The sequence below is a fragment of the Mus caroli genome, unplaced genomic scaffold (assembly GCF_978045245.1).
Source record: "Mus caroli unplaced genomic scaffold, Mus_caroli_1 scaffold_19, whole genome shotgun sequence".
Taxonomy (NCBI): Eukaryota; Metazoa; Chordata; class Mammalia; order Rodentia; family Muridae; genus Mus; species Mus caroli.
In genome coordinates, this window is record NW_028227274.1 from 27578305 (window position 1) to 27722483 (window position 144179).

The 144179-nt window shown below is 41.6% G+C and overlaps 1 protein-coding gene across 2 annotated transcripts; it reads left to right on the plus strand.

The window, feature by feature from the left end:
• Window positions 1–25822: 25822 nt before the first annotated feature.
• Pik3c3 (phosphatidylinositol 3-kinase catalytic subunit type 3) lies at window positions 25823–105271 on the plus strand. 2 transcript variants are annotated; one of them, XM_021150598.3, is made up of 25 exons: window positions 25823–25978; window positions 27196–27384; window positions 30200–30343; window positions 35186–35315; window positions 41920–42006; window positions 43637–43732; window positions 46157–46228; window positions 46716–46820; window positions 47446–47538; window positions 51485–51670; window positions 56110–56264; window positions 56747–56837; window positions 58207–58274; window positions 66158–66263; window positions 67493–67609; window positions 71885–72016; window positions 74579–74707; window positions 75312–75381; window positions 77212–77276; window positions 78584–78668; window positions 79629–79703; window positions 89715–89883; window positions 92930–93020; window positions 100767–100892; window positions 104874–105271. In XM_021150598.3, the coding sequence occupies exons 1-25, from the start codon at window positions 25911–25913 to the stop codon at window positions 104886–104888; spliced, it is 2664 nt and encodes an 887-aa protein (XP_021006257.1). In that variant the 5' UTR covers window positions 25823–25910; the 3' UTR covers window positions 104889–105271. The 2 variants fall into 2 exon arrangements, with proteins under 2 accessions (XP_021006257.1, XP_021006258.1); XM_021150599.1 differs by lacking the exon at window positions 27196–27384.
• The last annotated feature ends 38908 nt before the right edge of the window (window positions 105272–144179 follow it).

Consider the following 144179-nt stretch of genomic DNA (forward strand, 5'->3'; position numbering starts at 1 on the left):
GAGGGAGAGGGAGAGGGAGAGGGAGAGGGAGAGGGAGAGGGAGAGGGAGAGGGAGAGGGAGAGGGAGAGGGAGAGGGAACAAAATGTCTGGATTGTATAGGGAGGAGCCTCAGGGGAAGGGCAGCTCATTGAGGACAGGGTATGTCAGGTAGGAACTGAGAGATGCTGGGAGAACCTAGAGTCCAGGTCTGCTTTGCTAGGTAAAATATGCGCCTCAGTCCCTTGTTCCCCAGATCTGAAACTGAACATTTATAAATTCTATTTCATAAACAGGGTTTTGGTAACACAAAAAAAGCACTCTTTGGTTCTGGCTCTGTAACTCAGAAGCTATTTTCCCTTTTGGCTCTAGAAGCTGTAGTCACAAAAAGGTACATGAGGAGGCAATGCTTTGGCTCTACTTATTTGGAATGGGTTCAGATTTCTTACCTGTGCTATTTCTGTTGTTCATCAACTTTGAGGACATGCCAGTCCCTAATTGTTTGAATAACTCTTCACTCTCTCTTCTCTTTAGAAAATCCAAAAGACTTAAAGATTAGCTCTGCTCTCGGATACTCTAATCTTGTCAGTATATTTTCACTTTGGTCAAGTAAAGCCCACTCCATTGACCTGGCCTAGAGTTCACAGCTTCACCTCTCTACCTCTAAATCCATCTATTAATCTTTCATTCCTGTTATCGTTATTTTTATTTCTAATACTTTACTCTGTTCATTTCCTTTACATTTTTACTTCTAGGCTGGGATTCCTATGTTTTTTGCATCAGGAGGATTCATAACTGAATCTCTCAATGGCAGCTGATTTAAAGTCTTTATCAGACTTCTTATATATTGTTTGTATCAGTGTTCATATCTGTTTTCTTTTCACATTTACATTGTAGCTTTCTTTCCTGGTTCTCCTTTTGAAAATAGGTGCTTAATCTGTCCTGAATTCTGCACTCTGTGGCACCCCTGACCCTCAGTCTTGTCTAGCAAGGAGCCCAGCTGTTGAAATGTAGTGAGAGAAACATAAGAGTGTTTATGTCCCACCTTGCTGGGCTCATTTTCCTAACACCTTACTTCTTTTCTTAGGCTAGATCACTTGTCCTTCACTTCATTTCAAAAGACAGTTTCCAATCATATTAACACCACTGTTCCTGTCAGTTGAGAAAATAAGCAGTTTTCACATCCTGGGTCTTTCAGTGCACTGTGAAATCATGTAGTTAAATGTGTATTTACGTTGAAAGTGAGAAGACCATGTTCCTAGTTCATGCTTACATCTTTGGTCATGCATTTCTCCCAGCTCTGTTGAAACTGCTTTAGCTTCTGAAATGTCCCCAGTCCCCCTAGCAAATGATGGATGCTTCTTGCCTGTCACTTCTGATTTCCCCATTGAAATGTGACTACTCAATTTTTAATCTGAAATAGTAATGGTGTCATTAAAACAGTGGCTCTCAACCTGTGGGTCAAGACCATTTTGGGTTACATATCAGATGTTTAAATTACAATTCATAACAGTAGCAAAATTACAGTTATAAAGTAGCAATGAAATAATTTTATGTTTGGGGGTCAGCATATCACAAGGAACTGTATTAAAAGGGTCGGAGGGCTAAGAAAGTTAAGAACTGCTTTAACATGTATTCTTGGATACATGGTTGTTTGGGGATGGTAGTGTTGGCAACATGGTTTTTAGTAGCATAAGAAAACACATACCACATAAATTCCTGAATGTTCTATGGGAAAACATTGTTGAACACAGTTTGATAAGGACACCCTTAGGGAACATGCAAATCAGTGAACCTTTTAAGTATCTTTTGTGTATTAGAAGTATGTGTGTTTTCTTAAGGTGAAACCGTTTACATCCTAAGGCATAATAACTATGCACTAATGAAAGGGGGTGTGTGAAATGTCACAAAAACGAATGCTTCTTTTTGCACTTACTTAGGTGGTATTAAAATTAGAAGAAATTTGATATGGATGAAATTCATTATTTTCAAATTCCAGAGTAAAGAATATTTGAATAATAGAGTCTAAATATTAAATTGCCTTTTCTTCCTTTAAAAAACAATATAAATATGACTCTGGAGCAGCGGCTCTCTTCTGTAATTGAAATGATCTGGGCAGAGCCCGGGGTGGTTTACAGTTTGAGTTGGGAGTATTGCATTCACATATTCCAAGGTTCCTTTCTTAACTTGTGACTCTGGGGCTGAAATAATGATCTATTTTTCTTCCCTTTAAAATAAATCTTTTCCCACTTCTAACTACCAGGGGAATATTATGAAAACATTCAGAACTAACTTCACAGAACTAACCCAGGCATTAAAAAAAAACAAAAAAAAACAAACAAAAAAAAAAAACATGCATCAGCATTGTGAAAAGGCCGATATTCCCAAAGAGGTAAAAACTCTCAACCCTGTGAGCAACACAGAACTCTATACTGTTGATTCCAAGAAAAATTAAGTTTGGAGTTCTCACTGTTCATTTAGCAAGAATAAACTTACAAAAGAGAGGTAGGAAGAACAGAAAAGGAATGTGTAAAGGAAAGACTCTCATGTGCGCTGTGTTACTCATTATTGAGTAGCCTGTCTGATTCTGAAAAGCTTGAGAGATGACAGAAAGGTGGGAAGGAAGAGGCATAGAGTAGAATGAGCTGTAGAGTAGAAACTTCCACACTGCATCTTTTCTCCTCCATAATGCCTTGTTCTTCCAGAGATAGCCACAAAAGACAGACAGTTTTAGATAGTGATGACCACCCTTTACACAAACACAGACACACAGGCATACAGAGGGGGGTGGGAAGGAGGGACGGAGGGAGGGAGGGAGAGAAAATGAGAGAGAGAATTAAGCTAAATACTACCATCTTCTAAGGGTGGTTCCTTGCCTCCTTTTACTATTAAGTTTTACTATTGAGTAGCTGATTCTTCTGTAGTTCAGAAGCCTTGTGCATCCTGGTAACTATATGTACATTTCCTTAGGTCCTGGGATACTAAATAGTTCCACTGTCTCTTCCCTTGATAAAGAACCCCTTAAGAGTGCCCTTGAATTCCCAAGACCTAATTATTTGTCATGTAAGAGATATTGCAGAGAACTCACCATTACTGATACTTCCTAAACCTGTCTGCTGTTGCAAAACACGAATGGTTGGGCCTTCCCTTTAGAATGCTAGACTGCAGGACACTTACATTACATAAAGAGCATATAGCCTAGATAATAAAAGCTTTGCCGTAATGTGTTAACAGACCATCAAGTAACAAGTAAGGAATCTACTTTTCATGTTATACTTTAAACAACAGCAAAGATAGCATACTGACCCATTCATTTATATATACATGCATGTTAACACACACTTACATCCATTAAAGAAGAGGTCTGGTTGTACATATAGAGAGAAATAGGTAGACCTTACTAATGAGTGCCTCTAGGCAAATTCTAGCAATTTCTCTGTGTCCTCCTATTTAAGATGGGTTTATTGTGAGAATAAAATGAGATACAGTGGTAGAAAGTATCCATGGCAGCAAGAGGTCCTCCACAGTCATGGTTAGAGGTCCACAGAGTTAGAGTCTCATGGCAGACGTCCAGTAGGACACTCAAACACTTATAAACAATTCTTGTGACTAATGCAAGTGTATCAAGCTTCCAGTTCATGCCCCCTCCCCCCAAGCAGGGTCTAGGACTCAGCATTATGATCCAGTGCCACGACAATTGAGAGCACATCAGAATAGGAAGGATCACTCCAAAGCAAGCAGGCTATGACCTGGAAGTAGTTCTCATTGTCCCAGAGAGCCTCACTTGAAAGGAATCCTTTCTGTGCCCAGAAGAAAGATGCATGTTTGTCTTTGAAGATGGATCACAGAAATCTCAGTACTCAAGCCTTAATAAATCTTCCCTAGTTTATGACCATTTTGTCGTTGTCCATGTTCAATTATAATTCTTTCTTTTTCTTCCTTTTATTGGATATTTTCTTTATTTACATTTCTAATGTTATCCCCTTTCCTGGTTTCCCCTCCTGAAACCCCCTACCCCATTCTCCCTGCTTCTATAAGGGTGTTCACCCACCCACTCATCCCCACCTCCCCGCCCTGGCATTCCCCTACACTGGGGCATCGAGCCTTCACAAGACCAAAGGCTTCTTCTCCCATTGATTCCCAACAAGGCCATCCTCTGCTACATATTCGTCTGGAGCTGTGGGTCCATCCAAGTGTACCCTTTGGTCAGTGGTTTAGTCCTTGTGAGCTCTGTGGGGGTTGGTTGTTGATATTGTTGTTCTTCCTATGGGGTTGCAACCCAATTATAATTCTTAACAGTCCATTGCCCCACTAAGTCACCAGGAAAACACACAAGTACAACTATTTCTTTAGATTGTCAACACATTGTGAAGGTTCTAATATCATAGAAAATAATCCTAAATAAATTTTCATCTTGTAACATTTTAATATTACATATGATTTTCTTTGGTTTGTAAATCTTAATTATACAGTTCTTAGGCATGGATTTCAGATAGCCACAGGTGCCTTTTCTAACTATAATACAGATATTCCAGTTAGTTTTTGTGAACCTTACAGAAATCTGGACATACTTGGAAAAAAGGAATCTCAATTGAGGAGTTACACCATCAAAATGAAATTCTGGATTGCTAAGTATTGGCGTAGTGCCATTGTTATTTTTCTACTGATGTGACAAATCACCACGACAAAGGCAACTTCCAGAATAAAAATTTAATGACGATTTATAGTTTCAGAGTTTGAGTCTAGGATCATTATGGCAGGGATCATGCTAGCAGACTGGAAGGCATGGTACTAAAGCAGTAGCTGAGAGTTCACATCTGATTCACAAACAAGGCAGAGAGAGATCTAACTGGAAGTGGCATGGGGTTTAGAAACTTCAAAGCCCAACCCGAGTGACACATACCTTCCAATGAGGCCATACCTCCTAATCCGTCCCAAACATTTACAACAAATAGGCATTTAATCATTAAATATGTGAGCCTAAAGGAGGACATTCTCACTTAAACCATCCAGTCCACCCAGGTCAATGGCATCCTGTAAAAGTGGGCCTGAACTGTATGAGAATTGTAGCTAAAGAAGTCAGAGAGAATAAGTTAGTAAGCAGCATTCTTCCATAGCCCCTGCTTCAGTTCCTGCATTGGCTTCAGTGCCTGCATTGGCTTCAGCTGAGGATAGACTATAATCTGTAAACTGAAATAAATCCTTTACTCCTGTTTTAGTTAGAGCTCTACTGCTGTGTACAGACACCATGACAAAGGCAAGTCTTATAAGGACAGCATTTAATTGGGGCTGGCTTACAGGTTCAGAGGTTCAGCTCATCAAGGTGGGAGCACAGCAGCATCCAAGCAGACATGGTGCAGGAGAACCTGAGAGTTTTACATGTTCATCTATAGTCTGCTATGAGACTACTGACTTCCAGGCAGTTAGGATGAGGGTCTTAAAGCCCACACCAACAGTGACAAACCTACTCCAACAAGACCACACTTTCTAATAGTGCCACTCCTTGGGCATATACAAACCATCACAACTCCCAAAGTTAGTTTTGGTCAGAGTTTTATCACAACAACAAAAATCAAACTACAACAAAACTTAGTACCAGTCTCTGGTACTGCTAGAAAAAAAAAAAAAAAAAAAACCAAACAAACAAAACAAAACAAAAAGACTATGTGGCTTTAATGACTTGCTCTATATTGTGGGAACAAGCCAGTAAAACATCCCACCATGGTTTCTGCTTAAGTCTATGTTTTTTGAGTTCTGGCCTAGGCCTCCCTTTGATGATGGTCTGGAAGCTGTGAGATGAAATAAACCTTTTATTGCTGTGTTGATCACAGCAACAAAGAAGCAGACTAGAACAATGCCCAAGTTAATATCACAGCATCCCAACACATACATTGCCACTGATGTCAAACATGGCTTCTTGCTTTAGATATTCTATGCTAAAACAAATACATTTTCTGCAGTCTTGTAAGATGAAATTTAACTGTGGAAGTTTTCCTAACCCACTTAGCTCCTGAATAGTTGAGATGGGGATCTATTATGTTTGCTAGCAAGCTTTAAGCACTTTGACTGGGCACGTTCTAATCTATTCTAAACCTCTGTGCTATCTACATCCCAGCCACAGGCCCCGTGTTATTTGCAATCTGAGGTTTCCTTGTCTTGCTCTGTTCCATGTATGTTCTCATGGCAAACTCCCTTGGCGATTCTTCCTCAAGCCTGACCTCGTCTGCCCCTTAGCCAACTCCTTCTCTTAGCACTTCTCCCTGGAACCTGCTGGATGATAGCAGAAGACCAGCCTTTTTTATCTCCTCTGCCCAATCATTGGCTGGTCAGCCTTTTATTAAGCAATCAGAGATAATCTGGGAGCATACTGTACACCACTTTGATACAGGAGATATTTCAATATTTATGACAATGCCTGCATGTTTAGACTGTCTCTGGACATCTGGGCAGAGAAATCAGCATTTGAATATACATTTGGGACTGTAGTTGTTTTGTGACTGTTTGAAATGGCTTCCAAGCCCAGCACTTCAGCACTGAACTACTGGGTGCTTTTAATTATAAGAAGGTTGACATATGCTTTGCTGAGGCGACACATTAGATTCCTGTCTTAGTCAGGGTTTGTATTTCTTCAAAAAACATCATGGCCAAGAAGCAAGTTGGGGAGGAAAGGGTTTGTTCAGCTTATACTTCCACATTGCTGTTCATCACCAAAGAAGTCAGGACTGGAACTCAAGCAGGTCAGGAAGAAGGAGCTGATGCAGAGGCCATGGAGGAATGCTGCATACTGGATTGCTTCCCCTGGCTTGCTCAACTTGCTTTCTTATAGAACCCAAGACTTCCAGCCCAGGGATGGCATCACTCACAATGGGCCCTCCCACCCTTGATCACTAGTTGAGAAAATGCCCCACAGCTGTAACTTATGGAGGCATTTCCTCAAGGGAAGCTCCTTCTCTGTGATAACTCCAGCTTGTATCAAGTTGACACACAATACCAGCCAGCATAGTTCCCTACCTTTGGGAATGAATTATAATGCTACTGGCTAAGAATTCAGTTCTCATTAATTGAAAATATATATCAAACAAGTTGCCTTTAAACACAAACATGCACAAAGTGAGATTATACATTGGCTAATGAAAATAGTGTGACTAGTGACTTGTGGAAAACTAACACTGCATCTCCCACTGTAGAAATGCTCCTGTGTCTGGTAGCTTACTGTTTATGGTATTTTGTAGCAAATCACTTCAACAAATGACCAAAGCCACCTGTAACTAGCTATAAGTATAAGAAGCAACACACAAACTACAGAAGCCCATCCATACAGTGTTGACAGGCAGATGCTACAGGGCTATAAAGAGCTGATGAAGCTGGGCGCTTGTGGCGCACACCTTTAATCCCAGCACTTGGGAGGCAGAGTCAGGTGGATTTCTGAGTTCGAGGCCAGCCTGGTCTACAAAGTGAGTTCCAGGACAGCCAGGGCTATATAGAGAAATCCTGTCTCGAAAAAACAAACAAACAAACAAACAAACAAAAAAGAGCTGATGAAATATAACTATGAAGGGTGGGTAGACACTGCTTAAATGACTGAAAACTACAATGGTCCTGACTTAGAGAGTGTTCTGAACAGAGAATACAACTTGAGTTTCTTGAAAGAAGATGCTATGATTACATAGGGGAGGACAACAAATCAGTCTTCTAAGATAGATACACAAAATACCCCTGGTGGTGTACCTAAAAGTCCAAGATCAAGATCAACAAGGTTGATTCCTTCAGAGAATTATGATGAAGAATCTATTGAGTGCTGATTGATTTGGTTTCTGATGGTTTACCTGTAACCTGTGTGTTTCCTTAGCTAATGTGATATCACTTTTATATGATATTCTCTCTCTTCAGTTGTCTGAGTCTGTATTCCCCTCTTTTCCAAGGAAACTGGTCATACTAAAATAGGGTACTTCTGTATGACAGCTTCACAATGAAATTCTAATACCTTTTGTTCAAATAAGGTTACATTCTAGAGTAACTGAAAGAGAAGACTTTAAAATTAAAATTGAGGGGGGAAACCACAAGTCAAGCTACCCAAAGGAGGAAAGCCAGCAAACAACGGGTGGAGAGATTTGGAGCCATGGCCTGCAATAGGAACTGTGAAGTGTTGACTATTTCAAGATTATATGGTGTTAGTGTTCTGTTGACTTTGATCTATTTTAATGTTTTGCAACTATAATTTACAATGCAAAATAATTCCTATAGACAAATGCAATTGACTTCTCAAAAATTATGCTTGGCTTCATATTTCTAATTTGCATGTATTTATGACAGCTGTTTGATTCCAGTACTTTCATTGATTAATGAGCAGAAGATAATTATTAACGTATGTTCATCTCTATGTGTAGATAAAAGTTACTGTTCATAGTGCTTTGAATAAGAATGTTCCTGATAGATTTATTTATGTGTTTGAATGTTTGACCATAGTGGGTGGCACTCCTAGGTGGCCTTGTTAGAGTAGGTGTGGCCTTGTTAGAGTAGGTGTGGCCTTGTTAGAGTAGGTGTGGCCTTGTTAGAGTAGGTGTGGCCTTGTTGGAGGAAGTATGTTACTGTGGAGGCAAGATTTCAGGTTTTATAAGCTCAAGTTTGGGCAGTGTGACACTGTCTCCTTCTGCTGCCTGCCTGTATACTGCCATGGTTCCTGTCAGAATGATAATGAACTAAACCTCTGAAACTGTAAATCAGCCTCAATTAAGAGTTGTGGTTGTGGTTTCTCTTCACAGCAATAAAATTCAAACTGAGACACTGCATTTACCTTTTTCAGGAAAGTCATCTTGCACAACAGTGTGAAGCCTTCAATGGGTGATATGCCAGCAAAGGAAAATATGTGGGTGATTCAGGTTATACACTAGATTCACTTCTAAGAGGAAAGAGAGTTTCTTCCTTGTCAACAAGGATGAGCTTTAGAAGTCCCATGTTTTGAGAAATGAGGGATGGTTGAGAAAATTAGATACTGTGATGAAGTAAACAGCTTACCTCCAAGATGCCATAGACAAAAGTTGTTAATAAACTCTTTTAGACTATGAACCATTTGTCCTCCCCAAATTAGCTAGACACTGAGGTGAATATTGTTTTGAGGGTTGACCAAGACCCCTATGGTTATTAAAAGTAGTTCCAACTTAACCTCCCTCCACCACACACACACACACACACACACACACACACACACACACACACCTGTAACATGTCTATTCTCCACCCCACTGAGGATCTTTAGTAGAGAATGTTCTTGCTATTCAAGAATTTGAATAAAACATTGTATTTAATGATTAGATTCCAAGGTAAATATCAAGTGCCTTCAAAGAGAGCTCTGAAAATATACCTTGCGTTTAGTTAGCAGATTCAATGACATTCTTTCTGTCAGCTGTCAGCTGTATTCTCCTTTCCCACCTTTCTTCTGAAGGTAATGAATTTAAAAGAGTATAACTGTCTGTCCTAGTATGGCCTTGAAAAAACTATGTAGCCAAGAACAACTTCAAACTCGCAGAAATACTCCATCCTCAGCCTCCAGGATGCTACGATTATAGGTGTTCAACAGTCAGGTCTCTTTAGATATCTGTAGTTTACATATGTGGTTTTGATATTCACTGTATAATTTCTGCTGGGACTCTCTACAAGAGTACTGGTATCTCCCTGCTCAACAGGCCTGTGATAAAAATAAAAACATCTTAGTATATTTAATTATTTATAACTTGAGCTAAAAGTAATCTATAGCTACATAAGTAAATGGGAAGACATTTCTAAGGGTGACATTAAGCTAACTGCTGTTTTGATCTTTGATAGCACTTGGTGTGTAGGTGCTTCATGTGATCTGAATATGTTTTGAATGCATCTCCATACTCAGCTTCACAGTCAATTTCAGAATTACTGAAAGGTTTTTCACTGTCCAGAATAAAAGGTTTTTCCTGTGGTACAAGCCCATTCTAAAGACTAATCTTTTCTAAACCTTGATTGAATAGTCATCTCATGACTTGAGCATCTTTCTGTGGAGATGGAAATATGTGAGGTGACTCAGGCTCAGAAAGACAAACTCTCATCTTCTTTCTCATATGTAAATCTTAGGCTCTAGCTGTTAATTGTGGAATTAATATAGGTAAAGTCCAAGAAACAAAACATGGACTGGAGTTAGGAAGAGAGTTGAAAGGAGAGGTTAGAGAAGTCAGTAGGTCCAAGAAGAGTTGGAGATACCAGTGGCTAAAGAGTATAGTGGGGGAAAGCGTCAGGAGTTGGCATCTGCTATCAAAAATTAAACATATGAAAATCCCATCTAGAAACCAGCACTTTGTGAGACAACTGAAAAACTCAGTCTTGGCAGCTGCAACTGGAGATGAATGGTTCTCTGTAAAGACATTTAATGAAATCTTGCACAAAAACAAAAAAAAATGTAAAAATAAAGTATTTTTGCATGAATCCTTTTCTGTTGTTTATGATTCTCCTTTTTATTTTTTTCAGCATCAGAAACAATCTCAGCTCAAGAAAGGGACCGATCCTTTTTCCATTTCATCTGAACAGGGGATTTGCATGTTCTATGGATGAGATGATTACAACCATGCAAAGCAAATGCATATTTCAGGTGAGAATTATACATAAGTCATAAGCTTCACTTACGCGGCGTCTGTGTGGAACACTTAGAATTCATAAGGTGTACAGCTGTGGCTGTTGGTACTTTTTTATTTTATTATTTGCTATTGTTACACATGCATTTTGCTTTTCCAGCACATGCCCTTCAGCATAGGATATGAGTTTTGCTTTCTAGTATTCACTAAATATCCAAGAACAGGGGCAGACATTGACACTCAAAAGAAGAGTGATTGATGTTAAATTGCTTATCTTTTGAGTAATGGCTTCTTGGTGGATGACAGCGAGAATTTACAAATCCCTGTGTTTATTAATTGTTAATCTTTTAAATACAAGGATGAATAGTAAACTAAATAACCCCAGGGCATCCCTTGGAGAAAATCAGATTAAAATCCCTTTTTTCCCCCAGAAGAAATTCAATAAATTTAATGCTTAACAAACAAACAACAACAAAAAAAGGAATTTTAATTTTTATTCTTCCTTATGTGAGAAGGCTAAGTTTGCAAGTTCAACAGGTTAAAAGATTGAGCTCAGAGTTAGAGAAAGGTTTGCAGAGCAGTGGAAGAATTAACACCTACAGAACCTAAGATACCAATTTTCTTTTTCAGAAGGAGGCTGGCAGGGCCATTTATGTGATTTGAATCTCTGAATGACTTCATAAAACGATGTTGTCTTTCCTTCCAGTACTCCATTAATTCATTAATTAGAGCTTGTATCTGCACACAGATCATCTTCCACATTAAGAATGGGAGGGGAGGGTGGAGGGAAAGGGTGAAGGGAGAGGGAGAGGGAGAGGGAGAGGGAGAGGGAGAGGGAGAGGGAGAGGGAGAGGGAGAGGGAGAGGGAGAGGGAGAGGGAGAGGGAGAGGGAGAGGGAGAGGGAGAGGGAGAGGGAGAGGGAGAGGGAGAGGACACACAGACAGATGAAGACAGAGATGTTAGATCATCATCTGACCTTAGACATTCTTTCCTCCCTTAGAGCAGACCCAGGACACAGCACATCTGGCCAGCATTGCTGTTTGGCCCCAGGTTTTTGTACCTTGAAAGATGTCCTTGTCTTCTATCTGGCTAGTGACCCCTGGGCACCCCTTGCACAAACCCTGGAGCTTTTCTCCTTTGCACCTCAAGCACCTGGGGAATTGCAGGGAATACAGACTTAGGGTTGTTTCCTAATCTCTGCCTTGATGAATGTTTACTCTTCCCTTCAGGGTACGATCGGCCGCTTACAGAGCTGGAGATTTTCAGGGAGTAGGATGTGGTCTATGGAGCCAGGGCTAGAAGGCAAGCAAATGCTTATCTTCCTGTACTGGGAACAAGCTTAGGCCTAGAGCAAGATAAGTGAGGGCTCTACCATGGAAGCACACTTCCAAAGCCTGGAAAGCCCTCTAAGTGAACTGGTCTACCCCTCTGCTCTCTCTACCAGTTGTGAAAGATGTGATGGTTTGTATATTCTTAGACCAGGGAGTGGCACTATCTGGAGGTGTGGCCTTGTTGGAATAGGTGTGTCACTGTGGGTGTGGGTTTAAGACCTTCACCCTAGCTGTCTGGAAGTCAGTCTTCTTCTAGCAGCCTTTAGATGAAGATGTAGAACTCTCAGCTCTGCCTGCGCCATGCCTGCCTGGATACTGCCATGCTCCCACCTTGATGATAAAGGACTGAACCTCTGAACCTATAAGCCAGCCGCAATTAAATGTTGTTTTTATAAGACCTGCCTTGGTCATGGTGTCTGATCACAGCATAAAACCCTAATACAGATGAGCACACCAATGTCTTTTGTTTTGACTTTGACCTCTATTGATTATACCATTTCTGTTACAGGCCTTCTCCCAAGGGCTCATAGTAACCCCTCCATGTAGACTCTATCTTTCCTCAATGCCTATAATGATGTGGCTGAACAGGAAGTACTGTACACCAATGTTACCCCTGACCTGTTTCTTATTGCTCAATTCTGCACACACCTGTGCAAATGTTCTTGTACACACACACACACACACACAACACAAACACACACACACATACACACTCCAGTCCATTATTTTTTTAAAACATGGTGGCTTAACTCCAGATATTATAGTATAGATTTCAAAGAAAACAAAGGCCTAAGTGAAAGAATAAGGGCATGTTCCTGACCCTCCAGTAAGTATGGGAAGGACATGTTAACTCTGGTCACAAATCTGGGAGATAAGCCGGGCGTGGTGGTGTACGCCTTTAATCCCAGCACTTGGGAGGCAGAGGCAGGCAGATTTCTGAGTTCAAGGCCAGCCTGGTCTACAAAGTGAGTTCCAGGACAGCCAGGGCTATACAGAGAAACCCTGCCTCAAAAACAAACAAACAAACAAACAAACAAACAAAAAAGCTGGGAGATATGTAGAGATCTGAAGCAAAGCCATATACGACTCAGTGGCCTGAGACAGATCAGCCATTTCTTTATATGAAAACATAAACATTGAAGATGTTTAATGGATGAGTGGTGTGTCAGAATAAAATAAATGTCACATCAGGTGCTTACAGTCACTAGTCTTTTGATTTTTAAAAGGAATTAAAATATTTTCCTCAAAATTGAAGTCTAAGGCCATTTTTCTATTTTGGCAGTAGAGAAGCCATTGCCAACTTGAAGGATTGTGTGAGATGAGAAATGTTTTGATTGGAAGAGTAGAGACCAGCACCTCAATTGCCTTTTGGCCCTCAGTGAGTTGGAAAGAAAGAGAGAAAGAAAGAAAGAAAGAAAGAAAGAAAGAAAGAAAGAAAGAAGAGAAAAGAGAAAAGAAAAGAAAAGAAAGGAAAGGAAAAGAAAAGGAAAGAAAAGAAAAGAAAAGAAAAGAGAAGAAAGGAAAAGAAAAGGAAAGAAAAGAAAAGAGAGAGGCTGTGTATGAGAAAGACAGTTTTGATCAGATTATGCAGCAGAACAGCACAGAGATTCGAAGCCTGTCAGAAGTGAGGCAGAGCCCTCCATTCTTATCTCAGAGCAAGAATTCCAGAAGGCTCCTTAAAGGCATGGGAGAGGAAGAAAGAGGCAGGTGGAAGGGACCTGAGTCAAATCAAGGACAGCACAGCCAAGTGGACAGGAGAATGCAGTAATAATGGATGTAAGTGCTAAAAGAAAGAAACTGCAGAATAAAAAGTAGAAAGAGTGAAAATTTCCACTCCAGAGTCTCCAATTTCAGTTATGTGTCTCTTTAAGAATTTCCATAGTAATTACTCCTACCTTGAAGAAAGGAATGCTTGTCCAGGCTAGAAATGAGATTTGATAAGAGAACAAAGATTCAAAGAGACAATGAAACACCTGGACTTCCATGTTCCTAGAGACAGCAAGTCAAACCAGGGATCAGCTCTGCAAGTGTCTCTCTTTTATCATAAACCAAAACCAAAGTTTTATTCAGCTTTGATTCTTCATAAAAATTTGTAGGACATAGAGATGTTTTTGCTTACTTATGGAATTATTACTGATTCTCTTTCTCAGTGTTTGAGTATGACAGTTCTGAGTAACACCCTTTATTGCATGTTCAGATCACATTTTTATCATCTTCTCCCAGAAGTGAAATATTTCATTCTCATTTGTGATAGTTAATGTAAAGACATAGTAAACAGAAAGTTTGGAAAGTTTGAACTCTTGTGAAATGGAATCAGGATTATGGTCCTCAAACCTCTGTCACAATCTGGCCATTAACTAATTAGTCACTGTTCTATTGCTGTGAAGACACACCATGATCAAGACAACTTTTATATAAGAAGTCATTTAACTGGGGTCTTACAGCTTTGGAAGGTTAGTCCATTATCATGGCAGGGAGCACAGCAGCACAAAAGCAAGCATGATGCTGAAGAATTAGCTGAGAACAATACCCTTATCCTCAGGCAGCAGTCAGATAGAAGGAAAGACCCTGGGCTAGGTGTGGGCTTTGGAACCTCCAAGCCCAGGTCCAGTGACACACTTGCTCCAACAAGTCACACCTACTCCAAACAAGGCCACATCCTTCACCAATAATACCATTTCCTAATGACTAAACATCCAACTGTATGAGCCTATGGGGACCATTGTTCAAACCACCACATGGACCTCATCTGTGTTTCATAAAAGCCTCTTCATTAATATATACTATTGATTAATTAGTACTTTGCTCATGATCACCAGTGCTGTAACTACCATCTTAAGAAAATTTATCCAACTCAGAAATTTCTGCATAAAGTGCACCATAGCTTCCAGATTTTAAGAACCACATAAAAAACTCTTTAAAGTTTGAATATATAAACATAAATCATGAAACTGTAAATGCACAGTATCCAATAAAGCACAAAAGGGACACTTGTTTACAGAATGAAAGCTGAAGAGGGAAGACCCAGAGTTTAACCTCTGCTAAAACTGTGTGATCCTTATATCTGCCAGTTCTCTCCTTGAACCTCCTGGCTTCAAATTCTCACCCATCTCTCCAGGGCATACTCCCTCTTTCCGATCTCTCTATCACATATTTTCTTACAGGGCACGTGCTTGGGTGCCTCTCTTTGGATCGTGGTAAGGATCCAGTATTGACAGTGTAGCAGAAGCCAGAGGCCTCAAACGGATCAATGACTAATGATAACAAAGGTTTGTTTGTAAAGGGTATACTGTGTGACACTCTAGGACACACCTGAGCTTCCATGACAAGTTTTTTTTTTTTCATTTTTTCCTTGTTTGTTTTATTTTTTTTTCTCTTTTTTTTTTGGGGGGGGGAGGATGGGTTGCACAGAAATAGAAGGAAAGGACATCCAGAGACTGCCCCACCTAGGGATCCATTCCATCTAGTGACACCAAACCTAGATACCATTGCTGATGCCAAGAAGCGCTTACTGACAGGAGCCCAGTATAGCTGTCCCCTAAGAGACTCTTCCAGAGCCAGACCAATACAGATGCAGATATATACAGCCAATCATTGGACTAAGCGCAGGAATCCAAATAGGGGAAGTTAAGGCAAGAACTGTAGGAGCAGAAGGGGCTTGCAACTTCATAGGAAGAACAAAAATATCAACCAACCAGACCCCCCCTCAAGCTCCCAGGGACAAAACCACCAACCAAAGAGTACACAGGGGGTACCCATGGCTCCAGCTGGATATGTAGCAGAGGACTGACTTATCTGGCATCACCTTGGTCCTGTGGACACTTGATGATCCAAGATATGAGACTACTAGGCTGCTGAAGCAGCCCAGTAGAGGCATAGAGAGGGAGGAGGGGATAGGGGGCTTGTGGAGGGGAAAGGGAAGGGGATAACATTTGAAATGTAAATAAAATAACCAATAAAAAGGGGGGGAAAAGAAGAGGGAGGTAAGGGGGATTGGGGTACATATGTGAAATTCATGAAGAATCAACAAAAGGTTTTTAAAAGATTGTGTAATCCAGCCTTGATGTTTTTCCATTCTGCATGAGTGTTGATTGTGGGGCTGCAAATACATTTTAATCATGAAGACAAATTTGCAGTAGTAACATCTTCAAATAATGGCAATCAACAGTATTTTTCCTCAGAACCATGATCCACCAGATGTGACCCACTAGAAGTTCTTACAGAAAAGAGAATCATGATCTCATAGGTGTGAATTTATTCCATAAGCACAAGTCTTCATTTTTCATGAACAAAGCTCAGACTGCCTTGAGCATACTAATTTGGATTCCTAATTTCTTGTCATTTGCAGCTTCAGAAATTTAATCCTGTACCAAGTATAGTAAGTTGTCCATGGTCATGCTGGTAATGATGGAATTATAGAGTGCAACTTCAATACAGTTCCGGTATCAAATGATGCTGCTCCGAGATGTTCTAGGCCCTTAGTAGTTATGGTTCAAGCAACCCTGGGGGCTGTGGTTTGTCCTAGTAGTTTTTTGATTCTGTCTTTCTCTACCCTTTACTCAAAACTTATATTAGTCAGGGCTCTCTAGACTCATCGAACTTATGAAATGTCTATATATATTAAAGGAAATTATTGAAATGACTTACAGTCAGTAGTCCAACTAACCCAACCATAGTCAACTGTGAATGGGAAGTCCAAGAACTCTGTAGTTGCTCAATCACAGGAGTGCAGGTGTTTCTCCTGGTCTTCTGTATAAGATGGAATCCTGAAGAAGTAGGTTCCAACAGATATACTGGCCAGTAAGTGCAAGCAGACAGAGAAGAGTGAGTCTTTCTTCTTCCAATGTCCTTATGTGGGCCTCCAGTAGAAGGTATGGCTCAGATTAAAGGTGTGTATCACCAGGCCTGGATTTGGAACTTGTTCTCTCCCAGACTGGCCTTGAATTCAAGAGACCTGCTTGCCTCTGTCTCCTAGGATTAAAGGTTTATATCACATTGCCATGGCCTAAACTTTTCATGGCCTCTTCACCTCAAGATCTGGATCAAAAGCTTGTGTTCTCCCATTTCAAGATTGAGATCAGAAGTCTGTGTCTTCCAGAGTCAAGATCTGGATCACAAGTGTATCCTCCTTTTCTGAGTTGTAGTTTATTTCAGATGTAGTCAGGAATAGCCATCACAATGCTTTGTTGAAGACATTTCTAAGACATCTTCTTGCATTTCTTAAATGCCTTCAAAACTTTCTAACACGCTCTGAGAAGAGATAATTCCATTCTTCATATGTCCTCTAAATGCTCTATTCTCTTCCAAAAATCTGTCCCCCTTTCTCATTGTGTTACTTATTTCCATAATTAACTCATTTTATAGCCCCCCCCTTAATCTTCAGACACAACTGTTCCAAACTCTGAGGTATCACTGAAATCTCTACACTTATTGATATGAATATATCTGCGCTGTCATCTTAGGTAGATGGCTGGGAGCCAAAATTAATTTATCTTTGTATTTTCCACGCCAGAACAGCATGCATATTTATTGTTGCACCTGACATCTATTAACAATTTTCAGCAGATAGTTATTGGACATCTGCCACAAGCTAGACATTCTGCTGGAGAAAAAATACTCCAAAATACAGCCTCTGCCTTGTCTGAGTTCAGTCTCACAGGGAAGGCAATTAAACAACCAAAACATGCAGTCACATATCAGTAATATGGATGCATTCTTCTGTCCTTTGCAGGAAGGACTTTTGCAGGATGGTGGTTCACATACCACCATCAATACAAATAAATAAATAAATAATCTCTTGAAAAAGAGTTACATCAATCATTTATTGAAATCATTAAATAAAACAATATCAATGCAAGTGTTTTTCACGTGCTATCGTGTTTCCTCCTTCTTTATCTTCAGCATGTTCTCTGAACTGAAGTAGGCAATAGGGTGCTGTGGTATCTTAGTTGTAAATCACTACTGTTTGTTGGCTTACCCACACAGCTATGGATGCTGGAAACATGATATCACAGGATCAGGATCAGGATCAGGATCAGGATCAGGACCAGGATCAGGATCAGGAGTAAATTACTTTACAGGTTGCAATCTACCAACTCTCATCCACCATGTCTTCTCATAATAAGAGTGCCAGAGGGTTCCTTGGTCTCTTCTATATTCTAATTTATAAGTGCTCTAATCTCCTTTATGAAGACTCTACCCTCATGACACAGTGTTTATTCACTTTTATATCAGTGCGTTGAACCAGCATAAGAATTTTGGAACCACAACATTGCTTTCACAAAAAAATTGTAAAAAAAATTGACACAAACTTGGTTTTAAAATCAAAATTTAGAGTTTTGTATTGAGGGAAAGTTATCAACCAAAATTATATTATAGTATATTGGAAGTGCTGTGAAAGATAAACACACTGAGTAACCACTTGTCTTTTTAAGATAGGGCTTTGAACTTGTGACTTCTTGCTTCCGTCTCTTTCATGTTGTGTTTACAGGACTGTTATCTGACTCATATGAAGGAATAGTTTTTTGATTGACACTATTTACTAATGTCGTGCTGATGTAGAACCAAGAAGCTGTGAGTGGCTTGGTCTGCCCATTTAAAATATCTGACAGAAGTTTCTTTAGTGGGAGCGAGGGATTATGAGGATCCCAAGGCTCACAGTAACTGAAAGATCTGGTCTTAATGAAGTTTGGAGATTTTCATTAAACCAAAGCAAGTACCTAAAGAAGGCAGCCAGTGTCAGAATGTAACATATTCTTTAATATTCTATTAAGATTGGTAAGATTTCATCTATAGTAGCAAAAAATAAAGTGGCTTAACTTCAAATATAATCATGATTTACCTCCTAAGAAATCTAGATGCAAACAAATGTGACATTATTTGGTGATCCCATTATGCTACCAAAAGCATAGGGACCCCAATTTCTTCCCTTCTGCCAACTCTAATTTTTAACTTGTATTATCAAATCACATCTGAAGTTCTCCATATGGCTGTCATTTTATCATGACATCTTTCTATGTGAGAAGAGAGGGTGAGCACAATTATTTCCAAATTAAATTCAAAGCTCTGCTAGAAAAGGAGGAGGGTGCTTTAAAAAGGGGGTGCATAGATAGTGGAAACTCATATTCACATCGTGTTGAGAACCTTGGAGTTTGATCTGAAGAGACATAGCAAATGAAAAAGGCCAGAAATTACACAGAGCAACTCTGATCCATTCTGCACCAGCCAGCCCAGGAGGCCAAACAAAGCCTAGATAGCTGCCTGATTGAAATGACCATAGCCAAGTAACTACTAGCCGTCACAGCTCCACCCCTCTCCCATCTTCTAATTTTTGACCAACCAGAGAAAAGCAAGGATGATATACCATCCAGTCACAAACCATGTCTTTTATTGAGCTGGCCCTAGCTTCTGCTTGCCAACAATGTCCATTCAGGGCATGCTGAAAGCTTTCCTTTTTCTCACTTTTAAACTTTTACACTTCTGGGATTACATTTGGTATTCCACTAAGCATAAATAGAGGTGGTTAACATTTTTCGCTATGTCAAGTGCACAAAGTGCCTTTATAACCTCTAATAAAGATGAGCCCTTCACTTGCTGCCACATCCTAAAGATTTTAAGAGGTCTTAATCAGTGAAATAACATAAAGATGCAAAGAAATTAGCCAAGCAATTAGGAAATATATTAGGTAGTGTAGCTGAGGATTCTAATATTATAACCCAGAACTTCACTACTTAGCAACATGATATATATTTTTAATTTATATCACAGTCCAGATAGGTGTTTTTGTCCCAAACAGTTATTTTGAGATGGAGAGTTTTCCTATACTGTGGCTTGCTTACTTTTAGAGCATTCCTCAACTCTACATGACTTCTTATCCACCTAGCATGCAAAACAGAGGTAGAGTATGATAAATTACATTGAGACTTGATGGCCAAGGCTGCAAGCTATGTTCTTTCATCTCTCCAGATTTCACCTTCCAGATTGAGTTTCATGGCGTTAGTCTGGATTGAGAAATGTGGTCTTCCAGGAGCCTCAAGGAATAGGATGAAATTCAGCATCCACACAATGTCACCTTTGCCACAGAAATGCATAGAAAAAGAAATATTGGTTCCTGGATGACAATGGAGACAAGTCAAAATACATAGTATATATTGTGATAATGAGTTTACAATATGATCCTATTTTTATAATGATGTGTTGGTGATAAGGATGAGAAATTTTATTTGTTTAAATGGAAAGGCTTAGGCAAGATAAAATATAACAAAATACTTAGACAGAGGTGAAAAGCCAATACATGACCACAAATTTTGTAAGGAGATGATAATGTAATAATTATAGCTGTAACTCTGTAGTGAGATTGTTAAGAAAGCAACAGGCAAAGGTCAGGACTGTGGAACAAGTCACAAAGTCATAGAGAAAGTGAAACAGAGCTTGTACAAACTGTGTGTTCAGAAGAACTTGGGATCTCTGAAGTAATTATAACCACCAGTCATGTCGTGACTTTTCTCCATGAATTCTATACTGCTGGAGCCTTAATATAGCCACAAGTGGCCACATTGGGCTTCTCAGAGCCTGTATTTTACCAGGGCATTCTGTTCAAAGAGAAGAAAAGAGGGTACAGTTAATCATTAGTCACAAATACCCAATGCCCAGGGATGTAGATAAAACTGGCCCTGTCTCTGGACCAGTTAGTGTTAGAAATGAGAAGGTATGCCACTTTTGAGCCAGAAAGAAAATATGGAAAGGCAAATTATAATCAGAAGGAAGCTATGGAGCATTGTAATAGCAAAAGGGATGTTGGTGATAATACTGATTACAGAACATGCTTAGTATAACAACTAGTGAAAAGCTCTTTGTCAATTAACTAAGTGAAGAAAATAAGTGAAAGTTTCATAACTCTAAAACAGAGAATTAGAGGTTGAAGAGATGCTTTACTCTATAAAGGGCTTGCTGTTCAAGCATCAGAATCTAAATTCAAATCCCAGGAATCATATAAAATTGGGCACAGTATCATGTGCCTTCAAGGGTGGTACTGGAAGGGTGAAGCCAGGTGAATCCCAATGACTCTGTGGCCAAAAGATCAGAGAGCAATGCAAGGAGACACTCAGCATTAATCTCTTGGTCTATATGTGTGCATACAGTTGCCACCCCTCAAATACATATTTTCACACATTCCTACAAAATACACACACACACAAACACACACACACACACACACACACACACACACACACACCTAGTAAAGCAAAAGGTGTATTTACAAAAAAGTAAAACATTACTGCAACAGTGAAAATAATAACAAGACTTTTCCATGCTTGTTTTCAATCCTATTTCCTGAGATCTAAGTACTAGAGATCACTCCTATATTACAGAAAAGGGAGGCACCAAGAATTCTGTCCATAATACTCTCACGCCCTCTCCCTCTCTTCTCTCTCTCTCTCTCTCTCTCTCTCTCTCTCTCTCTGTGTGTGTGTGTGTGTGTGTGTGTGTGTGTGTGTGTGTGTGTGTGCGCAAAAAGTTGGCTACAGTCCTGAGGCAAAAGGTTTCATGGAAACTTGTCTCCTGGAGAGTCTGTGGCGTTCCATAACCAGATTTGTCCTTGTGATAGTCTGGTGAAGGGTCTTGCATGCTTTCTTTCAGTATTTTACTGGATAAGAGCTAGAAATCTTAGGGCTAGTTCAACAAAGTAAACTTAGAATAGCAGCTGAGTTACACCCATATGCAGGAAATTACAATGGTCTAGGAAGAAGAAGGGTTGTGGTTTAAGGAGGAACTAGAGTATTTCATTATTCATGAAAAGGTTAGCAAGAGCAGAAACCCCCTGGTGGTGGGTTATTCAATAGACTAGAATTGTGACTAGGGTGTGAAATCCTCCCCTGGCTCCTAGAATAGCTGACTTTAGATAGGGCTGCTTTTTATCTTAGTTGTAATCACTGCCTGGTTCTTGTCAGTCCGTTATGTATGCATTTATTTGTTTTGTGTCATTATACATGGGATAACTTCAATGTACCTTGGCTGATGTAACACCTAACTTCCTTGTTTACTTCTGTAATATAAGTCTGATCCTCGCCTTGAGAAATTACATTCAGATAAAGCACTCCCTTGTGTCTGTGTCTGTTTGCCATTTTACCAACCCCTTGCCCACCTGAGTACTGGGACCTTGAGTTTTCCTGTGGGTTGAGGGACCGACTGAGTCCAGCCCACGGCACCACGCTGAATGTGCCTGATTTCATCTGTGCCAGGCTTTCTCAGTAGTTTGGTGCATACCAATCAGTCTAGGCTGGTTAACCACCAAGCTTCAAGGTTTCCCCTGCCTCCATCTCCAAGGCACTTGAATTACAAGCACAAACCCTTGTGTCCAGCATTTTACACAGGATCTGGGGGTTCAAACTCAAGTACTCATATTGTATAACAAGATGCATGCCATGTACTTCACTGGATGAGCCATCTTCCCATTTCCATAACCAAAGTCTTCTAATTATACTTTTTAGGGAAATAAATGTAATTCTATTCCTGCTTCACAGCTGAGATGCTTGATAAGGGTATTATGCAAATCCAGATCTTCTTTTCTCACTCCTGCCATGGAGAAGACAGTTTCTTCTTCATGATATGACGCGATGACAAAGGAATTTGCATTTAAGCGTGATTTCATATGTTCACAATCATACATTTTTTTTTTATCTTTCCTTTTTTATAGCTAATGTAAATTGTATTCTTGAGTGGAATCTTGGGGGATCCTTCACTAACTAGTGGATATTTATTAAGGCCATGTTTTCACATATTGTCATTTAAAAAATTGTCAGCATCTTAAATTAGGGTAAGACTTTTAGCATTTCTTAGCACTATTGTATGTTCTATCGACTTACTGAATTTTAAAATACTTAAGGGTATTAGAAAACTTATAAGAAAAAATTTAATTAGAGAAAAAGGATTTGTGAGTCACTCTTAATCTTTCAGTATAATAATTTGTTCATGATGGAAGCCCAATAATAGACAGTTGCCTTTAAATCTCTAATTGCATTTTTTAAAATTATAAGCTAGAGAGAATAAATTGGATCTTGGAAATGGGAAAAAGCTAAAGTGATTATCACTGTGAGTCATGAGCAATTGGAGGAAGAGATCACAATGAACAAATTTCTAAACCATTATTAAAAACTGCTATTAGAATAATTAAACATGAAATTGAAATGAAATGGAAAACAAAAACAAAATAAAAACTGCACCTCCAAAGGAAAATTAAATGCCAGATCACATAGTCAATGGGACAGGCTATTAAACAAAGAAAGCATTCACAGCTGTAAGCTATTTCTCTACAGACAGGCAATTGTGGTTGCTTGCAGTACAAATTGTGTTGCATAATTATTAGTGCGTGTTATATTCATGAGTGGAAAGAAAAAAATAATTCTTTCAGAGTGAAGATGCCTGAGGCTCTCATATTCCCTGTGGATGTATCTTGCCAATTAGTTGTCTAAAATCCACCAATAATCTGACTTATGTGTAGTTTAGAAGAAACACTATCAGCTTGAGTTTATGGGACCCTTACCATGCATAAATTGATTACCAAGACAATCTTTAATACTGGCTTTGCTTTTCTTGAATTATTAATACATTTAGTATTGTGTTGTGTTCATAATTATGTAGGGTTCAATTACTATTGTTTTAATTGTTATAAGCTACCTGGAGAGGGATAGAGTTAGAATAAAATGAAACATAATTTGGAGACAAAGTAAAGCCAAATAATACCATGATAATAAAACTGCCAATATGTCATGTTAATTTAAATAGAAAAGAGAGGCTAGAAAAGTGGAACTTGCCCTGTGTAATACTAAGCAAACTTGCTAAATTTCAAAGAGCCAGTTCAGTAGGAATAGTCAATATCAGATGCCATACATGCTGCAGACCATAGAGTTCCAACAAAAAAATAATTGTAATTTACTAAATTCCTGATTGGAAGATTTGTATTTAATTACATTTACTTGGTTATATATATATATATATATATAATGTGTGTGTGCATTTGTTGATATGTATACACATATATATGCTATAATATATGAGTTAAATTTCATTATTCCAAGAGGAATTTAATCTCTAGATTCAGATAATTCAACTATATTTATATGACAGATTCCATAGTGTTAGATAGAGGGCCCAGTGATGAAAAGCATTTGTTGCTCTTCCAGAGGATCCGAGTTCAGCTCTGAGATCCACATGGGGGCAGCTCACAATATTCTGTGACTCCACACCCAGGGGTTATGGCACTCTCTTCTGGCTTCCACAGGCACCTGCCTTCTCATGACAAATACTCTCGTGGACACATACACACATTTTTAAAAATAAAAATCCACTCATGTTTAAACAATCTGATTCAAAACCCAATTTATAATTTCTGTCAAAAGTATGCCAAAAATAAAGCACTTGTGGCTATTTAGTTTACTCTTGCACAACTCTGGTGTTTACAAATTTCCTATTTTATCGTTGAAAACATGTTTCCTGTAATTCATAACTATTTATTGGTACTTACATCTGGACAAAAGTCAAATTTGCTCTTTTTGTTTAAATCTTCCCATTCTTGTCAAACTTTTTTTGTTTTTGTTTTTGTTTTTGTTGTTGTTGTTGTTTTTTCTGTTTCTTGTATTTTAATCTTACCACTCAAAATTCTAAATAACATGAATTTGTGATTACTTGGACATTTTTGTTTTAAAATGTGGTGCTTAGAAATAATTATACAGGGCCAGCAAGATGGCTCAGTAGGTAAAGGCGTTTCCCAGCCAGTCTCACAAACTGAGTTCTGACTCCCAGAACTCACAAGTAGAAGGAGAAAACCAGCTTCCTGAAGGGTAATTTTAGTATTTGTACTTGGTGAACCTGCACCAGCATTCACTCTTTCTGACATAATAACGTGTTGTGCAGGCTTGCGTGTGTGTGTGTGTGTGCAGGTACGTGTGTGTGTGTATGTGTGTATGTATGTGTGTGTGTGTGTAAAATTGAGAAATATCCAGAAAAGGGAGAATTTTGATATAACCTCTGATAATAAATTGGAATTATTAAAATCAGTAGTATATTAGGCTCCGAGGAGACAGAAAAAAAACAAAACAAAAACGACAAAATGTAATTGCCTTTAAAGAATTTTTAAGTACAATTGTAAACGGAGATCAAATTGTTAGAGTATATTAAACGTTACAAGAATACATTACAGGCACTCGGAAGATTCAAAACCCGATTCTCAGTTATTGTTGGCAACTTTTTTTGTTGTTGTTGTTGGCAACTTCTAAGCAAGAGCTGTAAAGTTTGTGCAGAACCACACATTAGATCAGAATATACCAATACAAAACACTGAAGCAGTAATATTGGTGGTGCCAAAATGAAACTCGGATCTTTCTCAGTCTTTGTCTGTGTCTAGTCCTTTTTTTTTTTTTTTTTTAATCCTTTTCGAGACACCAAATGGACTTCTGCTGGAACTAGCCACTTAATAATCAAACCTCTTTTTAAATGGAAACTAGAATGTAAATTGGCCAAAATAGTTTTGTGCTTTTTCTTTATTTGGTTTGCATCATGTGAACATTATTACACTAATTTTCAGTCGAATTTTCCGTCTCAATCAAAGAAGGAAAAGAAAAGAAAAAGAAGAAAAAGAGAAAGAGAAAGAGAAAGAAAAAGAAAAAGAAAAAAAAGAAAAAGAAAGAAAAAGAAAAAGAAAAAAAAAAGAAAAAGAAAAAGAAAAAGAAAGGTTTGGCCAAAGCAGGAAGACTGGAATGTAACCACGTAAGCCATGCTTCCTGGCTCCTGATTTGCCCTTAAGCAAAATGGCTGGTTTCTTTTGCACATGCGTACAGCATCCTGCCCAGGGGCTGTTCCGTCGCGTTTGCTTTCGTTAGGTGCAGGGATTGCTCGGCTCTAGGCAGATGGGCGGAACAGGAAGTTTTCATGTTTTGAGGCAGCGGCGGTTTCTTCCTGGTGTCTTCCTCATCGCGGGCTGTCTCTGTGGCGTCTGGGCTCCGAGCTGTCATGGGGGAGGCGGAGAAGTTCCACTACATCTACAGCTGTGACCTGGACATCAACGTGCAGCTGAAGATGTGAGAGCTGAGCGGGAGGGCGGGCGGCGAGGGGCGGGGATTGCCCCGAGAGGGGCTGCTCCTTGAAGGGAATCGGCAGAACAACCCACGGGGTGCTACGGAGCCCTTTGCGTGTTGCGCTTTTGTGGGAATACTGCGATCTGATTTTTACCCAGGAAAGCCTTAGGGAAAAAAATTCCCCCGCCTATGAGAGAGGAAGAAAATGAAGGTCTTCCCTTTATTGCAGGGATGGAAGGTGGAATGGGGAGTTCGGAAATCGTGAAAGTGGGATAACTGAGCACATGGGTGCAGCTTTAATTACACACGAAGCGAACTTTTGGACAGTTTAACATTTTAAAAGCAGAGATGTTGAGAGGAAATAGGAGACCGTGTCAGTTATAGAGGAGTCTAGAAGATGGGAGGAAAGAGGCTTTTCGTAAAACCTCGGGGCAGCACGTTTAAAATAAAGATCCAGAGCGTGGCGTTTTGAAATGAGAACCCTCGTGGGAAAGAAGAGTTCCTAAAGTTGCTAACTTCAGACTAGTAGAAACGTTTGTAGTAGGGACGCTCACCCTCCCAGACAAGAGCAGTTTTGTTGTGTAGTTTACATATTGTCAGAACTAACCTGTGTCGTGTCTCAGGGATAGGGAGAGATATTTGAGGGTCGTGCTTTGTGGGAGCCTTCTGCTGGTGAGAACAGGACATCAGACTCCTACCTGGAGAGAACACACTGTATGGTTTTCTTCATTTGCTCCTATCTTCTACATGCCATTAATTAGGCTTAATTCTGGCATGTGTAAGAGATGGCTCTAGAACTAAAGGTGTGCAGTAGCATAAAGACTGGGTAATAAGTTGTCAATGTGAAGTCAGTTTTATCTATCTATCTATCTATCTATCTATCTATCTATCTATTTACAGAAGGGTTTCTCTGTGTAGCCCTGGTTGTCCTGGAACTCTCTTTGGAGACTAGGCTGAACTTGAACTCAGAGGTCAGCCTACTTCTGTCCCCCTAAGTGCTAGTAAATCAGTAAAGCTAATCTTAAGGCCTGGATCAAGTGGGTGACAGAGTTTGACATGAAGAAGCCCAAGGAAGAGAAATTTTTAATGAGGACAAAATGAGTTTAGCCATGTTAGGATTTTCAGAGTTTCTTATCACATATAAAAGTAACAGAGAATTAGCTTATTAGCTCTTTATGTATCTGTGTGTGTGAAAGTAAACATTGTGTCTGTGCTTTCAGAGGGAGCTTGGAAGGGAAGAGAGAACAAAAGAGCTACAAAGCTGTCCTAGAAGATCCCATGTTAAAGTTTTCTGGGCTATACCAAGAGACATGCTCTGATCTCTATGTGACTTGTCAAGTGTTTGCTGAAGGGAAGCCTCTGGCCTTACCAGTCAGAACATCCTACAAGGCGTTTAGTACAAGATGGAAGTAAGTTGTTTGAGGGGCAGAGGGTTTGTTGTTACTGGTTTTCTGGTTTTTGTTTTTTTGCTGTCATTGTTTTGTTTTTACCATATGCAAGATTCTAGAGTGTCTTTCCATTGCCTTACTAATGTTATAAGTAGAGACAGTTTTTCAGGGATTACTATAAACATTAGGCAGACTGTTGAAAATACATATTTCACATGTGAACAAAGTTGTATTGGTGTAGTAGTGACTTTATGTCTGTATTTAGTATGTTGACATTTTGCAAAGTAAACATTTTACTCATTTACAACGTGAACCAGAAAAGAACCATGGCTGGACTCTGTCTGTCTGTCTGTCATAATTTGAAATGGCCAACCTACTGTTCGGATCTTTAGATGTAGATCTTATATCATATGTGTGTGTGTGTGTGTGTATCTTTCTTTCCAAATGGAACTTTATTTTTATGTCCATAGTTTATTCATGTATTTGCATGACATAATAGCAACGCATTGTTGAGGTATAGAGTCACTGTAAGATAACATGAAATTCTGTATTATGGATCCTTGATCTAAAGTCCTGATACTTCTTATCTGATAGACTTTATGGGGCATTTCTAATGTTCAGTCAGTGTAGTTCTTTACAGGTTTCGTGCAGTCAGCTGTTAGTATTGAAAGGTGCATCTATTGCCTAACTCATAAAATAAAATATTAGATAAACACTCTACACTTAAACATTTCACACTTCATTGTCCTGTATAAGTCATTACCTATCAGAAGTAGTCTATGTTAATTTGTGCATTTCCTTGATTTAGATAATATATCTAGAGGAACTATGAGGTGCTAGTATCTAAATGTCCAGTTGTGACCTGTGTGAGTTCTGGTAATAAGAAATTCACCCCAAACGTATCCAAGTCTATCATAACCTGTACTCTTCTGTCATGTCCTACAGTAAGATCTCATAGTGAAGGAGGCTGTGGCTCAGTGAAGAAAGGCACTGTCCATCAAACCAGACAGTCTGAGTTCTATCCCTGGAAGGAGAGAATGGTCTCCTGAAAGTTGCTCTCTGATCTTTTTTTTTTGTTTGTTTTTTTTTTGTTTTGGTTTTTCGAGACAGGGTTTTTCTGTGTAGCCCTGGCTGTCCTGGAACTCACTCTGTAGACCAGGCTGGCCTCGAACTCAGAAATCCGCCTGCCTCTGCCTCCGGAGTGCTGGGATTAAAGGTGCTCGCCACCACGCCAGGCTGTTCTCTGATCTTAATCACAGCTAATGTAGATTTGCACAGAGAATACAAGGTCTTGATTTTAGCTTTCTGTAATTCGGATTAAGAGAGTTGTTGTTGTTCCTGTCCTTTAGGCATGGTCTTTTTGTTTTGGGCATGCTAGGTAGGCACTGTTCCAATGAACTTAACTGCCACTTAAACTTTTTAAGCTGTTGAAATTATATTTTCTTCTCTAAAACATTTGAAAAGAGAGACAGGGTGGAGGGGGATATTAATTTAATAATTTTCATTTCAAAGTGTATTCATTTGCCCAGAGAATCAAGTCTACTGGGCTTGTGGTGGGATTCCAGTGTCCAGATTCGGGTTTTGTAATCTTCGGAGGGGGATCATCACGGATTGGGCAAGCACCAATGGATGGGGAGGAAGATGGTAAAACAGTGTTGAGAACACACAGCCTTTGGTGTTTGAATTGATCCCTTCATTGATTTTGGAATGTCTAGAGTAGTTTCTTTCATTTGTTAGCTGAAAGACCACTTCCCGCTAGAGAACAGCTTATAAAACAGGTTGAACGGTAGTTGCTTTGATTAAGGCGATCTTGGGCTCAGGAGTTAGAGAGCAGAAGACTTGAGGAGAAGGATCACGTGATCAGGGTACTGTCTCTCAGAATGTAAGGGTAGACAACAAGATGCAAACTTCCATAGATTAATTTGGATATTGACACTAGTTTTTCTCTTTAACTTTACCACATGTTAATTGGCTTCTTGTCTTGTCAACTCCTGTGGTTTCTTCATCCACAAATAATAACACTGTTCGGTATTTATCAATCTGTTTTGTCATGTGAGTAATAATTTACTTAGTTGCGTATACTCATCTGTAGCATCTCTTAAACATGCAATTTGGTTTCTTAAAGAACTTTATAGACAAAAAGGTTTGATAATGTTTCGCTTCTAATCAAAATTGATGGCGTCTGTCTTTTCCTGGAGTTTCAGAATTTGCAGTGATCATAAATAACGTTTTTGTTGTCTTTGAGAATTCTTTTGTTTCTTACTGATGCACGTGTCGTTGAGCTAGAGACATGCTGCTTTGAGAGTAAGCATGAGTAATAGAATTCTGTCTGCCTTTTGAGTGTTCATGGTTTTTCTGTGGGGTTCTTTTGGGATACTAAAAGGCATGTACTTGAGGGAGTGGAAATAATCAAGTGAGTCCATTTTAAATGCAGAAGATTATTTATAAGAGTGAGTGTAGCGTAAGAAATTGCTGGTTCTTTCTGTATCCTGTGTTATTAACAAATACACATTAACAAGCTATTTGCGGACATTCTCAGGGTGCATTCAGTGCCAACAGCTAAGTGTCACCACCGGTGCCAGTGAAATAAGTCGAAGTGCAATGATCAAAATATGTTATGAAAAAAAAAATTAATAAAAATGAACTTGATGAGATAGAACAGATGTGCAACTTGGTACTGTTCAGGTGTTACAAAAACAAGCAAAATTGAAGGGTTTCCACATTTTTTAGCATATAAACCTAATCGTTTTAGAGCCTTTTCATCTGTCTGAACCATCTTTTATGGGTTGATTTGAAAGAAGGATATGTATGTATTCTGTTGACTTTGTTCCCATAGTTGGAACGAGTGGCTGAAACTTCCTGTGAAGTACCCTGACCTGCCCAGGAATGCCCAAGTGGCCTTGACTATATGGGATGTGTATGGACCGGGAAGAGCTGAGCCAGTGGGAGGAACAACCGTGTCGCTCTTTGGAAAATATGGGTAAGCATTCTGCCCAGTACTGCACAGAGGGCTGCCTCTTTTCTTTCCTAGAGAACTTTGATTATTTATGTAATGTGGTTTTATCCTGTGAAAACCAGTTAGGTCCCTGGGCCTTACACATTCTTGAGATTGGATCTGAAATGGATTTCCTAATATACTGCATTAGCTACTTTTTTTCTTTTTCATTGCTAAATTAGTGACAAATTGCTGACCAGTGGCACCAAACAGGTTTAAGGGCTCAGTCCATCGTGGCTGGGGAGGGCACGGCTGCAGAGTGAGGCAGCTGGTCCCATGGCAGCGGCAGTCAGAAGCAGAAATTGGCAGCTTGCTTTCCCTCTGCCCATGTCTTCGTCGAGGATGCTAGCTTCGAGAGCATCACTGCCTACGTTAGGGTGGGTCGCCGGAGTTAACCCAGTCTTAGACACTGCCTCAGCACATGCTCCAAATTTTGTCTCTTAGGAGGTTCTACATCCTACAAATTTGACAATCAGAATTAACCACCATAGCAGCTAAGTGAAAAGAAACACACTTTCTACTGTTAAGTGAATGCTAGTGTCATTTCTATTAGAAAGATGGAGTTCTGAGGAATGAGAACCTGGGTGCAGATCTGGAAACTGAAAGCTGTAGTGCCTTTTGGTAGACCGTGGTAGTGGCTTTCACGAGCTGCCTGCTACCAGATGCCTTAGTTTTTGTCCTTTAAACGTTTAAACATGGTAATTTGCCCATCATTAAATGTAAATGAGAGTTATCATTTTAATAGGTTTCTTCACTATTTTCTGTAAGATGCTTCAGTGGTATCTTTTGCCCATTTTCTTTTTCACACAACAACCCTTTTTGATGTTGCTAAGACAGGATCTGACTGTGTAGCCCTAGAGCTGGCCTAGAACTCACTGTATAACTCCATCTGGGCTTGAAGTCATAATGATCTGCCTGCCTTTGCCTCCTGAATTCCAGGATTAAAGGCATGTAGCACCATGCCCAGCTAAAAGTGCCTTCTTTGTAATTGTTTATTTCTTAGTGATGTCTGAGGAGTGTTTGTACATGGAGGAAATTGGCTATATGTGTACTGTGTTAAACAGTTACCTTGAAAATACTGTTTCTTTTTTGTATGTGGGGGGGGGTGGTTCATATATATATATATATATATATATATATATATATATATATGCATGCATGTATGTAGATAGACACACACACACACATATATATATATACACGAGATTAGATTTATGGAAGCATTTCTTTCATTACACTTTTATTCCTTTATACTTAAATCTATAAACTTTTGTGGACAGCGTGATTCATTATGTATCAATTTTAACAGCAAAAGCTTGTCTTTTATACATGTGTCTCAATTCCTTTACATATGCTGTCTTCTCTGATAATTTAAAAGAATTCTGTCATTCTCTCCTGAACCTAAGAAAAACAACACAGAAGTAAGGTAGTGGAGCGTGAGGGAAGGAGGATCGGGGAAGTTACCTGGATCTGACGCTTGCTTTCCTTTTTCAGTGTCTCGTCTCCTAGGGTTAGTGAATAGTCTGTTTCTTCTGTAAAATGAAATCATATCCACTTCATAGTTTATGGTGATTATTTAAGTACATTTAATAAGCCTTGTGAATATTTTATTTACAAATAGTTCCTGTGATAGCTCACTGTAGATGGTGCCAGCCCAGGGCAGGTGAGCCTGAGCTGTATCATAAAGTAGGCTGAGCTAGCTAGAAGGAGCAGGCTAGCCAGCAGCCGTCCCCCATGGCTTCTGCTGGGTGCAGTGGCTTAATTTGTATGGGATGAGCCTGGAGGTTGTGGGTAGGTTAGTTGGGTCCTGATAGATGGCTAGAGAGTATAAGGGCACTGGATATTTGACCTGGAATAGATGTAGGGCTTAGGGGAGAGTCCATGGAGGGGAGGATCAGGCAGACCATGTCTGTAATGCTTTGTGTAGCTCACTGAGTAAAATTTTCTTTGCTTCCCATCCAAAGGAAGTGGAAAGTGTGCCCTAAAGACAAATTAAATCACATGGATTGCCAAGAAATTGGTAGTATTAATTCGGAGTTAAATTTGTTTGCTTGAAATGAACTAAGATGTTTAAATCGTGGAAAAATCTGTGCATGCTATTGATCCATGTCCTGTGCCACCACAGTTCTATGATTGGAGAAACACTGCTGGGGCCATAGTTTTCTCAGATGTTTCTTTAGCAATACAATGTCATCAGCGGCCTCTTCCAAGGATCCTGGTATACACTTACTAGAGTAGCCTATAAAAGTGTTCCTCAAAGCTTCTACCAAAGATGGTACAGTGACTGCCAAGTTGTGCTCTTTCCCAACATCTGTGTTGTATATGTGAGTCATTATGAGGGAAAACTTCTTAGAGAGTTCTAATGAATAATTCAGAGACTAGTTTTGTACAGTAGCTCTGCCACAGCAAGCTCTGTTTAATGTGAACATCTAGCTTCGGAGATTTCTAAGTAGCTTAAGAGCCGATTGGTCATTACTTGAATTGGTAGAACCACAGGCAAGATGATGTGCAGGTGTGTGCGAAGTCTAAAGTCATGGCAGTGTCTGCCACAGTGGCCTGGTCCTTCCAGCCAGAGCCACAGTGGCAGCTGATATTGGGCCTCTGGTGGAGCTGAAGGAGGGCCTGCCGCACTGTTCTTCTGTGTCATCTGTTTGTCTTAATTTCCCAAGTGGACGCAAGGCTCTGCACATTGTCTGACTCACCACCTGGGGCCTGTGTCATTTTCGGCAAGTTGCCATTAGTGTCCAGAGAAAGGATTTGATCACTTGATCATCACCCACTCAGCATCCTCCTCCCCTCCACCCCGCTCTAAACTTCTCTAGATGTATCCCAAGTCGCATAAATCATTTAGTAAGCTGACTTCCTGCCATCTCTGGCTGTTTGTTTTTAGTTCACTCCAGCCAGAGTATTCACTGAGGAGTGGAGAGGTGGACAGAAGGAAGGGACACCATGTGCTGTGCTGAAGGGGTGTGTGAGGACACGCACTTTTAGGAGTGATGTTAGTGACCTCACTGTCGCCAGTTCCTTAGAGACTGCTGTAAGGTTGCTCTGTGTTTTGTTTTGTTTTATTTGAGACAAAGTCTCATTTGATTGCCTGTGCTAGTCTAGAATCTGTGATCCTCCTGCCTTCATGCTGTCTGATCTGTTTGATTTTAAAAGAAAGAAAACCTTACAAGAGGCTGTCTTTGCATGTTTTTGCAGTAACCATTAATTAAAATATGATGTTTGTAATAATGAGAAAACTGATCTATACCAAGGAGTCATGTTATTTATTCATGGTCACAGTCGCACCTGCTGTAGGTGCTACAACTGTTACCCAGACCCAGACAAGCTTACAGAAAAGTTAGGTAACTAAGAACTTTGCTGTCCATCCGGTAGTTGTGGATTCCTATTGGCTAGAAGTGCAGTGTCTGCTATTCTAAGATGTCTGCTGAAGTGGTGTTGAGTGCTGTCCTCCAAACAGCAGACACCATTTTCATCTGAACAGTGGTGAATACTCACAGGGCTCCCTACGATTGGCCTTGTTGACTTGGTTCTCTTCTGAGGAGGGTGTAGGAGCATCCCTGGACCCTTTTGTACTTTCCAGCTACTTATGTGCATCTCTGCCTTGATTGTATGTGGCCTCATTTTATCAGGAGGTGCTGGCTTATGCAGACTGGCAACTTAACAGTCATCGGTTCTGGGATGAGACTTGCCCATGTCTAGCTGCCTTGCAGTCATCCGAGTTTCTGTAATAACTGCTCACGTATGCTCTGAAATTTACCTTGCTCTGCCACTAGAGCCGTATGAGAAAGTGGCGAATACTTGCTTAAGTCTGCCCAGCAACGGTTCCCTCAACAGTGATAACATGTACATTAGGTTGTATTTTATTTCTTTTTTCTTTTTTTAACACTCTTTATTTTTTTATTAGATATTTTCTTCATTTACATTTCAAATGCTATCCTGAAAGTCCCCTATACCCTCCCCCTGCCCTCCTCCCCAACTCACCCACTCCTGTTTCCTATTCCTGGCATTCCCCTGTACTGGGGCATACTCTTCGAAAGACCAAGGGCCTCTCATCCCAATGATGGCTGACTAGGCCATCCATCCTCTGCTACATATGCAACTAGAGACACAGTTCTGGGGGGTACTGGTTAGTTCATATTGTTGTTCCTCCTATAGTGTTGCAGACCCCTTTAGCTCCTTGGGTACTTTCTCTAGCTCCTTCATTGGGGTCCTGTGTTCCATGTAATAGATGACTATGAGCATCCACTTCTGTATTTGCCAGGCACTGGCATAGCCTCACAAGAGATAGCTAAATCAGGATCCTGTCAGCAAAATCTTGCTGGTATATGCAACAGTGTCTGGGTTTGGTGGTTGTTTATGGGATGAATCCCTGGGTGGGACAGTCTCTGGATGGTCCTTCCTTCTGTCTCAGCTCAAACTTTGTCTTTGTAACTCCTTCCATGGGTATTTTGTTCCCCATTCTAAGAAGGAATGAAGTATCCACACTTTGGTCTTCCTTCTTCTTGAGTTTCATGTGTTTTGCAAATTGTATCTTGGGTATTCCAAGTTTCTGGGCTAACATCCACTTACCAGTGAATGCATATCATGTGAGTTCTTTTGTGATCAGGTTACCTCACTCAGGATGTATTTTATTTCTATAGACTGCTCTCATTCCCTAAGGGAGAAAAGAGTGACCTGGAGAGGTTTGTGGTTTTAGCCGCTTAGCTCATTGTTGCACAAACCATGGTGGTCTCTGGACTTAACAAGCATGCATGACACGTATTCCTTTATGATGAACTTCATTAGTTAGTTCACTTCTACTCTGAACTTTTTTTCTTGTAGCATGTTTCGCCAAGGAATGCATGACTTGAAGGTCTGGCCGAACGTGGAGGCAGATGGTTCCGAACCTACAAGAACTCCCGGCAGAACAAGCAGCACACTCTCAGAAGATCAGATGAGCCGCCTCGCCAAGGTACACAGGCTTCAACAACAAGTAGAGCTCTGAGCAGAGCGGATCCTAGGGTACTTGATGTTGTGAATCCTACTGGTTGTCTTGTCGATTGAAATCCACCTTTAGTAGCAGTTTTGAGATATTATTCACATCTTCACTCTTGAAAGGTATATGATCCATAGCCTTTATAGCCATCCTTGCGGACGTTTTCATCTCTGAAAGCTCCATGTACTCAGTAGTCACTCCTCAGTCTTCCCTCCCTGGGCTTCCTTCCGCTGTCTATCTGTGCATTTCTGCACGCATGGAATCATGCTCAGTATGGCCTTTTGTGTGGACTTGCATCAGATTTGGAAATGTGTGTCTCTGGTATTTTCATATCATATCTGTTTTCTATATTGCTCTTTTAATTGAAAAAGATGGCCTAGGTCCTGCGTGAATGTACTGTTTGGTATACTCTTTTGAGCTTACTTTCTCCAAATGAATAAAACTTAAGATGTGCTTCAGCTGCTCATTTCTAGGTCTTGCTTGTGTTCTTACTGGATATATAAGACAGTTCACAAGCTTCCCTTATGTTTGCCCCTCTTTGCCTTTTTTTTTTTTTTATTAGATATTTTCTTTTCAAATGTTATCCCCTTTCCTGGTTTCCCTATCCCCTTCCCTCCCCCTGTTCACCAACCCACCCACTCCCGCTTCCCTGTCCTGGCATTCCCCTGTACTGGGGCATCCAGCCTTCTCAGAACCAAGGGCCTCTCCCTCCCATTGATGTCCAACAAGGCCATCCTCTGCTACATATGACTCTTTAAGAGTCTATTAACAGTGAACTTTGATTTAGCTACATCTATGATTAAACAATTAGTAGATTTTTTTATTAGAGTCATCTATAGTCTGTGGTCTACTAAAATTTGAAAGATTCAATTTTTAAGGGTCAGAAGAATATAGTTTCACTCTGGCTGCCTAAGGATAATAGGAATGTGACGTGAAGACCAACCACTTAAATAGCCCATGCAAAAATGGTGTTGGGTAATTATTAAACAGGAGGTATTACCTCCATGTTGAAATTAATGTGTTTGCTGTGATTCATTACTTAGTTATGGAAGATAAATTCTAGCTATGGAATGAATAAGTAACATCCAAAAGCCTGCTTTCCAAGTTTACCACTTTAAAAACAGTTCTTTCAGAGTGGTTTTAAAAGAATACATCTCTTTAAGGATTTAGACTGTTTTATAAACCTGCCTAGTTTTCCTTTGAGGAACAATGGCTGTGAGAAGAGGAAGTAACACTGTATTTGCTCAGCTTAGGTCTCCTCTTTGTTTGTTATTGTTGTTTGCTTTTGTTTTTTAGATGCATATGAGTATATTATAGCTATCTTCAGACACACCAAAAGAGGCCATTACAACCCACTACACATGGTTGTGAGCCACCATGTGGTTGCTGGGAATTGAACTCGGGACTTCTGGAAGAACAATCAGTGCTTTTAACCACTGAGCCTGAGCCATCTCTCCATCCAGCCCATGGGTCTCGTTTTTTTTTTTTTTTTGGTTTTTTTTTTTTTAATAATTTGGATTTTCTAGAGTTTTAATAAGGTACAGAAGGAAATGTATGTATTAAAATAGTCTCATTCCTGCATCTTGCTTATTGTCCTTTTCTTCTCCATCTCTAAACATTTTCAACTAGTGCTTCTGTTTCAACTGATATGTGAACATAGTGATAGACCAGACTTAAAGACGGTCTGTTAACTTTGACCGTCTGGGCCAGCCTCTCGGTAATGGTGGCCAGTGTCTACACTGTTTCCTTCACCTCTGTTTTCCACCTTGCCATAGTGTGAGAATTTGATGGTTGGTTGCACACCGTCCTGGGGCTTTGGATGTGACCCCGGTACTCTGGCATCTGATGTATATTGAATCTGTGTCTTGGGACTTGAAAGGTTAGCACAGAGCATGCTCTCCCCCGCCTCCTCCTCATTTCCCAGCCCGGCTGGATGCCGCTGCAGTGTGCTTTCCTTTCTGTCAGGTCGATTAAGAGGAGGCCAAGTGAAGGGAACAAGTAGATGGAGCATGTTTCCTGGTCCATGTGGAGATATTGGAACATGTGGGGAGCTGAGCACTGAAGCCGCCAGGAGAGGAAGTCATGGAACTTACAGTGCTACAGCGGGTCCCTGTGGGCTGGGGTCTGGATCTCAGGCTTAGGACTACAGGAAGCAGAGGACAGAAGGTGAAGGTGATACACAGAAGAAACAGGATGGACTAAATAACTGTCCTGACATATGCTGCCTGCATGTGGCTTGTGGACTCTAGGAAGGCTACTCATGTCTACCTGTTGTCTGTACTCACATGTAGTACTACACAGTGCATGCTCTTCATATCATAATATGGGAATTTATAAAAGAACTGACTGGAAGACAGAATGCCTTCAGTCACGCTCCTCAGTTATAATCCGGATCGTTAAGTACAACACGATGGGACATAACAGTTGAAAGAGGGACAACTGTCTCAGTTATAATCTAGATCATTACCTGACCACACAGTGGACATAACACTTGAAAGAATGAGAACTGTCTACACAAATGGCGACCTAATGAAGTGTAGACATTGCTTACAAAGAATGCCACATTTTTAAGGAACATGTGGACACAGAAAAGAACCCATAGAAAGTACTGATAGGAAGTTAGTCCCAGTAGAGACTTGACTGTATACAGTAATAAATACACTGCAGATAATCACAGTGCCCTGGAGTAGTAACACTGTAGGAATGGACCTTAATCACATGAGCAAGCACAACTGCTGTCTTCTTAAACGGCTTATCTTACAGAGGAAAATTATTACTGATTAATCAGAGCTCACAGAGTAACCCATTCCTGTGCAAATGGGAACATACACTCCTGGCCCTAGCATTTAGGTTGTGGAAAGAGGCTCATGTTGTTCTGTTTAGATGTTTTTTAAATGACAATAATAAAAAATAAAATTATGGAAATTGTTGTGGTTTGCGTGAGATCACCATGGTCTCATATATTTGAATACTTGGTCCTCAGTCGGTGGGACTGTTTGAGGAGGAGGAGGAGGTATGGCCTTGTTTGAGAGGATGTGTCATTTGGGATAAGTTTAGAGATTTCAAATGCCCACATCATTTCTAGTTACCTCTCTCTGACTCATACTTGCAGATCCAAATGTAAGTGCTCAGATGTTTAGTGCAGTGTTCTTGCTCTGCCATCATGAGCTCTGACTCTCTGAAATTGTAGTAAGCCCAGATTAAGAGCTTTCTTGTATAAATCACCTTGGTCATTGTATTTTAGCAGAGCATAGAAAAGTAATTAAGGCAATTGCTGTAATTCTTCAAGGCTTTCAGAATTTATACACATCCACCATTCCCACCATGATGTGCAGCCATACTGGTTGCTCCAGATCTGACCATGTGTCTCTCAAGACCGTGGGAAATAATGAAGTGAATGGTGTCAGCCTCTGATTGGGCATGCTTTATCTGATAGGGAAATTGGGTAAATGCCCGGAAGCTGTTTGCAGTGGTAACTATTGAATTCTGCAGAACTTCTGTAACTAAGCTGAGAAATATCTAGAATTTCTTCAAATATCAAGATGTAATCTCGGCAGCTATTGAATAGTCATTATAACATGCAAATAGCTCTTGATTTTCCATTCATGTTGGAACTCCTCATTACATCTCTCTGGTGACACATGCAGCCACGCCCACTGTTTCTGTTTGCAGCGTTTGTAGTGTATGTGTTCCAGTACTTACTGAATGGCTCCCACAGTTGAGGTCTGAAAGGTAATTTACACTCAGCTTTTGTGGTGGCTTTACCACATTTAGTATTGCTTCAGAAATAGCTGTTCAAGAGATTGAGAAAGGTCATATTTGGTATGCAGCTAAGAGAGAGGAAGAAAGGCCTAGCACATGTAGGGAGTGACATGTATTATCCACGACACAAGTTCAGCTGGTACAGAGGCTGCAGAAAGTTCCCAGTGCATAATGGCGAAGAAGGAAACCTCACTTCAGTATCAACATCAAGATACAGCTCACCATTGCCAGCTCTTTCCTCATAGCAAGTCATTGCAGGGACCAACTGTTGGGGCATAAACACGGAACTAATGTTTAGTAAACAGTAGAAATTAGAGGAGCTGAAAGAGCACAGTGACAGTGTGATGACACAGAGTGAGTGACAGGCAGGTGGAGAGGGGTGGAGCCTCCCTCATATCACTCCACACCAGCTTTTACAGGAGAAAATACTAAAAGGGATATTGTTTTGTTTGTATGAGCAAAGTAATAGGAGAAATCAATAAGAATTCATATGCACTATAAAGGAAGAAAAAAGACACATTTATCAGTCTTAGCAACTATATAGAATGATAGCACCTTTCAGGTTTTGCATCTACTTGCATATTAGGGCTCAAAGAGAAGATAATATTTTTTAACAGCATGGGCTCAAAAGTGACGAGAGTTCGAAAAGCATTTGACAGTGTGAGAACCAGCTCTCTAGCTTGCAATGTGACACTCTCCTGTAAGTCACACTGCTTGGTCTTTGGTCTCTCTTAGTCTTTGGTCTCTCTCTCTCTCTCTCTCTCTCTCTCTCTCTCTCTCTCTCTCTCTCTCTCTCTCTCACACACACACACACACACACACACCTAGATTCATCATGTGATAAAATGCTCAGCGTTTATCCAGATCTGTAGGATAATGACCTCCACCCACTTCCATCCTTTTCTTGATGGTGAGATTTCACTCTTTACAGCTGGAAAAAAAAAATCCTGTGTGATATATGCACATCTTATTTTCTTTATGTGTTCATCCTTGATAGATGTTTAGACCAGATCTGTTTCTTAGCTGTTATGACTGGCACAGCTATAAGCATGAATAGCAGTTACTTATGTCTCTCTGTACCTATTTTCATTTTAGTGATTACCATGAGGGAAAACAGTGCTGTTTGCTATGCAAAAGCAAGTTGGTTATTTCTTCAATAGTACTTTTGTATTACAGTTGATCTCAAACTCTTTTTAGAAGGTGTTGTTATATATGGATGAGTGTTTTGCCTGCATACATAGAAATGGACCACATGTAGCCCTGCTTTCTGTTCACAGAAAGCAGAGGAGGGCATTTGAGTTCCTTGGACCTGGAGTTATGGATGAGGGTTACTCTGTGGGTTCTGAGAACGGAACCATGATCCTCTGCAGTTACTGTGGATGTTCCTAACCACTGAGCTATCTTTCTAGCCCTCAAATGTTTTACATAAGGCTAACACTTTTGATTTCTGAAATACGGTGGACTCATGGGTATGATGTTGCCAAGGAAGATAAAGAGTACTGGTGGCTATGCTTCCAGATCTGAGTGAGGAATTAATTAATGATGCTACTTGTTGTCCTTATGGGAGTACTGCCATGGAATGGGCAGGGGAGAGGAAATCGATGGCTAAGAGAAGTGCGGATAGAAGATTTGGATGTCCAGTTGCACTTCATTTTATGAATTTATTAAAAAAGGGTTTTGATCAGTAAGTCAAGCTGATGTTTAAAATGTACACTGTCAGGAACAAAGCGAATTCTAACCTGAGGCCTTTGCAGCTTACTGTGATTTCTCTGTGAATTGGAAAATCCAGTATGATGTAATTTCTGGAACTAGGCCAAGATTAGTATGTAAGACCCCAGTGGACTCAAACATCAGCAATTTTAGAAATTTAAATCCTTTATCATTGTCTCCTAAAATAAGGCGCGCATGCATGTGCGTGTACATAAGCCTTAAAGGGGAGATTTATTGGTCCCCAGGAATTACCTTTGTCTAAGTAATTTTTTCAGAATGTTACATTAAAAGTGGGAAGAATCAAGAAAAGATGATGTATTATTCCCGAAAGGATCTACTCATTATAATTTCATTAATGATAGTCAAAACATAAGAACTGTAAAACATGCTAATAACATGTGGGGGGGGGCACTTCACTCTGCTCTTGGCAAGACTACAGGCTTGATTTTAAAACTTTTTTTCTTTTTTAATGATTTTCATTTTTACAAAAAGGTTTGTTTCTTGCTTTGTTTCTTATTCTGATATAGTATGCGGTTTTGGTATGTAATAGTGCTTTCTATGTGGGAATCTGAAATGTAGGAATCTTTCATATGTTGAGTCTAATGTCCTATGTATGAAGATTTATATGTAGACTTCAATGTGTAGGATTTCTTCATGTGTGTAATCTAGTGTGTAGGAACACTTTCTATGAAGAATTGGATATGTAGAAGGACTTATGCAGAGTTGATATATAGACTCTGCATCTTTCAGCTTAGATCTTTAAAACCCAAAAGTGTTCTGAATCTCGGCTCATTTTAGAATTTGAAATATTTGTATATACTTGATTAGATATCTTGAGAGTAGGCTCCAAATAAAAGCATAAAATTCACTTGTTTTAATGTATATTATATTGTCGTAAGCAGTGTCAGAATTATTTTTAATGCTCTGTGTACAGCGACCCATCCTCGAGGCCGATGGGGCCGTCTCCCTTTGTGGCCTGAAATGCTTTGGATTGTGTAGTGTTACAGACGCTTGACTTTTACATCAGGGATGAGCAATGGGGATGGCCGTCCCCCTTCCTCCTTGGTTGGATCTGTGTTGAGATTAACCCTGTTGCACTTTCCTACAGCTCACCAAGGCCCATCGGCAAGGACACATGGTGAAAGTGGATTGGCTGGACAGACTAACATTCAGAGAGATAGAAATGATAAATGAGGTGAGTTTTTTCCTTCCTCACACCAGGAAAAATGCTGACGGTGACTGAGCTAACATTCTTTCTTTAAAAGTAATTTTTTATTGTCAGTTCTCGGTCAGCTATGGCTTCCTTTAGGTACTGTGAGTTTTATATTAATAAGTAACAAACCTGGCCTTTTAAAGTATTAATGTCATCTGAACCATTAGCAGGGCTACCTACCTGTCATATGTGACGACCCAGCGCCTCACGTGTGTTGCCATGTTGGTCAGGTTCCTTTGACTGCTTGTTGAGTCTCCATCAGCAGTGGTGTCTCCTCTCTGAGGTCACCACGTGCCATCTTCAGAAGTGCGCTGTCCAGTCCACACCTCTGTTTCAGCGCTTCATTTACTCCCTGGGGGTTGTAGCCCCTGTAAGGACTCCATTATACATAGTTTACCTTTTCTTGAGCTTGTGTATTGAGCCATTGTAAATATTTAATTAAAAGATGACTTCAATGCGTCTTTTAAAAAGTTGTATTTGTTAAAGCTGATTTATTTTGTAGGTTTGTTTTAAGAATACCATAGGTTTGATGTAAGAATTTGTGTCTAGAGAGTGGAAACAACTTTATGAATCAAATTCCGAGAGGAGAATATCACTGTCTAGCTGATAATGACCACCGTGGTGTACAAATCACATGACTTAAACCTCCACAGGTTCTTAGCAAGAGAGAAGAGGAGGGAGGGGAGAGAAAGACAATGGAGACTGAGTGTGACAGCCCCTTATTCTTGTCTTAAATGAATCTTGTTGTGGGAACCACCTATATTGATTGTACAGTTGAGATCTTTTCTAAATGTATTCACATGTTTACAACACAGACCACTAGAAGAGTTAGCTTTTGCGCTTTTAATAATAGTTCCACTAGAAAAATAGTTTATTCAAAATCCATCTGTTTTCTTCCAGGTCAGTGCTTCGTGTATAGAGATGTAGTGTTGGGCATGCTTTCCCACCTTGGCTGTGTTGCCCTTCCTCTCTGCTTGTCACCAGACAGTAGACAGTACTGTCTGGGGACAGTAGACAGTACTGTATGGGGACAGTAGACAGTACTGTATGGGGCTGCACACTTTAAGTGCCCTTGGCGTTGTGCACCATGTACATGCAGTAACAGCAGAAGCTAGAAGAAGGGGTCCTGATAAAAGCTGCTAATGACGAGTTATCTTAGGAGCATTCAGAAATTGTGAACATTTTATAAAAATTACTTAAGCCTCTTACCTTTGATTACAAACTTAAAAAAAAAATAAGATTACTTTCCTATATACATCATAATTCCTGAAGTGAGTTAATTAATGTAGTTTAAAAGTAAAAGTACTGAAAGTTGTTACACGTACAAACTGGCATCTTTATTTTTGAAATAAAATAAAATAAAACACTTTCAAGGTTTAAAATCATAAACTCTAAGGTGCTGAGTAAGCCAAATGTCTTATTGATTCTGGAGATGGAGTAATGTCCCCTTCTACATGAAACAGTGAAGCTCTATGGCTATTACATGTGAATAATAACAAAAGTTATATTTTAAGGAGTAGTCATTGATTCCTGTGTTGCTGAGTTGTGATGAAGACCCTTATTTAAGGAAGTTTGAAAGTCGTCATTTTATTGCTCTATTTTTCTTTTTTAGAGTGAGAAACGAAGCTCTAATTTCATGTACTTGATGGTTGAGTTTCGCTGTGTCAAGTGCGATGACAAGGAGTATGGCATTGTTTACTATGAAAAGGTATTCTCCTTACGACTCTCTGCTTTCTGCTGTCAAGGGCTGGCCACCAATGACTGCTCTTCCTGCTTAGACAAATGCTTTGGTTGCAGAAGAACAACCAACCAAAGGCTTTCAGCCGCAGCTGCTTCTGCATACACAGCCATACCACAGAGCTGCAGCCCAGTCGGGTCATGTAGGTCTGGGCCACAAATTCAATAAGTATGCAAGTGATTAAGACTTTCTGATTAAAATTGTTCTGCAGACCTGTGAGTATGACACCAAATAATAGCATTATTTACAGTTATCCATTTGCCCAATAAATAGGAAATTATAATGTTTCCTTGGCAAGACTTTGAGAGTTCAGGTGTCTGTTATTTAACATGGATACAATATGTTGGAACTATGTGTATCTTTGCTTATGAAAACCTTCACTGATGTGCTTGTATATAATTTATTCAAAAATTTGAGACAGTGTTTTTACTGTACTGAAGGAACAGTTGTGTATTGTTCGTGTTTTCTCGTTATGGGAAGAATAGCTCAGTGTTCTGAATGTAGCTCTTTCAAATTCTTTGCTTTAAATTCAGGTTGAAAGGGTTTCCCTTGGTGCAGCAGAATAATGATATAGGTAAAAATATGCTCGTTTGAAACCGCCTAAGTAGAGTTTCTTTCAATATTATGGAAAGAGTGTTTAAATCATTTCAAATGAGAACAGAGTTTGTGTATGTGACACTAGAGATGAACACTTGTAGCATACAGTAAGTTTGTATATAGGTCACTTGTTCATTAGAAGTTGCTTATTAAATTATATTTGCATATTAGTGTCACTTGTTGACACCGCCTCCAGTGGCTTCATGCCTGTGCCCTTTGCAGAGGCTACCTCATGCCTGTACACTTTGCAGAGGCTACCTCATGCCTGTACCCTTTGCAGAGGCTACCTCATGCCTGTACCCTTTGCAGAGGCTACCTACCTCATGCCTGTACCCTTTGCAGAGGCTACCTCATGCCTGTACCCTTTGCAGAGGCTACCTGAAAGATTTTCACAAGAGAGGATTTGGATTTACCCTGTTATTTATTACTGTGTGATCCTTCTCAGTTGATGTTCTTACTTCTTTTCTCTGTCGTCTGTTTTCGCTTTAGTGCGAAGTTAGAATAAGTTAACTTATCCGGCCTTCTATGCATGAGAAAGATGGGAAAGATGAGAAAGTAGGTTATTTACCATTGTGTATGAGTTTATTAGAAAGCCCACGTCAAAAAGAAAAGGTTATTGAGCAAACTTTTCACCAATATTTTCAAATTACTTCCTGTTTTGTGCTGTGCGTGTTTATGAAATCCACACTGCTGCTCGTATGGGGCTTCTATGTGAAGAAACTTCACAGTGGGTTAAACACTGTGAGGGACCTTTTGAAAGGCAGCATTGCAATAGAGGAATTAGTAACAGAGTAGAAATTGGAATAATTTTTAAAAACTTTGAAAGGTTACTCCTTCTAGGTAGTTGCTCATGAATTAATGCCTGCCTGCTCACCTTGTCATAGTTCTTTTAGCATAAGGATTGCTGGGCCAGTGCAGCACAGTCTAATGGAAACAGACTTTGTTGTCACCTGTCTTCTGTGACAGATAGCCTTAGTGAAGATTAGCTGCCACAGTTGGGTTGATAAATGTGTTTTCTGGTTGTGACCGAGAACAGGCCAGTTAGACAGCAGCTCTGGGGCTCTGCTGTTTCCCGTAAGACTCAATTATGGTAGTGCTTTTTCAGTTGCTCCTGATTTTGTTGAATATCTACAATTGAGAATGCACTAAGCTCTGAGGACAGTAGAACTCTGATAACAGTGCTAGGTACACAGTCACAAGGGATGAGTGTCAATCATAATTAGCCTATTGCAGTAATTTTGCAGAGACATTTATTATACTGAATTGGATTAAAAGCAAAGGCCATTCATTCTTCAGGAATGATGTACCAACAAGGTAAGGCAGCTTTAATTCTTAACATATGTCAAGAATTAGTGCTATGCTCTTGTCCATGTGAAGGCTTGTTTTGTCCCCTGAGATGCCCTGTTGTTGCAATCTCTCACTGGCCAGAAATGTGACCTACACTTGAGTGGGTAACAGCTGGACTGATTTAGGTTAAGATTGGACTGTTTTCTTATCCATTGTCATAATAAACCAAGATTTAACAATTGTAGCCACAAACAATAAAAAACAAACTGTTTCCAGATTTCATATCTTTACAACTATAATAAATTTTTTTCTACTTATTTTCCAAAAAATTTATTAGTAATAGAAGTAAAAAAAATGAATGTGGAATTGAAAGAGGATAAGAATTTATGAACAAAACAATGATGTTTTTAAAGTTGAATGTAAATGTATTAGCATTTTATAATATTATATCCACTTACCATTTGGTTAAATGTCTTCCTTTTTTATCTTTTAAACCCTGCACTATTCTAGGATGGTGACGAATCATCTCCAATTTTAACAAGTTTTGAGTTAGTGAAAGTTCCTGATCCTCAAATGTCTATGGTAAGCTGCTGTACACAGCTTTTAAGAACAATGATCTGTGGAATAGACACAAACCCATGTAATAGATTTTAAACTTGTAATACATACACCTGACATACCCAGACATGTTCACTTGTGATAAGTGCTCTTCAGCTATTGGGGATTGGTTTTAATGAATGCTTATAAGGAACACTGGCATCTTAAGAGTGAGGTCTGACTAATGCAGGAGTGACTGGGAGGTTTTGTCTGGTGTGAAAGTGGTGATCCTTAAGGATTTGGGTAGGGGGAGCCCGAGGAAGCCGGGTGTCATATGCATGTTCCACTACTGGAACCTGACTCATATAGTTTCACAGCCTTGTAGTGGGTCCTTGGGACTGAAGTGGCACCAGAGTGAATCAAACATCAGACATCTTAACCCATGGCTTAAAGGAAAGACTTTGCTGTTTGTGACTACTGAAGCTTCCCTTTTGTAAGGTTTACATTCTCTGTATATCTAAACAATTTAAAGGAGAATTTAGTGGAGAGCAAACACCACAAGCTTGCTCGGAGCTTAAGAAGCGGACCATCTGACCACGATCTCAAACCCAACGCTACCACAAGAGATCAGCTAAATGTAAGAGAACATACAGACTGGAAAAGAACAACTAAGTGGACATTTTATTACGGCCAGTACTTTATAGCATTTCAAAGTTTGCTGAATTCTGTAACTTCATGGTTTCAAGTTTCATGCTATCTGCAGAATGGTTTGGATTTGTTATTAGATCATTTTGGGACTTTTAGTAATTCTGTCTCTGTGGAAACATAACTAGAAGATTGTAAGTATTTTCATAGTTTAGTGTTCTGAGAAATGAGCTATGAGGTGTTCCTTAAGAAGGCCGGCATGTAAACACTAAGAATTGCTGCTGACTTGACAAGAGGGCACTCATTTTGTTTCTAGTGATTTTATGGTGAAGGACATTGCCACTTTGGCTTCCTTCCTGTCTAGTTGAATTAAATCAACTCTGAAATCATATGCTCATATAGAGCATGGCCGTCTCATTGTTCCTTCAATGTCCTAATGAGTTGCTTTGTAAATTGATGCCTCAGCACATATTTTGCCTTAATTGCCTCTGTGTGCCTTCCCCCACCTTGTGTAATAATTATGTTATAGAAATATTAAGCAAATGAAATATTATATGAAATGGAAATATGTAGTAAGTGTATGTTTGACAAATATAATTCTTTTTCTTTTATTTTAGATTATTGTGAGTTACCCACCAACCAAGCAACTCACATATGAAGAACAAGATCTTGTTTGGAAATTTAGATATTATCTTACTAATCAAGAAAAAGTGAGTTTTTTGAATAGTTTATGCATCAAATTTATTTATATCCCTTTTTTCTAATGATCAAAAGGAAAGTAAAATTACACTAAACATGCAGCTATGGTCAAGCAGTCTTGCTACACAGAAATATACTGGCTACACAGGAAAAGGTGTATACACAGAGACACATATTCTTGTGTGTTAACTCCTAGAAAATGTCTGAATGAATTTTGAAGGCAGATTTTTTTCAGTTTCTACCTGTGCAGTTTGTATCTGTTGCACAGGATAGAGTAGCATATTTCATTTCTTCTTGTTCTAGTGGAGACAGCTTAGCATTCTGGATGAGACGGCACAGCACCTGTTCCGTAGCATGTGCAGATTAAACCTGAGTCCTTTCATTCTTACCCTCTTCGCCTCTTTGTTCCTGAGTGATTAGGAATGCAGTCATACTGACTACAAAGCTTGTGAATTCTTCAGACCGTAAGGATAGAGGAAATAGTGTGATATGTAATGTGGAAACTGAATTAGTATAGTGTCAGGCAGCTGGTTAGCAGGATGGGGGTGAGATGAGAACTGGACATTTGGTAAGGAAACTGGAGGGTTGGGGCTTCTGGAGGGAGAAGTGTGATGAATTGCCAGGTCTAGCCTCTAGTCTGAAGACTTGTTCTTGTGCCTACACTGTTACGACTGTGCAGCTTTGTAACTGCAGGCCAGTCATGATGGATTAAAGCTCGAGTTTCCTGTACTTGATATGGGATGATTCCTTGGTAATGAAATGTATATATCTTGACATTCTTGAAGTATTCTATCTTAGAGTGAGGGCTAAAGATTTATTTAAAAAATAGATTCATTTATTTTACTTTATGTATATGACCATTTGACCTGCATGGATGTATGCGCACCACATGACTTCTTAAACAGCTGATGAATGCTAGGGACCTTTAAATCCACAGCAAACCCACTATGCACATTGTACATCCCTGTCACACAGATCAGGTTCACTACAGGGCAACGGAAGTATACATGCTCCTTCTCGAGATGCTGGTGTTCAGGCTTTAGAAGGGGAGGGGGTCTTTGAAGATCTAGAGAATATAGAGAGGATTTGCAGCAGGGTTTCTGAGTCCACTGGAGGCTGAGCAGAGACACATTAGGAAAAGCGTGCGTCGTGCCACTGTCATCTCATGCTGGAGAGTGAACCAGTGTGCTGCAGTCTCATGCTGTGCTGGTCTACTTGGTTTAGTTGAGTTTTATAAGGTAGAAGTGAAAATGAAGTTAGGGACCATCTTGAGCTCTTCAGCCTTTGCTCTGTCTCATTCATTGATGGTTTGGGAAACCTTTTGTGGATGTGTCTTAACGGTGACCCTTTATATCTATGAAACGGGAAGGGGGATTTTATGTTACGCCAGCTTTTGAGAGCTTGCTCTTCCTCCAGAGCATGAATTAGTTACAACCTTGCTGTGCTAACTGAAGAGTCGTGTGGTTACAAATCATGGCTTGCATGCTGCAGTCATGTAATCTGCATGGGAAGGTGGAGACTATAATGTGAAGATGCACAGCGTCAAAGTACAGGGCAGCCTTACAGAGGCCTTCCTTAGATGGAAAGGCTTGTAAGGTAAATCGTTGATCTTAGTGGTCACTTCTCACTGAATTCAGTCCCTTCTAAATGTTTGCCAATGATATAAACTGAGTGGCAGGTGTCCTGAAGACAGCATCTTGTCTTCAGAGATGCTGATGAAGCTGCAGTTCTCAGACCAGAAGGATCTTAAGTAACTGGCAGAGAGTAAATAGTATTTTTAATGTGCAAAAAGGGCTCTTGAGCAAACCAATGTAAATTGGCCTTGAAGTGGCAGGAGTAATCATCACATAGCAGCCTGTGTGTCCTGTGCCGATGGCAGCCATCACTGATGCACAAGCCTTCTTTCAGTCTGTGTCTCGCATAGGGATGGGCTTGCCAGGCTTTCAGCTCCCAGAGAATTTCTCATTTCTAATCTCAGGAGGACTGTAGAAACAATTTAGTGGACATTAGCTATTAGGAAATGATACTTAGAATTTCCATTACATTTCCTTGGTGTTATCCATCCCCTCTGGCTCTTACAGTGCTTCCTCCTCCGCTTCCATATTGTTCCCTGAACCCCAAAGAGAGGGCTTTGATGAAGACATCCACATTTAGGGCTGAGTACTCTCACTTTCTTCACATTCTCCATGTGAAGATGATGATGACTGCTATTGACTGAGAGACACTGCTCTTTGGGTATAACAGAATGTCATTAGGAATCACTTTGGTTTTCCTCTAGGCCCATAACCTGTCTAGTTTCAGGTTCTTGGTGACCCAAGCAGTGTCAGGCATGGGTTTTATCCTATGGAGTGAGCTAAAATCCAAAGAGATTGTGGTTGGTTACTCCCCAGGCCTGTCACTATTGCACCAGGGTATCATGCAAGCAGGTCAGCAGTGTAGATCGTAGGGTTGGTAGCTGGGTTGATGTTTTATCTTTCTCCCCTGGTAGCATGCAATGCACCTCCCAGTACCATGAACCTAGTCGGTAGGGTTGAAGTCTCCAGTTAGGTACCAGTTGATTTTTCCTATGTCCAATGAGTGTTGTCTTCAGCAGTAGGGCCTTATCTTCAGTTTGGGAAGCAACCAAGCTTTGGCAAGTGCCTGGGCTGTTCAGTGTTTTCCTTGAGTCCCTTTTGACTCTACTGGATGTAACCTGTTCTTGGCGCCGGAAGTTTCACTTGGTTATGAAAGCTGTCTAGTTGAGCATTGTCTCCTCCATTATTTAGATTTCCATTTAGATTTCGTTCATTCTCATAAATACACGTACATGTATGTATGCACATATATGTACGGGTCCATTTGTGTGTATTGTGGGCAGGGGTTGAGTGTGCATGCATGTACAGGCCAAAGGTCACACCCAGGTGTCTTCCTTGATTGCTCTCCACCTTATTTTTTGAGCCAGGGTCTTTCAGTGAGCATGAAGTAACCCATTGGCTAGACTGGCTGGCCATGGAGTCACAGGAATCCTTTGGTCTACACCTCCCATCCTAAGTTCCTCGGGCTTGTGGAATCTGCACTTCTGGAAGAATTGACTGTGGAGTTTTATTGAAAGAAAATTTGAAAGGAGCTATCTTTCTTTAAGAGCGAGTCTGTAGATGACAGATTTGTGACAGAATGAAAAGAGCTTTCCATTTTGCCTGGGGTGCTGCCAGGAGACCTGGCTTTCAGGGTTTAGTGTGAGGAAAACAGGAGTGTGCCTTTCTGAAGTGAGTTGTGTATTGTTTGTGCTGTCAGGACTTGACCTCTGCTAGGCAGCCATGTCCAAAGTTGAGGACATGGAATTGCCAGAGAAGTAAACCTCTAGAAAAATCTGCTGTCTGCTACACAGATTGCTTGTGGCTGGCTCTGTACCTACCTCTCTTGCTGTTTGGCTTTGATATTCTTATTGTTGTTTTTGTTTTGTTTTAACTGCATGTCTCTTTAAGGAGTCGCTTCTTAGAGAGGCATCCTGGTGTCTTTGATCTCTCTGAGAGTGTATATTAAAGCTAAGGAACTGACCCTGATTAGGTACCAGTGAGGCCAGTTGGGAGATTTCACCGAAGCTTGTTGTGGTTTCTTGTGACACACTGTTGGTATTGCAAAGCTAAGACTGTTTCCAAGGCATGTTAATGTTCTTGGGATTTACCTCGCCTAGCCCATTACCATCTTGAGGTCTCCAATATTTTAAAACCAGAAAAATAGATTAAAAAAAATTATTGTCTCCTGCAATTTTTTTATCCTGGAAAATATAGTTACAGGGAAGGGGTTTTGTTTGTTTGTGTTTGTTTGTTTGTTTTGTGTTGGTTTTTGTTCTGTACTGCTACTCAAGGACCTGGATTCTTCTGTCAAGGCCAAGTAGACCTCTGCCTGTACCAGAGCTCTTTGACCCAGCAATCAGATATAGTTCCTAACTGTCTATTTAACTCGTTCTGACTCCAGGCTCTGACGAAGTTCTTGAAGTGTGTTAATTGGGACCTACCCCAGGAGGCCAAGCAGGCATTGGAACTTCTGGGAAAGTGGAAGCCAATGGATGTAGAGGATTCCCTGGAGCTGCTCTCCTCTCATTACACCAACCCAACTGTGAGGCGTTACGCTGTGGCCCGCCTGAGGCAGGCCGATGATGAGGTACATTACTGTTCAGTACCCCTGGTGACTGTTCCGTGATACATTTAAAAAATCTAGTCTAAGCCGGGCGTGGTGGCGCACACCTTTAATCCCAGCACTCGGGAGGCAGAGGCAGGTGGATTTCTGAGTTCGAGGCCAGCCTGGTCTACAAAGTGAGTTCCAGGACAGCTATAGAGAAACCCTGTCTCGAAAAAACAAAAACAAAAAACCAAACAAACAAAAAATCTAGTCTAAGACTAATCACTGGTTACAGACTGTTTTTTTTTTTTTTAAAGATTTATTTATTATTATGTTAAAGTACACTGTAGCTGTCTTCAGACACACCAGAAGAGGGCATCAGATCTCATTACAGATGGTTGTGAGCCACCATGTGGTTGCTGGGAATTGAACTCAGGACCTTCGGAAGAGCAGTTGGTGAGCCATCTCACATGTGTGCGCTGTGAGAAAGATGCAAGAGGGAGCATATAGGCCAGTGGTTCTCAATCTTCCTAATGCTGTGCTTCCTCAGGTTGTGAGTACCCAGCCATAAAAATATTTTTGTTGCTACTTCATAATTGTAATGTGCTGTTAAGAATTGTAATGTAAATACCTGATATGTAGGATATCTGATACGCAACCCCTTTGAAAAGACCACTCAATTCCCAAAGGGTCCTGACCCACAGGTTGAGAACTATTGATGCATGCAGCTAGACTAGTTAGGTCTCCGGAAGCATTTAAAGTATTTCTGCAAGAGCTGCTGTGAGAGGAGAGCTGCCCTCCAGTTTGTCACTTGATGGCCTTCTCTCCCAGGGCCTTCCACTGGCACCAGAGCTGCTATTCCTCTGTCTGGAGAAAAGGCTTCTAATGAAAAATGCTTCAATGCAGCACAGCTAGGGAGTCGTTCGGATCCATTCCAACTCAGTGTATCCAACTCAGTGTACAAGAGGCCACATTAATCGTAGCCCTGTGGAGCCTGTAAGCCTTTGAAGCACAGAGGTTCGTGGCCATAACTCGCTTCCAACCCCCTGCCTTCAACTTCAGCTGCTGGCAGTTGTGCACATGTGTAAAATGTCCCAAGATGGTCTTGCATCCTCTGGGTACCCATAGCAACTGTAGCCTTCATGCTGAGTGTCCGTATGCACCCGGCGCAGCTGAGGAGGAATGGTTGTTGACACAGGCATTGTTAGACTTTGCCTTAGTCATTCCTAGTGAGGTGGACTAATCTGGCAAGTTTTCTTGTTTTCTAGAGTGAGTGTGTTCTTAAAGATGACTTACTAGTTTATGCTAGCCCAATGGGACATAAAACACAGTGTGAAACCTTACTGTAAATTGCTGCTGAGCTAGTGGAACAGCTGTTATTAATGACACCTTAAAGGTCATTTTTAATTAGAAATGCCATGAATTTTCAGAAGCACATGAAACATTATGATTGAAATATGTCCATATTTTATTAAAATTAAATAGTATCTCAAATGGTTTCATAGAATTTACTTGTTTTCAGCCATCATCTACAACACTAGTCTCCATCACAGTCTCCCTAGTGGGTTCCTGACACCCGTTCATACCTCCGTGCTCTCTTTCAAATTCATGGTCTCATTTTTCATTAATTGTTGTTACATGCATGTGCGTGTGTGTATGTGTGTGTGTATATGTGTGTGTGTATGTGTGCATGTGTGTGTGTGCATATGTGTGCATATGTGTGTATGTGTGTGTGTATGTGTGCATGTGTGTGTGTATGTGTGCATGTGTGTGTGTGTGTATATACATATACACATGCTTCATCTGTATAATATTATATTTTTGCATCTGTATAATGTTCTATTTTTGTATGTATGTTTTCAGGCCTGCCCATATAGTATTGGATAACCAATTGGTGTGCTTTTCTCTTACCTGCTGGCTGTGAGTTGGGTTTTCCGTGTTCAGTGTCTTAGGATGCATAACTCGCATGACTTACAGAACTGAAGAACACACTACTGTCTATTGCTGGTTAATTAGAAAGGGCATTTAAGAGAATCCTTGGGTGAAGTCCTGAGCCCGGAGCTTCCATTGCCATGGAAGTTTAGGCATAGCATTTTCCTCTCTGTGGACACATTCTTCATGCTATTGTTTGGTGTTCTGGGCACTTCCTCACATTGATATGAATACTGAAACCATTGGCGACTGGTAACTAAAACTGCCCCTTTGGACAGGCTGGTCTGACTTTTGGACGTTAATTCTTTCCACAATGTTGAGAGTAACTCGTTTTATGAAACCTTCAAAAGAATCTTAAACTTAAGTCAACATAAGAGACAACAGCTTTATGACGTAGAGCCTTTTTGCCTGGCACTGTGATTTTATACTCAGGTCTTTTACAAAGTTCTATGTTGTTTTTAGATTAAATTATATCTGACAGTTGTGTCATGATTACAAAGTATTCATGCATTTCTCTTATTATCCATTAGGTAAAATGCCTGTTTCTCTTTTTGTCTCTTCACTGTGTCTCTTTCTGGCTCTTATACATTCTTTTTGAGCTCTCACATCTCCTACGTGTAAGGTGGTACCACAAAAGCTGTGCCTGTTTTTCAAGTCTGGATTGCTCTCCTCTCATTGCAGCCTAGCACAAATAATGTCCCAGCTCTGTCTTGCTTTCACTTTTATGAGAATGCCTTTAGTGTCTTGCCATCTGATGTGTGCTTAATGGTCATTTTATTTAATTCTTACTAAGTTCAGAATAGTTCTTTTTGCGTGTGCTTGTGTTCTGCATGTGAGAGTCTGAGTGTGAGAGCATAAATCAAGAAAGCCTCTTGATAGATCCATCACCTTTTGCTCTTATTCCTATCATGTTAATCTGTGTGACCTCCCCCACCCCACATAATTGTAATGTAAATCTCGTAATACCTGTATGAATTTGGTTTTTAAGGATTGTATTTAGGAATGTTTAGAGTGTTGATTCTTACTCTTACTTGGTCCAGACCTGGAAGTTCTGCATGAGAATTGAGTGAGGAATGTGTTTGGGGCACACTGAGGCAAAGCTGTTTGTGTTCTACAGAGGGCACAGCATGAGTACAGGCAGGGACAGCAGCAGAGTGTGTAAAGCAAGAATTGCACATGCGTGGACAGTGACTCTTGTCTGCAAGCACAGGAGCACTGTCTCTGACACAGCCTTGCTTTCCAAAGCATGGAGTCACCTTTGGGGAAGGTGGCAATCACTACACCACCCTTGGCTCTAGGGAAATTTCTATTGCATCAACTTGGGTAGAAATCTGTTTTTTGTTTGTTTTGTTTTTTTTTTTTTTTTTTTTTTTAACACCCTGCTTTTGCTTTGTTTTACTTCAAAGTTTATGTCTTCCATACTTGGGGACTTTTTTTATTTTTCAGCATAATGAGAAAGCAGATGACTTACTTAGTATTAGCATTAATTTATTCCCATACAAATGAAAAAACTGTGTTGTTGGAGTGTACACTGCCAAGTGTCCAGCAAGCTGATGGGGATATGTGACTTAAAGGAGGGATATGGTTTCCCACTTCCCCTTTCCTGGGCAATTCAGTGAGAAGCAGTTCTCATGTCTTATTGGCTGAGTCTTGTCCATCACTGGAAAACTTCTCACATTAGAGAACATTCAGGTGAGGAGCAACTTCTTGTTGTGTTTAGCTCCAGGCTCCTACTGACTTCCAGAAAGCAGAAGAGGGACTCAGCCTGAGACACTGGTGTTTCAAGCCCTTTCTTTAACTGGAGGGTTAGCAACTGCTCAGTCTCTTCTGTGTGCCTGTTTGAAAAGAAGGATGTGAGGTTATTAGAGGGATGTGGTGGTGGGAGCTGGGGGATTTAGAGGGATCTGTGGGTATCTCAAAGAATAGGGGGAGGAGGAGGAGAAGGAAGAAGAAGAGGAGGAGGAGGAAGAGGAGAAGGAGGTGGAGGAGGGCTCCAGGTTTTAGAGCTTTTGAGATTTTGAGGGTTTTTAAGGAAAAGAAGAACAAAAGTTGTTTCAAAAAGAGTGTCCTGAGATGGAAATTCTTTTGAAACTGTGAAGTGTATTATTCCCCAGCTGTCTTAGACATGGGGTGCATTTGATGGTCTCCTGTTAACAAGGCCCTTCTTTAACCCCTTAGTTCTTTCTGTGGGAACTATCTCAACCTCTCTCCTACCTTCTCCTCTCTCCTGTTCTGTTGTTAAGACAACCCTATGTAACAGAAACCACCATTGGCCACTTACTATGGCCTGCACACTCGCCACTCCTTTTTTTTTTTTTGACTAACTTATTTTACGACTGTGACTGTTTCTGCAGCCTTTGCTGTGCCGGTCTTTTTATAAATAAGGACACAAGGATGCATCCCGCAGCTCAGCAGCTTCATGCTGTGCCAAAGGCAACAAATGGAAGACGTGCAAGTCGCATGTCCCTGTCTGCCAGAGAGAAGTGTGGCTGTACTGAGTGTGCTTTGGATTTTCTAATGCCCGCTTCTTTTCATTTGTTTATTTGTAGGATTTGCTGATGTACTTACTGCAGCTGGTCCAGGCTCTGAAATATGAAAACTTTGATGACATAAAGAATGGCTTGGAACCTACCAAGAAGGATAGTCAAACTTCAGCATCGGAAAGTCTGTCCAGTTCTGGAGTCAGTTCTGGAGAAATAGATAGGTGTGGCCTTCCAGGGAAGATTATTTTTAATGTAACAATTTCTCCATTTTCATGTTAGCCTCTTTTCCCTTTCTATTGTACCACATGTATGTTTATGTATGCATAGATTACTAGAGTTTAGTCTCCTGCTCGATGCCTACTTAGAAGACCTGAGATTCTGTCTAAGGTCTTCCTTCTTCCTGGGTTACATATTCATTTACATAGCTGCTTTCTCATCTCAAAAATCAGGATAACAGCCTGGTGTGGGGGAGCACACCTTTAATCCTAGTGCCTAGGAGACAGAGGCAGGCACGTATCTCTGAGTTTGAGGCCATCCTGGTCAACAAAGCAAGTCCAGGACAGCCAGGGTTTATTACATACACATCGAAAAACAAACAGAACAAGCAACAACAACAATCAGGATGACAATAGCTCCTCACTTGCAGAATAAAAATGACTAACAGGATTTTACATCTTGGTTATCTCTCCTGTTATGTTTTCAGCTCCCAAATTATAACCAACCCTCTTCCTCCCGTGGCCTCCCCTCCTCCTGCATCTAAAGCAAAGGAAGTGTCCGATGGGGAAAATCTCGAGGTGAGTAAAGGCTTTTCAAGATTTCGGTGGAAGAAGAATGCCAGTCAGCATTCTGTGTTGGTCTTTAAGACCTTGGTTTGATTAATAAACCGACCATTATAACATTGTTCAGTAATGGGTTATGGTACATGGTTATGACATTTCCCCTCACTTAATGGGCCGGATATTGCTTCATTTATTTTATTGATGCTCTGGGGATATAAATGGGTTTAGATGTAATTTAAAAATAATCTAAGTTTAAGTATTCTATTAGGGAGACTCAGGATGTTCATTTTAATATATTAATGTATGTTAGTGCAGTTATCAATATTTGTAATTTTACTGTAGAAATGTATATTTCTATAGAATTATATACTAAGTAGGTGGTTTTAATTCATATAGACAGGTAAACTTTTGAAGGGAACAGCTCTTCTAGACTAGTAGTTACATCAAAACAAAACAAAACAAAAAACACCAGCTCTTGTGTGTGTGTTGAGGGCATGAACATGGAAGAGCTGAGCTCTGAGGGGGAAGTAGCTGGTCATTGGTGTAGGGTCTGCTGGTCATCATGTGGCTTTTCTCAAAGCTGATGAAATAATTGAGGTGAAGAGCTTGGCAGCCTTAGCCTCTCTGGGAATGCTGTGATGTGACCAGATGTCACCCTCCTTACCACCTGGCTTTCAACTATTGGTTGAGCAGTTTTTAATCTCCCGACATTTTTCTTGGGACTGATAAACCAACCTTTTTTTGTTTGTTTGTTTGTTTGTTTGTTTTTGGTTTTTTGAGACAGGGTTTCTCTGTGTAGCCCTGGCTGTCCTGGAACTCAATCTGTAGACCAGGCTGGCCTCGAACTCAGAAGTCCACCTGCCTCTGCCTCCCAAGCACTGGGATTAAAGGCATGCGCCACCACTGCCCGGCTAAACTAGCATTTTCTAGGCTGATTGGTACTCATGGAGTTCAGATAATTTAAACCTTCACAGAAAGGTGGATATCCTTCTGAGTCTTAGGCAACCTCAGAAAAGTAGCAGTATCCTATAGGCCATCAGCACCTTCAAGTTGTCTTTCTCAGTTACCAAATAATTTTGGTCAAGAGAACTGGTAATTCCATATCCTCTGTGTGCTGTCTTAGTTTGTAGTCAGTTTGGTGTGGGTGGATTGTAGGATGGATGTGAGAGATGGATGGATGGATGGATGGATGGATGGATGGATGGATGGATGGATGGAAGATAGATGGATGATAGATGGATGGATGGATGATGGATGGATGATGGATGGATAGATGAGAATCTCTACTGTAACTTCAGATGAAAACTGTTCCAGCTTAGGATCTCTCATTGTTTTCTTCCTGTTAATAGCAAATGGTAATATGTCTTTCTTTTATTTTTTTCAGCAAGATCTATGTACATTCTTGATATCAAGAGCCTGTAAGAACTCAACACTGGCTAATTATTTATACTGGTACGTGAAAGTAATTTGGTTTTGTATCACCCCTTTGAACTATATTTCTTATGCTGTAAGCACAGATGATTTAAGATGAAGGCCACCTCCAAGTGCCTAGGTGCAGTGTTCCTGCCTCCTGTCTCCTAGCTGTGTTCACAGAAGTCAGTGCAATCATAGTCTTTCTAACACTAAGTTTTCAAGAGCTAAGATGTAAATGACTATGGTGGTCCCCATCTCCCTGGGTGGGTCTGCTTTCCTTTCCTGCTACTTAAGTAGTATATAACACTTTATAACTTTTCAAGAATGCATTTTTACGTTTTTTACCAGACCACTAGAATGCTACAAAAATAGAAAATTGAAATTAAAAATTACCTTCTCTCATTTTAAACATGAGGAGGCTGAGGCAGAAGGATGCTGTAACTGAACTTGGCAGGCACTGGTTAGGATAGACACTGCCATTTCTAGAGGAGTCCAAGCGAACATTTCCTCTCTTCCCTGTGTAGTTAGTTATAGGAGACAAGGATAACCATGAAAACAATGAGGTACAGAGAGCCTACTTCCTGTACCAAGGTAGTCAGAAGTGTGGCCGTATTGTTGAGTACATTGACTGAGTGGAAGAGATCCCTGGGATTGTGTACTGACGCGTGAGTCCTGATCACTTTTACAGAGGATCTTAGGGTGCAGCATCCTGGGTGAGCCTCCTGGAGACCTGAGCTGTTAACTATAGAGATGATCTCTGACTTTGTCTTATACTTAATGTGTGGTCTTAACTTAAATGACCCAAATTAATAGATGTTCAATCTAAAAATTCCTTATTTTTTAAGAATCATAAGACATCTTGCTGTTCTTAAGGAACTGAAAATGCTGTCTTATTTCAGACTGGGTCTGAAGAGCCTGATGTTTTAGGTTGAATGAAACTTCATCTCATTCTCCCTTTATCAAAAAGAAATGGAATCTGAGCCCTCGTAAAGAGCACAGAGGCCCGGTCTGCAGAAGCAACGTTGTCTAAGCCTTTATGGTGTTTTCCTACCATATTGATATCAATTATTTTAATGGCCTCAGTCATTTTCTCCACTGTACCTGTGAGTTTTCCACATGCCCAATGGCTGAGCTGCTAGAAGCAAAATATCTCTATGTGTCTACTTCAGCAGTTGAATGTAATATTCATAAAAATATATTCCCCTCACATGAAGCATTGGGATGTCCTTGAACATGCATTACAGAGCACTTTGGTTAGTTTTAAGTACCAGTTTTCCTTCTAAGAGTTTACTTACAAATTCTCATCTTGCCAAATTGCTATCTTGATTTAATAGAAACCTACAGTTAATGGTTTTGCATTCCTATCTGAATTATTTAGTGTGCTTCTGTTCGCACCATTATAGAAAAAAAAAAAAAAACACCATTTCCTTGTGAAAAGCTTAAGTAAATAGTCAAAGACTAAATGACATAAAAATAACAGGGAACATAAAACACAGACAGCCCCACTTCCACTCGTAAGCGCTTTCTATCAGACCCAGACTCTGTGTGCTTTCCCTGCTCTGTCTCTAATGCACTGAATAGTCTGTTTATTTCTGGAGGGCTAACTAGTCTTTCCATTTCAAACTCTATATGTTATGTATTAGAAATATTCATCAGTGAAAAAAACCATTGATAGTGATGCTTGGCTTTGATACTGCTATTTTATAGAGTGTAGGGGAATTATATGAGAAATCATTTCTAAGTTTGCCTGAAGTGATCCAGCTTCCTATGAATGTGAGCCAAGTCTCAGGAAGGATGGAGATCCAGGTGTCTGACAACTGAATTTAAATTTCAGTCACTGAATTAAATAACTTTATATTTAACTGATTCTGCTGTTTTCTTCTGAGCACCCTAGGTTTACTTTGCCATTTTTCCTCCCTTTCCAGTAATTTCAGTAATATTCCTGCTATCCTAAATCCTTGAGGGGCCACTAACTGCACACACAAACCCTTTAAAATGGATAGTGTCAATGTTAAAATACACAGAGTTACGTCTCTAGTCTGTAAATGCTAGCATCAGAATTTATAAATCCGTGCAGTTTTGTATTTTCATTGTGCTTCCAGTGTGTTGAAAGTGAAGGTCAACTCTGTATGCTATGATGTGTTTTCTCTAACTTCTTTTTTTTTGTGTTTGTTTTTGTTTTTGATTTTTTTCAAGACAGGGTTTCTCTGTTATCCCTGGCTGTCCTGGAACTCACTTTGTAAACCAGGCTGGCCTCGAACTCAGAAATCCGCCTGCCTCTGCCTCCCGAGTGCTGGGATTAAAGCCACCACGCCCTGCTTTTCTCTAACTTCTAAGACCTTTCAATGTCATGAACGGTAGACAGCGCTCCATGAAATTGTCATGGAAGAGTCAGCCTAGTGGTGTCATCTTATGTTGACTACTGGATAGGTTGTCACATTTTCCCTTCAGATGACAGCTCTCCAGGAAGCAGCATGCAGGGCTCAGTAGACTCTAGTGTATAGGTGTGAGCAGCAAACTGTGAGATGCTTAGACTCCGGGTCTTTTGATCCTCATTTGACCATGGAGATAATGCTTACGTTTATGTTAGATGACTCATTTCTTACTTAGCAGAACGTTGGCTTGAAATCCTAGAAATGTGTTTAATTATAGAGATCACCCTGCATCCTCGAGCCCTGGAAGCTTTAGTAGCTGTGTATTTATTTAACACTGAAGTTAGGGGCTACTGAGTAAAGTGGTGAGCTCTGTGGACATGGCCATGCTCAATTGTGAGTGAGTTTGCTACTTACATGCATAGGAAAAGAAACAGAACACCCAGTGGTGCTGGGGACCATCGGTGAATTTCAGCAGCCAGGCTTAGCCTAGTGTGAGCACACTGATGATTTTGAAGCTTGCAGACACTCTTGGTCTGACAATATTATGTGCAGTTGTCATGTGACTGCGCCTTCTGAAATACCATCATAGAAAATAGGAGTTTTCTTGTTTGTGTTGTGTCCTGGCTCAGTCCTCTAACCTTGCTACATACGTGATCCTCAGAGCTCTTTATCTGCCCTTTGTACCTAAAATGAAACACTGAAGTGTGAGTCTAATCTGATTTATTATTGCTTTTGTTGTTTCTTGAGACAAGGTCTTGTTTCAAAGTCTGTGCTGGTCCAGAAGGCCGGTTGCACCTGTCTCAGCCTTTCAAAGTGATGGCATTATAAGCATATGTCACAATACCTGGTCAATTGGAATTAATTCTAATTTAAAGACAATCATGTGTCCAGTGGTGGTTGTAGATGTTCCATAAGGCATCTCTAGTCCTTCATACCTTTATTAATTTTAGTTTACAGTCTTGTTGACAAATGATATATCTAGGTCAGGGCTCAATTCATCACAGCACTTTCCCAGAAACCCCAGATCTCAGGCACAACTGCTGTGGTATAGCTTAGCTCTGGGACAAGAGAGAGAATAAGACCGATTTTAAAGCAGTTATCTGTCTATAAGATCACGTCAGATACAACAGCAATTTCTGAAAGCATTTGAGGTATGACTCATCCATCAATGCTAAGAACTGAACGTATGGATCAGTGACAGACAAGGAACTATTGTCAGCACAAGTGTCCAGAGGATCTCACTTACAGAGGAAGTCCAGGAGCAAGGTGCATAGACTTCTTGTGAGTGGAGAGAGGGTGGAAGGATGAAGAGACAGGAAAGGACAGTGTCTTTAGCACATGCTGCCATATTTACCAAATCACAAAGTTGGTGCTTAGCAGCTGAGAGGACTGACCTGCCTGGTCTGAGCCTATACCCAGGGATGGCGGGCTTGATCCTCAAGCCTGGGTAAGCACAGTTAGTCCAAGGTGTTGAAAGGGGGAGTGTTGATGCTTCTGCTATTGGAGGTAGGACAATTAAGTTACTTTAAGAGAATGTGTATGTTGTGAAGTTGAGAGCTGAAGACATGTGACGCTAATGTGGAATTCCCCATAGTGGCAGTCTGACTGGTGCAGAGCCGTCATGTGCGTTCAGTGGACACAGTTAGCTGGCTGCATTGAGTGGCTGAGCACAGGCATGCTAGGGAGGGTGGAGGACCACAGGCAGTGCAAGCATCTGGGTATTTGAGTCAGCACTGGGTGTGTGTTAGCTATGGGCTTCTGCACAGGCATGCTAGGGAGGGGTGGAGGACCACAGGCAGTGCATGCATCTGGGTATTTGAGTCAGCACCGGGTGTGTGTTAGCTATGGGCTTCTGCACAGGCATGCTAGGGAGGGGTGGAGGACCACAGGCAGTGCATGCATCTGGGTATTTGAGTCAGCACTGGGTGTGTGTTAGCTATGGGCTTCTGCACAGGCATGCTAGGGAGGGGTGGAGGACCACAGGCAGTGCATGCATCTGGGTATTTGAGTCAGCACTGGGTGTGTGTTAGCTATGGGCTTCTGCACAGGCATGCTAGGGGGGTGGAGGACCACAGGCAGTGCATGCATCTGGGTATTTGAGTCAGCACTGGGTGTGTGTTAGCTATGGGCTTCTGCACAGGCATGCTAGGGGGGTGGAGGACCACAGGCAGTGCGTGCATCTGGGTATTTGAGTCAGCACTGGGTGTGTGTTAGCTATGGGCTTCTGCACAGGCATGCTAGGGGGGGTGGAGGACCACAGGCAGTGCGTGCATCTGGGTATTTGAGTCAGCACTGGGTGTGTGTTAGCTATGGGCTTCTGCACAGGCATGCTAGGGGGTGGAGGACCACAGGCAGTGCATGCATCTGGGTATTTGAGTCAGCACTGGGTGTGTGTTAGCTATGGGCTTCTGCACAGGCATGCTAGGGGGTGGAGGACCACAGGCAGTGCATGCATCTGGGTATTTGAGTCAGCACTGGGTATGTGTTAGCTATGGGCTTCTGCACAGGCATGCTAGGGGGGTGGAGGACCACAGGCAGTGCAAGCATCTGGGTATTTGAGTCAGCACTGGGTGTGTGTTAGCTATGGGCTTCTGCACAGGCATGCTAGGGGGGGTGGAGGACCACAGGCAGTGCGTGCATCTGGGTATTTGAGTCAGCACTGGGTGTGTGTTAGCTATGGGCTTCTGCACAGGCATGCTAGGGGGTGGAGGACCACAGGCAGTGCATGCATCTGGGTATTTGAGTCAGCACTGGGTGTGTGTTAGCTATGGGCTTCTGCACAGGCATGCTAGGGGGGTGGAGGACCACAGGCAGTGCGTGCATCTGGGTATTTGAGTCAGCACCGGGTATGTGTTAGCTATGGGCTTCTGCACAGGCATGCTAGGGGGGTGGAGGACCACAGGCAGTGCGTGCATCTGGGTATTTGAGTCAGCACCGGGTATGTGTTAGCTATGGGCTTCTGCACAGGCATGCTAGGGGGGTGGAGGACCACAGGCAGTGCATGCATCTGGGTATTTGAGTCAGCACCGGGTGTGTGTTAGCTATGGGCTTCTGCACAGGCATGCTAGGGGGGTGGAGGACCACAGGCAGTGCGTGCATCTGGGTATTTGAGTCAGCACTGGGTGTGTGTTAGCTATGGGCTTCTGCACAGGCATGCTAGGGGGGTGGAGGACCACAGGCAGTGCATGCATCTGGGTATTTGAGTCAGCACTGGGTGTGTGTTAGCTATGGGCTTCTGCACAGGCATGCTAGGGGGGTGGAGGACCACAGGCAGTGCGTGCATCTGGGTATTTGAGTCAGCACTGGGTGTGTGTTAGCTATGGGCTTCTGCACAGGCATGCTAGGGAGGGTGGAGGACCACAGGCAGTGCATGCATCTGGGTATTTGAGTCAGCACTGGGTGTGTGTTAGCTATGGGCTTCTGCACAGGCATGCTAGGGGGTGGAGGACCACAGGCAGTGCGTGCATCTGGGTATTTGAGTCAGCACTGGGTGTGTGTTAGCTATGGGCTTCTGCTCTCTGATGTGACTGTCGTCATGCCTTAGCCCTTTTTTACCCATGTGATGGAGACAGGTTTCCTGCTTCACTTTTAAGAAGACTTAATTTTTGTGTATTTTATTTACTATGTGAAAAATTTTATCCGAAAACCATGAAGAATTTATTGATAGAACATTCAGTAATTAAAGAAAGGTTGAATTTTATATATTTTATTTAAAAATACTACACTGACTTTTTTAAAGTTTCTGGTGCTTGAAAATCACTGTGGATGAATATGAAACCGAGCTAGAGAATAAAATGGAAACTACACCTCACATGAAAAAGATATATAAATTCATATTGTAGAATTACCGTTATTGAGATTTTGCCTAAATCAATGGCATTGAAGTCAGACAGCGATAACGATCATGTACTCCCACCAGGCATGAGCCTGCTGGGGTGTAGTGGAGAAGAGAACACATGAGCACTGGATGGATTCTGCTAGTGACAGTGTCTATAAAGGGTAACAGTATGTGTCAGTTAAGGAGTTTCTAAGTTTCTGGTGGTTTTTGGAGTTGGCGTAGAGTTGAGTAAGCTTGGCAGGATAGAAATAATTCTTCCGGGATGCTCAGGGTAGAGCATTTGCTCTTCAAGCATAAGTTTGGTTCCCAAATACGGACATAGAAAGCCAGGTGAGTGGAGGACACTTGTAACTGCCATCCTTGGGGTGGGTGAGGAGAGACACATGCCTGAAGTTGAGCCGCCAGTTTTCCTAACAAATCGGTAAGCTCCAAGTTCAGTGAGAAATCCTCTTAAGGGCAGCAGCAGAGTCAACCTCTGACCTCCATAGACACACAAATGCAAGTCTGCTAATACATATACGTGTTCCTGAACATACTTGTGTACATGCACATACACACTCACACACACAGGCATGCACTCACACATGTGCGCACGCATGTGCGCACACACACACACAGGGCTGGGAGAGAGCATGGGTATGAATATATGGACTCTGACTTGGCAAACCCCTCCCCCACCCCCGAGTCAGCCAAAAGCGCTGTCCTGAGAAGTACGTACACTCTCCCGGTGTTCACTGTTTTGAGTCAGGGTCTCATGGAACCCAGGGCAGCACTTAGTACTCTGCCTCCCAAGTGCCAGAGTCAGGCTTGCACACCCTGGCTCTTCTCCAGGTTCACTGGTGATAAGCAAGCAGGCTGACAGAAATGTGTTTCTCATGGCCCACTGAAGGTGATCTAAAGCTGCTCTACAGCTTAGCATTGAGAAACTGAGAGAAGTAAGAAATATTGTCTTACATAATAAATAATTAGAGAAGTAAGAGGTAAGAAATGTTAAGTGCCATAGGGGTTCTACTTTTTAATTAACTACATCTTTGTTGTATGTTATGGTTTGTTACTACCAAAACATTTCAAAACATGTATTACGTTACTTCTCACCTCAACTTATTTGTGTATGTGTGGTGTTTATAACCATTCAGGAAATTTAGATTTAGGAAAACAATTTTATTAGCTGTCTAAAACAACTTTTGTAATAGAAGTATTGAGGTTTTATATGGGTTTTTGAGAAATGGGTAGATTAGATTAGAAATTAAAAAAAATTAATTTAAACTTTTAATCTTCTTGCAAAACCATGTCCGAGAAAAGGTAGCTCCAGAGGGCTTTTCAGTGCAAGAACACCTTTTGTTGCCCAAGTATGAGGCAGGGGAGTAGTATGTGTGTTCTGTAGTTACTTGGTGGATATGTAAGTTTCACTGACAAAGAGAAAAGGAAGGCATTGCTGTTTCCAGGTATTTCATGTCGTAGTGGAGCATGGTTCCAATGCCTCACTTAGAAAACCGTGGAGCCTAGCAGATTGATGCTATCCCTGTTGATCGTCATGATGGGTGCCTGCTTAGTGTTAACTTGTAAAGGGATGGCGCTGGAAGGTGTCTTTATCCCTCCTCGGCTCTTACAGCCTTGTGTTAATCTCTCTTATGAAGCAGTGTAAGTACTGACAGGATGGACCTGAGTATCTCTTCTCATCACCCAGCATCTGAACTGTGTTTTTGAAGGTATGTGATAGTGGAGTGTGAAGATCAGGACACCCAGCAGCGGGACCCAAAGACTCACGAGATGTACCTGAACGTCATGAGGCGCTTCAGCCAAGCCTTGCTCAAGGTACTCAGATGCTGCAGCTGGCTGGTTTAGGGCTGGTGAGATGGCTGCTGTCCCGGAGGACCTGGGTTCAGTTCAGGGCATCTGACACGCTACCCTCTTCTAGCCCGAATGGGCACCAGGCTTGCTCAATCGTGCACTGACATTCAGACAAAACAGACAAAATAAAACAATTAATATATGTTTTATTTAAAAAGGAGATTGATGTTTCTGGCACATGAAAATTTAAAATCCCAAGTTTAGTGTTTATAAATAAATTATTGGAGCATAGTTAGTCATTTCCTAGTGTGTGTGGCCTCTTTGTTTGATACCCATGGTTTTTGCTCTTAAATATCTATCTTAAATAAACATTATATTAACCAAACAATGAGTAAGTCCATGGTCCCTTAATTTTACTTTTCCTGTCCTCCTTTTTCATCTCAGCTTTAGCAATAGTTCTCCTGTACATATTTTGCCTGACTTCAAAAACACCTTACAGGGCCATTTTATGCTGCCATTGCTTCTCTAAAGCAAGTCTATGTCTGGCCAGCAGAGGGTGCAAGAGAAAGAAAAACAGTTGATGGTGCTAATGATTTCCTGGTATCTCTTTACTGCATCTGCTGTTTTCTTTTTGAACTCCTTAAAAAGCTAAATTACAGCTTGACACACACTTTTAGACAAAGCTCGTGTATAGGTCCCAGAGCAGTGTCAGGCCAAGTAACAGATGAGCCCCGCAGCTTACCCCGTTATAGCCCTGCACTCTCTCTGAGCCTAAGTGTTTTAAATGGGAAGATACTATTTTCTCCACTGCACTTTCCAGGCTGGCGGCTCAGCAGACCTCTGTGAGCAATGAACTAGAAAGTGCATTGTGTAATATTGCATGAACTGGGAATTCCTGCATGGGTGGTTTCTTTGTACTAAAACATTTACTCAGCAAGTGTTTACTGCATTTGAGTTTTTCTTTTTCAGGGAGATTTTTACTTAAGCTTTGCAATCAGGATCTTTTTTAGCAAGTAGAAGCGTTTTAGGGTAAATAAATCCTGTTGTGTCACATGGTCATATACACTAACCATTGCTCAGGACCCAGGTGGTTTTCTACTCTATCTGTTGGTAATATCTCTATCCACCCTAGACAGCAGGCTTCTCATTGCTTCTGAATCAAGGTCTTTTTCAGTTTCACCTTGAAGGTTAGAGGAGGAAGGGAAAGATCCCACTGTGAAAGCAGAACTCATGTCCTCACTTTGTTCCCTCAGGGTGACAAGTCTGTGAGAGTCATGCGCTCCCTGCTGGCGGCACAGCAAACCTTTGTAGATCGCCTGGTCCATCTGATGAAGGCGGTGCAGAGAGAAAGTGGGAACCGCAAGAAGAAGGTGAGCCCCAGGTCTGAAGTGACGACCCAGCCCACAGTCCTGACCATTGATGTTGCCATATACACAAATTCCATTGTTTGCTTCCTTTTTAGGGACAGTTTCTTACATGCTCTGTAACTTGACTTCATCCTCCTGTCCCCCTGTCATCAGTGCTAGGTTTAAAGCCATGAATGAGCCACTGTGCCTGACTCTAGATGAACTTCTAATAGGTAATTTTAGTTCCAGGAGCCCATGGCACTGGTGATGTGGGGTCCTGGTTTGTAAGTTAACACATGTTAACATGAGGTGGTGCTGAATGGCAGGTTAGAGGACTAAGGGATCAGTTGGTCCAGTGTCCCCAAGTGTAGTGTCATCTATATTGCATTGCTGTCTTTATCTTAGAATCATAGTTGTTTAGAGACGTAAGATCATTGACATGCACATTGTGAGAAAACAGTGGACCAGAGTACCTTGCAGAACCGTATGCTCTGGCTAGCAGCCATCTTTCTCCTAAGTGGGAAGCTTCCACATAATAAACAAAACAGCTAGGTATCTCCTCAGCAAATGCTATTTTTTTCCAGGTGATAACTTTACTGATATGAAGGATTTACATGGTGTCATCCCTTCTCCTAGTCCTGTAAGATAAAAATAGGCGGATGTTTCTTGGTGGCTTTTGTCAAAGACCACAACCCATCTGAGCAATATAGATCTATAAGATCAAAGATGAAGCAGGAGAAGTTGAATTGAGTCAAACCTTACAAGGCAAGAATTAAACAGAGAGATGATCAGGAATGTTGTTCATCTGATGAGACAAGAAAATTGGCAGAGCAGAAATACTTTTTTATCAAGTTTGCATTTTCCTTATTGTTTAGAAGAATCATAGTCATGTTCAAATAAAGTCCCAGTGCCATTTGCCCATCACAACATCCTGTCCCCAGAGCTCTCTGGGTGAGAAGCAGGCCCTAGTGGGTCCCCAGCAGTGGGTGTGCCTGTAGCTTGGATCTTTGATCTTATCAGCCATTCTCTGGACAGTCTGATGAGACTAGGGGCGAAACCTGAGGATGAAGGTGAGTAACAACAAGGCTTGGACTCCTCAGACACTGGTCCACACCAGCAGTCTGCCATCCATCTTTTGTGAAGGATTGATCATGCCCCTTACTGACATACAGAAACAGACTTGTACCTGCTAAGAATTGATTTTAACCTCAGAGGTCTTGGAGTCTTACTGAAGGGAAATAATCTTGTGTTTGGCAGTCCTTAAATATTTGTTGACCATATAGTTCTTAAGTGACTCTATAGAACTTCCGCCTCTGATGCATATATCATAATTGAAGCACTTTATCTCTCTGGATATGGAAGTCTGGTTTTCCTCCGTAAAGCATGGATATTCCTGCCTGTTTAAAGAGTACAAGATTCTGGCTTCAAAGAAAATGGATTACTTGAAGTTGGGTAGGTGAGCTTTAGTGGATGTCAGAGATGACTTGGATTGCTCAGATTCTCAAATCTGTGTTCTATCCAGTATGTCTATGAGTTGATAAAAGTGAGAATCAGAGGTAGTGGGTAGGTAGCAGCTTCCTCCAAATTAATTAAATTTTCCTCTTAGATAGTTAAAAGATGCATCAGGGTAGCATAATGGAATACTTGGCTAATATTTGGTCATGCAAAATTAAGCACCAAATACAATTACCCTTCTCTGTGGCTTCATAAATCCTTTTGACAAAGAAATTGAACCTTTAAGTTCCACTTGAATGTCTATTCCTGGCTCTTCTTCAGCTGCAGTAAGACAGTGCATTTTCTGCCACTCTTGAAGAGTCTAGGTATTCAGAAGGAGGTGTTTCTTGAAGGCATGCTGTTGCTATTGCAAAGTGGATTATTTATAAATGATTGTTGCTTATATACACACACACACACACACACACACACATATATATATATATATATATATATAGATAGATAGATAGATAGATATATGTACTCTGCTTCATGTTCAAGTGACACACACACACATACATATTCATAGTCTTTCTTATATATAAGCATTTTTAACTCTAATAAAATCACTTCCCTCTTCCCTCGCCTCCCTCTCGGCCCTCCCAGTTACCTTCCCTTTATCCCTTCACACCCACCCCACACTCAAGCGTTACATATACACTTGGTGGTGTGCATAGGGCTGACCACTCTGCATCGGACAGAACTAATAAGGGGGCTCATTCTCTTCTCCTAGTAGTAAATGATTAATTGCCTCTGGTCCTGTGGCTAGGCCTGGGACTTGGTGATCTTGTTTTTCTTTTTCTATGTTAACATATCCATTAATCTTGCTACAGTTTCTGTCTTATTTACACAACCATTTCTAGGACAGACTGTTTTATAGCAGGCTCCCTGGTGTCACAACTCTAGCAATGGAAGCAGTGCGACCTGGGAGAATGGAACCGATAAAGGATGCAGACTCAAGTCTCATGCAATAGCCAACTTTATTCAGTGCCTCAGACAACTTATACTCTGAGAATAAGAAGGTCACATGAGTGAAGTTCTAATGATTTCAAGCTGTACACATCCCAATAAGTAGCATGTGGCGAAGCATGTTTTTCCATACAGACATAATTGAATAGCAACAACAAGCAATAATTAATAATGTGAAGTAAACTCACTCCTATCTACTACATTTGGAGGAATATAAGACACATTCCAAGAACAATTTCTTGTTTTGAAGGAAGTGGGCTCATGGGTCTCTTGCTTTGTGTTCTTGTTGTTTTCTCACAAGTACTCAGAACTCTCTTCACGTGAGTCCATTCCTGGACTGTGTTCCAGCACCTGGTATTGGTCCTTACACTTCTATCCCCTCTTCTGCTGTGTTCTCTGAGCCAAAGATGCAGAAGCTCTGGTGTGCATGCATCCATTGGGGCTGGGCTCCCCACAGTCAGTTGAGCTCCACATTGTGTCCAGTTGTGAATTCTGTGAAGAATGCTCCGTTTTCTGGAAAGGGAAGCTTTGATGAGGAGTGTTCTTACCTGTGAGTATAAGGAGGAGATTTGGAATGGAGCAAAGAATTATGCTGGCCTAGCTAAGTGGAAGTCGTTGATGATTTCTAAGGTGGATGCCCTCACTGTTCCAGGAAGTTGGTGAGGTGTCCAGTGGAGGCATGGTTTCCATCCTTTGGAGTAGGCTTTAAGTCAGATTGGGTGACAGTTGTTGCTTGCTGCCGATGGGTGATGCAGCTTCTTGGACCTCTATGCTTGTCCTGCCATGCTGGTCATTGTGGTTCATAGGTGTTACAGTTAGGCAGGAACTGCGTATCTGCTTCCCTCCCTTGGCAGCTTGCATTGTATCTCTTGGAAGGATGAAAGCTAGGCCTCAGGAAAGAGCTTTTAGGTCAGTTCAGCCTCAAGGTGAGTCCTGTGTCCTACGGGTGTGCTATCTCCCACAATAGGGACAGAGGACAGTAATTTTTTACAAAGCCTCTAGGGACCATATTCTTTTTATTTTTATTTTTTTAATGTTTTTACTTATTCACTTCCCATCCCACTCACTGTCCCCCCCGAAACGCCCTTCCACAACCCATCCCCCATATTTCCTGCCCTTTCTCCTCTGAGTGTGTGGGGCCCCTTGAGTATCCCCCCACAATGGTACTTGAAGTCTCTGTGAGGCTAGGTATTTCCTGTCCCACTGAGGCCAGACAAGGCAGTCCAGCTAGAAGAACATATCCCACATACGGATATGTTCCAGTTGTTCAGGACCCATATGAAGACCAAGCTGCATATCTGTTACATATGAGCGAGGAGTCCGAGGGTCCAACCCTGTATGTTCTTTGGTTAGTGGCTCAGACTGAGAGCCCCAAAGGTCCAGTTTAGTTGACTCTGTTGGTCTTAGGAACCATATTCTTTTATATTTAGCTAAAATTACACACAGTATATCAGTGTATGTGGAGTGTATGTATAGCACATTTACATAATGTGTCTATGTCTGTGTGTTTATGTGTTTGTGTGTGTATATGTGCTTATGTGTGTGTGTCTTAAGAAACTCTAAGTACCCTTGTCTGACAGTGCTCCCTACAAAAGCCATAAACTAACAGAACCTTCAGAACAAGACATAAGAAACTGCCTTGTGAAGGGGGAGGGTTGTCCTCGAGACTTCCTTGGTTGTCTCTTGGGTGGAAGGCAGGCCCTCGTTGCTGTAGTTTTTCAGGTACTTTTTTGTGCTTTGTAAATGATGTTAATAGAATCAGTTTTGTGCCATTATTATATGCTTGGGAACGATTCTTTCATTTCCACCTCATTACTCCTCTCTAATTTATTCTAGAATGAGAGACTTCAGGCATTGCTTGGAGATAATGAGAAAATGAACTTATCAGATGTGGAACTGATCCCATTGCCACTAGAGCCACAGGTGAAAATAAGGGGAATCATCCCAGAAACAGCTACACTGTTCAAGGTGAGTGTGATGGGTCCCCACGGTGTGTGACCAGAGCCCAGTGTTTACAGTCAGAGCAGAGCTACCACCACAAGAGTGTTATGCTTGCGTGTATGTGGGTACTGCCCGTATACCTGGTGCCGGCGGGTCAGAAGAAGGTGGCAGATTCTATGGAACCTGAGTTGCAGATGGTTGTGAACCACCAAGTAACTGTCGGGAAATGAACCTGGGTCCTCTGTAAGAGCAAAAAGTGTTCATAAGTACTGAGATATCTTTCTGGCCTGTTATTATATTTTAAGATCTTCTGTTAAAATTATAGAGACATTTCTAGAGAAAATATGTGATATTTTTATCTCCGGAACTTTATCTTTAGTAAATTTACTTCTTTAAACAGTAGTTAGAGCCATATGTATGTTAAAGTTAATGTCAAGACATTATATATTAAGTACATAAGTTCAAATGTCTGTTGTGAGGCCCTTTTACATTTTTTGAACATATCTCAGCCCAATACTCATTCTACATACTTTATATTTTTTTGTTACATTTTTAGGTAATAGTTCTCTTTACTCTTTTTTTTTTTTTAAACTTTTCATTGGTGCTTTGTGAGTTTCACATCATGCACTGCAGTCCTCCTCATTTCCCCGCCCCTCATCTCCCCGCCCCTCTTCTCCCCACCCCTCATCTTCCCGCCTTTTTGCCCTTGCAGCCTCCCCACCACAAATAAAAAACAGTCAAACAAATAACAATAAAATCACAAAACAGAAAAAAAAAATCTCATCCTGGAAGATACAGTATTTCACACTGTGTCCCACAGTATAGCCCTCTGCCCAGTGAATCATTGGTCTTCTGTTGTTGGGGCCCACCTGTGGCTCTCATGTCTGGGTTCGAGCCTGGGAGGCATCTTGGAACTGAAAGAAAAGAGGAAATCTAGGCGGGTAGAGAGAGAAATAGAGCCAAGACAGTATTCTGTTCAAGACTCAAATGTTTAATGATAATCTGTACTTTATAAAGAGGGAAGCCCATCCCCAGTCACGCCAAGTTCCTTGTGAAGTTGTCAGAACTGCCTTTTAGCAGAAACTCCCTGAAGATCTTGGAGATCTTGGAGATCTTTGGCCTTAGCAGGTAGCAGGCAGTGGCACATCAAAGGAGAGGGATGAGAAGCAGCACAGCAGGTGGCTCCGCCACAGTGGCTGATGGTCTGAACCAGCCTGGCTAGACGAAGGAGGTTACATTCTGTGACACCATCAATTTTGGATCCTCACCTGGCCACCTCCTAATTATCCTTCTGTTGCCCTAAGTTGTGCAGATCCTGAAGCTTTGGACCAGCTAGACTGGCTCCTTCACAAGTTCCATTTGTAGATGATACAGATTTTGGGATGGGCCAACTCAGATAACTGGATCTGGGCCTATGTGGTAGCTGCGCTGGTCAGCACGCCAGCTCTCCCTTATACATTCCCCCAGGGCAAGCTCTCCAGCACTGCTCCTGCCGGGCCACCCATTGCTGCCTGAGGTAGAGGTAGAGTCTGCTCTCCTGCCCTCAGGGACAGTGCCAGCTCCACTCTGCTGCCCTATCGGGTTGCAGGGCCCACTCTCCCAAGTGCCACAGCTTAGCCTGTGAGAGGCTAGACCACCTCTCACAGCCTCAGGACTGGCTTACCCATGCTTCTCTGTCAGGGCCAGCTCCACTGTGTTGCTAAGGCGAGGTACAGAGCCTACTCTCCTAAGTGCTACAGCCAGTGAGGGGGCAGGGCTAGCTAGCTCTCAGGAGCCCCTACACTCAGGGCCTGCTCTCCTAAATGCCCAGGTGGCAAGGGGCAGGGGTAGGTATCGTCCCATTCACACAGGCCATTTCACAGCAGGTGAGTGGCCAGTGGAAGGGGCCAGCTCTCCTTCACTGTCCTCAGGGTTGCCTCACCCAGACCACCAGGGTCAGCTCTGCTTTGCTGCCTGGACAAGTCACATGGCCCACTCTCCTGGGTGCCCCCTCCAGTGAGAGATGGGAGCAGCTCTTCAGTGAGGGGTGGTGTCAATTCTGCACATCCCCTAGACATCCCCGTGGTCCCCAACAGTTGCCCTGACATATCCCTATGTTCTCAGTGGTACTGTGAGCCACAGACACTTGACACCCACCCTGCTGCTGTCTTGCCACAGACTTAGATATAGCCCTCAGTGGCAGCTTGGACTGGGACCTCATCATGGACTTGGGTAGCAGGGCTGATCACTCACAACAGACAGCCTCTCCCAAGGTTCTAGTTTGTTCTCTGTCCATGATGCTTAAGCTTCCCCACCTGTCTTTCTTTCCCTTCAGACCAGCACATTGGCTGCAGGCTGGCAGTCCCCTAGGTAACATCCTCTGTCCACACTGCACCGCTTGGCATGGTGACAAGCGGGTGCCTTCGGCCTGCCTGTGTCATGCACTTACAGTTCCTGCATGGTACCTTGCTTTTCTTTCTGACAGCCAGTTCATTGCTTAAGGTCCTGTGTATCTGTGTGGGTAGCTGAGAGGTGGCATTCCCTTCTGTACGCGGTAGAACTTCATTCATTAACTGTCATCAGTTTTCAGTCAGTGTCTTTTTCTTGCAGAGTGCTCTTATGCCTGCCCAGCTGTTCTTCAAGACTGAAGATGGAGGCAAATACCCAGTTATTTTCAAGCATGGAGACGACTTGCGTCAAGATCAGCTTATTCTTCAGATCATCTCCCTCATGGACAAGGTGAACACAAGTCTGCGTTGGCAGGGGAGTCATCTCACTTTAGAAACTGCAGTTTGTCATGTCCATGTTCACAGACCCAGAAGCACTTGTGGCCTTTACTCACAATGCTACAAAGCTCAGCAGTCTCCTCTTGACCTTGACCAAGCTTATTTTTGTCACTGTAAAGTGGCTCTAATGGCAAGTAGGATTGCACATTCCAGTACAACATTTTTTTTTTCTCCCAAGCTTCATGGTGTTGTCAGATCTACTGAGTCAGATTTTTGCTGACTGCCATTCCTGTCTCTGACATTTAGAGAAACCTGGTTCCCCTTTGCCTTGTGTCCGTCTTTCCTGGCACTTTCTGTCTGGGAAGGTGAGCATGAAGCATTAGGAATAATAGTGATGTTTATTGGCAGAGTGTAACATAGGCAAAATAGATAAAACCTGTCTTATCACCCAAACAGATTAGCTCACTCTCACCCTGAGAGTTAATGTGTTGCCCGTAAGATTGCTCCTCTGTCTGTATGGTATGCACAGTCTATGTCCATATGCAGCGGGGTGTGTCCACGAGCCTGCTTCCGATGGCCATCACATTCATTTCATGTGTTTTATCTTTCAATCAAAGCTGTTACGGAAAGAAAACCTGGATTTGAAATTGACCCCATACAAGGTGTTAGCCACTAGCACAAAACATGGTGAGTTCCTTCTGCATCCTGATTGCCTTCTTCAGATTCCGGTCAGTAACTTTGCCTTTTAAATTGAAAAATCATTAAGAAAGTTAGAACTCGAGAACTGAAGGCATACTGGATTGTCCTTCCCATCGTCCTGTCCCCCGACCTCCAGCTCTCCTCCCTTGACCTGTCGTACCCCCCACCCTTTGTTCATTTCCTCTGTCTTCTTCTGTTCCCCACATCTTCCCTGCCTCACTTCCCACTTCTTTCCTTTTGCAGTGATACAGGGCGGGGTATGTTTGGAAGATACTTGCACATGCACATAGGAATAACACATCTCCCTACCTCCTGATTGGCTGTAGTTCATAGGATTTTCTCACAGCTGCCTGCACAGTCCTTGGGGTGTTTTAGTGGCCCAGAAAGGCTTTGAACCATGTTTGCAAAATCCACTCGGCGAGTGTGTGTTGGCTGCGTTTACAGTATGGACACATGAATGCATATGTACACATTTGAGCACACACGTAACACACCTGTAGGTCTTTGTGGTACTGAACAGCACTTCCTATGTGCTTTACCCTCCCTTCCTCTCCCACACCGGTTTGGAGGTGTCAGGAGGACACCCTTCAGCCTCTCCTTGGAACAAGATTCTGAAAGTACAGTTAAGGGGTTTTGTGCCCTTGTGCTTTTCTGCTGCAGTTTATTTCTAACCTTTATTTGCTCCTGGGACAAAGAAAAAGTGGAGGCCACCTAAGTGAGTTGTGAATTGCTGTCAGACCCCTGCATCTGTGTCCAGCTCTTTCATGGCTACTGCCCTGCTTTCATAAGGCTTTGGTTAGAGTGGATCCCTTGGGCTTCTCTAAGGCTCTTTCAGACCAAGCTTTAAAGGTGTGGGATTTGTATCTGACCCTTTATTTCCTATAATGCTTCACCTGGTACTGCCCCGCTTCTTAAAAGCAGGGCCCAATTGCATTGTGGCCTTTGATTGCTGTGTAACTTGGATCTCCCTTCCCAACTTCCTGGTCTCCTCTCATCTATGATGTTTATTTCAGTAAAACTTGAGCTTACGTATTTAGAGGTAAGCATCTTTTCTTTCATATGTGCCATAGTTTATACTACATGATAGAAAACTGATAAATGCTTGTCGGAGTGAGTGGCTGTAGCTTTTCCCTCTCTTTGTACTCTGCAGGGATGCCCTGTGCCCACAAGGTGTCAGGACCACTGAATATGGGTCCTGTTTGCTGAATCCAGACATGCCGCCTCACTCACTCTGATTTGTGTGCTTGTTGTTTTATACTCTTCTCGTTCCATCTTGACCCAGCTTCTTCTTACTCTTACTGTTTTGCATACTGCACCCTTCTGGGTCTTGGTTTTGGTGTGTTGTTGTTGTTGTTGTTTGGTGGTGGTCTAAGGGGTTTACATGTTCCTCTCTGCCCTTCAGGAGATGATAGAAGGTAGAGCTAGTAGTCAGAACTCCACATTTCTTAGAAGGATTTTTACATTTTTACTGTTGTTAATTCCTCTTTGTTTTAAAGTTATAGAAGGCTGCTAGGCTTGAGAAATATAGTTTATTTGTGTTCTTTGTGCTTATAGAAACACATCTAGAGCATAACATAAATAAATCAAACTAGTTGAAAAAGTTGCCTAGTAATTCTGTGACCAGCATAAAGTTAGCACAGTGGCCACAGACCTTGCTCTGCAAACAGAAGAGTGTATGGCTACAGGGCAAGGTATGACCATCGGAGCCTTGGCTTCTCTGGCTAGGCAGCCCGGGTGGAGTGCAGAGCATCAGCCTTCCTGATGGGCCTGGGTGTGGCAAGCGTGGTGTTTAATGCATTACTGTTTCTTTCCACATAGGCTTCATGCAGTTCATCCAGTCGGTTCCTGTCGCAGAAGTTCTTGACACAGAGGGAAGCATTCAGGTAATGACGTCATTATGGAATACTCGAGGCTGACGAAGAAGGACTCTGTTAAAATTCAAGTCTCTGTTTTTCTTGTTTCTGCAAGTCTTTGTTTCCTTCAGATGTAAGAATTGTTTGTAGTTGGAAGTTATGCTGTTAGTCGGTGGATGCCCACGCCTTTGAACTGACATAGCTATCTATAAACACTTAACACGAAACCTCCCCTCCCCCGTACGTTATACAGACTAAAGCTTAGAGTTGTGTTCTTCTCCAAAGTGCAGATATACTATCATTTATTTAGCCAATAATTCATGAACATGTTTAGTTATTTTCAAGGTTCATTCATAAAACAAGTTTACACCAAATTTTTCTTCAAACATATTTTGTACAGCTGTGCCCATGTTGTGGCAAATTTTGAATTTGGGGAATTTTTTTCTATTTTTCTTTTTCTTTTTAGAGGTCTTGTGGGGGAATTATGCTTATTTCATCCCCTCAGAAGAAAGAGTGGTCTTCCACATCACTTCGCCATTTCTCCATCCAATCCTGCTGTGCGCCCTTTCCCTGTGGCCACACTAGTCATGTCCCCAGACTGTGTGCTTGTCTGTGGAGTTGCTTGAGTATGCTGCCTTTGATGACAGTTTGCTGAAGTAAAGATTCCCTCTGCTGAGTCCACCCACCGCTGATGTTTGTAGGTAGCTTAGCAGCTCATGTGCCATTTATTTTCAGATTTGATTGAATGTAAAGGTTGCGTTCACAGTAGTGTCACCTTTCTGTCTCCACCCCCGAGTACATGACAGCGCCCATCAGGAAGCTCTTGCAGGCTCCTCACAATGACATTTCTAGCTTTTGGAGTCTCAGTGCAGCTTTCCTCTGTCTTTTCTTGATTGAGTACAAGGTTGAGCATTTGAAGATGCATGTGATAGTCCTCCCGCAAAGTGCTCCTTCACATCACAGTGCTCCTCTGGGGTGATCAGTGTGTATGAGTCACCCACAGATTCTAGATACAGATCTTTTCCACACATTCATGCAGTGTCAGAAAGCTGAAAGCAGAAGGCTGGGCCTCAAGTGTGCTACGGAATTTCCAAGTCATGTTGTGTGTTTAAGGCTCCCACTAGAAAGGGCTTACCTGTGGGTAGGAAGGAAGTAGCCAAAGGTCTCCAGGCTCTTGTAACAGCATGTATTACCGAGCCCTGCCACTGTTGTGTTTATAGCCTGGAACTGTTTTTTGACTCCGTTTTAAAGTAGTCGCTTTCTATTACGAAGAATTGGGTAATGCCTAACTTGTTTACCTGTGTTAATTTGTAAACATGCATATCGTATCTTTGCAGAACTTTTTCAGGAAATATGCCCCCAGCGAGACTGGACCCTATGGCATCAGTGCAGAAGTCATGGACACTTATGTTAAAAGCTGTGGTAAGCGTTTTGGGCTGTTGGTTTTCTGTGGGTGCATTTGAGTGAAGCAAAGCTGGCGGCAGTACTGATGTTGCTGTATTAATTCATAATTACAACATGTTACGATTTAAACGTTTTATAAGAGAAAAAGTAAAAGGTGTAGTGGTAAAAGCAATCCGTGGACTTTTGAAATGGCCGTGGTGACATCTGACTGCTGTTAGTCACAGTGGGTGCAGGCTCCCTCCCTCCCTCACTGCTCTCCCATGCAGGAGCCGATTAGCCCCAGCTGAAGACTTCCTGTTGGGAACCTTTATCATTAAAGGGTATGGAAAACCTCAGTCAGAAATAATATTCTCATTAATGCTGAGCAGCTCTAGCAGTGACTCTCACGGCCTTGGAAGCTATTTGTTCTCGGAAGAAAGTAGGACCATGCTTTGGGGTTTTTTATACTTTCCTGTCATGTGTGTCAATCACCATGCAGCTTATATTCATGAGCACTAATTTTCTTTTCTTTAAGATACTGTTTTATAATGATACTTTTAAAGGAGGGATTAAAAAGAGATGTAAATCAGCTAGTTGTACATTATGCAGTGATTGACAGTTTACCTTACATGTATTTATTTAGATAGTCACCTGTAGCATATCAATTTCAATGACAAGTTCTAGATGAGTATTTCAGCTAAGGTTCATGAAGCTTAAGTTACCAAAAATAAAAACAAACAAACAAACAAAAAACAACCCCCCCCCCCAAAAAAACCTGATAATTTGACAAAAATTCTTGAAGATTTGTTGTTGTTGCAAATTAATTTCTCTAGTGTTCAGGATATAACAGAGCCAGGGGGTGGGGTGCAGCTTCCTTAAGTTGGGGGAAAAATTGGAGACAGTAAAAACCAGGTAGAAATTCAAATAGCACCTATCACTCTCATGGTCAGTGTGCAACCTAAGTGCTGAGTGTATCTTTCCCACCCGCTTGTTTTCCAGCTGGATACTGTGTGATTACGTACATTCTTGGAGTTGGAGACCGGCACCTGGATAACCTTTTGTTAACAAAGACAGGTAACAAGTCAGAAGAAGATGGATTCTGTAGTGGGGGGGGTTTCTTTTATTCTAGAATCAACCTATTAACAAAATAATTTGCACACTTATTGGTAAAGTATAGGTCCTCTTAAAATTTCAAATTCATTTTCTTTCTGTATGCGTATGTGCATGTGGCTGTACATGTGCCACGGTGTATGTGTGGATGTCACAGGACAACGGTCAAGAGCCAGTTCTCTGCCAACCGTGTGGTCCAGAGGCTCCGAGGGAAGTCGCGGGCCCATGTGGAAAGTGCCTTTAACTGCTGAGCCATCTCGCTGAGCCCAGGTTTTTCTTAAGTCCCTTGAAATGGGGCACAGGAAGGACACTTAGGGGAAGCCCGGCCTGTGTAAGAGCATGTTCACAGGGAGCCTGTGAGTGACCCTGGAGCCCCACTCCACGCTCGGAGCCTCTGTAGAGAGCAGCTGCTTGTAGGCAGCCAGATACTTAGGAGCATCTCAGGCTAAATTGGTCCTTCTCCTGCTCCTGCCCATTTCTCAGGCAGGTTAGCAACTATCTCAGGGTTTTCTCTCCCCACGGAGGACAAAGAATAGCCATTCCTTTCTCCCTTCTTCATGACAACTTATTTGTTTGTTTGCTCTGAAAAGATTTTTCTTCCTCAGCCTCCGAGGTACTAGGATTTCAGGTTCCAGCACCCACCTGACCTTGGCCCAGATCCGTACATGCAGTTTCTGAACCTGCAGTTCTACAAGTCACTCTGTCCATAGCTTCAGCTTGGAATAGCCACTTAAGCTAGCTGTCCCCTTCCATGATGCCTCCCTGCAGCCTTGCTCTCCCCTCCCTTCCCATCAGCAGGTAGCAGCCCAGTCCCTGAAGCCTCCTGCTCCACCTCACTATTTTCCCTTGTTAGCAAGTCTGTTCCTCACCTCCAGGACCTGTCAGTAGCATGCCAGCTCTGTATTTTCACTGTCCCTTATTGAAGCCACCAACATAAAATCTCCCACCCACATCTCTGTCTTGTTAAATCACTGCTGCCTCAAGGCAAGTGCCCTCTTTCCAGAAAGTTCTGTGCTCGGGTCTTTATGGGGCACACTTTGGTTGCTGTCTGAGCGGACTTAGGATGTCCTTAGCACATCTGCAGTTGTCCTCCGTCACTCTGTACTTACCACTTCATTTTGCCTTTTTGATGTTGGTTGGAGGTTTTATTTACACCAGCAGGTGTGTTTTAAGTACCTGTTAGATGCAAGGGTCCTTCCTGACTGCCCCTCAGTCATCCCAGGTCAGCATGCAAGGCCTGTGGGAGCAGGGCTGTCTGACAGCAGCGTGTCTGGGGAGCGTCCGGCACACTTAACTAAGAGAGCAGGAAGGTGGTTTGGAGCAATCGAGTTAATCATCTCTGCCCTTCCTTGTATGTAGTCCTTTCTCTAAACTAAGTAATCAGAGTTTACGGAGTCTTTTACAGAAACTAGGTTTTCAAATTGCTGTTTAAAGCCATCTTTTCTTATAGGAAGATATCTTTCTGCCTTTTAGTATGCCCCCAAGGATAGCAAGAACATAATGGAATAGTTAAATGTAGTCAGACCAATTATTAATATACTAAGCCCTGTTAATTCACATACTGTAATCAGATTCCACATACTCATTTTGAATTATCGTATGTGAAACTTTTTGTGATTGAATTTGGGTCTTGACTGCCATGTTCCTGTCAAGGCCAGATGGTGTCTCTCGTAGACAAGCCCAAAGGACACTCTCCGGTTGTCACAGAGGCTCTTGGCTAATGTAAACTGCCAAGATGTGTTTGAAGTGTTCTCATGTGGAAAAAGTTCTCCTGTGTCTCTTCTTTAGCTTTCTTCCGGAACTGCGGCGATCCCGGCACTCCCGGCGTGAGCTGATTTATAGCATGTACAGTGCAAGACAGTTATCGTGCTACCACCACAGCGCATGATGCTTAGCACTGTTTTTGTTTTTGTTTTTTATGTGCTTTTTGTTTTGGTAATTTTTGTCTTATTGATTTTCTATTTTTGTCTCTTGCAAAAATGAGAGAGGAACATGGATTTGGGTGGGTAGGAAGGTAAGGAGGAAGGAGGACTCGGGAAGAAAGACTATGATATGTAAAACTATACTGTCTGAAAATACTTAATTAATAATAAGAAAGACACAAAACCCCTAGAAGAAATCTCAGAGAAAAAAAACTTGAAATAAAATAAAATAGCAGTTTTTGATAATATAATACACCTTCTCCCGTTATACTGTATAAAGTCACCTCTCTGGTATGTGTTAATTTTAAAAGTCAATTTGGAGAGGATAGTCACCTACCTGAGGGTTTTTGCTCGTGTGTTTTAATAATTATTTTATTTATTTATTGGCCTAGGTTTCAGTGGTCTAGAAATCAGATTGTGAATTTTTACAGTTTTAGGCCTGTATCAGTTTCCACTAGAGAGTGCTTCAAGGCGGCCTTTAGGTACCAGACTTCTATGAAATGTGAATGAAAAACATTCTTTTTCTTTCTAAAGACTAGGATTGATTTGTTGGATTTTTTTTCTTGTTTTATTCATCTGTCCAGAAATTATTTTATCCAGCTACACTGTGAAGTAAGCATTTTTAAGTGTTCTTTATTAGAGAAATTAATTAAGAAATAAGCATAGGCAAACCTAAGTCTAGCTGAGCATGGTAAGTCACACCTCTGCTCCCAGCACTGGGAAGGCTGTAAGGTAGGCCAGCGGCCTGGTGGCAGAGTGGGTGCCAGCCCAGCCTGCTCTACAATGAGATCCTGTCTTAATTAGTTAATTAACTAGTTTCAAAATTGACAGATTAGGGAGTTGATGATAATATTTCAAGACAGTTTCACGTTATATTATCTATAAGTATGTCATAGCTGAATCTTACCAAAGTGAATTCTGACCGTTGGCTCACTGCAGGAAGTATATTTCACTTCTTTTACACTAAAATGCCTCGTTTTAATCCTCTTGCTGTGTTTGTTTTTGGCCCATTATGCCCTGAACAGGGGTCTTATACCGTATTAGAAGTTCAGAACTTTGGGTTCTCTATGTAGCTGCTGTCTCTCAACAACTGATGCAGAATGTCTCTCTGCTTCTCTTCTCATTGCCAGCATAGCCAAGGTCAGGGCAATGCTCTGCTAATGACAGTGGCTATGCTGTGCATAGTCAGAGGTCCCTGTCATCTGATTGAGAGGCCAGAGGCTTCAGATTAAATTCACAGATGTCCTGGAGAATATTAGATGGGCCAGGGAAGGACTGACTGTGGACTCTAGGCATGTGGAAATAGGTCGTCCACTTAAAGTGGAAATTTAAACATGTGTGTAAAGGCAATGTGCTGAGACCAGGAGTCTGAGTTGACATTCATCCCTAAATTTCATTTCTTAGTTTACTTTTAACTTGTGTGCAGTTTCCCTGGTTGTGCAGCAGGGGGCACTGTATATCCACCATTAAATTGAAGGCTTTATCAGAAGGCCTTGTAGTCAATTATAAGGATTTTTGTTTGTTTTTGTTTTGTTTTAATGTGTTGGAATGGAGTTTAACTTGTTATTGAATTATTATACTATCCTGGAGAAAGCAGGAAGCTACAAATTTAAACTGGCATGAGATTGAGAAGAGGATTTGTTTGTTATTCAGGGTTGATGTCTGTGGATGGAACCATAGTTTAGCCAGGGTGACCAGTCATGGTAGGACTTGTTTTAGTTGTTGATCTATTGCTCTGATGAAATACCAGTTAAGAAGCTCTTAGAAAAGAAAGCGTTTACATTGGGACTTGCTTATATTTTCAGAGGGTTTTAGTCGTGTCTGTCATGGCAGGGAGCGTGGTGGCAGGAAGCATGGCACTGCAGCCAGGAGCTTATTATATCTTGATCTGCAGGCAGCAGAGAAAGAGTGGGCCTGGCATGGGATTTTGAAACTTCAAAGCCCATCCACAGGGCCACACCTCCTCCAACAAGGCCACACCTCCTCCAACAAGGCCACACCTCCTGATCCTTTCCAGACAGTTCTACTAACTGGGACCAAGCATTCAAACATGAGTCTATGGGGAAAATTCTCATTACACCGCCATGGGGCTAAGTTAAATGTGGCTTTCAATGAATCATTTTTATATCTAAGAACTAGAGGCAGGTAATCAAAATAACTGAAGAACTCCTTTGTCGCTTATGATATGTAATATAATAAAGCCACAGAGATGAGCCCTGGATGCTTGGGGTCTTGACTAAATGGGAGCACACTTACAGGTTCTCAATTAGCCTGCCCACTTCTGAGAAGCCCGTGGTGCTTGTATCCATTTCAGATCCTCAAAGTGACCAGTTTGAGTGACACTGGACACTGCTGACCTAAAGGGACAGTTATTTAAAACATCTCCTTTATTATTCTTTAGTTTTATGTATAACTAACTTTGTTAAAAATTCTGAAAAAGAAAAAAAAAAAGCTGACATAGCAGTTCAGGTATCTGTCTCTGAAGTAAGTCTCAGGACTCTGGGCTACTTAGCCTAGTCTGTGCCTCTTAGCTGACCACAGTAAGCCTCGATCCTTGTGTTTGTGTGCTTGTGTGAGGAGGTAGTGTGGTCCATGTGTGTTGGTGCTGTGAGCACTATGGACTTCCCTTAGGGGTAAGCTGTGTTCTGACTGAGCTAAGAGTGCCCTTTTGGCTCATACTGATAGTTGGATGCATAATTATAAAGATAAGAAATTACCTGATATATTTGATATTTCCTTTTATCTGCAGCATTTTTGAATGATGCTTTAACAAGAATTTGATGGCTTATGAGAAAATTATTTATTCTGATTATTTAGTGTTATAGTTTCTATATGTCAGATAAGGTACACTTCGATATTTCAAAACAAGTAAAGTGTTTAATTTTCCTTTGTTGGGGTATGGTGTGATTTTAAGGTTTTTTTTGTTTTGTTTTGTTTGTTTTTGTTTTTGTTTTTGTTTTCCTTCTGGAATGGAACTTGACTGTGGAGTCAGGTATACTATCCTTGTTACTCCTAGTTTCCTTAGTTTAATCTTGTTGCTTTTCATAAGAAGCTCTTCTTAGGTTAAAGGGGAGATGATTAGCAGATAATTGGGATGTCAGTACTGATTTGAATTTATATATCCAACCCTTTGTTAGAAAGCCATTGCTGTAAACGTGGTTCTTTGGCCTTAGCTGGGTATGAGACTCCATTTAATAAGCATCGTTGGCATTGCTACATTGCTTATGGTGGGCGTGCAGCTGGCCTAAGTCTGAGGTCCATTACAATGGTGTCACTTTGGGCGACATCTTTGTTCCTGAGTTTACTGATAAAACAGCAAGAATGATATAGTCACATAGGAAAGAAATAAAGGAATTAGGGGGAAATGGTAAAATGGTTGTCTACAGAAAGAAGCTGAACTAACCATGGAATAGAGTGAGAGAGGCAGCCCTATGGTTGGGATTATAGGGGATCTTAGGAGATTAGAATTTTCAGAGCAGGAGCAACAGAGGATGGACAGGGAGCAAACAAGTGGGATGCCAAGCAGGGTGGGACAAAGTAAAAATGACTTTCAGATTGTCTGCCATTAAATGTTTAATTTTAGTAATGTGCATGAAAGAATAACAATAAATCAAACTTGTAATAGGTTGGTGTCACTCAACCACATTTCCTTAGCATCTCATTTACTACGTCTTATAGGAACAGAGGAGAGAATTACCATGGGTGACTGGTTTGCTTGTACACACTTTACCGCTTGCTTGTGTGTGGTTATGACTGTGCTTCTTGAATTTCTTGATTTTTTTTTTTATTTTATAAGGTGCACTTTTTAAATTTTCTTAAAATTAATATCCTCTTAAAATACATGGCTCTTTGAACTTGTGAAACTCATCAACGGTTTCACTGTTAGAACCTACAATCCATGCAATTGAGTCGTAACCTTGATCTGTGAATTTTCTTACAAGCACTGATAAACAGCAGACCTTGGAATTCCAGCAGTACTTATAAGGAAATGAAGAAATTGGACGAGGTGCTCCTTAGACAAAGCACGACACTGTTGAGGGGGGAAGATGGGGCTGGGCATCTGCTCCACTGAGCCCCGGGAGAAATGACACCATGAACATGTCCACATTTTCGTGACTCAGACAGTCTAATACTGTGCGCGTCCCATCTCTTCCCCCTCCCAGGTAACATAGCTACCATAAGAGCAGAGTGCCTGGACACAGGCAGCCTAGTTAGGCAGACGGCGGCACTCTGCGGCTAAGCTGTGACATCCTTATCGTGATGCCCTACACCCTTGGATTGTAAGGGATTAGGAAACGGGTGATTCCATTGAGCTGGACAGGTTCCAGATCCCTTATTTTGCAGCAGATTGTCATATTGTTTGAAAAATAGCCATATTTAAGAAGTTTCCAAATCCTTTCATCCTGCTTAGAGGGGAAGGAAGTCTATTTTGGGATTCTTAAAAGGCGGTGTCTTCTTGTTTTAGTGCTGAACTTAAAGCCTTGGGTCTTTAAACCTCTATGCGTATACTCTACCACCAAATCCTAGCCTCTGAAAACTTGTTTGTCAATCCTAAGAGTTGTTTTTATCTCAAGCGGAGATGAAGGCTTCACAATGTACAAGACAATTTGATATTGATGTCTTGTATGAGTAGTTTGACATAACTATAAATCAGTATTTATTATGTAATGACATTAATGTGTCAGTGAATATGCTATTGAAGCCATATGCCGTCCAATGTGACTGGGTGTGGATTTGGGCAGTTCTGTCCCTATGAAGATGCTTAGGTGTATGTCACATGAACCTCTATAGATCCACTGTCTGTTCCAGTGTTGCCGAATGACTGGAATGAAGTGCAAACTGTCTCTGATACTCAATATAAATGATGTATAGTCATTAAAAAATACATTTTGAATGTATAGTTTTATGATCCCCTCATTTTCTGTGACAGCAGCAAAGAGCCACAGCTCGCAGACATCTGTGTGACCCTGAGACTAAGCAGGTGGTCCTCTGTCAAATGGGTGGCTGCAGAGTGTGGGGTTGGCTGGCTGGGTTCAGGGAGTGAATTATTTTACTCCTCACATTTTCATTTCATGGTGTGTTTGCAGATTTGTAATCATTATAATTGAAGGAACATCTGGATAACTGGCCATTCTGTCAGTATCATTAGCTGGAAACATCTAGAGTGGCTGTGCTGTAGATAAAACCCTCAGCACAGAAATCACAAGGCATATCAATGCAGTAAACAGTACCATGGCATTCAGATGCACTCGATTGTCTCTTTAATACAAGATCAAGGAAGGGAAGAAAGGCATTCAAAACATCTCCAGCCTCTACCAGCAGCATTTACCATTGTCTGGGCTATAACCGGAATTAAGAGGTCCTTGGTTTAATAAATGCAAAACAGATGCATTGAGAGTTCCTGGTACTAGAGATTTTCCAGGTTTCAGGATAGAAACAATAGAATATTACTCTTGATTTTTAACTTTTATTGGCTCATTGTAAGTAGAGTAGGGGAGAAAGATGAGTGAACATGCTTTAGTGTATAGTCTTTATCTCTAATGTGGTAGCAACTGCTTAGGGCAAGTCTGCTCTGCTGTAGCCTGCAGAGCTCATGAGCTGTTACCACAACTGTCTTTGAAACAAAGCATGCTGCCTTCTCTGGGGATATCAGGGTGTCTTGGTCGGTAACTTAGTCCTGTCATTGGATCCTTTAAACAAGAAATAGCCATCCAAAAATAAACCAGTTCCTGCATAATTTGACCATTTCTTTATTTATGGAAAGGCTTTGTGTGATGGCTCAATAAAAGAGAAGCTTGCTTTTCTGTGTAACTGTTTTTCTGTGAGAGCTGTGTGTTCTGTGAGCCTTGGGGTAGTTAGGATAACCATGCATTCCTCCCTGGCCTGCTCCCTCTGCTGTGAGGTTGTTCCTTAGACCTGCTGTTTGCAGCTGACCTCTTCAGGCACAGTCTCCTTATTCCTTTACCTGAAGATGCCCAGCTTAACTAACCATTTAGTTTGTTCTTCGGATAAAGATGCTATCTCAGTGAGGGTATTACTGCTGTGAACAGACCATGACCAAAGCAACTCTTACAAGGACAATGTTAATTGGGGCTGGCTTACAGGTTCAGAAGTTCAGTCCATTATTACCAAGGTGGAAACATGGCAGCATCCAGGCAGGCATGGTGCAGGAGGAGCTGAGAGTTCTATATCCTCATCTGAAGGCTGCTCGCAAAATACTGGCTTCCAGACAGCTAGGATGAGATTCTTAAAGCCCACACCCACGTGACACTACTATTCCAACAGGGCCACACCTACTCCAACAGGACCACACCTTCTAATAGTTCTACTCCCTGGGCCAAGAATATCACAGATGCCTAAAAGTTACTGAAAAGGAGGTGGCATCTCTGTATCTGTATCTAATTTCTGTCATCTGTAATCTTAGGTACAGTCAACTCTCGACTCTCAGACATCTTTAAAGTGGTTGTTATTAACATTTTATTATCATTTATTTATTTATTTATTGACCGACGGTGCATGTGAAGGTCAGAGAGTAAATTGCTGGAGTCTGCTCTCCTTTCCTCCATATGGGACTCAGTGATGCGACGCAGATCACCAGCCTGCCAGCAGATACTTTCCCTGCTGATCAGCTTGCCAGCCTCAAGAGTTATTTTTGAGAGAAGTTCAGAGTTTAATTTTTACATGTTATTTGAAATGCTTAAATATTTATGAGCTACTTGAAGAGACTTGATTATTGCATGGTAAATGGCTTGATTTAATTTTAAATAAATCCTATCATTTTAAATTGTTTTCTCCTTTACAGAACAAGTTAAGACTTTAATCACCCCTGCCTTAAGGGTTTTTGTTGGTTGGTTGGTTTGGTAGTTTTCTTGACAATCTCCGTGTGTGTGTGTGTGTGTGTGTGTGTGTGTGTGTGTGTATTTGTGTGTGTGTATTTGTGTGTGTGTGTGAATGATAGTGGCAACTAGCCTTTCAAGCATTTACTGAGTGCAGTGCCAGGTACTGTGTTACAGTGTTCTCTCTTTTGATTCTACATCTGAGGTACTTGTTAATTACAGTTGACATAAAGGTATCTTATCACTGTTGCATATCTTTCAGGGAGAATGCACTTAACTGTGATATACACAATGCGTATATGACTTCAGTGACTGTGTATATCAATGTGCAATGACTGCGACATATAAAATATACACATTTACACACTATACACAATGACTGACAGCACTCAAGAAAAGCAGTGAACAGGAAGGCGTGGCTAACATCTTGATTAGGAGTCAGTGTGGAATATTGGCTTGCACAGGGTCCCTTGTGCTCATGAGCAATAAGTTTAGTACTCTGAGGCAGGGCTGGTACCCTTGATGGGAAAAATAAGGTGATAATTCTGAGGCAGCAAGGAACAAAACTGAGCCCCAAGGCTCTGCTCTGAGAATTCATTCTAGAGCATCCTTGCTTCACGCAGCCTGTAAATCACTAGATGCTTCATGGTTTCCATGGTGAATCACCACTAGGTGGGATGATCCCATTCCTGTGGCTCTGCTCTGAGACAGTGTAAGACTTTTCTCAGAGGAATTACAGCTCTTGGCATTCCTGAGTATGGTGTTCAAATCCCCAGTCTCCAGCTAGGGAACAGGTAGATGAAGCCAACCAAGCAACTTGAAATTTGAAGGATTTTTTTTTTTTTGTAGTCATAGTTTCACAGCAGTAGTTACAGAAAGAGCAGTTTACCTGATCTTAATACACAAGACAATTTCTTCCGACTTTGCTGCTGCTGATTCTTTTCAGAGTTATTCGGGTGTTTGCTCCTTGATTCTGCACTTCTAAACCTGAGATTTTATCTTTGAATATTAACTGGAATGGTTTTAAGGGTTTTTTTCTCATGTCCAAGAATTGAACTGCACTGTACTTTGAAGGGCATATTTGAAGGTAGAGAATAATTTAATGAATTAATCATTCTTTCTCAAAAAGGCATTTTGATGACTTGTATATGGTATCTCCTTCCTGGTTTGCAGTGCTAACTACTGTGAGACTGACTGAGTTTCTTGTTCACACCCAGGCAAACTCTTCCATATAGATTTCGGGTATATTTTGGGTCGAGATCCGAAGCCCCTTCCTCCTCCGATGAAGCTGAACAAGGAGATGGTGGAAGGAATGGGTGGCACCCAGAGTGAGCAGTACCAAGAGTTCCGAAAGCAGTGCTACACAGCCTTCCTCCACCTGCGAAGGTAAGGCCTATGGGATCCTGTGCTAGCTGTTCACGTGTGCTGCTGGCACATCTTTCTCAGAAAGACAGGGTGCTTTTGAAATACACATTTGCTGCATAGAATACAATGCCAGTATCCGAGGCTATCTTGCTTTCCCACTGACTGTCACGTGTGTAACCTCCCAGTTGAGATGCTGGCGTTTTGTGAGTGTGAGATTTGGCAAACCAAGAGAAGTTTCACTCCACCCTTTGTCCCCGGAGGCAGTGGAGATGAGCATGGCAGCCACGGTAGTGGTTTAGGGACAGTTGTGATACTCCAGCCGTTTTGTTGTCTAGCACTTGGTCCAGCTGAGCTTTGGATGCTGTTTGGGACCATCCAGAAGTTTCCTTTTGTTCTCCTCACTACCTCGTGGCTCACGCTGCTTTGAAGACGGTTGATTTCACTCGTTCTTTCTTCTTCAGTGTCACTCTTCCATCTTTCATCACGGTTTGATTAAAAAGACTAGATGACTTATGTTCTCAGGAGAAAAGGCATGCACTTGAGCATGCACAGAACTCTGACACTTAGTCAAAAGTGACAGATCATTGGACTCTTAGGGTATTTTCCACCTAACTATGCAAAAGGAATTGTCCTAGTGCAGCAGAAATTCTATTGTAAGACACACCGACATTCCCTCCGAGGATGTGAGGCTGTGGCCAGCCTACATGGTCTGTGTCACTAACCTTGCCATGTTCTTATAGTATTATGGCATCCACTAATGCAGCAGTTTATTTTTGATTTGTACGTATTTATTTCTCTTGCCTTGTTCTGTTAGTTAGAACAGCTAATACTAATTAAACTCGAGCAGTGAGAGCAGGCGTTCCTTTCTTGGACCCTACTACAGTATTTAGTCTTATGACATTAAGAACAATGTTAACTGTAGGGTTTTGCTAGATCTTTCAGTTTGTCTATCCTGCAGTGAGCCATGTGCTAAGTGGCACTCCTAGGGGGTTCTATAGACTTTAGGAGGACTCTTTAGGTGATTAGTCATGAGCCATGTGACCCTGGGAACGAGGGCAGGCAAGAGGTCACGTGCTGATAGCTGTATGGATGCCTGAGAACCCACACACTGAGAGCAGAAGGCAGTCAGTGTGCATTATAAAGTGCTAGTGGACCATTGGCATCAGGTAGGTAGAGTGAGAAAATAGAAGCAAGTTACTAATGTAGAGCTGAGGTTCTGCCGCAGACCAGCCTCAGTCGCCATCCCCCCCTCAATCTGCGGGAGATATCAGGATTCTGGTTACAGATGAGCAAGGAGTTGGCACGGGTGACAAACAGGCACGGACACAGAGAGAGAGTGTATCTGAATTAATTTCTCAAAAGCAAGCACTAGTCTTATAATACAGAAGAAAAACAAGAAAGCTAGGTGAATACATCCACCAAGGTACATCGACACAAAACAAAGAAAATGCATACATAAAAAGCTAGGGGGAGCTAGGCCGTGTTTACAACTGAGAATAGGAACAACCCTTAATTAAGATCAGCTAAACACAGGAGCCAGGTGAGTGGTCTGAGGCTATGCTAGTCTTGGGGTCCTTTAGTAAATACCTGACTATGCTATTCTTCTGGGCCTAGTGAAAAATACACACCAGGGGAGTTCTGTTCTACGAACCTTTTTCATGAATAATACTTCAGTTCCTCCTAAAACCACAACCCACCTTCTTCCTAGGCCATTGTGTATTCCTGTGTATGGGTGTGACTTGGCTATTGTTCTAAGTAATTACTTTGTAGAGGAGCCCTGAGCTTTCTAGCTCCATTCAAGTAAATTGTAATGCCTGATTAGTTTCATTGTCTCTATTAGAGGTAAATTTGAATGTTAACTGAATAGGTAACATTCTTATTGAATTCTAAGCTCTGGGTCTGCTTCAAGGATTTTCTAGGAACCATTGGAACACTGGTGAAGGCTAATCTAACTTAGCTATATGTCAAAATCAATCCTTAAAGGCACTTATAATAAAACAATATTGAGGGAGAGCACACAGATTCATACACCAGACTAACGTGGGGACAGGTTTGGAGCATGCGTGCTATGGGAATGCCAAGGTCCCAGGAGGCTAAGTTTCCACAAAACTCTTTGCCTTGGGACTGCTTCCAGGCTGCTAGGCCTGTCATGCGAGTCACTACTGGAGTGGATGTAGCAAGGTTCACATTCCTTATAAGGAGTAACACAAAGACTAGATAATGTCAATGCATAAATATACCAGTTATCTCAAGGAAAAGCTGGAGTCTTCATATTATACATTCCTAGATCTCATACCTTGGAATACACTTTTAGAGTTCCCATTTAAAAATGGCATTCCTCTCATTTTCAGAAAGTATATTCTTTATAAAGAACAGAGGGATATACTCTCAGTTCACCTAGAGTTTTGTAACACTGAAGATCTGTCATTTTCAATAAGTATCCGCTTTCTATGACTACCTAGGTTGTTATTTTACAAGGGCTAAATCAATGGAAGGGAAATAGCATCATCCCACGAGTCATTCATGAGAAATCCCAGGGAGTCGAACAATAATTTCAGCAAGCGCGGTGTATTAGTTAGGGTTTTACTGATGTGAACAGATACCATGACCACGGCAAGTCTTATAAAAAAAAACAACATTTAATTGGAGCTGGTGTACAGATTCAGAGGTTCAGTCCATTACCATCAAGGTGGGAGCATGGCAGCATCCAGGCAGGCATGGTACAGGAGAAGCTGAGAGTTCTATGTCTTTATCTAAAGGCTGCTAGTGGAAGACTGACTTCCAGGCAACTACGGTGAGGATCTTATGCCCACACCCACAGTGACACACCTACTCCAACCAGGTCACACCTATTCCAACAAGGCCACACCTCCAAATGGTGCCACTCCCTAGACCAAGAATATACAAACCATCACACACAGTAACAAGTGAATGCTTACGCCTGCTGTCTTGGAGTTAATAATAATCATAAAGTTACAGTTGTCACCACTTTTGGGGGTGTTCTTGATAAGGCAAAGAAATCTAAAATTCTACCTCACTGATTTCATTTTCTTTCTTGCTTTTTTAGATATTCCAATCTGATCTTGAACTTGTTCTCCTTGATGGTTGATGCAAACATTCCAGATATTGCTCTTGAACCAGATAAAACTGTAAAAAAGGTAATTTCCTTTTTTTTTTTTGGTATATAACACAGTTCACATTTGACATATAAAAATGGGTAAAGAATTTAACAGTGCATGCCTTCTTTTTGTCCCAGCCCTTGGACCAGTGGTTCCCACCCTTCCAGATACTACAGCCTGAGTACATACAGTTCCTCATGTTGTAGTGACCTCCCATTCCAAATTGTAGTTGTTTCTACTTCATAATGGTAACTCGGCTACTGTGATGAGTTCTAATATAAATATCGGATAGTTTGCAGATAAGGGTCCTGAGCTACAGGTTGAGATCTGCTGCCATCGACCACTGAGTATTAACAGAGTCGAAGGAGGAGTCCTCTCTGTACATTTAGTCACATTTCAGACCAGCAGACTCTCAGGTCTTCTGTGGCAATCCTGGTCAGTCCCGTCTGGATTCATCTCTGTACCCATGTGGGTAGCTCCACCTTTACCATTGCCAACAAAATGCCTGACTTGGTGGATGCAGGTGGAACATGCTGAGGCTGCCCTATCATGAAGATGAAGCTGTCTCTATAGCCCCATATGTCCTCCCTCTGTTTTGGACTTTCCTGGATCGCTATAGAGTCCCGCTTTTAGTTTTCTTTGTAAACAACCTATAGAGATGACAGGTAGGATCTGCCACATGTGAGCAGCAGCAGTCAGCTCGCTGTCTTAACAAGACTTGGACCAGGCCGTGGATTTGAAGCCTTTCCTTTCATCTGGTTTCTGGTAGTAGCTTCTGAGGAGAGCTGATAGAAGAGGGCTTTATGTATGCAAAGGGAAAAAGATGATGGACCATGTCAGTATTCAACTTCAGAGAAAGACTGCAGCATATTAACTCAGAAAAGACTAAAATCTCTGACAGACATTCTCTAAGATAGAGCTGCTCAGGATTTAAAAGTGGAGACTGTCATCAACAGATCCTGTGTCTAATGGAATGGACTGGAGAATTAAGTTCCGCTCTAACTGAACCAGAAGGAGATCAGTTCTTCCCTTGGGTTGCAGGCTAAGAGGAGTTTGAATGGAGGTATTGTATTTAGTCTCTTAATGAAATGAACTCCTAAAGAGTTCCTGTTTTGTTCAGGTGGATGACACATTGGCCTTTCTGATTTTCTTCCTTTACCCAGTCAGCACTATTCAGAGGAATTGTGTTTTGTGTCAGAGAAGATAACCTGAGTAGGTCCTGGTTTTTGTCCTTTTATTTTTACTTTACTGATGAGGGCCACCCATCAGGAAATACAACTGGTTGATGAAAATTCTTGAGTGGTGAAGGATGCCTGCACCAGGCTTCAAGTGACTTGGAGTTGGGTTTGAATCTGCTCTCCTAAGTATCTCTTCCGCGGTGTCTTTCAAGCTTGTTTCTATGATCTCCATCGCGGTCACTCTTCCCTGAGGGTGGACGTTCAGAAGTCATCTGTGAGATTGCAGGCAGTGTTTATCAGACAGGGACTAGACAGTGGTTTCATTGGCAGTGGTACCTTTGGCCGTTTAAGCTGTACCATAGACAGTGGCGTCCTTGTCCAGTTCTGGTTCTCACTGCATCCTCTCTTGTGCTACCACCTATTTCAAGAAGTCACAGGGCTTCCTTACCAGATTTCCTTACAGTGCTGTTTTAAAGCATGAAACAATTCCCTTTATGAAAAATGAGCCAAAAAAGCAAATCTGTTAGATATTTTCTAGACTAGTAATTCCTACCACTTTGTTTCAGTTTAATAGAACTTTAAAAGGCATTTTGCCATATTTTTTCAAAACTGTATTTTATAACAGATGTCTTTGTTTTCTGATCTTTTATCCAAATGTGAAATACCCAGCTTTCACTGAAATTTCAGTTACAACACTTGAAATTTATATAGTAGTTGACTAAAATTTTTTGCATATTAGGTGAATTGCTTCTTTGAAAAGACATAAAAGTTTTGCTGAGGTAAGGTGGCCACCACTATTTCTTTGTGTTACTGATTAAATAGTATACTAGCTATGGGAACACAGAGTGTATAAGAGGCACTTTGTTCACAGGTGTGAGGGTCAGATTGCCTGAGCGGTCCTAACATTTTCTGTGTTTAGCTTTGTATAGGAAGTAACAACTTTTATAATTCTTTGGGAAATGGTGCCTTGCACTTTACAGTTTGTTATTCAGATTGATGTGCCTGGACACACAATGGCTCTGAAATCTGAAATGGAGTTAACAGGGCTCAACCCCTAAATATGGGCCTTGACCTTTAATGAAGCAGCCGAGATAGGAAGGTCTCTGGTGTGGACCTTCAAGAATTCGCTGATCTTCATCTAAAGTAAGTCATAAAGCCCTCAATTCGGAAAGCCTACCACAAACTGGGGGATAAAAATAGAAATGGTAAGAATAGACATGGTGCTCCATGTCTTCTTCAGACTGGAGATGAAATGTATACAGCTGCTCCTGTTCCACTGGGTCATCACATTCTGAAGGAGGAAAGGGTTCTAATGTTACTGAAACATTCTTGTTTTGGATAAACATGTGTGCCTTTCTGTTAATATAAATATTACATGTTATGGATAAACACCTACATTCCTGATTGTATGAACATTACATATTATAGATATATGTGCGCACCTTTCTGTTACTGTGGGCTCTGCACAAAGGTTACTACCCTGAAGCTTGTGTTGGGAGGCTTCCTCTATCTGCAAACCAGAAGTTAGCATCCTATCATCAGCTGTAAACAGAATTACCGAGTAGCCATGGGTCAGTCTGCCAAAGCAAGCTCGGGTAGAGGAAAAGCTCACTCAAAGCTGTCAAAATTCTTTCAAGCCAGTTGTTCAAAGCTGTCGTCATTCTTTCAAGCCAATTACTTCAAATAAAGACTGTCAGATAGTTTAATAAATAAAAAATGTATTTTGATAAAGTTTATTTTGTTATTAATATAACCAAAGCTTAGTGAATTAAATTCCAGCAATGAATAAATAGATCCTTAGTTGATTACATAAGCATAATATGTTTATTTATGAATATTAAAATGTATGTGTGAAATACTGAAATCATATGAAAATAAACACTTTCGGAATAGCAAGAATGTTGAATAGGTAAAGTTATTTGCCATCAAGCCTGTTGACCTGAATTTAATCCCCAAAACCTAAACAGTAGAAGGCAAAAGTTGATTTTCAGAAGTTATCATCTGGTTTTCACAGCTGCATGCCCATACACATATATGTGCACACACAGATGTGGGAGTGTGCTAAAATAGGTAAACAAGAAAACGAACCCACATGCACACTAGGAAGCTGAGGCAGGTGGATTTGAGTTCCTAGCCAGTGTGGGTTATATAGCAAATTCTGTGTGCCATGTGGGTCACGTAGCAAAACAGTATCTTAAAAAGTAAAAAGAGTACGTAAATTGAAAACTAAAAGTATGTAAAACACCTGTATTCACTGTCTGTTTGGCCTGTGTTAAGGACCTGATGTCTGTAGATCTGCTTTTCTGAAGTGAGCATGGCTCGCCTGCACCAGGCTGCTCCAGCGCTCTCCTTCCCTTCTCCACTCCTGTAGACTGTGAGCAGTGCTGATTTGTTTGTGAGGTAGTCCTGGTGTTTGCTTGATCAAGATTAGTAGAAACCATTTCCCTGTGCTAGGGAACCTACCTTGTAATCACAGAATCAGACAACAAACAGAATACGGTTCGTAAAGTTCCAACTTACTAGACAATGGTGGATGCTTCAGGTGAGAGAAGAGGGTGGGGCAGCACACTGATCTGGCAGCAACAACGGTGGTGAGGTTAGCTGTGGGAAAGACACAAAGTCTTGGTGAGGAAATTGGGAGGAGACATTTCACAAGCCGGCAGCACTGAAATGAAACTTCTTACTACAGAGGCATACATCACTTAGGCAAAACGCGTACTCCCTAACAGGCCTTAGCTTTGTGACTGGGGATGGTAGGTTGAAAAGATGGCCTTATCTTCTAGGAGTTTGAAATGTTTGTTCCTAGCTTTTCAAATGTATAGCTGTTTTTAGTTGGAGGGAGAGGACACCAAAGTGGAGATATTAATGGATTCACATATAAACATGGCTTAACAGCCTTGTTCCTGCTCCCTTTATTGCAGTAATTAAAGAGAAACCTCTAAATTCTGATGCTGAGCCTATTCCAGAATTTAAGGTACTGTTTTCTATTGGAGGATTTAATGGAGACATTCTTTCTTTAAATTGATTTCCTACTAAACTTTAAAACAAAGAAATTATATGTATTACAAGAAGCCATAAATAGATGACTGTATTTGAGATGACCTTTAAAAGTAAATTACCCCTGGTTCCTGTGAGGTTGCCCATGGCTCCTGTCGGATCAGCAGCACAGGTTCTTTTGCAGTTTGAGAGGCTGTCGTTGGCTTGTACAGCAGCTCCTGTCTTTGTAAGCAGTTCCAGGTGCTGGCTCTCCTGTAGCCATGGTTAGGTGGGGATTGGGTTTTCCTTTTTTTCCTTTTTTTTTTTTTTTTTAAAGATACTCTTTAAATCCTTTTCTATTACACTAAGGAGTTTTGGGTTGTATATAGCACAAATAAATGAGCTCAGCAGGAAAATAAGTTAAAGTCTGTCCTTTCTTCTGGCTGAGTCAACTGTGTTACTTAACGTGCCTTTCTGAATAATAATTTAGTGAGGAAAAGTCTACATTGCTTTTAATTGAAAGCTGCTCTGTGTGTGAGAAATCCTGAGCATTGGTTTTTTTAAACAAAGGTCTTTCTATATTAGCTTGTGTAAAATTGAAAACATAAAAAAATACTTAGTTTAAACAAAATCACTATATTTCTTAATATGAAAATGTGTTTCAGTAGTTTATTGGAAATTTCCTCCAAATTGTGTGTGTGTATGTGTGTGCGTGATTGAATATGGCAAACTTAGGCTAATTCTGGTATGGTACAAAAGCTTTTAGCTAATCTATGGGCGTTATTTTATTAGATTCACATTTAATTGTTCTCTATAAATAAAAGACAAAATTTTATTGTTAGTAGGAACAGGGGAAATCACGTCATTGTTCAGAGATTGCTTATACAGATTGCTTGTGTGGCCTGATGCAGGTTAGCAGGAGTAGATTGCTTTTGAGGTTGCTAGGTGCATATCCCATGCAGGCAAAGACACTAGGTCATTAACTGTATTATGCTAAAGAGTGACTGCATAACTCCAAAGCAAATGGAGGAGGCCTCATGGTTAAATATCTCCTATGCTTTGCCTGCCTCTGACTGTTGGCGTTTGTGGGCTAGGACTCTCCACTGTTACAGTTACTGGAGACACTGTTAGATATGTGGCCCACTGTTGAGTAGAATGTCAGTGTGGCACATAACTGGACCTATATTGGTTTACTTATGCTTTTAGAGCATTTGAGCATCTGTTAATGGTAACATCAACTCCTCAAAGCGTAATTATCCACTGCAGAAATGTTGTTGCTGGCCAAGTGACTGTTTTAGAGAGGTTGCTTGTTTCTTGCAAGTAAGTGGTTGAATGGATCTGCTGTGGTACAGGTCACAAGTAGATTTTCAGGAACCAAGCAATGCCTGCAGTCCCAAAATGAAGAAACACTCTGAATGCACAGATGTCTTTTCCATGTTCTGATGTAACTCCTGGACTGACCGTTAGAGTACCCTGATTCACAACAGTGACCAAGAATGCAAGTGGCACTTACAAGACAAGGTATAAGTACACAGAACTGAGTTTCTAGCATCAAACATAAGCAGTCTTGTTGTGTAGCAGTGGATAAAATTTCAGTTTACAACTTTTTGCTTTTAGGCAATTTGCAGATTGTTTGAGTAGGTATAAGTAAGTAAATATGCTTTAAACTAAGCCAAGTGTTCAGCAGTCCTTAGTGTTCAGTGTAACCTCGGCCAGTTTAACTGCCTGCCCACTAGGATGAACCTTCACATCAGTACAACACAATTTTACAGTCTCTCTCCATACTATCTAGACTTTATGTTAATAAGTATGTTTGCGGATAGGCAAATGTGACACAAAGCCGGAGAACACAGAAGCAGTGCTGTCTCTGTACTGTCTCTGTAGTTGCACACATGCACACGCTTAAGGAAGAGACACCTGAGGAGTGCAGAACTGCGCATGTGAGTCCATCAGGAAAACTAGAAAGAAAGGACAAGGACAAAGTGAAAACCAGAGCTGGAAGTGTGGCCCGTCAGTGTTAACTCCCACAGCCATAACGGCAAGGTGTGTGTTGTGGCAGTTTGTGGAGTTACATAGATGAAGGAGAAAGGATGCAAGCTATAGCTTGATTAGTTAGCTGACTCTTGCAAAGCCAGAGGACAATGACAGGTGGCCTAGCACAGCCAGGGAGAGCAATGCTGACTGAATGCGCAAAACTTCTTTAAAGAAAATGTTTCATATTTCATAAAAAGCATTTTATGCCCATTATGTTTTCTTTCTTCATGTAAGTATGTCAGTTAAGTACACTAGTTTGATAAGGTAGGCTGGAGTTTTATTTTGATTCATTTGCTTTCTAATTATTGTTAATGTTCTTGAAATAGTTCTAATGTTGTCAGATATCAAATGTGAAGAGCAAAGACTCAAACTGGAGGAGACCCAGATCAGCCCTCCAAAGTGCCAGCCTGTCCCTGAGTTTGCATCTACTTTCCTCTTGCCTTTCTCTCCTGGGCTATGGAGTCAAATCGCATGACATGCCTCCATGTTTCAATGTGCTGTGTCTGTGGGTAGTTAAAGCCCATAAATTGCACTTTGCCTTTCCTTAATGAACTCAGTGAGGGACCAATACTCAAACCAAAGAAACAGAAAGCACAGGGTCGTAGAACAGGATTAGGGTACTGTCTGGGAAGAGGAAGGCAGTTTACAGGAGTGGGCAGCAGCTAAGCTGGCAATGGAGGGCAAATTTGATGACTATACAGCGCTGTGAAAAATAAAAGGAAATACCAAATTAAATTGTTTTGTCCACTTGGGAATCTTGCTTTCTCCCATTCTATGTTGAAGGAGTATATGTGAGTTATTTATATGTATAAATATATGTAAGTTATTTATTTGTATGTGAGTTATGTATATGTGAGCAGTAAAGTGCAGTGGTTATGTGCAGGGCATAAGCCTGTCTGGAAACACACACCCCTTTACCAGTTACGAGTTCCTTGGCAACTTCCAGCATGCTTGGCTTCTGAAGACAAACATTGTCCTTAGTAGCACCTTAATAAAGTCAAATAAGAGACTTTCTAGACTGCTTACACGGGTTTTAGCCAAAATAATTCTTCAGTCACTGGCTTTTATGTTTTCAGAAAAACACAGGTACATGTAAACTCATGCATGCATACACTTTATTCTTCTAGTACTGAGTGGTATTGAAAATGAGCAATGCTTTAAAGTATGAATTTAAAAACCCACAATCCCATCTTTGGACACTATAGACCCATTGAAATAATCCCTTGCCAAGGTCCAAGGGGCTGCTGTGGGAAAGGCTTTTTTAGAAGATCTGTTAGGTTACCAGGGGTTGATGTAGTTGCTGTGCAGTAGCACCAGGTGTATGCAGGCCAGGGTGATAATGTAAGAAATATACTCCCACCTGGCCGTGTCTATTTCTGTTACATAGTAGGTCCTGAGCTAGAATGTTCAAGCAGAAAGTGCAACTCTGAGCTAAAGGAATAGCATTTCTGGATTTAAAAGGAGTCAGTGTCTGATTGGGAGAGAGCATTCAGAGCTCCTGATGGGCATAACTCTTGGCATCCTAATGATGTCTCTTCAGAGCACATTCCTGACTCGTTTCATTAAAGAGCTTGATGTTGTCCCTGGTCCTCTCTAGGTTCAGGATAAGTTCCGTCTGGACCTGTCAGATGAGGAGGCTGTGCACTACATGCAGAGTCTGATCGACGAGAGCGTCCATGCACTGTTCGCCGCCGTGGTGGAGCAGATCCATAAGTTTGCCCAGGTATGTCCCAAAGGCTTAGGGAACTTTGGGTGGCATTTGGTCTTTAAAAACTTCTCTGGTGAAGCCAGCTTAGGCTAAAGGGCCAAACACCAGCTAATGTCTGTCCAGGAGAGAAAATCAGCTCAGATAAGGACTAACCTAGACATGTGTTACCATTCATGCCATTTCTATAAATAAATAAATAAGTAGAAAACAAAATATACACTAATTTTTGAACACACCATTAAATATCCTAGGTGATAAACATTTCCACAAAACCTCTTTGTGAATTTATTATTTCCTTCTAAAAATACTTACTGGACTTTACTCCAGCCGAGGTCATGAGTGGGAACTGAGGGAGCTGGTCTGTTGAATCCTGGCTGTTCCTCGTGTGCTAAGTAGTAGAGATTTTTCTAATGTTTATATTTTGTTTTTAATTGTGTGATTTAGCATAGTATTCCCTTTTGGGGGGCCATATTTTTGTTTGTGTTCTGTGCTTTTGGAGTTTCCCTGTGTATATATTGATGAGCAAAACCTGATTCTACTGGTTATATTAATCATGCTTACCATGGAGTTTGAAGCCATATATCTGACAGTTGTTAACTGGTCACATTCTCAGCCAAACTATCATCCTTCAGGGTACCCGGTGCCCAGACTCCTTGTGTGTAGTTCCCTCTCTCCCCTCTGTAAAGAAGCAGACTCATTGTGTATAATAACCAATCTGTTTGAAACCGGAGGCATCAGCCTGTTTTCTTTCCTAGATGCAAAATAACTGTAGAAGACAAGCAGTAGATGCTGTTGAGAGTTCTCATTAAGCAGTTCTCATTTCACCATTAAGATGGAAGATTAGGCGTGTACAATTTTTCCCAGACAAAATAAAATACTGAGTTCTTTTTCCAAAGAAAGTCTTCACTAAAACCCACTTTTTTCTACATTTAGAAATTTTCTCGAGCCAGGTTTTCATTGTTGTGTGGCAGAAGCAGTGTTATTTCAGCCCGTGTCCTACGTGTATTCCCAGTGCACTCAGCTTATCTGAGGAGGAATAACAAGGCAGTACTCATATGGCCGAGAAACAGTAACGACGGACCCAGCAGCCACCTATCGGACACCTATATAAGCCAACAGTGATGTGCACTCTGTGTTACCTTGTTTGACCTGTGACATACGTTCCCATCTGGTAATTTGAGGCCAATAGGTAACGAGCTCTGGGTCCATAACTGTCACTAAAGGTTTTTCATGGCTATATACACGATCGAGGGTTACTCTATTAGACCTGAGCAGAGTTTGTTATGAGTAGGTTTTTGTTATTTTTATTATTTACTTATAAATAAAAAAGAAATATTCTCATCTTTTCCACCCTACCTTTCTGATCATCAGAAGTAAAAACAAAGTATCTGACATGAATTTACATGCCTTCAATCTCAACACTTCAGGGGCAGAACCAGGTGGATCTTTGTGATTCACATTCTTTTAATCTCAGGACTTGGGAGGCAGAGGCAGGTAGATATTTGTGAATTCAAAGCCACCAGGACAGTCAGTGCTAGGTAGAGAACCATCTCAAGAAATAAAAAGTTTAAATTCAAAATTTTTTAAATTGCTCAAAAAAAATCACAAAACTATGCACCTGAGTTGCCCAGAATAGTTAATCAGAAATAAATAGTAGAAATGCTGACCACCTTGAATTCACCTGATGGGCATAGCCTATCCTGACTGGCTCTGGCCCATGCTTTTCTCTTGACTACAGTCAGCTCTGAAGCTTGGCTGCCAGTCACTTGGTACATGGCGGAGGCATTGAGGTCTTCCAATTGCATCGTTACTGTGATGGCAGTCCCCTGCCTATCTGATGGATGCCTGCTAAAATTCCCTCAATATTTTTTTTCTTTCATACATCTTCCACTTATCTGTGTAAGAAAGGTTTTTAAACACTTCCATTTATATGATCCTGGAAATTCCTGTCCTCTTTTTTTCACTAACTGTTATTTTATGCACCTACTCAGTCTATTTAGTGTTAATTATATGTGTGTTTTCAAAGCTAACTGTTTGACAGTCAGTTAGTATGTTCTTCCTTGGGGAAGCCCACCTCTCTTGTGTCCAGTGTTCCTCAGTTGACTATAGTTCTTGGTGTGGGTGAGGCATCTTTATTGGCTTCACCTTGGTCAGGTCATCTTGTTCAGGTCACGTTTAGAGTCAGGCTTGTAAGATGTTTTGGGTGTGACTTCTGATATTACCAGGAGACACAATCTCACAGCATACTCCCTGATTCTGTTCCCTGAGCCTTAGGTCTGGGCTTGCTTCGGCCCTTTTAAAAATAGTTCTTCAGGTGTTGGGAGCTGAATGTTTGGATCCAGCTCTCACGCTTAGTATTCTCAATTTTTCCCCCATAGGCAGACACTTTTGAAGTGTTTAAGAAAGCATTTGAGACCATCTGTTCAGTCACAGGATTTTTCTCACACACACATAAAAACATACAGAAACACGCGTGGGGATTTTACTTCTGGGATGCTTCCAGGATCTTCAGACTGCTAGCATGTCAGTGTGGGTCCTTTATAGTTTGTCTTTACCAGCATTTTCAATCTTTATCATGTGAAAGCTTTTGAGAAGAACCCTGTAGGTTTCATGACAGTCCCTCTCTTCAGAGTCTCCCTGACTCCTGTGCTGTGCTCGGAGTCCAGCTCCTGCTTGTGAGGACTCTAGGGATCTCTTCTTCTTCTGGGCTGCCTTGTCTGGCCCCAGTGGAAAAGGAAGCATCTAGCCTCAAAGAGACTTGAAATGCTAGGGTACGGGAATACCCAGGGGGGCTCCCCACTGGCTCAGAGGAGAAGGGGGGGTGACCTGGAAGGGGGCAGTGAGCGGGATGTAAAATTAATAAGTAAAAAGGAAATAAAGAAAAGAGTTGAGTTCAAGAGTATCAGGACCTCCCTGTTGGGTTTAAAGCATCTGCCAGGATTACCCATTGACCGTAACCTGCTTCTTGCCTTGTGATTCTGTGTATATCAAGGACCATCCTTTAGAGAGTTCATTTATTTGATGGATCCTTTAATGAAAATATTTAAATTGCTTCTGAAAATGTAAATTATTTCTTTCATTAGCATAAAATAAACATTTCACCATATTCTTGCTTAAGTTGATACTTTAACTTATATCAGATTAAATTCCGTGGGAATCTCAGCAGTAGGTGTCTGCACACTGTAACTGTTGGCAGTGAGATCTCTCACTGTCATTCCCCAGGAGATGGAGTTGATAGGCACTAAAAGCATGAGGGGTGTTGGTGATATGGGATGTGCCCATCTTGGACTCAGCTGTTTGCTGGCTTAGTTCTTTCACAATTGCTTTAGCTTTGGTTTTCAGACCAATGCAGAATTCAGCACTTCCATTCTGGAAGACATAGCAGCTAGCCTGTTGTTGGCAGAGCGAGGCACTGAGAGCTGAGTGTACTGTTTGCAGTGTGATTTAGGATGGCCCGCCTTCCCATGCTGGGTGGAGCTGTTTTTCTCTCCTACATAACAATTTGCCATCCTGGGCTTGGGCTTACAGTGAGCCAGCCACTCTCCCCCCCAAGTATTTTCTCACCTAAGTGATTCCTCAGCAAGCCTGGGAACCCATACACAGCCACACAGTCCTGATCCGTATTTTCTCACCTAAGTGATTCCTCAGCAAGCCTGGGACCCCATACACAGCCACACAGTCCTGGTCCGTATTTTCTCATATAAGTGATTCCTCAGCAAGCCTGGGACCCCATACACAGCCACACAGTCCTGATCCATATTTTCTCACCTAAGTGATTCCTCAGCAAGCCTGGGACCCATACACAGCCACACAGTCCTGATCCATATTTTCTCATATAAGTGATTCCTCAGCAAGCCTGGGACCCATACACAGCCACACAGTCCTGATCCTCTTGGGAGGTTTAGCAAACCTCCCAATTTAAATATTGATCGTTGTTTAATCTTTCTTCATAAACAGAAAACTAAATTATGTTTTGTTTGTTTTTAATTTTGATAGTACTGGAGAAAATGAAAGGGGATTTGACCCACCCTGATGCCTGGCTCAATAAGAAAACACAGGAGAAGCCACTGCTGTATACTAAGGACATCAAAGAAAGAACAAGGAAGAGAGGGTGTCCAGAAGTTACGTCATGCCTGGGCTTTGTGTCCTTGGATGCCACTGCTTAAATCCAGCCCAGAGGGTTTGTTTAAAGCTGCTGCGGACAGAGTAGTCGCTCATCTCTAATTCCAAAACTCTGGAGGCCGAAGTGTGAAGAGTGACACATTTTTGAAGCCACCCTCAGCTACATAATGACTTCTGGGTCAGCCAAAAATCACTGTCTATATTTGTGTTATAGTGTATAAAGATGGAAAGAGGATTGTGTATATGAACCAGTAAAGCATTTTACCCTCTGAGTCTCATGCGCCGTGTTTTCCCTGTCTGTAAGGTCACCACGTCTTTCTCAATTTTGAAGATGTTTTTTTCCTCCTCTCTTCCTTGTCTACTTACCCACATTTTTGTTCACTTTTTTCTGTCTAATTTACATAGTATTTTGCTTTTACATTTTCTCCAAGTTTCATACACTATAGTACATTTTTTTTATAGTTGAAGCATTATTTTTTTAGAAAGCTTTTGTGGGCAGGGGATAGTGAGAAAGCAGGAGTCAACGGTGCACAGCATCGGCCCTGTGGCCTGTGGCCTGTGACCTGTTTACTGCTCCCGCAGGCAACACTGAGCATCTCTGCAAGGGGTGGCAGAGCTGTGTGCAAGAAGTCAACAGGAACGGGTCCAGATGAGTTGCTTCTGCCCATACACACGTGGAGAGGTACACAGTCAAGCGAGTGCCTTGAGTTGGAGGCAACATTTTAAGAAGACTTCCCTTAGAACTATGCGTATTGAGGTTTTGTTTTGTAAACTGCAGCTCCCAGCACTCCTGGGTTGTATGCATGCAAAGTGTTGTAGATACTGTTCCTCAGTATCAGTATGAGGCTCTCTGACATTCCTGTGACACAATGTCCGTTTTTCCCTGTGTCAGTGTGCGTGGGGGGGGGGGGGGGGGGGCGGGGGGCGCAGTGTGCCTCAGCACTGTGAAGGGTGAGAGGACAACTTTTAAGAGTATGTCTCTTCTTCCACCTACTGTGCTCCAGGGAGCAAACTCAGGAGGCCAGACCCCATGACAAACAACTCTCTCCACTCAGTGAGCCATCTTGCTGTCCTAATAGTTTTTTTTTTTTTTTTCCATGCAGACAGATTTGGAATAGCTCAAGCATGTAATACATCCTTTCTGTCTTACGCAAAGTAATGCTTGCCTTTCAAGACTAGAATTCCCACCAATCTGTCTAGCCTTTTTTTTCAGAAGAATATTGAAGAAAATGAGCATCTACAATGATAGAGTCCCTCAGTTATACCTGCACATTCATGTTGCGGTCATGGGACCTTGTAAGGAAAATGAGTATTCATGTTTAAGACCCAGTAAATACTAAATATCAATTAACAGGATGTATAAAGGTTACATTATACAGTAATGTATAATGTAATGTGTAATTACATTATACAGTAATGTATAATGTGTAATGTAATTATATTACATTATTAATTAATGTTTTTTTCTCATGGTTGTAAAGCAAGCACACAGTTAAGGGAACATCTCTTAAATCCATGATTGCTAAGGAAGTGTCCCTCAGATTCTTCACCACGTCTTAGCCTCATCATTACAGTCTGAATAAAGCACTCATGCAGATTAGAAAAATGGTAAAGAGGGCAAGATCTTTTAAATCACCATTGGAAACCTGTGCTGACAGTGATTGGCCAGGGGCCCTTTCTTCCTTTCCTCCATCCGTCAGTGTCATTTTTCGTGGTCAGATGTCTTAACCCGTCTGTGGTTTTCAGAGCCCTTGTCTGTTGGCTCTTCTCCAGTCTTCTCTGACTGGCTCTGTTGATAATGAGCTAACTTCTGGACGAGGTTTCCATAGCTTTATAATTAGCATATTGTTGGGTTGGACATTTACATTATTTTTATGTCTCCTATCTCGGTTGGCAGCTGTCATGATAAACATCTTCAGCCTTAAGGAGTTTGTGGATTCCTCATGTCTGCAAGTGCATAGGAAGCCAAGGCCTTCCACCAACAGCTCTGGCTGTAGCCTACTGAGCATTTACTGATCTTTACAAACTCAACGTATGGATAGATGCGTCCATCAAACAGGACTCAGGAAGAGGTCTTGCACTAATAGGAAGTTCTGAACAGGCAAACACTGCTGAGTAAGACTCGCTTGGGCTTGGCTCTACCAAGACTGCTTCCCCACTACCTAATGTTTTGTGCAGTGAGCCAGACCTGATGTCAAGCCTACCAACTCCTGCCTACAGCCACTGTCTGTCTTCAGAGCTGTGCCTTCATGCTCAGTACCTGTCCTTCCTCCTAGGCCCCAAACAACCTGTTAATTTTAATTTTAAAAATTAGGTTTGGTGTTTTTTAAAACTTAACATCCTAGTACTGTCCTACTTTTTGCTATGTCCTCCTGAAAATGTATCTGCATAAAGACTTGAATGTCAATGTTCTTTTTAACTTTCTTTTAAAAGACTTATTTATTTATTATTTATATGAGTACACTATAGCTGTCTTCAGACACACCAGAAGAAGGCATTGGATCCCATTACAGGTGTTTATGATCCCTGGAGGAGCTCTTAACCGCTGAGATATCTCTCCAGCCCTCAAAACAGGTATGAGCTGCCATGTAAGTGCTGGGAATTGAACCTGGGTCTTCTGGAAGAACAACTAGTGCTCTTATCCTCTGAGCTGTGCTTTGCTTTTTGAGACAGCTTTTCTTTTAGCTGGAGCTGGCCTGTGTCATTGGTCCTCCAAGCCGGCAGCGACACAAACGACTTGGACACCAAGGCGGGTTCATGCAGCAGCTTTACTTCCGGCTTTTTCTTTTACAGCTCTCTTCCCCAGCAGCTTCTTCTTAGGGCAAGGGCTAAACTACCCCTATTACAACAGCTTCTCTTACTCTACTTCTACTCAAGGCAAGGGCTAAAACTACTCTCTTCACTACTACTGGCTTCTACCTAGGGCAAGGGCTAAACAACTCCTATTCGCGCTGACTCACCTCCTTCTAGCTCCACCCCACCTCATCCAATCAGAATTCACACACACTCAGGTCGTTCACATATAGGCTGACAGGTCCCAATCATGAGGAACAGTCTAGCCTGGCAGGCAGCCCATGCATGCAGCCTCACTGCGCATGCTTGGGCAAGGCAGTAAAGGAGTGGGTTTCACGGGGCCTGCAGCCATACTGCAGGCCTGTAACTTTCTTTGTAGTGTAGGCTGCTCGCAGGCCTTCTATCTGTGTTCATTTCTTTTCTGATGCTGTGATAATAAGCATAAGGCACAAGAGTTATGTTTCAGCTCACACTTGCAGGCACCCTCTTCCATGGTGGGAAGTGAGGGCAGCAGGAGCTTGGAACAGCTGGTACTACATCTGTACTCAGAAGAAAGCAACCAGCGTTCCTTCCTGCTAGCGCCCAGCTGGCAAGCTCTGCTCTGGACTGTCCAGAATTTAAACCAAATTCTTTGCCTTTCTCAAGAATTTGAGACTTAGAGCTTCATAGAATATTGACTGCTTTGGGGGTTATTTGGGGGTGTGAGAGTCATTTCGGTTGTGGTTACTGGAGAACCATCACTGTAATAAAGCATTAAGACGAAAGAATGATGGAGATGGAAAATCCCAGGTGAGGGAAGAAGTGGCAGCCATCTGTTCTATTCAGGCTTGAATTTGCTAAACGGGGAACTCTGGGTAAAAAGAAAAGCTGCTCTTATAGAAGGCTTCAAAAGACTCAGGTTATGAGAGGCTCTGCCAGAGCCTGACAAATACAAAGGCAGATGCTCACAGCCAACCATTGGACTGAGTTCGGGGATCCTGATGGAGGAGTTGGAGAAGGAACTAAAGGAGCTAAGGGGGTTTGCAGCCCCATGGGGCACGGGGGGGGGGGGGGTAACAACAATGTCAACAGGCCAGACCTCCGGAGCTCCTGGGGACTGGACCACCAGCCAAAGAATATACATGGAGGGACCCATGGCACTGGCCGAATATGTGGCAGAAGAAGGCCTTGTTGGACATCAGCGGGAAGAGAGGCCCTTGGGCCTGAGGGTGTTCAATGCCCCAGTGTAGGGAATGTCAGGGTGGGAAGACGGGACTGGGTGGGGGAATGTGTGAGTGGGTGGGAGAGCACCCTCATAAAGGCAGGAGGAGGGAGGATAGGATAGAGGTTTCTGAAGGGGAGACCTGAAAAAGGGAAAACATTTGAAATGTAAATAAAGAAAATATCCAATTTAAAAAGAAAAAAGGTCAGGTTGGGTGTGGTGATGTCACAGGCTCACAGGCAGAACCAAATCAGACTTGGCCTGTTTGATGTTTCTAGATTTCCTGTAGAAGATTCAGATATTGACTGCAGGGGAAATACTTGAAGAGGAAGGGGTGAGATGTATGCTAGGGCCCTTTCAGAATGTCAAATTTAAGGCTGGATTAATGACAAACTAATTTTGACAATTGAAATTCTAGGTGACTGAAGAGCCCAGCCAGCTCCTGAAAGATCACATAGTTTCTTGGTGAGCTAGACAATTTGATAATATGCTAAGAAGACTTCATGATTAGCTTGAATGTTTGTTTGTTTGTTTTCTCTGCAAAATGGAGCAAGCACCAGAGTTCAAAGGGCAGATTAGTTTGTTCCAATGTCTTTAGTTTGAAGTAATCTTGACAGGAACCCCCATTTACATCTGCAAACAGGATTTGAACTATTACCTAACAGGTGTATTGTGGGGTCAGAGGAAGGTCTTTTCTTTGAGAGCTAGAACTGTATTCTGCCCAAGCAGCCAAGTGACTTATTAACGTGTAAGGCCACTTGCTTTTTCAGTTTGCAAAATCAATTACCAGTCTACATTTAAGAATGTCCATCAAGGTGGCAATTACTATTAATTTTGCATTTTATAGTTTTTTAATGTGACAGTAGTCTATAATTAAACTGTCATTGTGAGATATTTACTATTGTGGTATTAATTAATGTCCTTAAATATTTGTGTAAGGTGCATAGGCACATTTCCCATAGGGTATAACTTCTCTTACATTTTCATTGAAATGTTCTCTTGTTTCTTATATTTTTTTTCTTTGAGAATTACTCACATGTGTGTTTTGATTGTATCCTTCCTCCCCTCCAGTTCCTTCTGGAATCCCCCTCCAGATATCATGCTGTCTTCTTATTTTCTATGTACTTCTGAGTCTTCTGTATGTGTGGGTATCAGGCCATCCACTGGAGGCGGGGAAACCTACAGTGACCAGAACCGAAAAGAAAATGACTCTCCCGAATCCAAAGAACCATCAGTTTCCACTAGCTCCTCAGGTTGTCATCCCACCCCGACCACAGTCCTTGCTGGAATTTGGACTGATAGGTCCTCTACAGGTAGCTGTAGCTACTGTGAGCTCATGAGAGCAACAACCATGTCACGCCAGGAAGATAGCCTCCATCTCATGCTCTACCTCTTGCTCTTCTACTTCTAAAATATTCCCTGACCTTTGGAGACAGTGATGCAGATGTCCCATTTAGGACTAAGATCTCACAGTCATTTATTCTCATCACCTTGGTCGATTGAATGTCCATTGACTGTAAAAAAAAAATTCTCTGACTGAGGTCAAAAGCCCAAACTTTTGCTTATAAGCATACTTAGAAGGCAGTGTGACAACCTGACCATTTCATAAAATAATAGTAGTCCTTACTACCACCACCAGGACCTATGGGTTCTTAACCGGGTAGATGACAGTAGAGATTGTTTATTTAAACAGATCTATTGCTCCAGCCTCGTAGATGGTGGTGAAGATGCAAGGAGCAATGATGCAGGCAGTGGGGCAAGTGCAGGAAGGGAGTCTGTGGAGTGAGAATTGCCAGCCATGTGGAAGAGTAGCTCTCTCCTATAAAGAGAATGAAAACTGTGTCAGCCCCCACCATATCCAGGTGTTCATGAGAGCGAGTCCTTCTGTCCAGTGTTACCCAGTAGATAGCATACAGCTGTGCTCACAGTCCCAGTCAGTTCAGTTTCTTGTCACATACACAATAGTTTTTAACAATGACATGATCTTTCCCTTCTCTAATGACCTTGTTTTGTACACACACATGCTCAGACACACACAGGCAGGCACACGCCCACTGCTTATGGTGGCCAAAAGGAAAGAAGTTGTGTCTTTGTAGAGCTGTGGGATAACTGGGCTTCACATGGGTTTTATGGCAGAGAGCACAGCCTCTGCTTCCTTGCCCTTCCCTGGGTACTTTTCCTGCGTTAACACAGACTTCCCATATTCTGCTTAATTGGAAACACTTAAGAGTTATTACAAAGGGCTGTTGCCACTGAAATTCATCACACAAGTAAAGCTCTCCCCACATCTTATCTAGAAATAAATCTTCATTGTATCATTGAGATTTTAAAATTTAAAAACACAAGTATTACAACTCCATAGGAAGAACAACAATATCAACCAACCAGACTCCCCAGAGCTCCCAGGGACTAAACTACCAACCAAAGAGTACACATGGAGGGACCCATGGCTTAAGCTGCATATGTAGCAGAGGATGGCCTTGTCAGGAATCAATGGGAGGAGAGGCCCTTGGTCCTATGAAGGCTTGATGCCCTATTGCAGGGAATGCCAGTGTGGGGAAGTGGGAGTGGGTGGGTGGGTGAGGGAACACCCTCACAGAAGCAGGGGGAAGGGGGATGGGATAGAGAGTTTTGGTGAGGCGGGGCAGGAAAGGGGATAACATTTGAAATGTAAATAAAATATCTAGTTGGGGGAGGGGGACCACAAGTATCTGATGAGGAAACAAGGACATTTAAACTCTTGATTAATAAATATTCTGAAGGCTCTTCCTAGTCTGCCCAACTACAACAGACAGTAAAGTACTCTTTAGGCCTAAGCAAATTAGTTTTTCATCACTGAAAGACAGATGCCATTGCCTATACCTAGCAGGGAGCTGGAGTCCAATCAGAAACAAAAGCCTCGAAATAAACCCAGAGGTTCTTGGTGAGTGGTCCCCTGGGCTACTTACACTTAGTCACACAGGAAGCCCTGCCCACTGCCAGGTCGCTCCATCCTGGGTGACTAAGAACATGAAGAAAAGGAAGCCGGGCAGCAAGTGCAGATGGTGACACCTGAATGACATCAGCTGGAGAAGGTCCAGAGAAGGTCCGACAAATTTGGATAGAAACTGGTCAAGTATAAAAATGAATGGTGGGAGGGGTCTCTTTAGCAGGGACTTTCTATTATAGTCAACTGACATGCCATTGGCCATCGTTGTAACGTAAAAGATTTTAAGCATTTTTTTCTGCTTAGAATTTGTGATCTTTTCCCCCCTCTTCTTCAATAAAAATTCTTCAATGGACTTTGTTCTTTGTGAAATGTGGTTTTCATCTGCCCATCTGACAAGTGACTTTATAAAACTAAGGGTGTGGTAGGTAATGTGTGATTGATAGCTTAATCACTGTTTTGAATGTTGTTCCCTTGGGACTATCATTTAACCACAGCATTTCCTCCTTCCCTTTCCTCTAAACCCTTCAATCTATTCTTCTGTGCTCTACTTCAACCCCCTGGCCTCCTCTTCCCTTAATTGTTGCTGCATGCATATATGCATATGTCTATACATCTATATTCCTAGATACAACCTGCTTGGTCTGTGTAATGTCATTTGTAATGTCTGTTTTCAGGGCCGATGGGGACCACCTCTGCTGCTCCCAGCTTTCCACAGTTGCCTGCTGCAGTTCTTTGTTTAGGGTAGAGGCCTCATGGGGGGGTTCCCTAAAAGGAGAAGGCTCTAAGCAAATGTACAGTAATGTGTGTTCACAGGTGATTAGGGATGTGAGGATCCTGGAATTTCTTCATTTTAATTTTCTTATTCGTATTTTCTTGTATTTTAACAAAAAATTACAACTTTTGTAACAGAAACCTGGTAACTAGGAAGTCTTAAACATGGGGGGAAATCAGTAGTAGAAAACTGAATAGAAGTACAGGGGCTGGATTAATGGCGGCAACAGGACTTCTTCCAGGAAGCTATAGTGGCCCCACCAGGCTTTGAGAGACTGGGTGAAGGAGCAGCCACAGCAGAGCTTGGTGGCAGGAGTGTTTATAGGTCACTAATCTTTTAAACAGCATGATGAATAGTTTGGAAGGAAATTTTAGTGAGGGGATGTCACTAAAAGCTATGCCTTGGGCTAGGAAAAAAATGATTGCCAACTTAGATTTATGTATTTATTTATACATATATATGCACATTTTTTCATACCCAGTCAACTGATTTTTAAATATCAGTGACTCCGTAGAACTCTCCGTATGCAGATAAAGGGTTGCATATTTGAGCAGAGGAAGAGAGACTCATTTCCATAAGAACAAGTCATAAACTGAAGAAAGTGTTACTACTGACTGTGTCACCGGCTTGACTTTGACAAAATATGAAACACTGATGTCCAAGACATTAGAGATCCTGTGAAAAGCAGCCACAGCCGCAACAAACAGGAAGTGCAGGCAAGGATTCGTTAGGAATTGAGATACCGACTGTGTGTCACCAGGAGCTTGAAAAATTAGCTGTGCTGCCGGAGAGGAACATTTGTCTGCATATGATGGATAGAAGGGATCAAAACGCGAGCGTTAGCAGAGGGTTTTGAATCTAAATAAGCTGCTTAATATTGCTGAGCAGAAAAATAAGTCTAAGTATTTTAAGCTTTCTCCTTTGAAGGTTCAAACAAAAGGGAAAAAAAAGATGAAAAGTAGAAACATTGTGTGGCCTGCATTTGAGTACGGTTAACAGTCATAGGAAGAGCTAAAGTCTTCTCCACAGTTTTACACGTATGCGCGCGCGCGCACACACACACACACAGTATTTTGATCACTATCACATTTTATCCTTCCTTCTCCATCACATCTGTTCTGCCTTACAGATTCCTCACTTTCTCCTAATTCCACTCATTTAGTCCCACTGTTGATCTGTAAGGATGCTTCCCGGCCTGGGGTGGGGTTATTTACAAGGACAACTTTACCATGACTTCACCTCAGGAATATGATCCCTTCACTGGCTGCCTGTAGCTCTGCAGGAAGAGCTCATTTCATTCCTGATGGATTGTTGAGTGGCCTGGATGTCCAGCTCTTTCGGCACCCTCTTCTTTCTTACACCCTGAGCCATTAGGGTGGCATGGGGAGGGCGTAGATTAAATGTCCCTGTTAGGGACAAGCATTGTAACTGCTCATTCTCACCCCTTTGACCCATTGGGAGTCTCTGCATTCAGTACCAGTCACTGCAAAGGCTTCTGTAACCAAGACTGAAGGTGACACTAATCTATGGGTATAAACAAATATTTAGAGGACAGTTTGAGATGTTTACTTCTAAAACATGAGTAGTAGCTTGCCACCTAGGACCAAGAACCTCCCCAGTCATGGGCTTATAACCAGGTTTAACAGTATAAATTCTGCCAGTGCTGCCTGAAATCCAATGAGGAAGCAGTTATCCTCTTAAATATTCCACCATTTCACCTGTGGGAACACCTTTCCAGGCAGTTGGTATTTTAGCACTCAGTTTCCACAGCTGGGTAATGACTGTGGATAAATTCTCCCTTCCAAAGCCTGAGTAGTACTTTCCAGCATGGTGAAAGCTAACCATCGAGGAAGAAGTTTCCAGATAAGTATAATAAGCTTGATGTCTCATTGTCAATGGGTCTTCCCATCTGATTTTGATTGGCAACCAAAAACAATGACAGTAGCCTGCACTTATGGGGGATCTGACTCTGGCACTGGAACTTTTATTTATTAGCCTATGGTTTCCTGGAGCACCATTATCCACTCAAGCAGTGGCTTGTTTCTCATCACACTTTAAAATTTTTCTGTTAATTACCTTACAAACCTCATTTACAGAATAGTAGATTTCCATAGGTAGGACCTTTTTCATGCACTCTTCATGATAGTTTTTACCCACCTCCAACCTCACATAAACCTTTCCACCCCAAGTATTCTCACCTACTTTCATGTCACATATATTCTGTCCCCTTCCCCACTATCCCTGTTCCCCACACACACATCTCTATGTTCCTTGCCTCTATGGAAGCCTTTCAAGTTTGAATAACTCTCTTCTTTAAACCATTTTTTTTTTTTTTGAGAGAAAAACTGGCTCGGTAGGACAGTTGCTCAGTAGAGGAACAGCACTTGCCTAGCATGAGCAAGGCTGCGCATTCCACCCAGCACAAGAAAGCTGGGAAGTGAGTGGGTGAAGCCAGCATTGGCTCCATCGTCAATATCTTTTAGAACTAGTGATTGTATAAACGTTTTCTTCTAAGCTCTTTGAGTTGTCGGTACAGTGTCTCAAGGGATTTACTTTGCTGTCACTTCTCTAAGCAGGGGTTAGAAAGGACAAGGCTGCTAATCTCTACAGAGACTAAGACGTGGGAATTAAACGACTTACCATTTATGGTAGACTTCTTCAAATTTGGGAGATATGTGATAAGTACTTAACCTGATGAGGGCAAAGCTCTGCTGGCATCTTTACAATCGTTGAAGGAGAGACCCCAGAGCTCAATGCCTCTGGCTGCTGGTGCTTCCACATTTTCCCTGCCTCCACAGTATGCCTATCAGGGGTGTTCAGCCTTTTGATACTGTGAAATGCTGTCATTAGGCCCCATGGGACTCATCATGTCCTCTTCAGACTTCCTTGAACTGTTCCCCTGCCTTCTGGCCCCCCTCCCACCATGGTCATGACCAGCTCCATCCTTTCCAGCAGGGCATGCTCCTTACTACCAGCCAGTACCTTTGCTCTCTGAAGTTGACTCTGAGCCCCAAGCCTAGTGTGCGCGGGCATGAGCTTGAGGCTTGCCTCAGTTCCAACTGCTGCTGTGCATAATAGGGATTTGTTTTAAAGACCCAGGGAGTATAACTCCTGTCACTCTCTTCACCCAGTAGATAAGAAACTGATTAGCAAGGCCTCAAGATCATGCCTGTACACACACTAGACTTGGGCAAGAATATTTGATTGAAGAAGAGTCAAATTGGAAGTTTTAAGCTAATTCAAGCCTGCGTCTTAGAGGAATTGAACATGCCATTGTGAGCAGCGAGAGCACCCGAGTTCCGTGAGGTTACATTGGCTGATCCAGGCGAGCTTTCTGAGCATCCATGGTTGGCAGTGGATCTCCGTTCCTACAGTTCCACACGCACAAGTACCATTTCGGTGGGACTGTGGGAAGGAAGGAGGGTGACTTTGTCGCATGGTAGAGTCCTGTTTCCTCACTCCATGACACTGGCCTCTTTCTCTAAAGCAGTTTCTTCCAGATTGAAACATTTCCTCAAGGAAGCAGGGGGTTGGGGATAGTGGGCAGCTTATGAGCCTCAGGAAGTAAACAAACTTCACACATCTAGATTTAGCTCTCAAAACAGGATAAGCACGCTTACTAATTAAAATATCTATAGGAGCAGTATTAGCATGCGTTCTAAAAATTACAGCTTTGATTCAATACAGATTTGATTTAATCCCCTCTCTAAGCAACGATTACACTCTAACCTCTTTTAGTATTTTTGAATAAAAAATAAAATCCATTTTTCATCTTTAATTCTAAATTTAAGTTTGTCTGAATATTTCATAGATACTTCAGGTGGCTAGAAGTTGGCCCCTCCCCCACCCTGTGTCAACAAGTGAAAGGGAGAAGGTCCCAATGGGCAAGAGCTTAATTGCAGCTCTGCAGCTCTCAGCTTTGTGATTTGGGCCTGCTATCTTGTTCTCTCAACCACGGTATTAAGCAGACAAAACGCCTGGCCTTAACCAAAAGGACAGTGTCATTTGTCCCCCTGACCCCTATACTCTTGCTCACTGGTTAATTTTTCTGCCATCCTTCAATGGCAACTTGATACAACTCTGTCTCGAATTTTCATGTGTGAGTAACAACACTACTTTCTAAGCACACATTCCATGTCTGTTCTGACTTAGTTGCCGGTAGCAGTTAAAGCATCCATTGTCACCCAGAATCAGGGCTGCTGTCCTCCCACAGATGGCTGGCATAGGCAGGTGACAGAGACTGCATAGACAGTCAGGGGAAGGTAGGAATATTGCCCTTGACTTCTCTCTACTTGCTTGAAAAGTTGCAGAGCTGGAGAAAGGGGAAGAGATTTGGTGACTTGAGTGCTACTGCTCCAAGACTGCTCTGGTGTTTGCTTGCAGAGGAGATTTGAGGCTAGTCTTTCTCTTATGAGTGTCAGAGTGTACGCTGCCTCTACCAGTGAATCCCTTTATCCTTGCCCTGGGCCGTCCCTTGCCAGCTTACTTTATAACCCTGTTTGCCGGAACCCGTTACCCTTCCCTGTATGACATTTATATGTCTCTGGGCCCGCGGTCCTGTGCTTCCATTCTCTGTGTCTTTGTTTCTCTTTATTCTATCTCTCTATGTCTGTCTCTCTGTCCATTTCCTCAAACTAGATATAGTTTTCTTTAATTAAAAAAAATATGTGTATGCATGCTTTGTCAGTGTGTGTCTATGCACCATGTACATATCTGGCTCCCCAAAGAGGCTGGAAGACACGATCTGATACCTTGGAACTAAAATTATAAACAGTTGTGAGCCACCACGTGGATGCTGAGTATTGAACCTAGGTTCTCTGTCGATGTCAAGTGCTCTTAACTGTGGAGCCCCTGACTATAATTTTCTAAATAGAGGATTGCAGAGACCTTTCATGATATAATTACAAGGAGAATAGTCACAAGTCTACCCTGTAAGAGTCTATGAAGGGTGAATGGCTTGTTGTAAAGCTTGGCACAGTGTGACATGCAAGCATTACCGTGCATAGCCACACAGGTGACCACTCTGATCTATAGTTCTACAGAACAGGCAGAGTGGGGCTGGGGCTGGAGAAGCAGAGAGGTTTGTGGGCTTCTGCTTCTCTGCTCTACTACTTGATAGCGTTGTGTTTTATAAAAAGATAAACCAGGAATATGTTTGGTGGTGACACGGTATGGTGTGGGGGAAGGGGATGCCTCTGCGGGCCCATGCTGAGGTATCCCTTCCCCCTCTGAGGCACTAGCCACATGATGGCATAGTATAGGAAAGATTATACTATTCACGGCATGGGGAGAGGGGAGGAGAGAGGGAGTGGTGAGAGGCCCATCATGAACATGTGGAGAGATGGGGGAGGGGGAATGGGGAGAGAGGAGAGCAGGAGCAAAAGGAGAGAGCAAGAGCAAGACAATTAGAGCGTGAGAAGGAGGCAAGCAGCCCCTTTTATAGTAAGTTGGGCACACCTGGCTGTTGCCAAGTAACTGTGGGGCAGAGCCTAGACTAAGTGCCAACAAATAGGATGTGGATAAGGAGAAGCAACATCACTGCCATTTCTTTGCATTGGACTTCAACTATAGGAAACACAGAAATCCTGGGCAGCGACACAAATATCATAGATTTGGTCAAACTGAAAGAAATAGTGGACCACACTATTGGTGAATAGTGGCAGTAATTTATAGTTTAGTCAGTGAAATTGATGAACTTCTAAAATCCACGTGTAAATGCTTTGGCTGAGATCTCAAATGGAATTGGAAGATCAATAGGACTGAAAACACAGAATCATTTGCCCACAGTCTATATATGCTTGTCAGCACTTACACTGTTGTTCATTTCAGACACGTGTTTGTGGTCTTAGTTGTGTCCCAACCTGAGCATGCCTGATTGCAAGGGCTCCATGAATCTGAACAGATGCTGACATCTGTAATTACCTACTGGGTTTCACTTCCCTCATTCAAGAATGGTTCTGCCATATTTTAGGGAGCCACATTTCTCTAGGTTTTATAAAGCTTTCTCAATCAGAGGAAGCTTCATTCAAGTTGAACCTACCAGCACAGTTACCCATATTTACTGACCCTGCCGATTCTTCCCATTCAGGTACAGGACTGCCTCTCTCCATCTCTGGGGGCCTCCCTGTGGGCTGGTTCAAGTTTTTACTGACCAGATCAGTTATGCCTCCTCTCTCTCCATAGCTGCACGTAAATCCACTGTCATTGAGCTACACTGATGTCATTGATGCCACATACTCTGGACTTGCACCACTTTAATTTAGCCTCATTGATGTCTTCTCACAAATCATGGAGCCCTAAGCCTCCTCAGATGGACATTGAACCTTTGACCCTGATCATCCTTTAGATGTTTATTCTCTCTTGGTACGGTACAATGATGTAGAGAACATCACTTGGCACTGTACAGTGATGTGGAGAACAGCTTCAGGAAGGGAAGAGGAAGTCACTGTTCATGGAGACAAGAACAAAGAACTATAAACCTGAACCAGCTCCACAGTCTGCCTTTGGAAATGTAGAACAGAGCTATGTGTCAGCTCCCCACTGAAGGATTTGGCATGACCTGGACAACATGATTGCTGCTTTTCTCCCACTTCTCTGTTCTCTTGCCCCTTGTGTTTCCTGAAGTTAGAGATAAGAATTATAGTTTGTTAATAATGAGTCAAATTGGTTTGGGGAAAGCATTGTTCCACACCTTACCTTCTCATTTAAAACCATCTCGGTGCCTCAAAGTATTCTGCATTGTACACCCTGTACTAACCTGGGCAACAAAAGGAACGGCTGATATCTGGGTAGCATGAGATAGCACTGGGCATGGGTACAACGTGAGCTCTGGCTTGTCAACTGTTAGATTAGGATTATCTTATTGTTTTTCATTTTAGTTGGATTGTTTAAAAATTATTTTTACTTAATATATCCAATGATGATATATGTCTTAATTGCATTTGCAAAATTAGTCTGATACTCTATCGGTTTTTAAAACATCTTATTATGTTTACGTTTGGTTTGTACATGAATATAAGTTGGAGTTGGAAGTCTATGAATATTATAGGCAATTTGTGACCATCTGTCGAGCTGAAAATGAAATAGACTGTGTGTGCGGGGGAGAGAGGGTAAATGGGTGTGTGTGTGTGTGTGAGTATGTGTGTGTGCATGCTCTTATAGGAGGAGGAAGAGGAGGGAAGAGAGAGGAGAGGAGGGGAGGGGATATCTTCATGCTTGCATCCTGATTTTAGAATTTAGAGTTTCTGACTTGTCAACATTATAAATGATACTGTATATTTATAAAGATATTTGCATATCTTTTATCAGATGAATGTTCTTGGTCAGCTTAATATTCCAGATATTACTTGGAAAATAAATTAATATTTTAAACTAAGATGAAAGCTGAGGGGATTTGGCTCGCTGTTAGTTCTGGGTCCTCTGGACCTTAGGGCTGTGACCTTTAAAATTAGTGCGGCCTGGCATGTAGTTAAAGGATAGTGCAGAGGGGCATGTAGTTAAAGGAGTAGTGCAGAGGGGCATGTAGTTAAAGGAGTAGTGCAGAGGGGCATGCAGTTAAAGGAGTAGTGCAGAGGGGCATGTAGTATAAAGTAGTGCAGAGGGGCATGTAGTATAAAGTAGTGCAGAGGGGCATGTAGTATAAAGTAGTGCAGAGGCTCCCTTTTCTTTTTTGCTACACACCCATCTTTGTGTCTGCAGTGTTGTCAAATCATCCCGGGCTCTCTACAGGATAGCTCTTCAGATATCAATCTCTGTCTATTTTAAATGTACCCATTGAAGACCTCAAGCATGCAGACTTAAAGAGTAGTAATCTTTATAACAAAAGAAAGATGGCAAAGGGTTTTTGCATATTTTAACATTTCTTTCCTTCTTCCTTTCAGCCTTTCCTTTCCTCCTCCACCTCCCTCTTCCCCCTCTTCCTCCTTCCCTAGTCTCTCTGTTTCCTTTTCTTTCTTCCTCTCTCTCACTCTCATGTTGAGAATGAATCTAAGGCCTCACACCATTATAGGAACAACATCTTCTTGGCTTTGTTTTCTAAATCACAAAACTCCCATCTCGTGGAGAGAATCGGTTTCATCGTATACACTGTGCAGGCAGTGACCTGACAGGAGATTGAAAGGATTTATTTCATCACCTTTGAAAATGTTTCTTTGTTTAGATCTGTCCAGTTTTTAATTGGGTTGTTTTCTTGATATCCAGTTCTTTGAGTTATTCATATATTTTGGATATTAGCCCTCTATCAAATGTGTAGTTAGTAAAAGAAAAAAGAATAACAACAACAAAAAAAACCCTTTCCATTTTGTAGCCTGCCACTTTATACAAATGATGGCATTCTTTGCAATACCGAAACTTTTCAATTTCCTGAGTTCCTATTTATTACTTGTTGATCTTCGTGCCGGTGCTATTGATCTCATGTGCCAGTGTGTTCAAGACTATTCTCCACTTTCTCTCCTCTCAGATAGTGATTATTTGACCTTATAGTGAGATCTTTGGTTAATTTGGTAAGTTTGGATTTGAGTTGTGTGGTAGATATAGATCTCTTTGCATTCTTCTACATTCAGTTTGACCAGCAACATTTATTGAAATGATGCCTTTTTTTCTCTATTGTGTATTTCTGGCTATTTTTATAAAGTTCAGGTTTCCATAGGTGTGTCTGAATCTTCAGTTTGATTTCTTTGATCAGTGTGTCTTTGTTTGCACCAATGCCATGCTGTTTTTATTAATATTTCTCCAAAGGAGAATTTGAGGTCAGGGATGGTGATACTTCCTGCAGTTCTTTCATTATTTGGGATTGTTTTAGTTATCCTTGGTATTTTGTGTTTCCATACAAGCCTGAAAATTGTCCATTCAAGTTCTGCAAAGAATTGTGTTGAAATTTTGATGTGGCTTACACTGCAGCTGTAGATTACTTTTGGTCTTTTCATTTTCTAACACCTTCATTTTCTTTCTTCAATATTTTAGTATTTTTACCATATAAGTCTCTCACTGCTTACTTGCTTAGAGTTATCCCACGATACCACATGGGCTCATGCTCAGCATGAATCTGACTCCAAGTCACAGCTGGAAAACAACATATCAACACCAAGAGGGAAGGAAAACCCTGTTGTGAAAAATATTGACACAGTTCTAAAAACTCCCCACCTCATAAACTAAGCTTCACTACTAAAGCATACCACTCCATTAAATTAGTCCATAAATGACCGGCAGAAAATCCCAGCAACGCAACTCCTGCCGTGGATACTGCTTACTGCTGTCCTTCCTTGGGCCTTATTTTTTATTTCCTTTCAAAAAGTAAATTTCATGAGAAGTTCTTTCGTGACTACTGCATCTACCTCACTTTCTACCCTCCCTCCCTCCCTCTCAGCTCCCTCTGTGTACTCTTGCCCTTCCAAATTCATTATTGTTACACATATGTATGTATGTGCATACGAAAGCATATATATGTATACATACATATAACCTACTGAGTCCACATTGTGTCTAAGATTGGACAACGTCATTCATGGAGGATCATATTTCTCCTTTTCTCATAAACCATTGACAACCTGTAGCTCTTCATCTATGTCTGGCACCATGCGGAATACCCTGTCCATGTTGGCATGTCAGCTGGCATTATCATTTACAAGTCTTTCCGAGTGGCTCTACTTTAAGTTTAAGCACATGCTTTCCCATAAAGATAAGCTCTGACTTTGCTTCGGCACTGACTCATCCTGAACTTGTATTCATGAACTCTCATCTGCACCTGTGCAGAGCCCTCTGCAAAGAAATCAGGTGCATAGCAGCAATGCTGAGCTGGACACCAGCCACCTCTGACACCTTCATCTCCCTTCCTAGTAAACTGGTCAGATTTTATAACTTAAAAGATTCCCACTCCCAGGTCATTAAACATATTTGTCATTTTGTAACTAGTGTTTTAGAGTAAAACTCTGGTTCCCTGGATACCCAAAAGAGTCAGCCACCTATCACATCTCAAACTAGGAGACTTGTAATGGTGAGAAACAAAGACAGATCATTTAAACAATTGGGAAGTGTTGCGGACCGTCCAGCGGCTCGCAAGAAACGGGTATGGCTGAAGAGGCAGAAAGAGAGGGAACTAGAATGGAGCTAAGTCCAGACTTCCTGATCAAAGCTCAACTTTAATGTCGGGGAACTCGCCTTATAAAGAAGAGTGGAGGTCCATTCCCGCCAAATCATCCTTGGAGCCCAGCTGCAGGTGATCACGTGTAGGCTCTGGAACAGCTAAGCAGCAGGTAGCAGCAGCAGCAGTGGCACAACAATAGAGTGATCCAGGGAGGTAGGCTCCACCCCAGGTGATCTCCTAGTGACAACAAAGTCAAGCCTGGCTCAGCCTGCTTCAGGCTGTGGGGGGAGGTTACAGGGAAGAAGAGATAAAAGGTATTCATAAGAACCCTCTTCAGGCTACTGAAAAGAGGAACTAGGAATTGGGGTGGGTAGTAGTCACATGTCAAAGCATGGTCTGACTGATTATTATCTTAGTTTGGGTTTTGCAAGGTGGCCAAAAAGGGACTCTGGGGACTAATTTGCTTCCTACAGGATGCTCACTTCTGCTCTTATTGTGAGACAATCAGTCAGATGAGCATCAGTCATTCCTGGGATGTGAGGTACCTTCAAGGTTAGGAAAGGAGCTTATCGGTGTGCTGTCATTCTCAAAGGTGGTGGGTAAAGGAGTCGCGTGGCAAGCCCTGAGTGGTTAATGAAGAAGTATTAAAAAGTATAGCAAAGTAAAAACAAAATTCGAGGCTTTTGGGCCCAGGCTTGGGAGTGTAGCCTTTGTGGCTTAGTGCTCCAGGTACTGGTCATAAAACAGATAGCGACATTCCTCCACCTACCCGCTTCCTGGGTTCAATTCAAAGAATGGCACCCTGACCATTACTGGAACCTGCAATGCAAATGTGCTATCTTTAGGGGCTCTTAGATTGTTAGGGGCTCTTAGAAACTGTCTTGAGAGATAACCTGACACTTGTGACTTTATACTTCCTTGTGACTCTTAACTGGTATTTTTGGTATTTTCCAACAACGCCCTCCCCACCTCCATGAATTGTGGTTTCTTCCTTTAAATACCCCCTTACTCAGCTACTCAGGGCGCCATGGTCCTCTACCCCTGCGTGGTGTATGACCATGGGCCTGAGAACGCTCTCGAATAAAAATCCTCTTGCAGTTGCAGCAAGACCGTTTCTTGTGGGTGATTTTGGGGTGTCGCCTCTCCTGAGTCAGAACGTGAGGGAGTCCTCACGTTGTGGGTCTTTCAGTTAACATGCTTATCTGGTCAAGCAGGAAGCAGACAGGACATGAAAGGGAAGATGGTAGCCTTTCACCTGTGTGTAAGTTACCGTGTTGGTCTAAGTTGTTACATGAGCATTCAACTTGATGTTGTGCATGAAACAGAACCACAGGATCTTGTGGACAAACCCTGGGCCCTCCCCTGATTTGTGTCACTGAATTATTAAAGGGCAGTTTCTAACAGACTCTAAACTCACGACTATGGTCACATCGCCCACAAGAAGCAGTACTCCATAGCCTTATCTGCTGCTGGAAAGCAGAGTCACTGATTTCATTTTTTGCTACTGTTTGTGTGTGTGTGTGTGTGTCTGTGTGCACGCGTGTGTGTGTGTGTGTACATATATGTGTATATGAGTTCGGAGATCAGAGAATGCTGGGGAGTCTTCCTCAGTTGCTCTCTACCTTACTTTTGAGATGGGGTCTCTTTTCTATTAATTAGTCAACTAATTAATTACTTTATATCTTGACCACAGATGCCCTCCCACCTCTCCTTCCAGCCCCCTCCCTCAATTCTCTTCAGAAAAGGGCAAGATATCAACCAGAGCTAGCATATCAAGTTGCAATAAACCTCAGTACACCCTCCTCTCCTATTCAGGCTAGACTAGGCAGCCCAGTAGAAGGAAGGGGTCCCAAAGGCAGGCAACAGACTCAGAGACAGCACTTGAAGACCAAGCTACACAACTGTAGCATGTGTGCAGAGGGCCTAGGTCAGTCTCATGCAAGCTTCCTCGTTGGTGCTTCAGTCCCTGTGAGTCCCTATGGGCCCAGGTTAGTTGATTATGTAGGTTTTCTTGTGATGTTCTTAACCGCTCTGGCTCCTACAATCTTTCCTCCCATTCTTCCTTAGGATTCCCCAAGCTCCACCTAATGATTGGCAGTGGATCTCTGCATCTGTTTCCATCAGTTGCTGGGTGAAGCCACTCTTTGATGACAGTTATGCTAGGTTCCTGTCTGCAAGTACAGCAGAGTGTCATTACCAGTGTCAGGACTGGGTTCTCATGTCATGAGTCTCAAGCTAGACCAGTCATTGGTGGGCCACTCCCTCAGTTTCCACCCCACTTTTACCCCTATACATCTTATAGGCAGGACAATTTGTAGGTCTTAGACCTTGTCGCTTAGTTGATGTCCCAGTCCCTCCATTGAAAGTCTGCTTGGTTACAGGGGACGGCTGCTTCAGGCTCCATATTTCCCATTGTTAGGAGTCTTAGTAAGGTCACCCCCCATCGGTGATGTGTTTTGTAAAGCCAAGGATATGTTTTATAGAGCGCAGTATGGTGTGGTGGGAGGGGTGGCCTCATAAAGCCCACGCTGAGGCACCCCCATCCTCCAGTGGAGTATATTTGGGGACTTGAGAAGGGAGTAGAGGCAGAGAAGGAGAGGAGAGAGAAGAGAGAGAGAGAGAAGGAGGGAGGGAAGGAAGGAGGGAGGGGGAGAGAGAGAGAGAGAGAGAGAGAGAGAGAGAGAGAGAGAGATCGAGGCCAAAGAGTCAAACGCCCCCCCCCCCTTTTTTTTGTTTGTTGTTTTTTTTTGTTTTTCAAGACAGGGTTTCTCTGTGTAGCCCTGGCTGTCCTGGAACTCACTTTGTAGACTAGGCTGGCCTCGAACTCAGAAATTCACCTGCCCTCTGCCTCCCAAACAATCCCTTTTATAGCAAGCCAGGCCTACCTGGCTGTTGTTTGGTAACTGCTGGGCAGAGCCTAGAAGGAATGGTAAGGTACTAACATTAGATTCCTGGGATTTTCCGTTATCCTCAGTTTCTAGCTCATCCTAGAGATGCCAGCCCCCAACTCCAATAATCTCTCCCATTACTCTCCTTCTTTGTCTTGCCCCAACCTGATCTCTCCCATTCTCATCCCCACTCCCACCCCTATCTAATCCCTGTCCCCACAATCCCTACCTTGTCCACCCACAGCTATTCTGTTTCTGAGATAGTGCCTCTTACTGACTCTAGAGCCGCTCATTTGGTGTAGATATACAAAAGGTCCTTGGGAAGGCTAGCTTGCCAGGGACTCCAAGGACCTTTCTACTATCTGCCTCCCCAGCATTGAGATGGACACACTTCTACCCCTGGCTCTTTACAAAGGGCCTGGGTATTCAACCTTAGGCTCTATGCTTGAGCAGGACTTTATTCACTAAAGGCCCATACCCCAATCTCCTGTTGCTGCTGTTTCCCTCCATTTTACAGATGGAGAAAAGTACAACCCAACTGCAAATTAACTTGGTCAGAGTCACATGGTTAGGTGTGGCTAACTGAAAGGTCCTGGGGTCTTTCTAGTCTCATTTGACAAAGAAAGAAAAGCAAGCTGTGTTGTTGATGCAGCTTTTTCCTCCTTAAAACACAATCCCCAGAGAGTTGGGTACAGATGGGTTGATTGGGGAACAGAGAGGCAGAGACAGAAACCCTGGGATAATACCCTCCCTGTTTTATGGCTGTCATTTAGGCTGCTGGATATACAAAAGGTGCTTGGAGAGGCTATAAAATAATTAATAGTGCATGAGAGGAACATTTATATTTCAATTGTCTACATTTAAGAAGCACTTTGCATTTCTGTTCAAGGCTTCCAATCATGGTCTTGAATATGAATGAGACAGGAGGAAAGAGAGGAAGCCCAGAGGCAGAAAAGCAGAGGACCCTGGACAGGGAAAACACACTGGTCCCCCAATCTCTGTGGAATCCAACCATGACCTCCATGGCTGGTTTGATCTGGTTTCTCACTGAGAATGGCAGCCTCCACAGAGGCTCTGGATTGCCTCAGAACTCTGCTCTCCTAATTGGCCTGTGTGGGCCTCATTCAGTAAAGGCTGGTGGGTTCCTGCTAGCCTCTTCATAAACTTTCAAATGCTCTAATTAGGTTTGTATGCGCTGCAATAAGAAAAGGAGAGCAGACCAATAGCTTTCGGCCAAATTTATCTCTGTTCACAGGGCCTTGAAATTTCTCTTCCTAACAATGAAAATGAACTCGTGTCTCTGTAGTGCAGGTATGACAAATAAAGATGTCTGAGGTTTTGTGTTCCCTCACCTTTATTAACCCCAGGAGCTGAAATGGTATAGCATCTTCCACCCTTACAGCTTATCAGCTGTCAGAACAGAGTAGATACAGTACATTTCCACTAGATGGCAGTGCTTACTAAGCCAGAGCAGAAGCATGGCTGCTAGGCCAACTGCCCAGGTTCTGTATTGCAGGCCAGAAGCTCAGTGCATCTTCTTTGTGCCCCAATTGTGTGCATTGGGAACGTGTAGGATACGACATCTGTCAGCCATAGTTTAGTCCAGGATCATAGGATGGAACCTGGCCTTCCTGGGATAAGCTTTGGTGTTTTAAATATGTGAGCCTTATTTTTAGGGCAACACAGAGACGCTCCTTAAGATTAGATTCTTTAAAAATAATTACAGAGGATACAGAAATAAAAGAGACTGCTTCCTGGGCAACCTATTGTCTTAAAGAAACAAGGCCAAGCACTGCAAATAATGCTTGACCGGAAAGTCCTACCACTTGGTTAAGGTTTTGATAACAAGAGTAACAACTCAGAGGCCAGCAATATTGCTTTGGGGTTTCATTCTCTCCGATTTGCATCCATGAGCAACAGCATCAGAGCATGCAGCAGTCTTCTTTCTCTGTGCTCTGTTAATATGTGTTCTATTCTAATTCAAACCAGTGATTCACCGTATGTCATTCTTTTCTCTGAAGCCCTACAGCCATGACAGACTGTGGGTTTAATTTCTTGTGTGTGTGTGTTCCCCATAACTGTGCACATGTGGAGGCAGAGGTCAACATCAGATGTCGTCCTCAAGTGTTCTCCATCATACTTTTTGAGACAGGCATTCACACTGAGTATGTAGCTCACTTATTCAGCCTCACTGACTGGTCAGCAAGACTAAGGATCCCCGTCTCTGATTTCCCAGTACTGCATATGGTACCAGGCCCCTTTTTTTTTTTTTTTTTAAGGTGGGTTCTGGGAATCCAAATTCAGGTCTTCTTGCTTGTGGACAAGCAATTCCATAAATGAACTATCTCCCTTGTTGATAAATACAGACATCAGTTGTAATCTGTTTAGTCTAATAGCTGCTTCCTCTTTGTTCACGATAGTGTATGTAATAAATGTCTTGCATTACTGCATTACATTTATTAAACTTGATGAAAGAGTAAACTGATGCCCATTAACCATAGTTTAAGTGGGCTTCAGTGTCTGCATTGTTTTACGAGTTCTAATGAATACACAGTCACAGGTATTTGCCATCTTATGCCATGAGGAATCCCTTCCTTGTTCTAGGTTCTTAACACCCAGCATACACATTCTTCATTTCCTTTGACAATTAAATAACAGCCTTTAACCACATGGACCTCTCTCCTATGTTAACACTTCTATAGTTTTGCCTTATTCAAACTATCACACAATTACAATCTTACAATCGTAGACTATTTAGTCCTTTTATATTAGCATACTTTATTGACAGCATGCTCTCGATTCTCCATGTCTTTTCATGGTTCATATTTTATTAAAAAGTGTTTTGCTACTGTTTGTTTATCCATTGTCCTATGCAAGGATAGCTCAGTTGCTACCAGTTTTTGGCAGCTCTGAATAAAGTAGATATGTGCAAGTATTAAAGTGAAAAAAATTCCAGTTTATTTTGGAAATGGATTGACAAATTGTACGATATCAGTATGTTTAGCTTTGCAAAAAACTGCTGAATTGTGTTCCAAAGTATCTGTGCTACTGTAAGGAGAGCTCTTGTTGCTCCACATCCTTACCAGGACTTGGTGTGTTGTCATTATGGAACGGTGACCATCCTCATGGGTATATAGTGATATCAGTCTGTCTGTCTATCTATCTATCTACAATCTATCTATCTCTATCTATTATCTATCTATCTATCTATCTATCTATCTATCTATCTATCTATCTATCTATCTATCTATCTATCTATCTATCTTCCTACCTACCTACCTACCTACCTACCTACCTACCTATCATCTATCCATTGTGGCTTAAACCTAGATTCTTTTATACACTAGGCAAGTATTCAAATTCAAATTTCTCTCTTCAGCTCTTTTAAAAAATATTTATTTATTTATTTATTTATTTTTATTCTTTAATTCTGTTTACAGTCCAGCCTTCATCTCTGAACTTCAAAGCTGACCCTGCTTCAAGATACAGAAGGTGCCTTATTTCTAAAGTTGCTTCGTGTGTGTGTGTGTATGTGTGTGTGTGTGAGTGTGTATGTGTGTGAGTGTGTATGTGTGTGTGTGTGTGAAGATTTCTTTTCATATAATATGTGGTAGTCAAGAAAATAAATAGCTACCATAGGTAAATGTACGACATTATAAGTGCACAACTGCTCAACCTTAAAAATAGTCAAAGTATGAATCTCTAAGGAGGCAAAGAAGACACAATGTTGGAAAAGGCTTCTGTCATATGTGCAAAGACCAAAAAAACTCTGAAGTCTGGAAAACAGTTAAAGTCGTTAGACTCTCATGGTGACCATATCAGAGACATTGTATTATTCATCAAAACCCTTGTAAATGCTTAGAATATTTCCTAAATTAAGATATCCACATTTTATCAACTGGCTCATCCAAGCTGATAAAAAAAAATCTGTTTTATTTTTTTGTCACTAGTTTTTCTATTGTTAAGATAATGTGTTTTACACCCATGGAAGGAGTTACAGAGACAAAGTTTGGAGCTGTGATGAAAGGATGGACCATCTAGAGACTGCCGTATCCAGGGATCCATCCCATAATCAGCTTCTAAACGCTGACACCATTGCATACACTAGCAACATTTTTCTGAAAGGACCCAAATATAGCTGTCTCTTGTGAGACTATGCCGGGGCCTAGCAAACACAGGAGTGGATGCTCACAGTCAGCTATTGGATGTATCACAGGGCTCCCAATGGAGAAGCTAGAGAAAGTACCCAAGGAGCTAAAGGGATCTGCAACCCTATAGTTGGAACAATATGATGAACTAACCAGTACCCCGGAGCTCTTGTCTCTAGCTGCATATGTATCAAAAGATGGCCTAGTAGGCCATCACTGGAAAGAGAGGCCCATTGGACTTGCAAACTTTATATGCCCCAATATAGGGGAATGCCAGGGCCAAAAGAATGGGAATGGGTGGGTAGGGAAGTGGGGGGCGCTATGGGGGACTTTTGGGATAGCATTGGAAATGTAATTGAGGAAAATATGTAATAAAAATATTAAAAATTTTAAAAAAAGATAATGTGTTTTAGTAGATCTCTTTTGAAAATACTATCTCTAAACCTTTTCTTTTAGTCCTCTTTAAAGGGTTTCCTTCTTAGGAGCTATCTTATAGCTAACAAGAAAAGTTGATTTCTTATCTTCCTTCCTATAGTCTCTTTCTCTCTCTCTCTCTCTCTGTGTGTGTGTGTGTGTGTGTGTGTAGAGGTCAGAGGTCAGTGATGGGTGTCTTCCTCTACTGCTCTTCATCTTATCTTTTGAGACAGCATCTTACTGAGCCTGGAACTCACTGTCTTGGTTAGACTGGATGGTCAGAGAGTCTATCTGCTGTTTCCACTTCCACCATGCAGTGCTTTGGTTACAGACACCAACGTCTATGCTTACCTGCTTTTCATGGGTACCAGGGCATCAAAATCAGCTCCTCACACTTGTTTAGAGATTGCTTTCACAACAAGACATCACCCTGGGTCTTCATGACTTCCTTGCATCTCAGGAATGTCTGAAATTCAAAGTTGACTCTACTTCAAGATAAAGAAGATCCCTCATTTCTTAAGTTCCTTCCTTCTTGACTGTCTATCATTCTTTCTGAGAACTGCAAAATCTCAGCAGGCTAGTACTTTAGAAGCCGAATTTCATCGAGGAAGTAAGGTTTCTGTATAGAAACTGGGATTCTGTGTGTGGGACCTGAGATATAACATGTGGAAGCTGAGATGCTGTGTGTGGAACTTGAGATTCTGTGTGTAAAAGCTAATTTTCTGTGTAGAAGCTGAGATTCTGTGTGGAAATTTCTGTGTGTGATCTTTACAATTCTTCACATAAACTGATGACAGAAATGGAGAATTCAGTCTTTCTCATATTGAGTTCATCTCAGTCTTAAAATATTTACAATTCTATATTTCAAAAGAGATTTAATTTTTAGAATACTGCACTGAAGACTATCACATGTTCAGATAATGAGATGGAACCTATATTACTGGGTCTGAAGACGGAAGCCCCAAGGATACTCAGAAACACAAAGTTGGAAGGTTTTTCCTGGAGTCAGCACAGAAAATAATATTGCATTTAACTGTGTGATATTTCAGAAAGAAAAGAGTGAGACTTTCTGCCCTTCACCCCACTAATTCTGAGGTTATACACCATACGAACTTTTGGGATAGAATTTGTCTTAATTAGGATTTTACTGCTGTGAACAGGCACCATAACCAAGGCAACTCTTATAAGGACAACATTTAATGGGGCTGGCTTACAGGTTCACAGGTTCAGTCCATTAACATCAAGGCAGGAACTGGTGCCATCCAGGCAGGCATGGTGCAGGAGGAGCTGAGAGTTCTACATCTTCATCTGAAGGCTGCTATCAGAATACTGGCTTCCAGGCATCTAGGATGAAGGTCTTATAGCTCACACCCACAGTGACACACCTACTCCAACAGGGCCATACCTTCTAATAGTGCCATTCCCTGCACCGAACCTATGCAAACCATTACATTCCACTCCATGGCCCCCATAGGTTTGTTCAAACACATGAATCTATGGGGACCATACCTAAACATAGCATAATGCAAAATACATTTAGTCCAGCTTCAAAAGTCTCCATAGTCTATATCAGTCTCAACAATGTTAAAAGTCCAAAGTTCAAAGCCTCTTCTGAGATTCATCCAATAACTTAACTGTAATTCCCAAAGCAAGACAAGAAACCATCTGGGCAAACTCCAAACTCTGTATCTTCATGTCTGATTTCAAGAAGGTCAGGTCTTCAGATCTCCAACTCTTTTTTTGTCTTTGTTGACTATAACAAACTTCTTTCTCTTAGGATGGTTCCACTCCTTGTGATCAGCTTTCCTCAGCAGATAGACCACAGCTCTGGCATCTCAACATCTTGGGGTCTCCAGGGCAACTTCAATGTTACACTTTCATATTTCAATGTCTGGGATCCACACATGATCATCTGGGTTCCTCCAAAGGGCTGGTGACACATCTCCAGCTCTGTCCTCTGTAGCACTCTAATCTCAGGTTGATTCACTCCTCTGCCACTGCTGTTCTTGGTGATAATCCCATGGTACTGGCATCTCCAATATAATGGGGTCTTTTGCTGAAACTAGACTTCACCAATAGCCTCTCATAGACTCTCTTCACGGTGCCAAACCTCAAACCCTCTGCATTACCCCTTCAGTCCTGGGCTACAGCTGAAGCTGCACCTTCACCAATGGCTTTTCATGGCCTCTAACAGTTCCAAGCTCTTCACTACCCCTTCATGCCTTTAAAACCAGTACCACCTAGGTGACTTAGTCTTACACATTACCAAGTATAGCTGCAGCATGAGATACAACCTTGGCTATTTCTGGAACACAGCTTCTTTGTGCTCTCAGAAAACACTTTCCAGATTTCACTTCAGTGATGCTGGTCTCGTCTTAATCATCACTAATTTCTTAGCTCCAGTTAACGAGCATCAGTTGTCCCAGTAGTCCCTTCCATTCTGGACTCTAAAGCCAGAGCCATGTGTCCAAAGCTTCCAAATTCTGCTGCTTGCAGGAATTGGAATGGAACATGGCTCCCTTATTTTATTACATTATCACTAGTTTTCTGTTTTCTGAACTCCTTCACTGTCTAAGCTTGGCTGTCCTGGAACTTGTCCATAGACTGACTTTGAACTCAGAGATCTGCATGCCTGTCTCCTAAGCACTGGAATTAAAGGTGTGGTCCACCAACCTGGATTTAAGTTTTTCTTCACCTAGAATTTGCTCTGTTCTAGGCTGGCCTCGAACTCAGAGATCTGTTTATCTTTGCCTCCTGGGATTAAAGGCTTATACTACCATTACTGGACCTAAACTTAGCTAGGTGGAATCTTGCCCCAAGAACACTATTTCCTTAATTCAGTTTAATATTCTTGAACACAGTTTCAGCTCCACTTCACTTCCTGGTGTCCCTTTAATACCCAAACTATATATTTTGTATTTTTCTTTTCTCAGCTTACTATGTTTGTTCAAAATGTTCTTCATCAGACTTAATTAGAGAACAAAGTCTCTGTTGGGCTTTTTTGAGACTTCTTTTGTGGATGCAATAAATATAAATCTCTTTGTCTTAGCCTTAGGCAATCTCTTCAGACAACAGCAAAAAGCAGCCATGTTCTTCACCAAAACATCACAAAAAAAAAAAGTCTCTAGACCACATATTACAATCCTCCATTGAAACTTCTTCTGCCCAAGTCTGCACAATTCAAGTCACTCTCAGTAACAAAGGATTGCATATTCCTACTAGATAGCCTATTAAGCCTGATTTAAAGCATTCCACTGCTTTCCAAATCCAAAGTCCCCAAATTCACATTCTTCCAGACAAAAGCATGGTCAGGCCTATCACAGTAATATCCCAATCCCAGTAACAACTTGTGTCTTAGTTATGGTTTTACTGCTCTGAACAGACCCCATGACCAAGGCAACTCTTATAAGGACAACATTTAATCAGGGCTGGCTTACAGGTTCAGAGGTTCAGTCCATTATCAGCCAGGCAGGCATGGTGCAGGAGGAGCTGAGAGTTCTACATCTTTATCTGAAGGCTACTAGCAGAATACGGGCTTCCAGGCAGCTAGGATGAGGGTCTTAAAGCCTACACCAACAGTGACACACCTACTCCAACAAGACCACACCTTCTAATAGTGCCACTCCCTGGACTGAGCTTATACAAACCATCACAGAGTGAGACCACACTTCAAAGTCAAAAGGTAAGAGGCAGATAGGAAGAAGAAGCCCCACCATGTTTGCAGGTGCCTTAAGGTTTCTCCAGGATTGCCTTGTAGCTGACCGCAGTGCTGCTTTTCTCTTTGCCTAGGATGACCCCCACCTCTAACTCCTGCATCTCCTCTTCTCTTCCGACTCTCTACCACCCATCCTTCTTGATTCTATCTCAGCAAGTTTTATTTTGTGAAGATACAAACATATTTTTCTGATTTTCAAATTGCAAGTGTAGGGTGGTGTGCATATGTGTGAGCATAAATGTTTACATGTGTGTGGGCACCACAGGCCTGTATGTGTATGTGTATGCATATGCATGTGTGCATTCGTGTGTGTGCACTTACTCCCATGGGGAAATCTCAAGTCTATTGATGTCAAGAATCATACTCCACTACTCTTCTTTATACGTCATTCCTTGGTCAGGGTTTCTCAATCACAGACTTTGCAGATGTGGTATGTTTGTGCATCAAGTAGCTTAATCAAGGAGCTACCCCAGCCCAAGAGGCTAATGCCTTTAATCTGTCTTAGCTTTTTGCCCTTCTTTGCAACACATTTCTCCCCTTGACTAGGCCGGCCAATCTCAGTTGTTTCCTGGGGCTTTTGCTGTAACTCTTGCAAAGTCACTTCCTCGAGTAAATTCTTGCAGACCTCATGAATATTGGTAATTGACATTTCAAGCAAGTCTATCTTCCTTTGGTAATGTTTCCAGTACATCAGCAAAGTCCAAACATTTTTAAAAGCCACCTTCACAACTTCTTTTGACTTTTGTAAGATTTTGAAATTCCTTTTCACTTCTACTACGGTGGGAGTTATGTATGTAATTTTGCCTTCTGGTGTTGCCATTTACATTTTAAGTATGTATACTTAATTCAAGATAGATTTAAAATGTGTTGTTTTTAAATGGTCCTGGAGATTGAACGGAAGGTCTCCACGGTAGGGTAGGTGGGAACATGTTACCAAACAGACGGAACAACTGGCAAGGCTGAGTAAGCTCAGACCCCAGGAATCTCAGAGATCTGAGACTGGTAGAAATGGTACTGGTATCCATGTACCTGCTCTGGAACACGTAACCACAACACCCCACTGAGAAGACCATGGGCAGCCAATCACATAAAGTGATACCTGGAGTTCTTTTCAGTGTTAATGAGGTCTCTAGATAGCCTTGAACCTTTAGCCAATGAGCTTTCCTTCTTGGGTAGTCCTTCCCCCCAAAAGATATATAATCCTTGGTTTGCCCCTAATAAAGTGTATGTATTATATCCACTATCAAATAAATGAATATGAACAAGCAAAGATTGTCTCAGAGAGCTGCTAAGGATCCTCAACTAAAGAGCCATGCCTAAGACTCCCAAGGAAGGCTTTCTTTGCTCTAGCCCCTCACTCTCAATCAGACTGGATTCTGCTCATCCCAGGCTATGGTCTGATATGAAAGGTAGACCTTGGATCCCTGGTTCCTGATTCTTTGTCTCAGCAAATATACCAGCCACATCTGGGTACCCAAAGAGTAGACTGGGAACAACCGTGGACTCAGTTTCAGACTTTGCCCTACATCCCAAGCCCAACAATGGAGAGGCAGGACATAGTAAGGCACTCCACATGTTAAGCACTCTAGCCTGAGCTGTGTTCATACCTAAAGCCTTTGCCAAAAGACCACCCCCAAATATATTCATCATTACCTATTCTTATTTAATGCTTACATATTCTTATGTTTTCAAGGCTTATGTTGTGTTGGTTGTAGCCTGCATTCTGCTTCTTCCTCTGGGCTTTAGTTAGTCTCTTCTGTTCCTTTCACAAAGTCATTTTATTAATGGTTTGCAAGTAGTTTGGCCTTGGAGGCTTTTTATTCCTGAAAATGTTTTTCTTTGCACTTTGGTTCTTTTCAAAATCTGTTCTGCTATTTATTTCCTATAACTCTGGAGATATTAGTTTTTCTGTCTTCTGTATTTTATTATTTGTACAAATATATAAGACAAATCGAATTATCATTTCTTTTAAGGAAAAATAATAGTTTTTTTCTGATTATTTCTTTTCTTTCTTAGATTTTGTAGCTTTACTAAATACATGTCCAGTAATTTTATGTGTCTTGCTCAGAGCACATTATGCTTATTAAATCTCAGAATTTAGATCTTTCAATGCTTATACTCTGATCTCTCATTTTATGCATATATTGTCCTTCTTTTATTATTTTTACTTTATGGTCCTAAGATTAAAGCTAACACCATTACTTAGAAGTCTTATTTTTTCCTAATGTAGGTGATTGATGTTACAAATTTCTATGTATCCCTCTCACCATAATTTCATAAAAACTTACATGTTGTTTTTGCATTTTTACTCAGCTCAAAATAGTTCCAGTTTTCTGTTGAGGTGGCCCAGCGGCTCACATGTCCGGGTTCGAGCCTGGAAGGCATCTTGGAATCTGGAAGAAAAGAGTGAGCCTAGGTGAGTCGAGAAACAATGGAACCAAGACATGCTAGTCTGTTCAAAGTTCAAATTCTAATGTTGGGGAACACACCTTATAAAAGAGGTGGGAGGGGGGAGTCCATTCATGTCAGTTCATCCTTGGATCCTGGAACCAGTTGCAGGTGATGATGTGTAGAATAGGGCATAGTTTCCAGAATAGCTCTGGGGGCCTCTCAGCAGGTAGCAGTATCTTGAAGAGGAACAGCGACAGTGGCAGAACAATAGGGTGATCTAGGGAGGCAGGCTCCACTCCAGGTGATCTCCTTAGTGGCAGCAAGGTCAGGTTCTGGCTTAGCCTGTTTCAGGCTATGGGGGGAGGTTACAGTTTTCCTTCAAATTCTTGTTAATTCACAACATATTAAGTATTATTTAGGACCATTGTCCATTTGTGAGACACTGGGAAGTATTTTATTCATGCTAAAGTGGTCTCCACATGTCATACTTTCAGTTGTCAACATGACACAAACCTAGAGTCACCTGGGTAGAAGGAATATATGCTGAAGAATTTCCTTGATCATATTGGCCTGTGGCCATACCTCCAGGACACTCTATTAATTGCTAATTGATGGAGGAGACCCCAGCCTACTAGGTGCAGTGTCATCCCTAGGCAGGTAACCTGCATAAGAAAGCTAGATAAACAACCCAGTGCAAATAAGCTTTTAAGTTGTGTTCCTTTTCTTTGGTTCCTGCTTCCAGGTTCCTGCCTTGAGTTCCTGCCTTGGCTTCTATCAATGACAGACTATCACCTGTAAGGCAAATGTACCCTTTTGTTACCTGACTTGTTTTTGTCAGTATTTTACTACAGTAACAGAAAAACACACTATGACACCTCTCTGATTTCCATGGTCTGCATGCTGCCGACTTCAATGATATCTGTGGCTGTGGTCATGTGAATAAGATTGGCTCCCATAGGTTCATATATTTGAATTCATTGTCACCGGAGAGTGGAACTGTTTTGAGAAGGATTAAAAGGATTAGGAGCTGTGACCTTGTTGGAGTAGGTGTGACCGTTTTGGAAGAAGTATATCAATGGAAATAGGCTTTGAGGTTTCAAAAGCCCATGTCAGGCCCAGTGTTTCTTGCTCTGCCTGATCCCTTAGGATCAAGATGGGAAGCTCTCAGCTACTGTTCTAGCGCTATACCTGTCTGGTTCTCACCATGATAATGGACTAAAACTGTAATCAAGCCCCCAACTAAATGCTTTCTTTTATAAGAGTTGCCTCAGTCAATTTGTCTCTGTATAGCAATAGAATAGTAACTAAGAAAATGACCCTAGTTTCCATGGTCTTCAAGCTTTTGAGTTTCATGGTCTCCACAGGCCTGGCTTCCATGGTATCTATTACTCTGCCTTCCAAGTTCTCTATGTTTCTGCCTTTCATGGCCTCCATGCCTCTAGCTTCCTTGGTCATTATAACTCTAGTTTTCTGATCCCCAGAATCCTAGATTCCAAGATCTCTATGCTTTTGACTTCTATGACCTCTCAGTCTCTAGCATCCAAGTTTTTGTGACTCTGACTTTCATGTTTTTCATGTCTCTGACTTCAGAGTCAATATGGCTCTGCCTCTGTGATCCATGTCCCATTAGCTTTCTTTATGTCCATGCCTCTGAAGTGGTTTCCATGTTTCACTTTCTATGCTTCTGACATAGTTGCTAGTCATTTGGCTTGGTCTCCTTGCCTCTAATTTGAACTTCATTCATCTGGCTTGGTTACTATACCTCTGGCTTATGGACTCCATGGCCCTGGCTTCCATGGTCTCCATGTCCTTCCTTGTTTATAAGATCTCTTATAAAATTAGTTTACTTTTCTTATTCTTTTGATATAATTTTGTTAGAATATAAATGAATAGTAGTGTGTCCATACAACAAAGTACAACTTACTATAGAAAGAAATGAAGTACTAATGCATGCTACAATATACAAGGGAGGGACTTTGATAACACTAACAAGAAACCAGATACAAAAAGCTATCACAGAGTGTACGAATCCATTCCTCTGATATACATAGAAGAGGAGAATCCACAGGGAAATAAAGGCTTCTAAGTATTGATTGAGGGGAAGTGGGAAGCAACTTTCTAATGTGGTACAGGCTTTGATTTTCAGTGATGAAAATGTTTCTGAAGAGACAGAGCAATGACTGTACAATGTTATGATTGTACTAAATAGCAATGAATTATTCACAATAAGATAGCTCATTTCATGTACTGTAAAATTGACAAGCTTAACTTGGACAAGGAAGTCTGAATAGAAGTTACTGGTCCCTAATAGTGGCCAATGGGAGATCACTATTTTGTAGGCTGGGGAAAGGAGAGTAGCTAAATACATTTGTGAAGTTTGGGTATGAATAAAAAAAAAAGCAGATGGAACAGGCTACATGACATTTATTTTGACTTTCTAAAAACACTTTTAATTAATACTTTCAGTAACTTAAGACTCTGGGAAGGAAGATATTTGAGAGAGGTGAATTCTGCTACACAGAGAGCTTCAGAACTCCCAATTATAGATGTACTAATGTGATAATAATTTAAAGACTACAACCCAAGGAGAGAAAATGTCTGAGAAAATGATATTTTAAAATGTTGAGTATAAGGTAATAGGGATGTCTGAATCTGGAGTAATATGTATTGAATGATTTTTTTTAAAAGAAAAATAAAAACAATGTAAATTCAAATTAAAATAGGCCTTGAGCCCTTGGCAAAGGCAGCAAGGGCCACACCCTGCAGAACCTATCTCTGCTCAGAGCAGAGGACTGGTCTCTGCCTGTGGGTGCTTGGGTCTGGCCAGAAATATGCATACTTCTAAAGCTACAGTGAGAAGCTGCTAAGGAGCTGAGCAGCCAGCAGTAGGACCATTCCCACCTTGGCCCTGGAGCCCCCAATTTTATTATATGGTTTCTAGAATACGACTGTTGTAGACAACTGTCTTTCTGAGCAATTAAGTTTCCTGTATCCCCACTCAGATGCTGCACAAGGAAGTAAATAAGAAAGGGAGGCAGCGGCTGGGGGAGAGGGGGCTTCCAGGTTATTTATTACTTTAATAACTCGGAGCTCCTCCCAGCCCGCCTCAGATTCTTGCTTCTGTCAAGCTCCGAGGACAAACGATCACTTAATTGTAGAGTTTGTGGGCCGAGGTGGGCTCCAAGCACAGCGGTTTATTGTGCAAGAAAGGCTCTTAGTAGGATGAGATGATAGTGCCCTGGCCAATAAGTCATTAAACAGAAATTAAAAGCAGAAAACTTCTGAGCGCCTTTTCTCTAACTTGTGTTAACCTCTTCAAAGCTGAACGGAATCTCTATAGGACGAATGGTAAGGCACAGGCCACGGGAGGTGGTTTGGTCAGAAAAAGGATTTGGTGTTAGCTCTATCATACAGCTTGGCTTCTGGGTAAGGGGTCATCCTGAGTTACCTAGTCCCATTAACAGGCTCAGACCTGCAGAAGACCTCAGGGCAGTGTGTCCTCCCAGTGTGTCCTCATCTTATATTATGTCACTGTAACATATCAAACGTTATTATCCTCACATAAGCCACCAGATCACTGTGATCTGAGCTGCTGTTTCAATGGGAGCAGAACTATAACCTCGGGAAATCTATCTCAGCCTCTAGCTGAGTATTCACCCATGATATTTTCTAGGTATTGAAATGCAGTTTTTACCTTTGCAGGTAAAGGTTAGAGTAACCGCAGACATTTGAATAGTAAACATTAAGGACTGTGCAGCACTGAGACAGATTCAGTGCTAGCCATGGAAAGGAAGTGGAGAGCCTCAGCGCTCTTCTGCTTCTATTTCCATCCCATATCCGTCTGCATAGGCACCAATTCCTTCTGGGTGCAAGTCCATTTCCAAAGTGTCAGTCACACAACAAAAGCCATGAGCAGGATGCTGCTGACCACACTGAAATAGCCTTCATTACATTGTATTGTTGTAACCTGCCTATTTGAGGTCTGGAGAGATGGCCCTGTTGGAAAAGTGCTTGCCCTGCCTGATTAAGGATGTTAGGTAGTTTCCCAAAACTTACATTTAAAACATGTGTCCTGGATTATGTTGGGCTTGTAATCTCAGCACTGGAGAGGCAGACAAGAGGATTGCTTGGCTCGTTGGCCAGCGAGCTTAGCCTACTCAATAAGCTCCAAGTCAGCGAGAGACCCTGACTTTAGTTTTGAAAAGAATGGTGGACAGCACCTGGGAACAACATCTGAGATTGTGCTCTGATCTCCTTGTGTGTGTGCATACACGCATGGGTACACATACACACAACTGCACACATATACATATACACAATAATTTTTCTGTTTGATTATTAGCTATTATTAGTCTGACTCCTAGTGTCAATTTATGTTTAAGTTCATATAAAATAGACTCTTAGAATAGCACACTCAATTTTACACACATATGAGGCTTTGCATGGACAATGAAAGCCTAAAATGTTTAGAAAGCAGGTGGATCAAAGAGTGGCATCGTGGAAAAGCAACCACGATGCAGGAGAAGGCTAGAGACGCAGGAAACTATCTTATAAGCTCTTTTCAGACAAGCCTTCTTCAGCCTTTAGCTCTATCTCTGGTGAGAAGAAGCCTTTTCTCCTGAAACAAGATGGGCAGTGACCTTGCTTACCTTGGTTCTTTTATTTGTTTGTTTGTTTTGCTTTTTGTTTTTTCGATACCACTTAATTCAAAGCAACACTTATGCTGAGGTGAAGTATGCTGGGTGAGCACGTTCCTCCACCCATGAGGGACGTGTACTCATGGTGACTGTATTTCACAGTATTGTTCCATGACTTTACAAGTCTCCCATGCTCCAATTTCAGGTTTCTTTTCCCCAGATCCTGGTAATTATAGGTTTTTAAACATTGTCATGACTTGTGTTTCCTAGAATTCCATGCAGTTGGCCTCATATTGTATTAAACTTTTTGGTTTGCCTTATTTTGCTTAATAATATACATGCAAAACACTTCCTTTTATCCCCATGGATTAATTGCTCATTTCTTTATAGTGCTGAATTATATTCCATTGTCCATCCAGGCCTTTCTGACTATGAGAAATAGTTTTTGTTCCAGACCCTAGCTTATGACATTCTGTTATATTAAAAACTGGCATGTACAGTTGGAGTATGATTGTTAGTAATGTAAAATTGACAGGATCTATAATCACCCAGGAGACAAATCTCTGGGTATGTTTGTGAGGGAGTATTTAGACTGGTTTAGGCAAAATGGGAATACCTCAATGTGAGTGACACCATCCCGTTGGATGAGAACAGGGATATAATAAGACAGAGGGAGCAAGCTTAGCCCCAGTACTCACTTCTTGCTGTGTGTAACTTCAGACACCTGTGCACCTGCTGCCACGGCGTTCCCAAAGGGATGCATGAAACCCTCAAACTATCAGAGAATCCAAACCCTTCTTTTTGAAAGTTGCATTTATCAGGCATTTTGGTCACAGCAACAAGAAAACATCCAGGGATTTTTACAGAAAACTAACAAGCTGCCCCAGAGCTACTGCCATGTTAAAGCTCGACCAGCATCGAATGCAAGTCTTCACTGCCTCCCATCTTCAGCATTCCAATCTACCTGAATCAGGATCCCAGATTAGTTCTAGTAGCTCAGTAGGGCGTGATGGTTTTGTCTGTCTCTCTCAGTGTTTCTTTGTTGAGTCATGACCTCATTTCTGACATGTTCTTTTTTCTTGCCAGCTTCCTTTCTTTACACCCCCAACCCTTCATTTTTTTGTCTTCTTCCTGATAGTTTATTCGTGCTCATACAAATCTGCCTTCTCTTTCCTGCATTTCTTTACCTTCCCCCAATTTCTTATATTCAGAATGAAATTGAAGAACAAGATCAGTTTTGACTATATGTTGGTGGTGTTAAACATATTAGTTAGCTATTTATTAAAAACAGCATGTGTTGACCATTTTATATTTCTCTTAGGGAGACAGCACCTAATAAATCAAGTTCCTTCTTGTATACAGTTTGTGATTTATTCTTTTCCTATGGAGTCGCTAAATCTCAGAAAGGATTTCTTCCTGACTGCTCACTCCACTATTAGTCTATTTGAAACCCACAAGGGTTTTAGCAAATGGAAAAAATTGATTCTTAACATACTTCTGATCCTATATATTGTTCAGATTGGAACACAATCTTACCTTCTCATTTCTAATCCATAGCTGAGGGTGTTGTTTTTCTTCCACTACAGTTGAGTGGGCTGTTGAATAACGACCTTGATCCACTCGCTCTTTCTATAATGATGTTTGTTTCAAATGTTCCTTTCTATTTGTGTTCTGTCATTGTTAATGATGATTACCCAAAACATGGAAATAGAGTAGAATGATCCTGTCCTTCCAATGTCACCTCAAGTACTCTGTAGCAAACACACAAGCTACCATCTCTCATGTTAGACAACTTCCTTGAGTTTGTTATTTATTTTTAGATTAGGCTTTGCAGAGTTGGATGTCAAGTCGTGGGTGTCTGATACATTGCAAATGATTTTTGTTAAGTAAAACAAACAAACAAACCTTAAATATAAGTTTCTGCTGTGTTGTAAGACACTGATCGATTTAAATAAAACTTTGAAACATCTCTTCCTCCTCCTCTTCTTTCTCCGCCTTGAACAAATAAACCCGATGTTTTTCGGTAAAGGTTAATTTGAATGAAGCAGCTGATGGCATTGTAAGGTAATGCCAGAGTAAAATAGCAGTAACCAGGAAGTCCATGTCGAGGTTCTGCTCGTTTCAGGGGTCACTACTCATGATGGCACCTGTCCTTTTTCTTTACCTCCTCCTCCTTGTGGCTTCTTGTGTCCAGGAAATACAAAGAGAACCCACTTCAGTTTCCTAGTTGCTGAAATTGCAACTATGTATCATTGCGCTCAGCTACAAAATCTTAGACTTTTATTTCACTGATGTGTATCAACTTCTCAATTACTTTTTTTTCTTTTTTCCTTTTTTTATTGGATATTTTCTTCATTTACATTTCAAATGCTATCCCCAAAGTCCCCTAACCCCCCCTGCCCCGCCCTGCTCCCCTACCCACTCAATCCCACTTCTTGGACCTGGCTTTCCCCTGTACTGGGGCATATAAAGTTTGCAATATCAAGGGGACTCTCTTTCCAATGATGGCCGACTAGGCCATCTTCTGCTACATATGCAGCTAGAGACACGAGCTCAAGGGGGAACTGGTTAGTTCATATTGTTGTTCCACCTATAGGGTTGCAGACCCCTTCAGCTCTTGGGTACTTTGTCTAGCTCCTACATTGGGGGCCCTGTGTTCCATCCTATAGATGACTGTGAGCATCCACTTCTGTATTTGCCAGGCACTGGCAAAGCCTCTCAGGAGACAGCTCTATCAGGGTCCTTTCAGCAAAATCTTGCTGGCATATGCAATAGTGTTTGTGTTTGGTGGTTGATTATGGGATGGACCCCCTGTGGGGCAGTCTCTGGATGGTACATCCTTTCATCTTAGCTCTAAACTTTGTCTCTGTAACTCCTTCCATGGATATTTTATTCCCTATTCTAGGGAGGAATGAAGTATCCATGAGTTTGTCTTCCATCTTGATTTTCTTGTGTTTTGGAAGTTGTATCTTGGGTATTCTAGGTTTCTGGGCTAATATCCACTTCTCAGTGAGTGCATATCAAGTGACTTCTTTTGTGATTGGGTTACCTCACTCAGGATGATATCCTCCAGATACATCCATTTCCCCAAGAATTTCATAAATTCATTGTTTTTAATAGTAGTACTCCATTCTATACATTTTCTGTATCCATTCCTCTGTTGAGGGACATCTGGCTTCTTTCCAGCTTCTGGCCATTATAAATAGGGCTG

Excerpts from the sequence above, each read along its gene's own strand:
- Pik3c3 (XM_021150598.3), top strand. The coding sequence starts at position 25,911 with ATGGGGGAGGCGGAGAAGTTCCACTACATCTACAGCTGTGACCTGGAC. Across the intron at positions 51,671-56,109 it reads TGAGGCAGGCCGATGATGAG|GATTTGCTGATGTACTTACT; the intron begins GTACATTACTGT and ends GTTTATTTGTAG. Across the intron at positions 66,264-67,492 it reads TCAGCCAAGCCTTGCTCAAG|GGTGACAAGTCTGTGAGAGT; the intron begins GTACTCAGATGC and ends TTGTTCCCTCAG.